This window comes from Apium graveolens, chromosome 8 (genome assembly GCF_009905375.1).
Source record: "Apium graveolens cultivar Ventura chromosome 8, ASM990537v1, whole genome shotgun sequence".
NCBI classification, from domain to species: domain Eukaryota; kingdom Viridiplantae; phylum Streptophyta; class Magnoliopsida; order Apiales; family Apiaceae; genus Apium; species Apium graveolens.
In genome coordinates, this window is record NC_133654.1 from 66,088,128 (window position 1) to 66,232,306 (window position 144,179).

General features: G+C 36.0%; 2 protein-coding genes and 1 non-coding gene across 3 annotated transcripts; 2 read left to right on the plus strand and 1 right to left on the minus strand.

Moving 5' to 3' along the window:
• Positions 1-54,296: 54,296 nt before the first annotated feature.
• LOC141679659 (uncharacterized) lies at positions 54,297-54,674 on the plus strand. The gene has a single exon (XM_074486100.1). The coding sequence runs from the start codon at positions 54,297-54,299 to the stop codon at positions 54,672-54,674; it is 378 nt and encodes a 125-aa protein (XP_074342201.1).
• A 5,407-nt stretch (positions 54,675-60,081) lies between these two features.
• LOC141681801 (small nucleolar RNA R71) lies at positions 60,082-60,188 on the minus strand. The gene has a single exon (XR_012559225.1). It is a non-coding gene; the product is annotated as a small nucleolar RNA R71 (small nucleolar RNA).
• A 23,834-nt stretch (positions 60,189-84,022) lies between these two features.
• Positions 84,023-96,165, plus strand: LOC141678687 (1-aminocyclopropane-1-carboxylate oxidase homolog 11-like). The gene is made up of 3 exons (XM_074485045.1): positions 84,023-84,736; positions 95,273-95,594; positions 95,698-96,165. Exons 1-3 carry the CDS (start codon positions 84,108-84,110, stop codon positions 95,950-95,952), a joined length of 1,206 nt encoding a protein of 401 aa, XP_074341146.1. The 5' UTR covers positions 84,023-84,107; the 3' UTR covers positions 95,953-96,165.
• Positions 96,166-144,179: the final 48,014 nt, after the last annotated feature.

The window sequence follows — 144,179 nt, forward strand, 5'->3', positions numbered from 1 at the left end:
ATGTACGACTGATCATCGTATGCGGTGGCTCCAGTGAATGTCCTATTCTTCTAATTGGAATTGTGATGTAATATCGTAACCCAAGCCTAGGTGATGGGTTTACTATTAAGGTATTCGCAGGTTAATAAAATCCACTAAAAGATTGTTATCATAAGAAGGTGTATATCACTAAGGAAAACTATTTTGAAGAAAACGTATCTATCAAATATGATGTTTTACGTGAGTTTATCATACAGTCATTTTCATACTGTACATTATTATGTTGGGCATTATAGCTCACTCTTGCTTTCTTTTAAATGACACAACACAACAGATAACCAGTATGCCAGTGTGGGACTTAGTCGCTTGCAGTCATGGGGGGGATCCCTGGCAGCTTTGTCTCAGGTGTGCTAGAGTATCAGATAGACATAAGATATCAGTCGTAATTATTGTAACTTCATGTAGAGGTTATAAATAATTGTTTGAGATCCTGTAAAGTACATTTGAGTGTAATAAAAGAAGATTACATTTTGTACGTCATTTCTAAGGCTATAACTTGTGTGTGCGAGTATGAGATTGGGGTCTGTTGGATTATTGAATCAATACCAGGATACACATGAGTGAAGGATAGCGTGATGACCCAGATTCCTGACTCCGGATTTGGGGGCGTTACAGAAATGGTATCAGAGCATTAAGTTATAGTACTCAGAAATGAGAGTGTTAGGAGTCTGTCTAGATGCGAGATTTCATGAGAGCTCATATAGAGTTCATCATTGGACTACCGGATGTAGCCCAATGGGTAGGTGAGGATAAGTGTGTATTTGAGGTATTAAAGTATGACTAATGAGACCATTGGAGATTATCAGAATGATGAGGAGAAAAATTAGAATCATATTTGATTTGTCAAGGATATGGATGTAGAACTTGGAGCTGAGTCTCCAGAGCATTTGGGGTAAAGACGATATTACCAACACCATATGTACATTTTGATAACACGAGCCTTGTTACCTGTAGTTCTGTGTAGGTTTCCCAAGAAGGGGCATCACTTGTGAGAACCATAAAGTCTAATTATTAATATACAGTTGAGGTTATTGACCCAGACTAGTTGAAGGTGTCATTTTACCAATGAGAAGGTGAATATCATATTAATAATGAATTCAGCAGAGATAGTGTCTGATATACCCTTGAGGATTTTTATTTCCATTAAGGAAGATTTGAATATGATATACAAATGTCATCGTAAGACAACTACACTACATGATATTATTAGTACGCTTAACATGAAGGGTTATGATGGTTTAGCTCAGAGATCGAGAGCATCGAGAATTGATGGCATGACTACAATTGGATGGCATAAGATTACAATGAGCGGTAGTTCGATCTTAGAACCTCTTAAAAAGGATAGACCAGTGAGTCTAATGCGGAATTCTTCTGTAGATATGATGTCAGAGGCTACGTATATATACACGTAGACCTCTAATATATTCGGTAATGTATGTTCAATTATACACACATGCCACTGAACTTATGGACTGCATTGAGATCCCTAAGAGATCTCTTTGATTTGTTCCCAGGGGGAACTGGCCACTTATAGTTAGTAACGGATGCGTGTAGCAGGCAACTATCGGCTTAACAGATGTTTTTGGAATATTTCTGAGTAAGGTCTTCGAGGTAAAACACCGGAATGACAGATATACGTGCGAAAGTCAAGTTAGTAAGCGATTTTAAAATGATTTTGAAAGAGAAAAAATTGAAATATGGAATTACGAAGACGAAGAGGTGGTATCATCCTCAGAAGGATAATAAAGAGAGTTAGGATAATCAATGAAATATTTTGGCACCTACTCACTGTCATGTTACTCCCTCCAAATTATGGATCATTCGTATCGCCTTGATAAGTCATATCAGGCAATCCTTTTCGTTCCCTACTTTGAACTTTTGATGTGAGCATATGGAATAAGTCTTTCTCTGTATCAGGACTTGTTCAATTGTTTTAGTTAATCCATGAACTTTAATTCATAGATTATGATCTTCTTGTTCAACTCAGAGATATTTATACTTCGTTTCAATTATCCAATAGATTTTTTTTTTTAAATTTTCCCTCAAATTCATCGATGAATATTCATAATGAGTATCTTCATTTGAATCTTCTTTCATACTTACTCTTCTCAGTCGAGATTGTAAATATCTAACAAGTTGTTAAAGACATGGATGATCTAATACCCATAGATACCTCGGGAATCCTTTTCTTTTAATCGGGATGAAATCGTATACCGAACTTTGAAATCATAGTAAGGGTATTAATTTGATATTGGTATTCCGAATTCAATTTTATTTGAGAATCTAATAAAGTATGTGAACGAGGACACCTCTGAGTGTACTCTTTTATTGGCAAGAAATATTTGATAAGAGGCTATCGATTTTTCCGAAGCCAAGACCACTCGATTCAGAGTTATAATTTTCTTTCTCGGCCCAAATTTAAAAACTCTTTATTTCAAAATCGTCATCCAGGTAGCCACAATTTCTTCAGTGGTTACAATGTTGAGATTTTTTTTACAAACAAACTGAAATATGCCTAGTCGCATATGTTCTCATGAATGACTAGTTAATTGTCCTAACTAGTCAAAATTTTAATTAATGCGACGAAAGCCTAGCTAATCGTCCTAGCTAGTTGTATGGGCCAAACCAATTGTGCTGGCCATTTTCTTAGCCGGTTGATAATATTGCTTGATATGGACTAGTTATTATTTTGCTAATTCCACTTCCAATAAAATTTTGATTATTCCGTAGTGCATTATATATGCCAGATTTAATTATTGATCAAATTTTCAAAGAATGATTTAACTGAGACATAACTAGGTCGCCCACTCAAACGAGAATTCACATTCAGTTTTATGAAATATTTTGTTCATGAAATATTTTATTCTTTCATTTGTATAACGAATATCCAATTAAAATTACAAAGTGATTGAAGAACAATATACTTCCTTATTTATTAATCATCGGATAAAATTCTTTCTTTCAAAATAGCACCTCTTTGAGACCTCAATGGGTAACCTTTGGTTGAGGATGTTATTCGATATTTCTTTCATTATTCGAGAAGAAAAGTATTCTTTCAATGGGAAAATCTTACAAGTATCATCCGTATGATGTTATTATTCAGCAATCATTGCTTTCAATGGATATTCTCCATAATATCATAATATAAAAGTTTAAGGACATGGAAGGATAATCTTTGTTATATTCTTCCTTCCAAGTTATAAATCTTCTGAGTGTTGCGACTCTTTTATTCAGAGCTCATTATTTGTTCAGATGTTAGATTTTGAAACCTTGTTAAGATTGTCTAAATTTCATTGATATCGTGAAAATCTTTTCCAAGGCTAATTGCCTTCCCAATAAAGAGAGGTATAGTTGAGAACCGATTGTTGTAATATGAGACTGAAAGCTCAGTGCTACGATGGTGCAATCGGAGTATCGCGAGGAGTAAGTTGTTTTTAAAAAAAAAGAATACCATGTTTAGTTATTATCATAAGTATCTTTAAGATGGTTATAGAAGAACGAAAATAGGGATACGATGTGATTAGTGAGGTACACTTCTATGAAACATTATCGGGAGAGGTGCTAATAAATTTGGGGAAAATAAACAAGCACGTATGAATTTGAGGAATAAGATTTTCAAAAGGTGAAGGTAAGGTTAGTAGCGATCCCGTGCTAGAAATACTCGACGATAAAAATAGGATGTTGCGTGAAGTCTAATGATATGTCTACGCAGCTTAAGGACCGTAACATAAGGCTTTCTAATAATAATCTAGAATAATTGCGATAAGGTTCGTACTGAAAGGGACAAGGAGTTTACTTATGAGAAAATTTTGGAATTTTTTTTTACACTGAACACGAGATAGAGGGTATAGTCAAATTGATCAAAGGCTATGATTGAGAAATCTATTATCATCAAGGAAAGGCCAATGTGGTGGCCGACACTTTAAGTAGGAAAAGATATATTGAGGACAAAAAATCTTAGAATAACTGATGAGAAGGATCGCATGAAAAGAACGCTTTATTACTTAACAAAAATACTTAAAGATGCCTAAAAAAACGTAAACGGATATTAGTCATGACGGAATATGAAAGGGGATGTCATCGAGTAGGTAAGTAAGTATTCGACATAGTTGGAAAATGAAAACGGAAATGCGAGGGTTAAAATTTTGGCAATTTCAACTTGTAGATGACCCAAATAGGGTTAAGAGTTAATTATAATAAATTTTGAAGGAGGATTATCAAGAACCAAGTTAGCCGTCGTGCTATTTGAGGATTTTGAGTGATAGATTAAATAAGACCGCTTACTTTATAATGCAAACGATAGATGTCCACTCTACAAAATTGATATGAACGCGGATGAGATAATTAGGACAGAGAGACCCCGTGACGACTGCGCCGCACAAGGACCCAAGATTTAATTTCACAACGGGACTATTTCCCAAGATATTTTGCGAAAAAGGATGAACAGAGGAATGACTTAGGGTTCTCAAATCGACAAGTAGAATGAGAGGACTATCATGACCATTGAAGATACGTCTAACGGCTTACCTTTTATTTGGAATGGTTTGGGAAATCGTCTATTATTTACAGATAATTCATGTAGATGTACTTACCACGCTAGCATACAAAAAATAGTCACCGATATCCCTTACGAAGGGCAACGTGAAAGAATGAAGAATGTCATTGTCAGAGCTGATAGAAGGCAAAGAAGATCGTACATGCCCTATAAAGACCACTAGTAGCAGGTACCAATAAACGTGAATACGTCTAAGGCGCTAGCGAGAATAACAAGTATGACCCAGAAAGTGTCATAGTACTATAGATATTATACGGGGAATGATTAAAGAAGTCTGACCGATGCCGGAAGCTGAACGCTGCACGATCCTAAAACGTGTCAATAAATTGCGTATGAAATGGTGCTTCCTTCAAGATGGCAACAGGATGATGACGTGCCTTACGTTACTACGGGAAGAAATGTTAAATCTGGCGCTAATCATGTAGCAGGAGTCTAGCATGTAGAAATGCGACAAGAACTTCTTACATAGAATAATCGACAGAGATGATGCACCCAAAATGGGAAAACGTTAAGGAATGAATCTCTAGCACTAGTAGGAGCGATTTAGGGGGAAGCGAATAAGTTGAAGGATGATTCCAAACACTAGAAGATGCGCTAATCGTCCATCTTATCAGTTTTTAAGGGAAATGAAGTGGCTAGTTGACGTTAATCGAATTACCGACAATAACGAGTTATCATGCGTGCATTGGAACGGCTACAAAGCTTGTACGGAAGAAAGAATCGTTCTCTCTTAGGTTGGGAAGAAATTGGTAAGCGGAGGGTACTGCACTATAGTTGAGTCAACAGACCAAAGGAATTCCTAAAACTTATCAGAACCCGGCTAGTGGAAGCCCAGGATGAACAATAGAGATATGCAGACTAGAACTATAAAGACAAAAAGTACGAAGTATCGGACCAAGTATTGTTGAAAGTACCTCCCGAGGAGGGAGTGATGAGATTCGAAAGGGAAAGAAATGTTGAACCCAAGATTTATTGGATCATTTAAAGGATTAAAGGACTAAGAAAGTGGACTTATATATTAGCACCATCGTCGAACGGTCACTAGGTTTATAACGAGTACCACGAATCGAGATTAGGAAATTTAACCGTCAAAACTAAACATATGATTGAAAATGAGCTAATAAGCTCGTAGCCAGATTTAGCGTATGTCGAGTAACGTGTAGAGGTCATAAGACTACAAGGACGAGTACATGGAAATATATTGGATGGATGAGTAGAAATTTTATGAAGGGATCAAATACTATAAGGTCAAACGTGAGAACTCGAGGTTGTCATGCGAGAAGCATATCCCTACCTGTTTCTGAACTGATTCCGGGATGGAATCCTTCTAAGGGGGGAAGACTGTAAGAATCCAAATTTTTGACATCGGTAAAAGATCTTTATGAATGGTAATATAATAACTTGAATTTTTGAAATCTTGTAAAATGTTTAATGAACAGTAACCCTGATGGACGGGGAAAAACTTTTGAGCCCACACTATGTAGTGCATGAGAAAATGAGTTTCGGAGTTGATATTACGATTATATGTACTAAATAAGTGTATGTAAACGCTATTAGTTTTCGAAGAAAACGAACTTTGAAAAACGGCCGTATTTACGACTCATCAAGGATTACGGGAATCACAATATAATTACGAGATTAAAACCCTACGGATTTATATTGAAGTATGATAATTAAAAATATAAGGAAGAACTACTAAAGGAATTACGTCGCGAACCATTTGCTAGTAAGTATTACGAAAACGTTTAAGCAACCGAGCGAACGTGTAAATGATTAAGTAAACGTAATGCACTAACTAAACCATGGTAAGAAACTAACCATGGTTACTTTATCAAATATTAAGCTAACCATAGGATTATCAAGCAAGCTATCCAAATAATGTGTTAAGGAAGCTAACATAAGTAGTTTCTAGGAAGCTACCAAAGATTTGTCCCTAAGATTTGCAACAAGAATAAACCTAGGATTCAACCTAGGAGAATAAAAATCAAGTGCAAGATCTTCCACCCCATTTCCTAGAAGTTACCTAGAAAATCAACCAATCTAAGCAACCAAGAGGAGTATAAATACCCCCTTGATGCTTCCATTCAGCCCTAATGCAAAAGAAGGGGAAATCCAATTCAAAATCTCAAGTTCTAGCCATGAAAAAATCATCCCATTAATTCTCAAGCCTCCTAGCAATTAAAATAAGGTAATAAAATTTGCTCATCTCTTTTTATCAAGGTTTGATGGGTGAAATAAAATCAAGAAAGTCACTAGTGAATAGTATGAATAGCAACCTCTCTTTGGGTTCTTGATTTCAATGGTAGTTTTAGGTTCCAAAAATCATACCAAGCACTTCCAAGCCTCCATCATCCTCAAGAACACATCTCAGGCTTTCAAGAAAGGTAAAAAATCTTTTGACCAACTTGATTTAAGATTCATTTTTTGATCCATTTAGTATGTGGTAGAAAACTTAGTTTAAGAAGTGGTATTGTTGAGATCTTAAAGTTTAAGTTAAGTAGATTTAAGGTTGATTGTTGTTGTTATTTCTAGAGAACTAACAATGAGATTTACAGAAGGGGGGTTGAATGTAAATCTCAAAACTTTTTCAAGTTTTGAGCAGTTTATAAAGACTGTGTGTTCAAGATGAACAAGTGTGTGAATTGCTTTAAGCTAATACAGACAGATATATATTCAAACACAAATGTAAAGAACACAATAAACCTTTAAAAACTTTTCTGGTGGATTTGTTGTTCCACCAGAGATGGTATTTCAGAAATTCTGTGATCTAAGAATTTGATCACAGCTGCATCCTAGTACAAACTAGATAATTTTTCTCTTAAGATTTTTCTAAACAGCTCTGGAAAAATTCTCATCTAATTACTAGCTACTACTTGGTTTATATATTACCAAGTTTACAAGTGAAGACAATGATATATAAAATAATAAAGTAAGATCTCCACTTGTTTCTTCTCCAGTTCACTCCAGTACTTTGTTGACTTAGTGCCTCTTTATACTAGAGTAGAACGGCTGCTTTTTCTGATGTTCCTGAAATTAGGCTGCCACATTTCAGTTATCTCTGTTCACCCACGTGCCTCTGTTTGTAGGTACAACTACCACTTATCAACGGTTAATCAACAGAACATCCGTTGAAGCTTTCATCCGTTGATGCACTCATCCGTTGAAGGATGTTATCCGTTGAAGCTTTAGAGACATCCGTTGAAGCTTAGCTTCTCATCCGTTGAAGGTCTTTAAGTCATCCGTTGATACCACTTCATTTATACAAAATTACAAGGCATGAAATATTTACAATTGGCCTTCCTATCTGCATATCTTCTAGTAGTCAACATGACTCATAGTTTCTCTCAACTTCTAAGAATTACATCTTAAATACAGAGACTGAAATATGCTACAACACTAGACTTATTTCTAAGTAAAGCTACACCATCAACGGATAGCCAAAGTGGTCTTATCCGTTGAGGCTACAGACACTGAATTTCTACTTAAGTGTTTTGTTAAACATATCATCAAACTAATGCACATATATTCCTAACAATCTCCCCCTATTTATGTCTATAAGAATTGTAGGCATAAATTCAGGGTTAACTTGATGATAACAAAACACTTAACAGATATATGAATTGAAACTAAGTAGAAATTTGAAAATGCTGCAAAAATGTATGTACTAGGAGGAAATTGAAGATTTACAGTATTTCCAAGGATACTCCTTTAGCCTGAGCAAATCATCTTTTTCTTCTTTGTTCCCTGGTTTTCTTTCCTAGCCCTTTGTCATTTTCCTCAATTTGGAGTTGGAGTTGTCTGAAGAATTCAGCTTCATCTTCAACACTGATATCCAACTTAGATTGCATTTCCTTGAGAGTTTCATTGCTGGCAATCTTGAGTTGGTCTTCAAGTCTGAAAAATCTTCTGACTCCTTTATCATCTCTAAATTCCATCAACCAATGAGGTGATTTGTGAATTGTAATTCCCCTTTCTTGAATGAGTAAAGTCTTGGGTAAAGCATTGGGCTCCCTCCAAGTTTTCCTTATATTGGCAATCTTGTTGAGAATTTCAGTCTTGGCAGTTCTGGTAAAGCCAGAATCCTTTTGTATAGCTGAAAAGACTCTAATCAAGGTAGAGTAGCCTTCATTCAGAATCCTGTGGAGAGGCCATGTTCTTTCCCCAGCTCCTTTATATCTGAACACTAATCTCTCTGGTAGCTGTCTGTAAGCAGCTATTCCTCTTACATCCTCCAGCTCATCCAGATAGAGTTCAATGTCTGAAATTTCTTTTATGTCACAGATGTGAACATAATCATCTTTAGAAATGGATGGCTTAGGCTTAGGCTTTTGTTTTTGAGTGAATTTCTTAGAGGTTATGGGAGGTGTAGATTTGGGTTTTCTTTTCTGTTTCTTTGGTAGTGGAAGAGTGGTTAGAAAGGTAGGCAATTTGATGGTGTCCCAATCAATAGGTTCCTCTTTTGGAATGATTGGTTCACCATGGATGTTTATAGTGGGATTAGCAACAAGAGGTTCAGGTATGGAAGGTAGTGGTTTAGATATAGATTTGGTTACTTCAGTATTATCTTCACTCCTTCTATGTGCCTTGGCCTTTCTTCTGTTTCCCTTCTGCCATTCCTCTCTTTCTTCCATACTCTCACCAAATATACTCCCAAAAACCTCATCTAGGTTTGCAATCTTGTCTTCACCCCTGACTTCAATTCCTTTCTCTTCTTCAACTTGACTTGACTTTAGCTGTTGTTCAAGCTTTGCTTGTGCTCTTTTGTCAGCCTTTAGTTGCTTGACTTCTTCCTTCTTGGCTATTGAGAATTTGGGATGTCCTTGCATCACACATATGCTCTTTCCCTCTCTAGAGATAATAGCCCTATTTCTCCTTACAGCCTCATCCATGGTCTCTTTGAGATAAGCAATACTCCTACCTAAAAGCTTGTTCTCATCAGCTTTTGGAGGAGGAAAGTCCACTTCTTTTAAAGGATTCTTTGTAGAGTCCTTATTGGATCTTTTATTGGGCTTGAGAATTATAGCTTGTAGTTCTTTGGAAGAAGCTTCTCCATCCTTATGTCTCCCTACTGGCTAGAGCTCCATGTTGATTGGTTCAATCTTTGTGCTATATTTCACAGATGTTGATTTATCTTGTGTAGAGCCAAACAACAGTTGCAACCTTTCATCAATTCTCCTCCTTTGCTCTTTCACTTGAATTTCAGCTGCTGCTAGCTGAATCAAATCAATTCCATCAGGCTTTCCTTTGATTTGAATGATTGGAGAAGTAGTGATGGCAGGAACTAGCACTTTAGATATTTTGATTTTTGTAGATGGCTCTCCTTCCCCTTCCCTTTTACTCTCCCCCTTTTTGTTATCATCAAGGAGAGGGGTCAAGCCTTGTGCTTTTGCTAGCTGCATTAGGAGACTGGTTTGAGATTGTTGGTTGTGAAGAATGGTGGCCACAAAATCTTCAATAACTTGAACTCTGTCTTCCAACTTGGCCAGCCTTTTCTCAGTAACTGATTCCTTTTTCAATCTCAAAACCATGTCCTGCAATGTACCATAGGGCATGACTGAATCCAATTTTTCAGAACTGTAGGATTTCAAGTCAGCAATATCCTTCCTGAGATCATCCATACTCAGATTCTGCTTTACTTGCTGCAACTTCATGAGATGCAGTGAGTCCAGGTGAGCTTGAAGGATAGCCTTGATACTTGCATGTGAAGTGTTCTGAATGGCCTGTTGAATAGTGTTGATTTGTTTAACTAAGGAGACATTGAATTCCCCTGATCTATACTCCTTTGTCAAAGCCCATTCAGGTAGATTTGGAATTGAACTAGGGCCTTCATCTCCCCCTAAGTTCATGCTTCCATCAAAAGAAACAGAGTCATCATCATCAGAATTTACTCCAAATTCCTCAGATGGCTCACCAGCTGTAGAAGGCATCTTGTTAATAGCAGCTTTATCCCTTTGAAGAGATTCTGTTGTGTGTACTAGATGTAGTGTCTTTTCTGCCTCCTCATTGCCCTGAGCAGCCAACATTTGATAGGCTGACACAGGATGAGTAAAAGTGTCAGCATCCAAGGAAATGTTATCAATTACAGCTTTGTAATGTTGCTGAAATTGTCTTTCCTTTTCAGCATCATCCACAATCATTGACTCACTAGCAATGGCTGGTTCCACCCTTATATCTACTGTACCTGCCTTTCTCTCTTTTTCTCTATTTTCTTGCATCAGGGGCTCCCCCTGGCTCACACAACTCACTCCCTCACCTTCACCTACTAAGGTGGTACTCCTCTCACTTACTTTTGCCATGCTGGAAGAAATAGCATGCATTTTTGAGCTCTCAATCTCTCCTTTTGCCTGGGAGCAACCCAGCCTCTCACTCAAATTTTCACTCCCTTCCCTCAATCCTAAGAGTGATTGCACAGTATTCATGTCTTCTACACTTGGAATTGATTCAGTTATGTGTGGAGAGACTATCAACGGATGTAGAATATCCGTTGAAGGTGAAACTGATGTTATCAACGGATAACTGCTGTTAAGCTTATCCGTTGAAGAGCAACCACTTGTCAACGGATGAGTGATATCCGTTGAAGAAGGAAAAGAAGTTGAAATTGAAAGTGATATAACTGTTGAATCTGTGTAGATTGATTTGAGATGTGGTGACACAGATCCTTCAATTATATCTGAAAGAATTTGCGGGTGATCCAACAAATCATCTAAGAGATGATGATCACCTGTATTTGAGTGGGGCTCCTCCCTGAGTTGTAAAGAGGGAGAATCAGGAATTGATGGGAATAACATATCCACATCCAGAGATGGTGATGAAGTGTTTGGTGATTGATGTGTGATTATTGTGAGAGAATGGGGCTGTGACTCCACATTTATTGGAGCCACATCAAACTGAGTTTGAGAAGGCATAGATACAGATGGATGTATCTGTGCAGTGTGTGCACCCTGTGTAGAAGATTGGGTTCTAGCCTTCTTTCTTCTAATAAAAGCTTTTGTTGGTGAGTGTTTGGCTTCAGTGTCCCTCCCTCGTTTGTTCTGTGTTCCTGGTTGGGAACTCTTTTCAATAGTAACATCCTTTTGGGAGGATGCAACTAGGGATGTGCTAGATACCTTTTCAACCACCACAGCTTTTTGAGAAACTGTGGCTTGGCTAGCTTGGGAAGCACTTAACTCTCCTTCCTTATCCTGGGGGTTTCTTTGATGTTCACCCCTCCCCTCACCACTCACACCCTGTTCACTCCCCTCAGGGTTAATGGTTGGTGTTACAACTGTTGTCTTTTGAGAAACAACAGAGGTGGTTTTCTTTGTCTTTGATTTTGAAAGTTTAGTTTTGGTGACCTTGGTAGAAATCTGTTGGGGCATTGTCACAAATTTCATGGCCACACTAGAAGATAAAGAAATAGAGGGGTTGGAAGAAGTAGGAGTTGTAGAAGCAATTACCTCACCTACCTGAGGTGCATTCATGATTGGTAAATATACCAATGGCACACTGCTGTTGAGATCCATTCTCAATAAATCTGCAAGAACTCTTTTCTCTTGTGCCCAGCACTTGAGTTTATTATTCTCATTGATTATGACCAAACCTTCAGCAACATGGTTAGCCAATAACATAAAGAATCTAGCATAATAGATGTTATTAGGTCTATTAGCTTTGTTACCTAATCTAGTACCCAATTCTAGCATCACATAGTTGCTAAGATTAAAATACCTATCAGAAACAAGCATATAGAGCATATTAACAAGAGATGAAGTTATGGCATCAAAATTACTAATTTTCCCAGAGAAAACCTTTATAAAGGCATCCCCAAGAAAACTCCATTCTTTCCTAAGGCCTTTTCTTCTAATACTCCCTAAACTAGCAGAGTTAAGAGAATAACCTATGGAATCTAACATGCTGGATACATCATTATCAGTGTGTGGTGTCATGGCATTGTTCTCAGGTAATTTAAAACATGCTTGTAAATCATCACAGTTAATACAGTGATTTTTACCTTTGAGAGTGAAGGAGATAGTCATATCTATGGAGTTGAACTCAGCAGTTGTCCAAATCTCCTCAACTACTTCACAGTAAATCGTTGGGGCTTCCAGCATTGCATAGCTAAGTTTACAGTTTTTGATGAAGTCCATCATTTTGTGATAGTCTGAATGGGCTTCATTCTTTTCTACCAAAGCTATGAAATTGTTCTTCTCATAGATGAACCCAGATTGAGACATAATTTTCACGACTGGTGCCATTGTTGTGAGTAGAAATTGCAGAGAATAACTTGAAGGTTTTGCAGAGAGAAAATGGTAAATGCTTGAAATTTTAAGAAAGCGTAAAGTAAAAATGAAAAATCAGAAGGGCTTATATGCTTTCAAAAAAAAAATTAGTAAAAGATTAATCAATAAGTATATGTTAGTGAATTTCAGCCGTTTAAGAATAAACTGTAAGTATTCTAACAACTACCTTTAAAACCAATACATACAGATGTATGTATGAGTATCAACGGTTAAGAAAATAGAATTAACGGCTGTGAAAACACCTGAATTGACTGATGTGACATTTCAACGGATAAGGCAAATTGTCATCCGTTGAAAGGTACTTCAGTTTTATCCGTTGACGGATAAAACTTCCAGAAATGTATTTGTCTTTCAACGGATAATGAATATCCGTTGATAGAGCAATTTTGACTTTCAACGGATAGGAAACATCCGTTGATGGTATAAACTTTGTTAAAAGTCAAATTTGTTCTAGCAACTAATATAGTTCAGGCTTCAAATCAAATTGCAATAAGGACATGAATTTTAAGAGTAATTAAGCATACCTAGCTCACTTACTAATCTTGTGAATGTTGATTCATCAAGTGGCTTGGTAAATATGTCTGCAATTTGTTGTTCACTTGGAACAAAATGTAGTTCCACTGTACCATTCATGACATGCTTCCTAATGAAGTGGTACTTGATATCAATGTGCTTGGTTCTTGAGTGTTGTACAGGATTCTCTGTTATGGCTATGGCACTTGTGTTGTCACAAAAGATAGGAATTCTATCAACATGAAGTCCATAGTCAAGGAGTTGATTTCTCATCCATAACACTTGAGAGCAGCAACTTCCAGCAGCAATGTATTCAGCCTCAGCTGTAGAAGTAGAGACTGAATTTTGCTTTTTGCTAAACCATGATACAAGCTTGTTTCCCAGGAATTGGCAGGAGCCTGTTGTACTTTTCCTGTCTATTTTGCAACCTGCATAGTCTGCATCTGAATAACCAATTAGATCAAAGCCAGATTCTCTAGGATACCAAATACCTAAATTTGGTGTACCCTTGAGATATCTGAAAATCCTTTTGATAGCTATTAAGTGAGACTCCCTAGGATCAGCTTGAAATCTAGCACACAGACATGTAGCAAACATTATATCTGGTCTGCTAGCAGTTAAATATAAAAGTGAACCAACCATGCCTCTATAACTTGTAATGTCCACAGACCTTTCAGTCTTATTTAATTCAAGTTTGGTGGCAGTGGCCATGGGAGTTTTTGCAGATGAACATTCCATTAAGTCAAACTTCTTTAAAAGATCATGAATATATTTAGTTTGACTAATGAAAATTCCATTACTAACTTGTTTAATTTGTAAACCAAGAAAATAGGTTAGTTCTCCCATAAGGCTCATTTCATAATTACTTTGCATTAGCTTAGCAAACTTTTTACAAAGTTTATCATCTTTAGAACCAAATATTATGTCGTCTACATAAATTTGAACAAGTATACTAGAGCCATTAACATTCCTAAAGAAGAGAGTTTTATCAACAGTACCTCTAGTGAAGTGATTCTCCAAAAGAAATTTTGATAATGTTTCATACCAGGCTCTAGGTGCTTGCTTCAGTCCATAGAGTGCTTTCAACAGATAATATACATAGTCTGGAAAATTTGGATCTTCAAATCCTGTAGGTTGACTTACATAGACTTCTTCCTCTAATTTCCCATTTAGAAATGCACTCTTGACATCCATTTGATAGACTTTGAAATTGGCATGAGCTGCATAGGCTAGAAAAATTCTGATGGCTTCAAGTCTTACAACAGGAGCATATGTCTCATCAAAATCTATTCCCTCTTGCTGAGAATAGCCTTTAGCAACCAATCTGGCTTTATTCCTTATGATAATGCCATTTTCATCCATCTTGTTTCTGAATACCCATTTTGTGTCAATAGGACTCTTGTTCTTTGGTTTGGGTACCAGCTTCCAAACTTGGTTTCTCTCAAATTGGTGTAGCTCTTCCTGCATAGCTAATATCCAATCTGGATCCAATAAGGCTTCTTCCACTTTCTTAGGTTCCTCCTGAGATAGAAAACTACTATACAGACATTCATCTTGAGTAGCTCTTCTTGTTTGCACTTTAGATGATGCATCACCAATGATCAGTTCAAAGGGATGATTCTTGGTCCATTTCCTTTGAAGTGGAAGATTTGCTCTAGATGAGGCGGCCTCAGTATTGTCATGATGTGAGACAGAGTGTTGACTAGTTGAAACTCCCCCTGAGTTGTTGGTCCTTTGCAGGGAACTTGGAGTTCTATCAACTGATGATGTAAATCGATTATCCGTTGATAAACTATGATCAACGGATGCTTCATTTAGTACTTCAACGGATGATACACCATGTCTTTCAACGGATACTGCATTGCCTCTATCAACGGATGCAGAATTCTGACTTTCAACGGATGCAGTATTTTGTGCATTATCCAAGGGCATGTTTTGAATCCCTTTTGAAGTGTTATCTCCATCAGTCTCCTCTTCACTATCATCACAATATATCTCAATGTTGTCAAATTTGAGTCTCTCATATTGTCCCTCATCTGTTAGTCCATCAATCTTTTTATCATCAAACACAACATGCACAGATTCCATAATAATGTTGGTTCTTAGATTGTAGACCCTATAAGATTTTCCAGCTGAATAACCAACAAATATCCCTTCATCAGCCTTTGCATCAAACTTCCCTTTATGGTCAGATTGATTCCTTAGTATAAAGCATTTACATCCAAAGACATGAAGAAAGTTTAGAGTTGGTTTTCTTCTCTTGAACAACTGATAAGGAGTCATGCCTTTAGCTTGATTGATCAAAGAGATATTTTGAGTGAAACAGGCACAATTAACAGCTTCAGCCCAGAAATATGTTGGTAACTTTGATTCTTCAAGCATTGTTCTGGCAGCCTCAATTAAAGATCTGTTCTTTCTTTCAACTACCCCATTTTGCTGAGGTGTTCTTGGAGCTGAGAACTCATGCATGATTCCATTTTCTTCACAGAACAGCCTCATTGATAAATTCTTGAACTCAGTTCCATTGTCACTCCTGATATTCCTAACCTTCAGGTCAGGATGATTATTGACTTGCCTGATGTGATTGATAATGATTTCACTTGCTTCATTCTTTGATCCAAGAAAATAGACCCATGAAAACTTTGAGAAATCATCTACAATCACTAAGCAATATCTTTTTCTTGCAATTGACAATACATTGACTGGTCCAAACAAATCCATATATAGCAGCTGTAATGGTTCATCAATTGTTGTTTCAAGCTTCTTTTTGAATGATGCTTTCCTTTGTTTGCCTTTCTGACAAGCATCACACAAACCATCCCTTGAGAATTCAACAAGAGGAATTCCTCTTACTAGGTCCTTTTTGACTAGATCATTCATTGTCTTGAAATTCAAATGGGATAGCTTCTTGTGCCATAGCCAACTCTCAACTGAACTTGCTTTGCTGAAGAGACAAGTAATAGATTCTGCATTTGCAGAGTTGAAGTCAGCTAAGTACACATTTCCTTTTCTAACTCCAGTTAGAACCACTTTGTTGTCTTTCTTACTAGTGACAACACAGGCTTCAGAATTGAAGGAAACTGTATTCCCTTTATCACATAGTTGACTGATGCTCAGTAAGTTATGTTTGAGACCATCAACTAATGCAACTTCATCAATGATGACATTCCTTGTTGAAATCAAGCCATATCCCATAGTAAACCCTTTGCTGTCATCTCCAAAGGTTATGCTAGGGCCAGCTCTTTCCTTAAACTCTGTGAGCAGGGAGAAATCTCCTGTCATGTGTCTTGAACAGCCACTGTCCAAGTACCATAGATTTCTTCTATTTCCCTGAGTTGTTACCTGATTGCTTGATGAACTAACTTCATTTTCCTCAGAATCAGCCATGAGAGCTAAGTTGACATACTCCACATCTTCATTCTCTTCCTCTCCATCAGCTGCCCAATCTTTTTCTTGAGTAATGAAAGCCCTTTCCTTTTGCTTGAGAAGATCAAAATATTTCTTCTTGTAATCTACTTGGTCAAATTTCTTCTTTTCAGAGGTTGGCTTTCTGCACTCACTTGCAAAGTGTCCACTTATACCACAATTGAAACACTTGAACTTTGATTTGTCCACCATGTTCTTATGAGGTTTAGTGGCTCTAGTATTTTTCTTAAACTTCATCTTTGCAAATCTCCTGGACAGAAATGCAAGATGCTCATCAACACTATCAGAGTCATCTTGACTGGAGTTGTCTTCATTCTCAGCAACTTGCTCTTTTCCTTTGCTTGATTCCTGATATCTTGTACCATCTTTGGAGTTTGATGTAGATCTCACAGTTTCTTGTCTGCATTCCCTCTCATTTTCAGCTACCAATGCAACTGAACTTCCTTTCTTTCTCCCCTTCTCCAATACCTCATCTTGTTCCAACTCTAGTTCATAAGTCTTCAAGATTCCATATAATCTTTCAAGAGTGAAGTCCTTATAATCCTGAGAGTTTCTTAAGGAGATAGTCATGGGTTTCCATTCCTTTGGCAAGGATCTTAAGAATTTAAGATTTGAATCCTTCACCTGGTACACTCTACCATACAGCTTCAATCCATTCAACAGCTTTTGGAATCTGTTAAATGTGTCATTTAAAGATTCATTTTCTTCAAAATGAAAATACTCATACTGTTGAATGAGAAGCTACATCTTGTTCTCTTTTACTTGTTCTGTACCTTCACACAGCAGCTGAACTGTGTCCCAAACCTCTTTGGCAGTTGAGCAATTTATCACATTATCAAACATATCCTTGTCAAGACCATTAAACAAAATGTTCATAGCCTTCTTATCCTTGTGGACTTCTTCTGTGTCTTCCATTGTCCATTCTGCTCTAGGTTTTGGAATGGATTGACCAACAGCAATTGTGGCCGTAGCAACTGTGGCTACTTTGTGGGGAATGTGAGGACCATTCTCAATACAGTTTACATAACCTTCATCTTGGGAGAGTAGATGAAGGTGCATTTTCACCTTCCAGTGGTGATAACTGTCTCTGTTAAGAACTGGGATTTTTACTCCAATATCCTTCTTACTCATCTTTGTTAGATTCCAAGATCTTTAAACTCTTTATTTGTCAAGAGCCTGCTCTGATACCAATTGTTATTTCTAGAGAACTAACAATGAGATTTACAGAAGGGGGTTGAATGTAAATCTCAAAAGTTTTTCAAGTTTTGAGCAGTTTATAAAGACTGTGTGTTCAAGATGAACAAGTGTGTGAATTGCTTTAAGCTAATACAGACAGATATATATTCAAACACAAATGTAAAGAACACAATAAACCTTTAAAAACTTTTCTGGTGGATTTGTTGTTCCACCAGAGATGGTATTTCAGAAATTCTGTGATCTAAGAATTTGATCACAGCTGCATCCTAGTACAAACTATATAATTTTTCTCTCAAGATTTTTCTAAACAGCTCTGGAAAAATTCTCATCTAATTACTAGCTACTACTTGGTTTATATATTACCAAGTTTACAAGTGAAGACAATGATATATAAAATAATAAAGTAAGATCTCCACTTGTTTCTTCTCCAGTTCACTCCAGTACTTTGTTGACTTAATGCCTCTTTATACTAGAGTAGAACGGCTGCTTTTTCTGATGTTCCTGAAATTAGGCTGCCACATTTCAGTTATCTCTGTTCACCCACGTGCCTCTGTTTGTAGGTACAACTACCACTTATCAACGGTTAATCAACAGAACATCCGTTGAAGCTTTCGTCCGTTGATGCACTCATCCGTTGAAGGATGTTATCCGTTGAAGCTTTAGAGACATCCATTGAAGCTTAGCTTCTCATCCGTTGAAGGTCTTTAAGTCATCCGTTGATACCACTTCATTTATACAAAATTACAAGGCATGAAATATTTACAATTGGCCTTCCTATCTGCATATCTTCTAGTAGTCAACATGACTCATAGTTTCTCTCAACTTCTAAGAATTACATCTTAAATACAGAGACTAAAATATGCTACAACACTAGACTTATTTCTAAGTAAAGCTACACCATCAACGGATAGCCAAAGTGGTCTTATCCGTTGAGGCTACAGACACTGAATTTCTACTTAAGTGTTTTGTTAAACATATCATCAAACTAATGCACATATATTCCTAACAGTTGTTGCCTCAAGAACGTGATGTTCTTGAAAGTAGTTTGTGTTTTTATGATGAAATGATGATTGTTGGTGGTTGTGTTAAGAGTTAGGGCGTAAACGAAACCCCGATCGTAAACGTAACTCCGTTAAAACCAACGAATCGTAACTTTAATTTTCTGCAGAAAGTCCCGGAGTTGTAAACTGTAGTTTCTTGAAAAATAACCTTTTATTATGATAGGCAATGTTATAAGGATATTTTAGACGCTTGAATCGATTGATTCCGATTTACGGATCAAAAGTTATGGTCGTTTTAGTAAAAGTAATTTACGCGACAAAAACTGCTACAAATCACGAACTTTGAAAATATAAAGGATTGATTTAAGAATGTTCATAAATCATGAAATTTTTACAGAGAGTAGTATTTTGAGTTTCCTAACTGCCATAAAAATTTCAAGTAAAAATAATGATTTCTAAATTTTATAAAAATATCGGAGCCGAGACCGTGCGAGTAGAAACCATAAGAATCCATAAGCGGAGCCGACGACGATAAAGAGAATAAACCTAAGATACTTAGAAAAATGAAGCAACCATGATGTGAATAAGGACTTAAATGAATAATAATAGTAGTATAAGTTGAGAGGGTGCATAATAAATAGCGCATGAGTGCGAGTCGCCGTAAATTAGAACAGGACCTCACGAAATGAATTGTGTTTATGGTCATAGATTTCCGAGCGGAACCTAGAGCATCCTCCACCTCGAGATACCCAGGAAAGTTTAAAAACCCAACTCCATTTTTAATGTTGTGTTGTGAAATGATTGTTTTACTACCATCGCAAAAATACCATGTTTGCCATGATACATAGTTGTTGAATTTTCGCATAATGTAGCGATGTTGTACGATTAGTATATATCGTGAAATGTTATTTCTCTTTTAGGCGTGACGTATTATATAAGACCGAGAGTCGGTCGGGATTTAAGATAAAACCTGGGAATCATTCCGGAGATATTATGGGACGGTTATAAGTCCATAGTGGTACGTTTTAAAAGGGACTCATCGTCCACTTACGAAACATTAAAACACCTCGAACTTTTATTAAAACGATTTCCCAACGATCATATTCCCTCAACTATATTTTATTGTTCGAATAACAAATATTATATACTTATTCCTTTATTATGGGAGTAGTATACTCCAACGTTTATTTATTTCAAACCCGATTAATTATTATAGATTATTAATTATATAGACATAAACTAGTTGAGGAATATTATTTTAAATATTCTTTTAGAAAGTAAACTCATTCGAGGTTTGATTATTATCAATCATCATTTAATTATTTATTAAAGGGTTATTATTGACTTAAAAATCATAGATCCTAATTTAAAATATACTTTCTGATTTCAGAATATCATTCGAATAATTTCAGATCGTCGGTGAATATTATCCCGACATATTTAATATGTTGAATATAGTTTCGAGAAGAAACTTTTCCCCTTATTAATTATCTGTTGACAACGGTCAACTCACACCCTTATTACTTCCTCAAAAATTCTCGGAAGTACGTATATACATATATATACACTTATATCTTAAAGAGATAATCTATTTCTATCAACAAGCAAAACGCTTGGGGAACTTCGATGTGGTTCGAGTTCTCGAGATTGATAGAATTCTTTTAAAGGACAAGGGAGGGGTAGACTCTGGTACTATGTGTGCTAGATGGACTACCAAATGTACCCCAGGCGAAGGTACTCAGTGTACTCAGGAACTTGTTGTAACACCCCCAAATCCGGGGTCGGGGATCCGGGTTGTCACGAGTTCCATTTCCCTTACTAACACCCAATCTTAATACATAATCAACTACTCTGTACTGTGACCCCACAATAAATACACACACCACAAGTTATAGTCTCAGAGATGAATATCCAAAAATAATCACAAGTCATTTTATTCCAAAATTATATGCCATTACACCTTAAAAGGGTTTCTGAAAAAATTTACATTTCTTTGCCATTATTATAATTCATAAATATACATAATCTGCTACATCAAAAGTTGAAAGCCTAGCCTATTGGTAGCTCCTACCTCAGCTACGGCGGCATCAACGCTTCCAGAAAACTGCGGAACGTTTCCTAACCGCTTGCGAATTGGAAGCTTGGTCTTGTTCATCTTTTCTATCTGTTGTTGTGTGATGAAAGAAGAAAGCAAGGGTGAGCAGCAAGCCCACCAAAATAATATGTATAATGATTTACAATATGTGAGCCTTCTCATAGTACTCATGAAAGTCTTGGTCAAAAGAAACGAACCAAGTTTGATATCTTAATGCGATGAAGTCGCAAAATAGTCAGTATATATACATATATACTTTTCAAAATCTTGGAAGTCCTCTTCCATGTATAATATACACAAAGTTCCAGTTTATAACTGTATAAAAATATTGTTGCAAGGTGATCTCATATATCTAACCTTGTCTCAACGTTTTTCTGAAAGTCTTTGATATGCATAAGATAATCATTTACTAGATATAAGTTTAAAAGACGAAGTTACAAGATACTCCAATATACTTATATCTTTTCCGAATACTACTTGAACTACCACCGTTCAAGTTATAATTAGTTTCAAAAGTTCATCACACTGATGAGACTACAAGATAAGACTTGAATAGATTCAATCTTTGAAATATTTTGAAGGAAATGAAGTTATGTTATACTTCATTAAGTCCCGATATATATATACACCTATATATATACATACGTTTCCTGAAAACCTCTGTCATGTAAAGTATGAACAGAATTGCAATATCCAATAAATTTGGAAAGGAAAGAATTTTGGCATAAACCTGATATCTTGCTGATCAGGCAAAGATACCAATAAGTAACCTTTTCTACTAGTAGATGGACGAATTCCCCACTGGTCATCACCTTGGTCGCAATAGGACCTTATGCTGGACTGCCACTCAGCCAATTATGCATTTGATGGACTCCCACTGAGCCACTTACACTATCATGGACGCCCACTGAGCCCATGTTGCTTATGCCGACTCGATAGATGGACTTACTTCCCGAACGTTGGGTAAGTAATCAATTCATTTACCAAAACTGCAACCTTGTTGCGAATATAAAATACACCACAGAGCCGGATCCCTCTAGTTTTGAGCGAGTATTTAAATCCCCTTTAAAAAGGAAGATCATAAATATAAAAATGAGTTTTGGGATCCGCTCTAACTTTTAAAAATTATTTTGAAGACTCGAAAGCACTTTAAGGAGTGGTTGGAGCAATGCTGATTTAATAAAATAAATTAGTCCCAATGTATTTAGAAAATATCTGAATATTATTATTTAAATAATATTCCCATAAAGAATAATTGAGGTAGAAGTTGGAAAACTTATACTTGAAATGAATAGTAAATAATCAAAGATATACTTATACGAAAGTAATATCTTTATTTGAATAATCAAAAGTAAGTTTAATTATCGAACATTATTCTTTAATAAAATAAAGAATATTATTAAATAATAAGCGGAGTCATAATACCTTGAATGAATATTATAAATAATATTCATTAAATAAAATAACGGAGTCATACATCCTCAAATGAATATTCAATCAATAATCATTAATAATATAACTGAGTCATAAGCCCTCGAATGAATATTCGAAATAATATTCAATAATAAAATAAAGGAGTCATAAGTCCTCGGATGAATATTCGAAATGATATTCAATAATAAAATAAAGGAGTCATAAGTCCTCGGATGAATATTCGAAATAATATTCAATAATAAAATAAAGTTAAAGTTATCGAATAAACCTTATTCGATTAATAGTTTTGAAAACTATAACCATATATATATATAAAAATATATGTATTATACTCGGGAACATCGACTCTCGGTTTAGAAATATGTTCACCTTTTGATCCCCTATACTAAGGGTAAACTCAATACCGCTTATCTCTAGCATAGGTATTATGCAAATGTAAGCATTTTAACCAACAGATATATAATCCAAGAATATGAAACAGGCATGCATATATACCATATCACATGCTACAATATATCGCAAGAATTTTCTAATAACAAATATGCATTTATCGCAAGATCATGCATATACACATATACATCACAACAACAGTATAACGGGTAGAAAACCTGCCTGAGCGACTGGGGGTTACAATGGCTCGGGACGAGTCTGGTAACCTATAAACAACAAGTAAGTTAGAATTAAACCAAAGTCACTTGTAAATCTATACATTAACCAACTTAGACTCTAACGCTCGCTTTGCGCTTACTGATTCTCTTAAGTCACTCGAGTACCCTCGGCTCCACCATTTTTAATAATTTAACCATTACGAGTTTTAAGGAGATTCCTTCGCGAGTGTCTTACCAACTGCCTATTACACCTTACATAAATGTTTCATACTTCAATTAGTCCTTTAAGGTCTTTAACCTATGTTTCAAAGTTACTTAAAACGGCCGTTTCTCCTAAACCGTTCATCGGAATCCAACGAACCACATATCAAAACGAAGCTCGTAACATGAACTATCTAAAAATGACAATGGTCAAAACCTAGCAGTGAGTTCAAGGGTTCTGATGTTAAGAACAAAAACAGTCTACGGTAAATCGGGCATTACGACGGCTATGTTTACGCGATTACCCAATTTTAAACCACTCCAAATCACCTCACAATCAACCCACAATCACAACCCAATCAAAACTCCATCCATACTTTATCATAACAGCCCCAACAACTCAACATTAACAATTTATACTATTCTTTATCATGAATTTAAACTACACTTAAGTTCATTAATCAATTGAAACGCGGAGCCCGAGCGGCCGGCGAGCGAGTGGTTAGTGGCCAAGATTTACAACTCCAAAAACATCCCAAAACCAACTAATCTCTACATACACAACCATCAAGCCTCTCATGAACTAGAATACTCATATTATGCTCTTAACATTCAATAACAAAGCTTGGTTAACAGATTATACCTTCCTTGAAGCTTCTTAACACAACACAAGAGCTTTGAATGCCTAAAGAACCTTGATCCTTGCTTGTATAACCTTAAACTTTCATAAAAATTCAAGAAAACTAAAGTTATTCCTTGAAGGTTACTATTCACCATCTTCTTCCTTGATTTATTGGAAGAGATTGTGAAGGAATTAGGAGCTTAAACTTATAGGATATCCATATCTATGTACAAGGAACCTTAGATAATTACCTTGTTATTTAACAATGCTTGGAACTTGATTTTTGATTTTTCTTCCTTTGAAAAAGAAGAAAAGCCGAGAGCAAGATGATGAGAATGAAATGATTTTGTGTTTTTTGATTTGTTTGGCTTAGCTTGGTTGTTTTTTGTTTTGTTTTTGGTTAATTACCTTAATAACCTTATATTTGTGTGGTTATAAACCAACCACACCTCCTCCTTCCCTATGTCATGCTTGCATCACTTTATTGTGTCATCATCTCTTACTTGCCCTCTTCTCATTGGTTGGATGACCTCATCATCCCTAACCTCCTTGATTAACCTCCTAATTGTTTGCCTAATGACCGCTGATCTGTTATACGGTTCGCTTAACTTTCGTTTTCGTTTATCGTTTGAAGTATCATACCCGGGATCTTATTACTTGGGTTTCCTTAACCTTTATCAATACATTATAATCCTTTTATGATCCTCTCTTATAATCCTTTAATTTAAATCCTTTTTATCCTGTTACCTTATACTCAATTCTTTCCGTATCTAGTGGATTTCCAGGAAAAATCAAAGTGTTCGGAATTGGATTCTGACGATCTTTACATACACTTATATACCATATAGAGTACTAATAAAATCTCAGAATATCCATAACAGAACCCCTACATAGTGTGGCATGAAAAGTTTTCTCATTCAGCATAATCTGCAAAATCACTATTCATAAGGGTTTCAAAAATTTCCAAAAATTGGGGTTATTACAGTCTCCCCTCCTTAAAAGGATTCCGTCCCGGAATCAGATAGGAAATGAATAGGGATACTCTCTTAGCATTGCACTTTCTAATTCTTGAGTAAATTTTCTCATATTGTGGTCCTATCACCAAACTCTGCCTAGTTTGATAACCCTTCTCCTAAGTACTTGTTCCTTTTTCAATCTATAACCCTTCCTGGTTGCTCCATATAGGTTACGTCGTGTTGCATGTTTATGCGCTCATATGCCCCTATTTATCTGGCATCCGAATTACACTTTCTTAACATTGATACGTGAAACACGTTATGAACTTGCTACAGGTTCGGGGGTAGGGCTAGCTCGTATGCTATCTTCCCAATATGTTTTAGTATATCCAAGGGTCCGACAAATTGTGGACTTATCTTTCCTTTCTTTCCGAATCTTATCAATCATTTCCAAGGGTTTCCAAGGGGATACCTTTAACAACACTAGATCCCCTACTTCCTATTCTTTATCCTTTCGTGTCAAATCAACATACTTATCATGTCCATCTTGGGCTACTACCAGCCGTCCCCTGATTAGATCTATCATATCCTTGGTCCTTTGGACCACTGCTGGTCCGAGCATCTTGTGCTCTACAACTTCATCCTAACATAAGGGAGATCGACATTGTCTTCCCTCAAGGATCTCATAAGGCGACAACTCGATAATGACATATGATCTATTGTCATAAGAAAACTCAATCCGTGTTAAGTGATCATTCCAATTTCTTTCAAGTCTATTGCACAGACTCTCATTATAGCTTTTAGCATTAGAGCTTTTGCTTCTCAATACCCATTCTTTTCCAGTTCGTAATCGCTACTACCTTCCGTTCCTAATATTATACTGGTTATACTTCTGCTCGTTAGCGTTCTATAACCTTTTAATAACCACGTCAACCTTAGTATCACGAATGTGTTTCCATTCCGAATACCACCATAACTTTACTACTCCTTTTTCAGCTATTTCTATTTTTGAAAGCTTGATCCATCATATAGAAGTAAAAGAATTCATTGAGAGATCACTATGATCATGAACACTTGTTATATCGTATAGTTAGTACAGAAGGTGGCCAGCCTTTAGTACTTGACAAGCAATTAAACAATAGATGGTATCCTACTAGGCTTCTATCACACAGATAGATAGTCATTCGGCAATACCTCCCCTTCTGGAAGGGTTGTTCTTCTCAGCTTATATGAAATGAAAAGAAGAGAAAAGAACGAATTGAAGAGAATTGTAAATAAAAAAAATAAAAAACATATACTGCCACAAAATATCTGGCTTGGAACCTACCTCTGAACTATAGAGGTTTGTCATAGGAGAATAAAACATATATGTATTTATATCAACATCAAGTATTATAGCATCGTATTTCACATGCCTAAATATTTTTGCTATTCCGTCCATCATTATATGGACCCATGCTCTTCCTCGAGCTTATAAACAATCACCTTTGAAACTCCCTCGATATCGAATATCGAATCTGGGATCTCATTCTAGACATCATCGTTACTAGAATTCTATGCTTGCATCGCAACCTTCCTCATATAGTAATACGACTCTCTTTTCATAAGAAGGAATAAATATTCAATAGGTAGATACTCTACTTAATTAGTCTATCAATAATAACTTATACTCTACCACGACCCGATTAGTGGTACTCAATCTCAACATCCATTCCAATACAACTCTCACGGTTGTAATCAGCTCATTACTCGCAGAATCATTGCTGCATTACTATGGTCCACCACTGACCTACTGTCGTCATTCACGTTCCATGAAATCTTAATATCTAACCATATGGAGTCCATACATGTCGTATCAAATCCTTCTAAGGAGTTAACATAATCATCAATCATAATTCATGAAGAACACTCCAAACTCTAACGTACTATCATGACATGAAGTAGATAAAATTGCAGAAGAGTTTCAGTCAAAGCAACGATAGCAGGTTAATACCATTCTTAATCGTATGCCTTCAATAGAAGACTTAACTCAAAGGTTCGTTTAGTCCTTTTTGAAATATGGTCCTGGATGGTTCTCAAGATAGGACCTTCTAAGATAGATAGCCCGCTCATGGCGATTACACAAATTAAACCTTTACCAAACTACTATCACGGGTGGGTATTGCACAGTCATCAGAAGGAATGTCAATCTTCCAAACCATAATATAACCTTCACAGTTTTAACCATCATCACTGTATTCTTTTGGCACAAGCACCTATAATTATCCTCTTACCTTTAAAGTGTCGGCCACCTCTTTGGCCTTTCCTGATAGTAAAATTTCCTTACAGTCAATGTCATTTTAACCACCTCCAAATAATTTTCTACCTCATTTCAATCACAGCTTATGTGAAGATGTTTTCCTTAAAATCTAATGAGTAAAAATATCACCATTTTTCCATAAGTTATTGCCTCAGTCTATAGAGGTTAATCACTGTCACGACTGACTCTCAATCATACTTAGAACATCTTTAATTTTAGGTCCTAATTGCCTGGAACAAATTCGACCTTTACTGGTTCGATCCATACTTTCTCATGGTTTAACACGTGCCCCACTTGGCATCATTATAATTACGTCATATTTCCTTTATCAACATTTTTATTCTTGAGAATTTTGAATATTACCTTTCTCCTTGTAAAACCTCTAAGGTTATCCTCGAATCGTTCCTCCTGTATTCCCTAGATACAGGGCATATCAAGATACCATTTATTAATACCAGAATCATTGTCTATATACTTCTGAAAATTTCTCCACTGATTCTTAAAGGTTGTTATTACCTTAATCCTTTCCAATTCGTACTGTCAAACTCATACTATCCTTATTAAGGGTGAAATGCCAACCTTTATGCATTCCCCTGGGATTCATTTTAAGTTACCGATGTTCTATCCTTAATTCCACCTTTAGAAAAAGTACATGCATCCTTCCATGGATAAATCAAGTCATATATCCCTAATGAGGGTGTCTTATTCGATCATTCCTACCTCGATAGTATATGCCTAATTTTACAATAACATCTGTATTCCAAATGAGGTCAATCAATATGGCCTCCAAAAGATAACAACGGTTATCTGCTAGTCTTGCCTAATTTGATAACGATAACAAGGATGTTCTGGAAGATATTGGTCGTGTTCAACGTGAACCTCTTCTTAATAATTCCTTATTTACTTTTGTTGTTTACCTCAACAGTCACCTCAATATTGGGATATCTTTCATACCTGGCGTCTCCCTTTCTGGGTATCAAGCCACCGGTCTTACACTTCACATTCTTGAAGGTCACTTCCTTCATCCAATTTTCCTAATTTCTTACTTCCTTGTCTCCTCAGTCTATCCGCGTCTCATTATTTATCCTTCGAACTATTTCAAGGTTTCCTCGAATCCTCCCAACTTACAGGGGATAAAATATATGTATCTCTTATTCCTTCAATCATCAACTTTAACTCATGGTGAATCACCCTCATCCTGACGATTACATACTTTTCTATTTCTATTGCTACGAGTCTTTAGGGTTTCCTCATACCCAACTCCCTTATCATTCCTCAAACTCTATTGCCTTTATATTCCTTTCCACTTCAGTTTCTTTTTATTTTTCCTTTCTCTTATCATTATTTCATGAACCCACTAATCATTGACTTCAAGCATCACATCGTTCTGGGATTCTTGTCATCAGAACGAATCTTGACAACTTTTATAACTTAGCTTCATATTTCATCATACTAGTCCGCCTTTGTTCTGACTCTAAAGCTTTTACACTATCTCCATAACCTTGGGAATTACTTTCCCAAAACAATTGACTGAACTTTAATCAGTTTATTCTAACCTCTGGCTTCGTGCCTTTCTTGGTCTTTCACCAGTGGTGGCCCTTCTCTTAGGAGGGTAAGTGACAAAAATAGTCTTTTGTGATTCGTCCATCATTTAGAATCTCAAATGATTCCTATATTTCCTTTAGCCAGGCTCTTGCCTCGACTGGGTCAACCTGTTCCTTGGAACTCTGAGAGCTTAGTGATTTAAAGGTCACGAAAGAATTTCCTACCGCATTGTTTCCTCAAGGTGGTGGTTGGGGATAATACTCTAAGTTCTTTTTAGACAGGTCCATGAATTGCCGTATAGGAGTACCGTCTCGGGTCTCCTTTCCTTACTCGACTTTCTGTTTCCTTAGTATGAAATGTTTCATCCTTCTCCCATACTTGGGGTTATCTTATACGTTAAAATCCTCATTTTCCACTTCATTATGTTATGGGTTCCTTCTATCTTGATGGCGTCCTCCCTGACTATCACATTCAGGGTTTGCCCTAAATCTTAATCCTTGAACTATGACTTTCATCTAAGATCTCATCTTTAAGCTCTTGAACATTTGGAACCCAAATTCTATAGGAATACCTCATTATTCCCTTATCATCTTTCTCGGTATTAATCTCATATCTATTTGTTGGCTCTCTGCCTTCATTCATTACTTTTTCTGGCACAATATGTTCTTTTCCAATAATTCGGTCTGTATTGCAATCTCAAACAGCTTTTCGGTACCGGCTCCGGTTACCTTCACTTCTATTTCCATTTTCTCAAAATCTCTTATAAACTCTCCCAAAGACATTATTATCTTGAGTCTCTCCTTTTTACTAAGGGCATCAGCCACCACATTGGCTTTCCCCGAATGATAAAGAATCTCCCAATCATAATTCTTGATTAGCTCTAACCGCCTCCTCTGGCGTATGTTGAGCTCTTTCTGCGTGAAAATGCACTAGAGCACTTATGGCTTGTGTAAATCTCGCACTTCTCTCCATACAAGTAGTGCCTCCAATATTTAGGGCAAAACTATTGCCACGAGCCCAAGCTCATGGATGGGGATATCGAATTTTATATTCCCTTAATTGTCTTGACGCGTACGCGATTACCTTGTTGTGCTGTATAAGAAGCACCCTAATTCCTTATGCGAAGCGTCAATACAAATCACAAAATCTCCTTTTGCCATCCGACAATGCCAACATAGGGGCCGTCACCAATGTTAGCTTCAGTTGTTAAAAGCCTTTCTCATATTTCTCTGTCCATTCAAACTTCTCAGTCTTACGAGTAAGCCGCGTTAAAGGGGCTACTATCTTTACAAACTTGAACGAACCTCCGGTAGTGACCGGCCAATCCTACCTCTGGTAGTCGACCTAACCATGGTCATCAATTCATCAGTGGTCCTTTATTCATTCTTGTCAGGATCCTCCATGGGATCCTCCTCAGCAACTATCCCTTCTAGGACAACATCCTCAACCGCTACATCCTCAATATGAACATCATCCGATCCCGCGTTAGGACGCTCTACCGTATCCATAATCTGATCTCCAATAAGTAATAAAACATCATCGCGTTGTTGCTCCTCAACCTCAGGGTTTGGAGTCCCGCTACCATATACGATAACGAACTATGCTTCTATCACGATATTTATAAGGGTTCCCATAAGGGTTTTAACTGTCAGTACTACGTTAGGTAGCCCGACTATGAACTTGGCAAGAGTTCTTATTATCTTAGTGAACTTATTATCTTAACGTCACATCATCTCTGAGGTTTATAACGCTTAGCTCTGATACCACTTCTGTAACACCCCCAAATCCGGGGTCGGGGATCCGGGTTGTCACGAGTTCCATTTCCCTTACTAACACCCAATCTTAATAAATAATCAACTACTCTGTACTGTGACCCCGCAATAAATACACACACCACAAGTTATAGTCTCAGAGATGAATATCCAAAAATAATCACAAGTCATTTTATTCCAAAATTATATGCCATTACACCTTAAAAGGGTTTCTGAATAAATTTACATTTCTTTGCCATTATTACAATTCATAAATATACATAATCTGATACATCAAAAGTTGAAAGCCTAGCCTATTAGTAGCTCCTACCTCATCTACGGCGGTATCAACGCTTCTAGAAAACTGCGGAACGTTTCCTAACCGCTTGCGAATTGGAAGCTTGGTCTTGTTCATCTTTTCTATCTGTTGTTGTGTGATGAAAGAAGAAAGCAAGGGTGAGCAGCAAGCCCACCAAAATAATATGTATAATGATTTATAATATGCGAGCCTTCTCATAGTACTCATGAAAATCTGGGTCAAAAGAAATGAACCAAGTTTGATATCTTAATGCGATGAAGTCGCAAAATATTCAGTATATATACATACATACTTTTCAAAATCTTGGAAGTCCTCTTCCATGTATAATATACACAAAGTTCCAGTTTATAACTGTATAAAAATATCGTTGCAAGGTGATCTCATATATCTAACCTTGTCTCAACGTTTTTCTGAAAGTCTTTGATATGCATAAGATAATCATTTACTAGATATAAGTTTAAAAGATGAAGTTACAAGATACTCCAATATACTTATATCTTTTCCGAATACTACTTGAACTACCACCGTTCAAGTTATAATTAGTTTCAAAAGTTCATCACACTGATGAGACTACAAGATAAGACTTGAATAGATTCAATCTTTGAAATATTTTGAAGGAAATGAAGTTATGATATACTTCATTAAGTCCCAATATATATATACACCTATATATATACATACGTTTCCTGAAAACCTCTGTCATGTAAAGTATGAACAGAATTGCAATATCCAATAAATTTGGAAAGGAAAGAATTTTGGCATAAACCTGATATCTTGCTGATCAGGCAAAGATACCAATAAGTAACCTTTTCTACTAGTAGATGGACAAATTCCCCACTGGTCATCACGCTGGTCGCAATAGGACCTTATGTTGGACTACCACTCAGCCACTTATGCATTTGATGGACTCTCACTGAGCCACTTACACTATCATGGATGCCCACTGAGCCCATGTTGCTTATGCTCTCTCGATAGATGGACTTACTTCCCGAACGTTGGGTAAGTAATCAATTTATTTACCAAAACTGCAACCTTGTTGCGAATATAAAATACACCACAGAGCCGGATCCCTCTGGTTTTGAGCGAGTATTTAAATCCCCTTTAAAAAGGAAGATCATAAATATAAAAATGAGTTTTGGGATCCGCTCTAACTTTTAAAAATCATTTTGAAGACTCGAAAGCACTTTAAGGAGTGGTTGGAGCAATGCTGATTTAATAAAATAAATCAGTCCCAATGTATTTAGAAAATATCTGAATATTATTATTTAAATAATATTCCCATAAAGAATAATTGAGGTAGAAGTTGGAAAACTTATACTTGAAATGAATAGTAAATAATCAAAGATATACTTATACGAAAGTAATATCTTTATTTGAATAATCAAAAGTAAGTTTGATTATCGAAAATTATTCTTTAATAAAATAAAGAATATTATTAAATAATAAGCGGAGTCATAATACCTTGAATGAATATTATAAATAATATTCATTAAATAAAATAACGGAGTCATACATCCTCAAATGAATATTCAATCAATAATCATTAATAATATAACTGAGTCATAAGCCCTCGAATTAATATTCGAAATAATATTCAATAATAAAATAAAGGAGTCATAAGTCCTCGGATGAATATTCGAAATGATATTCAATAATAAAATAAAGGAGTCATAAGTCCTCGAATGAATATTCGAAATAATATTCAATAATAAAATAAAGTTAAAGTTATCGAATAAACCTTATTCGATTAATAGTTTTGAAAACTATAACCATACATATATAAAAATATATATATATATATATATTATACTCGGGAACATCGACTCCCGGTTTAGAAATATGTTCACCTTTTGATCCCCTATACTAAGGGTAAACTCAATACCGCTTATCTCTAGCATAGGTATTATGCAACTGTAAGCATTTTAACCAACAGATATATAATCCAAGAATATGAAATAGGCATGCATATATACCATATCACATTCTACAATATATCGCAAGAATTTGCTAATAACAAATATGTATTTATCGCAAGATCATGTATATACACATATACATCACAACAACAGTATAACGGGTAGAAAACTTGCCTGAGCGACTGGGGGTTACAATGGCTCGGGACGAGTCTGGTAACCTATAAACAACAAGTAAGTTGGAATTAAACCAAAGTCACTTGTAAATCTATACATTAACCAACTTAGACTCTAACGCTCGCTTTGCGCTTACTGATTCTCTTAAGTCACTCGAGTACCCTCGGCTCCACCATTTTTAATAATTTAACCATTACGAGTTTTAAGGCGATTCCTTCGCGAGTGTCTTACCAACTGCCTATTACACCTTACATAAATGTTTCATACTTCAATTAGTCCTTTAAGGTCTTTAACCTATGTTTCAAAGTAAGGCGAGGGGTAAGGGTTCGTTCGCGAAACGTCGTTACTTAAAACGGTCGTTTCTCCTAAACCGTTCATCGGAATCCAACGAACCACATATCAAAATGAAGCTCATAACATGAACTATCAAAACATTGAATTGGTCAAAACCTAGCAGTGAGTTCATGTGATGTTAAGAACAAAAACAGTCTACGGTAAATCGGGCATTACGACGGCTATATTTACGCGATTACCCAATTTTAAACCACTCCAAATCACCTCACAATCAACCCACAATCACAACCCAATCAAAACTCCATCCATACTTTATCATAACAGCCCCAACAACTCAACATTAACAATTTATACTATTCTTTATCATGAATTTAAACTGCACTTAAGTTCATTAATCAATTGAAACGCGGAGCCCGAGCGGCCGGCGAGTGAGTTGTTAGTGGCCAAGATTTACAACTCCAAAACATCCCAAAACCAACTAATCTCTACATACACAACCATCAAGCCTCTCATGAACTAGAATACTCATATTATGCTCTTAACATTCAATAACAAAGCTTGGTTAAGAGATTATACCTTCCTTGAAGCTTCTTAACACAACACAAGAGCTTTGAATGCCTTAAGAACCTTGATCCTTGCTTGTATAACCTTAAACTTTCATAAAAATTCAAGAAAACTAAAGTTATTTCTTGAAGGTCACTATTCACCATCTTCTTCCTTGATTTATTGGAAGAGATTGTGAAAGAATTAGGAGCTTAAACTTATAGGATATCCATATCTATGTACAAGGAACCTTAGATAATTACCTTGTGATTTAACAATGCTTGGAACTTGATTTTTGATTTTTCTTCCTTTGAAAAAGAAGAAAAGCCGAGAGCAAGATGATGAGAATGAAATGATTTTGTGTTTTTTGATTTGTTTGGCTTAGCTTGGTTGTTTTTTGTTTTGATTTTGGTTAATTACCTTAATAACCTTATATTTGTGTGGTTATAAACCAACCACACCTCCTCCTTCCCTATGTCATGCTTGCATCACCTTATTGTGTCATCATCTCTTACTTGCCCTCTTCTCATTGGTTGGATGACCTCATCATCCCTAACCTCCTTGATTAACCTCCTAATTGTTTGCCTAATGACCGCTGATCTGTTATACGGTTCGCTTAACTTTCGTTTTCATTTATCGTTTGAGGGATCATACCCGGGATCTTATTACTTGGGTTTCCTTAACCTTTCTCAATACATTATAATCCTTTTATGATCCTCTCTTATAATCCTTTAATTTAAATCCTTTTTATCCTTTTACCTTATACTCAATTTTTTCCGTATCTAGTGGATTTTCGGGAAAAATCAAAGTGTTCGGAATTGGATTCTGACGATCTTTACATACACTTATATACCATATAGAGTACTAATAAAATCTCAGAATATCCATAACAGAACCCCTACATAGTGTGGCATGAAAAGTTTTCTCATTCAGCATAATCTGCAAAATCACTATTCATAAGGGTTTCAAAAATTTCCAAAAATTGGGGTTATTACACTTGTGAAGTATGTGTATACCCGAAAATGGGACACGTAGCCCGAATGCGGCAAGAGTGATACCCGAGAGATGACGGTTTCGTCCTTCTACTAGTAGAAAAGGTTACTTATCGCAGTACGACTGATCATCGTATGCGGTGGCTCCAGGGAATGTCATATTCTTCCAATTGGAATTGTGATGCAATACCGTAACCCAAGCCTAGATGTTGTGTTCAAGGCAATAAAGTTACCCACAGATAAAGAGGAGTGCTTTAAAGTAGAGCGGGTCGACTCTGTCATGAATTCGAAGCTTGAGAAATTGCCAAAGTCAGATACCTTATAGAGATCCTCAATAGGGGAATTGATTATTGAAGATGAAGAAGGAGCAGAGCAACTGCAGGTTTTGAATGCACCTCTATGGAAGAGGAAGTTGGATATGCCATTTGATTCTCTTGGGTTAGCAGAACTAAAAATTTCTCAGTAGCGTCTCGAGCCATATATTGAAGAAGCTCCCACACTTGGGCTCAAACCGCTGCCAGGTCATTTGAGTTATGCATTTTTAGGTGCACCCCCTGATAAAGGGTTGGAATATATTTATGATAATGTAAAGGGTGACCGACGGGTTCCTCCCGTGCTTACAGAGGGTCCCTCTCGTGCACCATAGACAGTTGATAGGTTTGGTCTTGGTGATGTGCAGTATAGAAGGTTGACTAGGCGTATGGAGGCCATGCACAACATTGACCATCATTTTTCTGCATATTTGACACACGCTCTTGGTACTATTGTCCGAGACACTAGTGTCGAGGTTGATTGGCCACCTTATCCTCCACCCGAGGAGGGTGATCCTCCTGACAACTAGGTGTAATATCCGAGATATATCGTGCAATTATTTTTGCTAATAGATAATTATTATATGTATTCAGTATCTATTCTGTGAATTAATTGTTAAGTGTTAAATGTGTTTGAATGTTTAAAAATGTTATTAATTAAGTATTTCAATTTGTATATGTTCCAAATAAAATATAGATAATTGTCATATCTTCCTAATTATTTTATATTGATTTATGAATTTATAGGGATCATATGGATTTTATAAAATCTTTTTCCGGGTATTTAAAATCTAGTTTATAAAAACGGGAACCAACCACCGTTATCCGTTTTTTTACGTTTTTAAAACCCGAAACTCTTCCGAGAACTCCTTCCTAACCTAATTGCAATATTCCGAGCATTTTCCATGTTTCGACTTTTTCGATCCGGCGTACGGTTTGTCCTGCGCGGGTCCCGGCACAACATTTTCGATACATTATTCGTTTCGGTAAATCAATAAAACTCGTATTTTCGATAAACGGGAGCTTTTTATTAAACTATCATAATTATCACTTCGTAATATGTGTAACCAGGCGCTGAGACCAAGACCGCAGTACAAATTATACTGATTTGGATAATTATCTCGAAAACCGGTAACCGTCTGGATCAGTTTTTATAAATAAACGTACCGTTTTATATCCGGAATGATCCAACGGGATACTAATTTTCCGTAATTATAAATAGCCTCTACCGTATTTTATTTTGTACCAGAAATCATTTGCAAACAGTATTTACAGAATTTCTACAGAGAAAATACTATAATTATATTATGTTCTTCATAATCAAACACAAATTCGGAGGCGTTATCGATATCCGATTTTGGCGCACATATACTCAAAACGAAGCTACTGAAATATAGAATCCAAATCTTCCATCAATTTCAACCCAGAAACATCAGGTGATTTTCTATTTAATTATTTATATTCGAATTTCTTGGTATTTAAATTATGAATTTTTGTACGGATGGTTGTTTGAATGATTTGATGATTGTATGTTGTAGAGCTTGTTTTCCTGATGATTTTGGTATGTCATATGATCGATTTGGAGTTCAATAACATGTTCAAATTAGGGTTTAATTCTCGAATTGTATAATTAGGGTTTATATTCGTTTGAATGTTCTTGATTAAAATTGGGGGTTTCTTAAATAGGGATTAACAGATGTTGAGAGATAGTGGGTTTTGTTCCCCTTGAAATTTGCAATCTATTCATATATACCTTGCTAATCGACGTTGCTTGTAGTGCCCGTGGTTGTAATTTAAAAGTTCGCCGTAGTTCTTCGTTTCTAGGCACAAATCTGGCTAAATAAGAGTTTGCTTGCTTGATTTGTTTGCTGGAATAAGTTCCTGGCAATTACCCACACATTTCCCTGAGTTTTTGAATCATTCTGAGCTATATGGTGTGTTTCCGGCGAGCTTGCGCGGCGGCGGGTCGCCGTTAATGGCTTCCCGGCCGTCCGCCGGCGAGGTTGAGGAAGGAAGGTGGTCGAATTACATTTCGACCCCCCCTACATTGGAAAATTTGCAAATTATGCACTTCTATTTTAAAAACATACAAAAACCTGATTTCTGTTTTCAAAATTTATAAAAATGATATTTCTGGTTATAGTTTATTTTCAAAAATTATTTTAAATATTTTAAAATCAAAATTTTAATTCTGAAATTGTTTTTAGTTTTAAAAAAATATATAATAAATCTAAATTACTTAATTAATTAACTTTAATTAATAGTAATTATTCTATTGATCAATTAATTTAAATATTAATTGATTAATTAGTTTAATTATTTATTAATTGATTTTAATTGATTATTTAATTGGATTTAATTATTTAAAAATGATTTAAAAATTCCGAAAAATAGTTTCGAGCTTTAAAATATTATTCTAAATTATTTCCAAGGCTCGATAATTATTATAAAATTGTTTCGAAGCCAGAATTGGCCAACCGAACCCTGTTTATTACTATGAAATTGATCCAACGACCCGTTTTAATTCCAAAAAATGTTTTAAAAATCATTTTAATTACCTGAAAGCATGTTTATGACCCGAGACTTCTTTATAAATGATATATCATTGATTATGTGACGTGCTAAGTGTTATATATGACTTGTTGGTTGACTGTCGGTCTATATATTCGGTGATTACTTGTTTATAGCATAACTTTCGATCCGTTAATCGGATTTGGGTGAAACGTAGGGTAGATGGAAGTGTATATCGGATAGAATCGTATAAATTAAATATTGATATATATTTATAATGCCTAGCAGAGTAAGCAAGGCGTAAGAAAGGGAAGCAGGTGATCCGAAAATAGAATTGACATGTAAAAAATACAGCAAGTAATTAGAGGATAGAAGCGAGGCATAAGAAAAGCAGACGAGTGATTGTTGAATGGAGTCATTAGACATGTACAAGTGAAGTTGAAATCGATTATGATAAGGCAAGTATTTCTAAACCTTTCTCGAAATATAATGCAAATATTCTCTTGTGACATACTGTTAATACTCAAAATAGTTCTGTTTTATACTGTAAATACTTTGAATTCTTCAGCCTTGAACCTGAGCCATATCATTTGATCTTTGAGCTGCAAGCCTTATTCTTTGTGAACCATTTGATTTACCAGATATTAAACCACACAAATACGATATTATTCCACAAATATATAACCATCATATACCAAACATTGGAACAAAATTATTTAAACATACAGAAACTTTTATACTCATCCATACCTTGTGATATCAAAGTACCAAAACCTTGTAAAAATACTATTCATCTAATACCCGATTATCCTACCGGCTGGAAGCCACTTCTTTTATGTACTTTGACATACCCTTTCCGTAACCATAAATTTTTACCATGCTTTTATATAAATGTTTTATTGTTATTGATTATGATCTGGTTTATTGAATTCTATTGTTTATCATATGAACTGCTTTAGAATTAGATAGTTTTCTTTGTGTGGGCCAGATTCGTGGTCAGACCATATCGATGGTCAAGTTAGGCCAATGTGTGCCTTGGATCCAGTAGTTAGGGCAATGCTGTGTGCTTTGCTCGGGGTTAGTGCGTGACTGATCAGCAGCCTAACCTTGGTTTTAAAAACTTAAAATGAATATCCAATTCTATGGGTTGTTTAACAAGAAACATGATTCCTTTGAATCACCCCGTTTATTATTGTTTAACCTCAGTTATTGATTATATGACTTGCTGAGCTAGTTAGCTTACTCTTGTAAATCTTTCTATGTATTCTACAGTTAAGAAGGATACGGTTGATAGCGAGGTTTCCCAGTTCAATGTTCGAGCTAGGATTCCAGATTATGATTGATCGAGCTAGCAGGAGCTTATTGCATAAGTGAGATAGTAAGGTTGTAAGAATAATTTTATTTCAGTTGTAAATTAAATTAGTTGGGATTTGGTACGTTGTAATAATAGTTAAGGTTGTGGCTTGTTTTCATACTTTAACCTGTTGTGATCCGTGGTTATGTAAAGCAGGGTCATTGCAAATAATATTTTATATACAGGTTTATATATTGAATATGTGTTGTGGACCCCAAACATCTGACCCGGGTTTGGAGGGCGCCACAGGTTGGTATTAGAGCTATAGGTTATAAGTCACTGAAACAAGCCTAGATTGTCGGGATTGGGTAGAGGGTTAGGACTAGGAATAGGAAATAGAAAGATAGGTCATCATGAGGTTGAGTGCGACTGTATAGTAGGTCTCCGGCACGGTTCGTGTTGCGATTCGGGATTCTTGACTAGCGACGTGATATCCAGGCAACGACAATGGCAGATCCTGATTTCCCTGCATCAACTGATCGTTTGGAGCCTTCCGTTTAAGGATCATCATCTTCTCCCATATTCGATTTGCGCCTTGTTCTTCCATCAGTATTAGCGGTATTACCTTCTGTTATGACAGTTGCGCCTCTCCAAGTTATTCAGCGTTATTCTATCATCTCTCGATATGAGACTACCTATTCAAGAACCTTCATTTGCTTATTCTTGTTCTTTTGAACATTCAACTATGAATGTATCTTTTCTGTTTACTATACACCATATTCTATATCCTCAGTTTAAAAAAAAACCTTTGCAATAAAATAACAGCATTTGCGACAAGGGACACGATAGCTGTAGTAAATGGTGAGTATTGAGATACAAATCAAGGTGAGAAAGGAGTTTAGAAAGAAGATTCAAGTGTTCTGGAGGATGGCTGTTATCAGGTTCCAAGAAGCTATTAGTAATTAGGCCACTCATGACTAGCTTGTGGAATGGAGTAGATAAGTGTTGAAGAGAGAGAGTTAGAGGAGATTAGGGATCTGAAGATTTCTTAAAATTAGGAAATGGTGTTGTAATGATATGATATATATTCTAACAAGATGATGTGACATTAGCTGACTTATTGACTATTGGATAGTCTATTCCACTTAATGATTGCAAAGTGGTTAACGGGAGTACTACCAGTATGGGAGCCTTAATGTGAAGCTATGAATAAGATAACGTGCAACGACAATAGAAGTTTTATTGACGAAGGAAAGTAAAAGACCCAATGAAGGAGAGGAGATAAATGGAAGTGAATGGACCCTTGAGTGATTGTTTCTTTAACTTGGTATTTGGTCATAAGAAGGACAACAACCAACTCATACAGTAAGGACAACCAGAGGTGTGATTTTCAAAATTTTTAACAAGTTTTCAAAAAAGATTTTCCTTACAAAATTTCTAAAAGCCTTTTTGAATAAAATAAGTTTTAAATCTTGGTTGTCAAGTTACTACTTAAGTTTCTTGTTTGTTAAAAGACCCGGATTACCTGGAAGGATGTTGTTTCAGACTCAGTATTGTTAATTCGGAAAAACGAGGTAACTTGCGATTATGAGGAAGTTAATTATTCCTAACAGTAAGGTGCAAGTATTGTCTGATAAGATTAACAACAGAACCAGCGTACGGAGTAACTATTCATCCAATTACTGGGATTATCAGAGTTCAGAGAATTTATTGATTTAACGGAAGCCTGAGCATGATCAAAGAAGATTGGGAAGATTTCTAGACTTTTCTAAAAGAAGAATATTATTAGATCGCTATGTTGAATGATTCATGGTTATTCCAAATTAAAAAGGAGGAAACTCTAGGTTATCTGATAAGAACGCCATTATGATTGAATTGTTAAAGTATTATACGTGTAGGTGCGACGTTATAGACGCGAGACTTAACAAGTAAGAATCTACCACAATGCTTAGTTACGAAGGCATTTTAGCATACTTCTAAAGTTATTATATGATTCAATTGGGATATGATCGATCAAACTCGAAAGATGAATACAAGTGAAATATGGATGGTGATCAATGGTATCATTCTTGTCCTCAACATTATAGCGTATATTCCTTTTTAATTCCTAAAAGAGTATGAACTCCTTTTCTTAATAAATTCTTTCTGATGATATCAAAATGGAAGATCTTGCCTTCCTTTCAAATTTAATTGTTCCCCCCAAGTTTTGCTTTCTGATTGGGACAAACAGTGTTATGATGAGACACTTTGTCGGAGTGATGAAGAGTCGGGTGGGACGCCACCTAATCATGTGTTGTATGCCATACGGTATGAAATACTGGCCATCTTAAGTACCAATGTGGTTGTCTCATTCATATTCAAATTATTACTTTTTCTTTCTTTTTAACTCTAAGTTTATTAAAATTGTGAATCCTTCTAGTTGTTTCGTTGTACCATTTTCTTTGCGAGAGCTTTTCAAACAAGAGTCAACATCTTATACACTCAGCGGGAAAAGTCTCATCTACCTCTTATACATGGAAAGGAAACAAGGGCATACAGTGAAAAATTGCAAATCACTGGCCCTAGCCAGGGATGCATTAACAGTCAAGGGAATCTACTTCAATAAGGGATACGTCTCCGAGAACGAAAATTTTCGATATGTTATTTAAAATATGGATGTGATGACGTGGGAGATTATTGCGGATACCTTATGCGTTAAAGTGTTGAAAGATGTGGGAGCAATTTGATCATATATCTCCCAAGGTAAGATGAATTATTCTGTTGAATCAATAGGTTTATGACTAAAGGACAAGCAAGTTAAGAACGTGCAGTTATTGAATAAGTAAGTACCAATGGCGGAATCGATATTTCTGGCAATAAGTTGCGAAGAATTGATTTCATTTGAGATAAAAGGATTTGACATTATTATAAGGAATGGATTAACTATTCAAGTGTGATGCCCAGGTAGACCGTCGTGATGGAAGATAGTTCTGAAGATGCCAAATGAGAATGTGAACAAGTTTAAAGGACAAAGGAAAGTAAAGAACTTGTTAAGAACGATTTAAGATTACAGTGACCAAAATATAAGTGCTATGACGATTATAAATAAGAGTTAGGAGCAAACCGAACTTGAAGATTTTACAGTCTCAAGATATGTTTCCAGACGAGTTACTAATATTTCCTTTAGATAAAGAAGATGAATTTATGATTGAGTTAGCACCTGAAATGAAGCCAATGTCCAAAGCCCCGCACATAATGGCACCAGATAAAATAAAGGAGTTACCAGAGCAAACGCATGAGATCATTAGTAGAGAAAGAAATTGGACCTAGCGTACCCCCTAAAGTGCCCTGGCACGATGTGTTAGTAAGAAAGATGAAAGTGTAAGATTATATGTTAGCGAAAGCTCAACAAGATTACTCTCAAGAGCAGATATTTGTTATCTCGAACCAATGATTTATTTAACTAAATGAACGAAGCAAGGTATTTTTATAAGATTGATTGAGACTGGGTATATTACCGAGTGAAGATTGAACTTATGGACATGTCAAAAAAAAACTCAGAACTTAGTATTGTTGTTATAAAATTCTAGAAATGTAAGTTGGATGAACTGATATACCAGTGATATTTAAATTCGATGAGTAGAATCTTGAAAGAGGAATCTGAATAAGATATACTTGTGTTACTTATGAAGAATCATGCAACCTATACACTGATAGCTGAGGAGTCAAAGAAGAAGGAAACGGTATAAAAAATTTACCAGGTCAAAATTGTAATGGCAGAAAGTATAATTCTTAGTATAGACAGTCAGTAAGGAGGAGACAAAGGGGGATTCAGCAGAAAAATTTAAAGATAGTATGAATGAAGAAAGACCAGAAGCACCAACAAAAATAAGAAGTTTTATCATGGGCCAGTTACTATCAGAAATTTGTGCAAGATTTCTTGAAAGTTGCAATATTTTGGATGAAGCTAACCAGGAAAAGCAAGAAGGTTATATGAAATGGAGAAGGGTGAAGAAACTTTTGCGAAGTTAAATGAAAGAATGGTTACAACACCTATTTTATCACTTTGAAAGTATCAGAGAGATTAGGTAGTTTATAGTGATACTTCTCGTAAGGGAGTAGGATGTGTGTTGACGCAAAGCAATAAAGTTATTGCATAATGCATCCAGACAACCGAAACCTTATGAGCAGAAGTACCCTACTCATAACTGGGAATTAAAAGCAATAATAATATTCATTTTGAAAGATTGGGAAATATTATAAGTATAGAGAAAGATGTGAGATATATACGGACCACAAAGTTGAAGTATGAACTCTCGAGGAAAAGCAAATATAGTGGCAAGAGATGAGCAAGAAGGAGGGAGAATGAACATAGAGACTGTACCAGAAGAATTATCTATGGAATTCTAGAAGTTGGAATTGGAAGTCAGAGTGCATGATCCAAAAAGGAGTAAGAATGTATAAGTATAACTTTTCAGTCGGGATTGTTAGAGAAGATAAAGAAGTATCAGGAAGAGGTAGTAGATCAGGATATAAATCATTTAGTATGTGAAGAATAGTGCACGTAAAAAGGACGATCAAGGTATTCTTAGGTTTTCTTCTAGAACTTGGATTCCACCAGTGATGGAATTGAATGATGAAATTTTACAGAAAGCTCATAATTCAAGGTATTCAATCCATTCAGGGAGTACCAAGATGTATAGAGATTTAAAGGAAAATTATTTGTGGTCAGATATGAAGAGGGAAATTGCGGAATGGATTAGCAGATGTTATATATGTCAAAGAGTTAAAGTAGAGCATTAGAGACCAAGTGGATTGCTACAGCCATTGGAGGTTCCAGAATGGAAGTGGGAGCATATCACCGTGGATTTCATAGTTGGGGTTACCAAGCATAAAAACTAATCATGATACCATTTGGCTTATAGTGAATAGATTTACCAAGTCAGCTCATTTTCTGTCTATAAACGAAAGATTTTCGCTCGATAAGTTGATCCATAGGTGCCTGAAGGAAATTGTAGTTCGTCATGAAATTCCTGTGTCTATCATATCTGATTGAGATCCAAGATTTAAAGTGAAAGAATAATCCAGACAATAGAAGATTTATTACGTGTTTGTGCTATTAATTTCAAAGGAAATTGGGGCGAGCATTTACCTCTGATAGAATTTGCCTGCAATAACAGTTATCACGCTAGTATCGGGATGTCACCCTAAGAAGCCCTTTATGGACGCAAATACAGATCTCCAGCGTATTAAGACAGAGCAGTAGAGCGCAAAATACTTGGACCTGAATTAGTACAACAGACAAAGGAAGTTGTTGAAGTTATCCAGAAGAGATGGATAGCTGTACAAGATCGTCAAAGGAAGTATGCAGATCAATCAAGGAAGATATGGAATTCGAAGAAGGATATTTGGTATTGTTAAAAGTATCACCATGGAAGGGATTAACGAGGTTTGGAAAGAAAGGAAAACCAAGCCCAAGATATGTCGGACCTTTTGAAATTTTAAAGCACGTTGGCAAAATAGCTTTCGAGTTAGCGTTACCTCCGCTTATGGAGCACATTCATAATATTTTTCATGTATTGATGCTTAAGAAGTATAATCCAGACTTCAGCTATGTAATAGAATATGAGTTGATAGAGCTTCAGGCAGATTTGTCATATGTAGAGAGTCCGATAGAGATTCTAGAGGAAAGAGAGAAAGTATTGAGAAATAAAGTGGTAAAGTTAGTAAGAGTATTATGGAGAAACCCCAAGGTTGAGGAGTCAACCTGGGAGTTAGAAAGTAATATAAGAGAAAAGTACCCTCATTTGTTTTCTTAGGAGATTCTGAGGACAGAATCCTTTTAGGGGGGGAGGATGTAATATCCAGGATATATCGTGCAATTATTTTTGCTAATAGATAATTATTATATGTATTCAGTATCTATTCTGTGAATTAATTGTTAAGTGTTAAATGTGTTTGAATGTGTAAAAATGTTATTAATTAAGTATTTCAATTTTTATATGTTCCAAATAAAATATAGATAATTGTCATATCTTCCTAATTATTTTATGTTGATTTATGAATTTATAGGGATCATATGGATTTTATAAAATCTTTTTTCGGGTATTTAAAATCTATTTTATAAAAACGGGAACCAACCACCGTTATCCTTTTTTTACTTTTTTAGAACCCGAAACTCTTCCGAGAACTCCTTCCTAACCTAATTGCAATATTCCGAGCATTTTCCATGTTTCGACTTTTTCGATCCGGCGTACGGTTTGTCCTGCGCGGGTCCCGGCGCAATATTTTCGATACATTATTCATTTCGGTAAATCAATAAAACTCGTATTTTCGATAAACGGGAGCTTTTTATTAAACTATCATAATTATCACTTCGTAATACGTGTAATCAGGCGCTGAGACCAAGACCGCAGTACAAATTGTACTGATTTGGATAATTATCTCAAAAACTGGTACCGTATGGATCAGTTTTTATAAATAAACGTACCGTTTTATATCCGGAATGATCCAGCGGGATACTAATTTTCCGTAATTATAAATAGCCTCTACCGTATTTTATTTTGTACCAAAAATCATTTGCAAACAGTATTTACAGAATTTCTACAGAGAAAATACTATAATTATATTATGTTCTTCATAATCAAACACAAATTCGAAGGCGTTATCGATATCCGATTTTGGCGCACATATACTCAAAACGAAGCTACTGAAATATAGAATCCAAATCTTCCATCAATTTCAACCCAGAAATATCAGGTGATTTTCTATTTAATTATTTATATTCGAATTTCTTGGTATTTAAATTATGAATTTTTGTACGGATGGTTGTTTGAATGATTTGATGATTGTATGTTGTAGAGCTTGTTTTCCTGATGATTTTGGTATGTCATATGATCGATTTGGAGTTCAATAACATGTTCAAATTAGGGTTTGATTCTCGAATTGTATAATTAGGGTTTATATTCGTTTGAATGTTCTTGATTAAAATTGGGGGTTTCTTAAATAGGGATTAACAGATGTTGAGAGATAGTGGGTTTTGTTCCCCTTGAAATTTGCAATCTATTTATATACACCTTGCTAATCGACGTTGCTTGTAGTGCCCGTGGTTGTGATTTTAAAGTTCGCCGGAGTTCTTTGTTTCTAGGCACAAATCCGGCTAAATAAGAGTTTGTTTGCTTGATTTGTTTGCTGGAATAAGTTCCTGGCAATTACCCACACATTTCTCTGAGTTTTTGAATCATTCTGAGCTATATGGTGTGTTTCCGGCGATCTTGCGCAGCGGCGAGTCGCTGTTAATGGCTTCCCGGCCGTCCGCCGGCGAGGTTGAGGAAGGAGGGTGGTCGAATTGCATTTCGACCCCCCTAGTTTGGAAAATTTGCAAATTATGCACTTCTGTTTTAAAAACCTACAAAAACCTGATTTCTGTTTTCAAAATTTATAAAAATGATATTACTGGATATAGTTTATTTTCAAAAATTATTTTAAATATTTTAAAATCAATATTTTAATTCTGAAAATTGTTTTTAATTTAAAAAAAAATATATAATAAATCTAAATTACTTAATTAATTAACTTTAATTAATAATAATTATTTTATTGATCAATTAATTTAAATATTAATTGATTAATTAGTTTAATTATTTATTACTTGATTTTAATTGATTATTTAATTGGATTTAATTATTTAAAAATGATTTAAAAATTCCGAAAAATAGTTTCGAGCTTTAAAATATTATTCTAAATTATTTCCAAGGCTCGATAATTATTATAAAATTGTTTCGAAGCCAGAATTGGCCAACCGAACCCTGTTTATTACTCTGACATTGATCCAACGACCCGTTTTAATTCCGAAAATTGTTTTAAAAATCATTTTAATTACCTGAAAGCCTGTTTATGACCCGAGATTTGTTTATAAATGATATATCATTGATTATGTGACGTTCTAAGTGTTATATGTGACTTGTTGGTTGACTGTCGGTCTATATATTCGGTGATTACTTGTTTATATCATAACTTTCGATCCGTTAATCGGATTTGGGTGAAACGAAGGGTAGATGGAAGTGTATATCGGATAGAATCGTATAAATTAAATATTGATATATATTTTTAATGCCTAGCAGAGTAAGCAAGGCGTAAGAAAGGGAAGCAGGTGATCAGAAAATAGAATTGACATGTAGAAAATACAACAAGTAATCAGAGGATAGAAGCGAGGCATAAGAAAAGCAGACGAGTGATTGTTGAATGGAGTCATTAGACAAGTTCAAGTGAAGTTGAAATCGATTATGATAATGCAAGTATTTCTAAACCTTTCTCGAAATATAATGCAAATATTCTCTTGTGACATACTGTTAATACTCAAAATAGTTCTGTTTTATACTGTAAATACTTTGAATCCTTCAGCCTTGAACCTGAGCCATATCATTTGATCTTTGAGCCGCAAGCCTTATTCTTTGTGAACCATTTGATTTACCAGATATTAAACCACACAAATACGATATTATTCCACAAATATATAACCATCATATACCAAACATTGGAAGAATATTATTTAAACATACAGAAACTTTTATACTCATCCATACCTTGTGATATCAAAGTACCAAAACCTTGTAAAAACACTATTCATCTAATACCCGATTATCCTACCGGCTGGAGGCCACTTCTTTTATGGACTTTGACATACCCTTTCCGTAAACATGAATTTTTACCATGCTTTTATATAAATGTTTTATTGTTATTGATTATGATCTGGTTTTATTGAATTTTATTATTTATCATATGAACTGCTTTAGAATTGGATAGTTCTCTTTGTGTGGACCAGATTCGTGGTCAGACCATATCGATGGTCAAGTTAGACCAATGTGTGCCTTGGATCCAGTAGTTAGAGCAATGCTGTGTGCTTTGCTCGGGGTTAGTGCGTGACTGATCAGCAGCCTAACCTTGGTTTTAAAAACTTAAAATGAATATCCAATTCTATGGGTTGTTTAACAAGAAACTTGATTCCTTTGAATCACCCCGTTTATTATTGTTTAACCTCAGTTATTGATAATATGACTTGCTGAGCTAGTTAGCTCACTCTTGCAAATCTTTCTATGTATTCTACAGTTAAGAAGGATACGGTTGATAGCGAGGTTTCCCAGTTCAATGTTCGAGCTAGGATTCCAGATTATGATTGATCGAGCTAGCAGGAGCTTATTGCATAAGTGAGATAGTAAGGTTGTAAGAATAATTTCATTTCAGTTGTAAATTAAATTAGTTGGGATTTGGTACGTTGTAATAAAAGTTAAGGTTGTGGCTTGTTTTCATACTTTAACCTGTTGCGATCCGTGGTTATGTAAAGCAGGGTCATTGTAAATAATATTTTATATACAGGTTTATATATTGAATATGTATTGTGGATCCCAAACTTCTGACCCGGGTTTGGAGGGCGCCACACTAGGTATGCCTTGTATCCTTATTATTACCTTCAATGAGGACATTAAAAATTTTAAGTTTGGGGGTGATAATGTAAGGATTAGTTTATGTGTGTCCGTATAGAGTCATATAGATTCATGGTACATGTTTAGTTGTATTTCATTCATATTTTTTTTGCATATTTAGTTATATTTCATTCATATTTTTGCATGATTGTTCATTTAGGACATTTTTGTTTGTGTTTTTATGTAAGTTCATATAGTTGCATATGCATGCATTTAACATGATCCCTTAGGTTGAGCTATTTCTGATTGATAAGTTGATGTTAATTTGAGTGTAGTGATAATGAATAGAGGGTTGCTTAATTCTAATGAATTGATTTGCATGCCAGATTTTTTTTCACAAAGTCTTATAGGATTTCTTTTGAGCTAGATCATGATCATAGTTATTTATTTGTTGAGATTTAATCACTTGTTTATATTTAGAATTTTTGGTATTCTCTTAATGGCAAAAGAACACTAATTTTTAAACAGGAGAAAAACTTGGATTTCATGCTAGTTATGAATAAGGCTAGGCGTCAAATGGCTAGTAGTCGGCTCATATTTTTATGAGTAGTCTAGGGTTGAATGAGATGGAGCGAAACGCACTCATTCAGATTCATTGAATAAAAAGAAAAAAAAGAAAAGAAAAAAATAGAAAAAAGAACAAAGTACGTGTTTATGGATAATTGATCAAGAGTGAGCTCTTTAATGCTCGAGTTATTAAGTTCTAGGGGACTTTGTGCCTAGTGACCTAAGACTTTTATAGTCCGGGATCCGTTAACCTAACGCTCGCTATATGAGTATTATTGTATAAGTCTTTTGGGACCTCATTCATTGCACGGTCAAATAAGCATCTTTGTTACGTGTTCAATAATAGCATGAATCCTTGTATAACTCTAGTAGAAAGAGGGTGTTGTGAGTCATTATGTGTTTAACATCTATTATAGTTATAAACTTGTGATTGTTTTGATGAGAGATAAGTTATTGTTATTGATCTAGTATCCAGAGCATATCTGTTAAGCATCCCGCACACGCACATTTCTGGTTTGTGAATTGGTTCGAGGGATTTATTCAAACTCCGTTAAAAGTTATTGTATTCTTTGAGGCGTTGGCTTATTCGTTTTGTTATGGTTATTCTCAGGGGATCGATTGCATTGTAATTTAGTCGCATTCACGTAGTTGCAATTATGTGTTAGGTTTGTTTTATAGTTTTGACCCTGTTTATGCTTGAGGAAAAACATCGATTCAAGTTTGGGGGTGTTATAAGTGGATTTTATATCTACTTAGAATGCTTTATTACAAGCTTAAGTTGGTGTTTTGGACTCAAGTTGTTGGTATTTTTGATATATTTTTGTGTTAGTGCATTTCAGGCATCAGTTAAATGAAGAAAGGAGATTTTCAAGGAAATATGCTGAAACAAGCTAAGAATTGGAAGCATAGGCCATTCTCAAGTTGAAGATAATCTCGTTAGATTCGCGTGGGTAGTTGAATCGCCTAATTTTCACGAGCAGAACTTAAGATACAGCCAAAGAAGAATCAACAGAAAAATCCAAATACCCTGCACGGCCGCCCCTACTTCTTGCGCGCCCGCGCCGCCTTTTTTGACCCCAGAATCCTGTTTTGAGTGGAATTTGATGATTTTAAGAGTCCAGGTCCATTAGGGGCTTATATATAGTGATCAAAAGATGTTTTTAACAACAAGGAGACCAGGGAGAGCAATAAGAAGACCTAGAGAGCACGAGACGACTACGGAGAAAAAGACTTTTATTTTCTTTAGTATAGTTGATACTTGGATGCTTGTTTTCGATTTGTCTTTGAACCCTAGTACTCTTATATTTTTTATTTTCATGCTTTTATTGGAACCCATGGTAGCGATGAGTTCAGTTATGAACTAATCGTTATCGTGGGGTTGTAACGGATTTACTTATGGATTTCTATAGTTAGTTTGTTTCAATATCTTGTTGTGTGCCGATTGATTGATATCCTAGTGTTGGTTGTGCTTATTTGTCTTATGTGCGTAGCTAACATATAAGATAGCGTGTTAAAGAGATTTAGAACTTTCCATGCTAGCATAAGTTCATGTATTTATTATGCATGATTCGTAGGTAATTTTAACCATCTTACTTGCCTTATATAATCACGATAGATAACTTGTTCATTAAACCTTTATGTTGTCAAATTCTATAGACACATAGGGTCTCAACATAATTGGTTTCTATTCAGCTTCTATCTCTTTTGTTGATGTCTGGTAGTTTGCTATTCGTACAACAAAAGTTGTCGTTTACTAGTTTCGTGTTATCTGATTAGTTGTCATCACTATTGCATGCTAAGGTTAAGAACAATGACTTTGTATGAAGTATGTAATGAAGTTAGAATCCCATGTTTGTCTCATATAGTTATTTTAATCACTTTTATTCTTAGTTAATTGCATGTTAGTTTAATCTTAGTTATAAATATTTCAACTTGTTATTGTCTTAGCATTGAGCGATAGCCATACCATTGTTGCATAGGTGCATAAACTTTAGTTAACTAAAAAGAATCTCTGTGAATACGAATCTGATTTATACCTACTTGCGAACGCGTATACTTGCGTGTAATTTTAGCACGTGTTTTTGCCCCAACAAAAACAACCATTAAAACTTGAAACTCACCAACCCTAGCATTAAATACTAATAAATCCTAGTTTTATTCCATAATATTTGGCGCCGTCTGTGGGAAGACAACAACAACCATAGTACTCACACAAAGCAGAAATAACAGTGGAACTGACGATCCCATCTCATCACATGCAATCTCGCCAACAGTGGAGATACCCTGCACTCAACTTATGCCACCATCCAAGGAGGAACTCCTGTAGGGGCATCTGAGGCTCATCCTCAGGGGACGAATCCCCCAATCCAAGATCCGCCGCTAAGGACGAATCCTCGGTTCCTTAAGGGACGAATCCCCAATTTCAACAACTACATCCATGATAAACCGTCAAAATATCGGGTATGATTACTCAACGATCATAACCCCAGGGCACCAAACCACCTTACGGGATGCCTCTATACCTCGAGGTTGGAGGAAGTGGACACGCTAATCGAAGTGAAGGACAAATACGGACGCCCCAATACGTCCATGGCTTGCCTTCCATCCCTGAATATCAAGAATTCTTGGGACCCTACTCTGCTAGAGACTCCAAGTAACTGGACGATGAAGTCACTTCAAGGAGGAGACGTGATCTAAGGAGGACCTACAAAAGCCAGTACTACAAGAAACTCGTGAAAAGCTTATGCGAGAGAAGTAGTAAGTGTAGACGGAGAGCCGTCTAGGCGTTCTAAGTCAGAGATGATGCTCGAGTTTGGTGACCCCGACCTTGAATGTTTGAAATTTCCTCAGGACGATCCTCTAGTTATCACTCTGATAATTGGAAATTGTCCTGTTATGAGGGTCCTAGTAGACAATGGAGCTTACGTGGATATTCTATTCCATGACACGTTCCTAAGGACGAAGTACAATGACTCCTAGTTGACTCCGTCCGACACACCCATCTACGGGTTTAACCAAGTAGAAAGCCAAGTTGAAGGAGCGATACAACTTTCCGTGACTATTGGGGAAGATCCCAAAGAGGCCACACAAATGTTAAACTTTCAGGTTGTTAGGGCAGCCTCTAATTTCAACGTTAGCATGGGAAGAACATGGATCCATGTGTTTAAGGCTGTGCCATCAACCTACCACATGGTACCGAAGTTTTTGACTAGGAATGATGTCATTGAGGCAAAATGAGATCAGAAAATGGCCCGCAATTGCTTTGTTGCAGCACTTAGGCCCGATGGAACTGGGGGCGGGTGCTCCCCATAGAAGACATGGATGTCCATGAGAATGAAGAACTTCGAGGGAAGCAAACGAAGGACTTAGTCCCAATTCTCCTAGACTCTTTAGATCTAGAAAAGGTCATATACATTCGAACATCTTTGAACTAGCCCCTGAAGGGCTAGTTGACAACTTTCTTAAAAAAGAACAGTGATGTGTTTTCTTGGATGACAACCGATATGTCTGGGATTGACACCAACCTTTTAATTCATAAGTTGAATGTTGATCCAACTCGGAAGGCCGTGTAGTAGAAGAAGAGAACTTATACTTTTAACAGGCTAGAAGTTATTAAACAGGAGGTCGAGAAGGTCCTATAAGCTGGATTCATAGAGGAAGTGCAATTCTCTGAGTGGTTAGCCAACCCTATAATGGTCAAGAAGGTCAATGGGAAGTGGAGAATGTGTATCGACTTCACTGACTTGAATGATGAATGTCCTAGAGACTACTACCACTACCAAGAATAGATACCCTGATTGATGCTACCGCTGGGCACGAAATGCTGAGTTTCATGGATGGCTTCATCAGTTACAATCAGATAAAACTACACAAAGATGACACCCCCGAGGTATCTTTCATAACTAACTTTGGTATCTTTTATTATCTTGTTATGGCTTTTGGACTTAAGAATGGATGAGCTACTTACCAGAGATTGGTAATATAAGATATTTGCCCATCTAATTGAAAAGACCATGGAGATCTATGTTGGTGACATGTTAGTCAAAATCCTAGATAAGGTCGATCATATTAATCACTCAGAGAGGCATTTGAAGTGCTGAGGCACCACAAGATCATGTTAAACCCCACCAAGTGTGCTTTTGGTGTTGGGTCTGGAAAATTTTTGGGTCACATGGTCTCGAAGAGGGGAATCAAGGCATACCCTGACAAGATCAAAGCCATCCTAGAGATGGAGCTACCACACTCCATCAAGGATGTTTAGAAGCTGACCGGAATAATTGCAGCTCTAGGGAGGTTCATCTCCAAGTCTAGAGACAAATGCCTGCCTTTTTTCAAAACCCTCAAGAAGGTGAAAACTTTGAATGGATAGATGAGAGCCAAGAGGCCTTCGAGCAGCTGGAGAAGTACATGACTAAGGCCCCATTGTTGGCCAAACCTAGTTCGGAGGACATTCTTTACTTATACCTCGCGGTATCTGAACAAGCCGTAAGTGCAGTCCTGATAAAGGAATAACAGAAACTCTAGAAGCCTGTTTACTATGTGATCAAGGTACTCCACGGAGCGGAGTTGAACTATTACACCACTTAGAAATTCACTCTTACCCTCATCACAACCTCGAGGAAGTTAAGACCATACTTCTAGGCCCACAAGATCGAATTCCTGATGGACCGACCTTTGAGAAACATTCTTCACAGCTCGAAGGCAAGTGGCCGACTCATAAAATGGGAAATTGAGTTAGGTGAATTTGATATCAAATACAAGCCTCGAATAGCCATCAAGGCTTAGGCCTTAGCTGACTTTGTGGTTGAATGTACCATTGACGACCAAAAAGTCAGGGGAAAGAGATAGTGACCCTAGAAGGAGAAGAGAAAGAAAAAGATGAAGGTGTGACTCTGAAAGAGTATTGGGTTCTCCATTTTGATGGAGCGTCCATAACAAAATTTAGTGGTGGAGACCTAGTCTTGCAAAGCCCCGAAGGGTTTATGATTGGGTATGCTTTGAAGTTGGACTTCCCAACTATGAACAACTAAGCAGAATACGAAAGTTTCATAGCTGGATTAGGCTTGGCTAGAGCCGTAATGGCCAAAAACCTTAATATTTGTGGAGATTCGAGACTTGTGGTTGCTCAAGTCAATAGAGAGTTTCAGTCCAAGGATGATATAATGGCCAAGTACCTGAGAGTTGTAAAGGAAATACTGACTTAGTTTGATGAATAGTACACTGAACACATTCCGAGAGAGCAGAACACTATGGACGATGCCCTATCTAAGTTCTCCTCGTTTGAAATCGAGAACTACCGGAGATGTATCTACTTCCAGGTCCCGAAGACCCCTACTATACATGTCATATATTTGATATCACCAATTAGTGTGGCAAGTTATGGGATAGATCCAATCAAAACTCACCTTAAGACTGGATGGCTCCCCGATAATGCTTAGGAGGCATGCAAGTTGTCCATGAGAGCATTGAGATATTCGTTGATTGAAGGCCTTCTGTACAAAAGGGTCAAACTCTCGAGAAACACTTGGGCGGATGAGTTACTGCCTATACTTTGGGAATATAAAACCACCTATAAAGTGACAACTGAAGCTACCCCGTTCATGCTGGCTTACGGAGCCGAAGCTACGGTACCTCTAGAAATCACCCATGGATTGCCTAGGGCCGAAGCTTATGAACCAAAAACTAATGAAGAAGGCATGAGGCTCACTCTTGATCTCATTGATGAGGTTAGAGATGAGGTCAACGCCCGCAATATAGAGGATCAAAGAAGAGCCCCCTTTATTACAATAGAAGGGTTAAGGAAAGGTTCTTTCAGTAAGGAGACTTGGTCTTAAGGAAAATTGAGGCATCAGGAGTCGGGGAGAGAGGACAGCTATCCCCTAACTTGAAAGGGCCTTATAAGGTCAAAAAGATACCAGGACGAGGATCCTACAAGTTAGAGACCTTGAACAGTGATGAAGTGCCCCACACTTGGCATGCTTCAAACCTGAAGGTCTATTATGTTTAGGACGTTCATAACATGTTCCTAGTACTTAGTAATAGATATATAAATAAGTTCGACGAAACAATCTTATGTAAGGGTTGAAACCATTTTTCAAAGATATTATCTATTTATGCAAATTTGTTTTTATCATCTTGTCTACCAATTTATTTAAGTTTAAGCATCTAAAGAATGCAAGTCCCGAATGACCAAATGCCGAGAAGAAAAGACAAGTACGAAATTAAACCAATTGATGCATAGATAAGATCATGAAATACAAATAGGTTACAAAACATCGGAGTTCAAATAAATAAGTTTTGAATAAAATGCCATAGGTGGGATCTAACTCCATGCAAGGCCATCACTCATCTGAAGAATCATCATCTGTCTCCTCTTAATTCCCATATTCCTGAGCAACCTCATCTTCCTCTTCTTCACCATCTTAATCTGAACCAGCCTCCTTGGAGCTCCCAAATTTTCCCGTAGAGAGCCTCCTTGGAGCTAGGGCTTCCTGAAGGAGATTTTCCCTTAAACCAGAACCCTCATGGCTCGAACTTGATAGACACTGCTGGCGAGAGGTCTCGGGCAGAGACCCGGAGACCTGTCCGGGTGGATCCATCACAGGAACTTTCAATGGTAAGTGAAAAGGCTCGGATCAACCACATCTGCATACATGCCATAGACGTCCTTGACGCCCATTTTCCATCATATATACAGGTTCACAGGGTACATCTGATCATCATGATCATCTATCATCTTAAGGAACTCTTTGGATCCATGATACACATTCACAAGCTTTCTCCACTCCATCTTCCTCCTTTTCATCTCCTTGGCATGCTTCTTGGTGTGCCTTAGACTAACGATGTATTGATATTTTTGATACAAAATTTTAAATGAGTGATCATTTGAGTCAGTTTTGTAATTAGTGACTCACTTGATATATTTGGATGTAATAAGTGACCTATTTGATAATTAACCCAAAAGAGAAGTCAAAAGAAGGCTAACTCCAAAGGGAACAAGGGTAAAATACTAAGATCGAGCAAGACTCAAGAGGGTCGAGTCCCCAACACAGAGAGTCCCGACCGGAAAAGACCTTCACGAAGGACTGATCCCGGCCGATCAAGACCAGGATGGACCGAGTCCTCCAAATGGAGGCCTTTAGGCCGACCAGAACCTCTTGAAAGGGTGATCCAGGGCCTCCTGGAGGATTTCCAGTGACCATCCTGTGAAAATTTCTTAAAAACTCTGAAGAAAATTCACTAAAAGAAGTACACTTGAACAAAAATGTTTACAAGTTAAGATGTACCTGGTACAAGGTGTGAGCCCCTAACACCTCAGCCTCGAGAAACTTTTCACGTGATGAGATGTGAAGAAGGTCTGGAGGAGTAATGCAATTCTTGGACCATTCAAGAGTAGGGACCAGACTCCCAAATACCGAGTCATTGGTAGATATGCCCCAAGAAGGTTCGAAGGGGATCTTCAAGTTTCCATCCGAATCTTTTTTCCCTTTTCTTTCCGGAGCTAGAGGCCTCAAAGGATGCCAAGACTTTAGGAATAAGATTAACTTACTTTCCCTAGCCATCCTTCCCATAATCATGTCACTCTTATCAGTCAGTGCGTCCAGGGCCTCAGCATCTGAAACAAAACAAAGGAAAGATGGATATAAGAACAAACTTGACCAAGTTTGAGATAGAATAAAAGTGAATACTCCTCTCTAGAGAGGCTGCTAATGCCATCCTCGATGAGCTTCATCTCCTTAACAAACTTCCAATAAGGGTCCTTCTATTATTATCAATAAGGCGATCGTGATCGTAGAGCTCAATATCTGTAAGATGGAGGATGAAGTGAGCACTGTCTACTGATAAGCTAAAATCACGTCTGAAGTAAACTCCCCAACCGTCCTACTTCCACTCTAAGAGCACAAACTTTTTGTTCCAATGGTGGATAGAATCGTGGAGAGAATGCGTGTTCATAATGTGAGGAACACATGGCTTGTGTTGTAGAAGAACCCAGTTAGGCCTAGAGGAAGGAGATGCCTTCAACATGAAAATACTTTGGAACATTGAGACACTCAGTGGAATACTAAGGTCGTTGCACTTCATGATGAACAAATACTTTGGAAAATTAGGTGCCCTACGAGAACAAGTTTCGTGAAGACTAGAACATCCATGAGAACAAGTTTCACAGAGGCTAAAACGTCCATGAGCACAAGTTTCATGAAGATGAGAACGTTCACGAAAACAAGTTTCATGAAGAACAGAATTTTCACTAGAACAAAGAATAGACCATTCACTAGAATGAGTATAGAGCGTTCACGAGAGCTAGAACAGAAAAGTTTTGAGAAGTTCCATGACCTGGCCGACCAGGACCACCATGGAGGTGGCTCAATGGCCGACCAAGAGCAGGATGAGCTGAGTCCTCCACGTGGGGGGCTTGGGGCCTAGTAGAACCTCTTGCAAAAATAAGATAAAATTACAAGATGTTCACCTCCTAGCTAACAAGAGGCTCGCCCCAGCCAACCAGAAGCGGCCGAGTCCTCCACATAGAAGGCTATGACTGAGCAGGACCTCCTGTGAGGTTGGTCAAGGACCTCTTAGAGGTTTTTTGGTGACCGTCCTGCGAAATTTTTTGAATTTTTTTGAAAAACTTGGAAAAATCGATTTTTTTTGAAATTTTAGCCCATTAGCATATTCTAGTTTACAATTAGGTTATTGTAAACCTAATTAGCAGTTTGTGCATGGAAATTAGCCCTGTTTAAGGATGACTATACCTGATTAGGGCTTGTTAGCAGCTTTCACCCTATAATTTAGCTTGAAAAGGGTTAAGGGTTGATAAATTCTCGCTTTTTAGTCCCGATTAGGACTTTTTAGTGTTAAACACTATTCAATTAGCCCGTGAAAAGGCTCTAAGTATGTATACTCACACTATATAAGTCATTGTAAATGTATAGGTCACTGAATACTTTACGATAAAATGACGATACTTACGAAGGACCGATACCCATGAAGGACGGATACTCGGGAAGGGCCGAAAGTACCCTGACTCGCGAATAAACCAATATAACTTCCACGAAAACTTATGTAGTATTCTCGGAAGTTGGGGACAAATGATATAGATTGAAAATACATTTTAAAGACACATTAAATGTGATAGGTGGCATTTTATACCACTTAGAACGTCTTAAAATAGCTTAAATTGGTGTCTTGAAATCAAGTATTTTATGTATTTGATGCATTTTTCTAGTGTTTGTGCATTTCAGGGTAATAGCTGCATTTCGGGGGAGTAATCATCAAGAATAAGCCTTGGCACGTGTTTAGCATTGCGAGAGGGAAGAGTGGAGCAGATTACAGTGAAGAAACGGAGCAAACTCAGAAAAAATCCAGTAGGGGTCTGAGCGCCCGCTCAGCTATGCTGAGCGGCCGCGCAGGAAGCTGAGCGCCCGCTCAGCTATGCTGAGCGGTCGCGCAGATTCGGGAAAAAAGATAAATTATTTTAGACTTCTATTTCTGTTTGGCTTCCAACTTCTGTATAATCTGAGTTTTATGGGACTTCTATATAAGTAGATTCAGAGACGTTTTCACGAGGTTGAATCGTTGTATTAAGCAAGGAGAGAAGGAGATAAGGAAGAAGACCGTTTTAGCACACCGCAACGAAGAGGAAGGATATTTTCTTGTGATTCTTTATTTCGTTATAACGTTGGATGCTAGTTTTCTTTCTTTGAACCTATTTACTCTTGTGACGTACTCTGGTTTAATATAATTAGTTTGGTTATTATTCTCTTGTGTTTATTTATCATGTTTTCATATGAACCCATGATGACGATAAGTGCTAACATGGGCTAATTGTGATCATGGGGTCGTAACGGATTTACTATAAAAATTCTCTAGTTAGTTGTTTAATACCTTAGTGTGTGATGATTGTATGATATCTAGTATTGGTTGTGCGTATTCGTCTTATGTGCGTCACGAACATATAAGATAGGGTGTTAATCTCTTGTGAAGCGACGATGGATCTCGAGATTTAGAACTTGCCATGCTAGCATAGGTTCATGTATGATGTTGTATGATTAGTGGGTAACTCTAACCATTTTATTCGCCCTCTGTAATCAAAAGGAATAACTTGTGCTTAAATCATTATGTTGTCAATTTCTATAGACATATAGGGACTCAACATAATTGATGCATATTCAACTTCTATCTTAATTATGGATGTTTGGTAGAATGGTATTAGTACAATGAAAGTTGGCTTTTATCAATTTCGTGTTATTTGATTAATATCATCACTGTTGCATGCTAAGGATAATAACAATGACTATTGAAGGAAGTAGTAATGAAGTTGTGATCTCATGAGTGTTTTAATATTGTTAATTCGAAGTGTTAGTTAAGTGGTTAATTTTAGTAGTTAATTGTAGTTAATAAATAGTGAACAATTCTAAGTGTTATTGTCTTAACATTGAGAAGTAAATATACATTGGTGAGTGACTTTAATTGAACATAATTAGTCTGAGTCTTTGTGGGAATGAACTAGAAAGTATTCTATATTACTTGCGAACGCATATACTTGTGTATGTTATTAGCGCATGTTTTCGCCCTAACAGTTTTTGGCGCTACTGCCGGGGACTCGACGTATTTGTTTAGTTTATGTACTTACCATCATTGGTCATTTGGACTCAGTGATTAAGATGTTTTTGTTACTTATTGTTTCCGGTTGTGTTTCAGGTACTTTAGCGAGCTTTTATGCAAACTCGTTCTCGTACTCGCAAGAGGGCTTTAGATACAGCTGAGGAGACAGACGAAGTTCTTGATATTCCGGAGAAGTTAGATTTTGAAGATTCGGATTCAGGAAGTGAGCAGAAAGAACCAGTAATCATGGGTGATCGTATTGTTCCGGACGATCCAGCTCTTATGGACTTTTCTCGGCCTAAAATTGATGACATTCAGTCAAGCATTCTTCATCCGGCTATTCAAGCTAACACCTTTGAAATCAAGCCAGGCACTATTCAGATGGTACAAAATTCTGTTTCTTTCGGAGGTGCTGCGACTGAAGACCCCAACATGCACATAAGGAATTTTGTCGAGATCTGCAGTACTTTCAAATATAATGGCGTGACTGATGAGGCTATCAACCTGAGGCTTTTCCCATTCTCACTGAGGGACAAAGCTAAGGACTGGTTACATTCTGAACCAGCTGGGTCCATCACTACTTGGCAAGATCTTGCACAAAAGTTTCTGGTGAAGTTTTATCCAATGGCAAAGACTGCTGCGATGAGGAGTGCTCTTACTCAGTTTGCGCAGCAACCTACAGAATCTATGTGCGAAGCTTGGGAACGCTACAAGGAAATGTTGAGAAAGTGTCCACATCATGGAATGCCCGATTGGATGGTGATCACTGGTTTCTATAATGGTTTGGGGGCCCAATCTCGGCCCATGCTCGATGCAGCAGCTGGAGGCGGCTTGTGGGCCAAAAGCTATACCGAGGCTTATAATCTTATCGAGACTATGCTGTAAATGAGCATCAAAACCCAACTCCGAGGATGATGCCTGGGAAGGTAGCAGGTATTCTGGAAGTCGATGCAACCACAGCTATTGCAGCGCAGCTCCAAGCGCTGTCTATGAAGGTCGATTCTCTAGCTACCTATGGAGTCAATCAAATAGCTATGGTCTGTGAGCTTTGTGCAGGTTCTCATGCTACGGATCAGTGTTCTCTCATCAATGAAACTGTTCAGTATGTGAACAATTATCAGCGACAACAGCAACCTGTGCCAGCTACTTATCATCCTAACAACAGAAATCATCCAAATTTCAGCTGGGGTAATAATCAGAATGCTATTCAGCCGCCACATCAGCAAGGTGTGAGTAAACAGTTCAATCCACCTGGATTCCAGCAACCACAACAGTATGCTCAAAGGCAATCATATGCTCAACAGGGAAGTGCAGCTGCACCCACTAGTGCTGATTTTAAGGAACTTAAGCTGTTGTGCAAGAGTCAGGCGGTTTCGATTAAGACCTTGGAAAATCAAATCGGTTAAATAGCTAATACAGTGCTCAATCGTCAACCTGGAACACTTCCCAGTGACACGGAAGTACCTGGCAGGAAGGAAGCTAAAGAGCAAGTCGAGGCTATTACCTTAAGGTCTGGGAAAGTTGCTGATGCTGGAAAGGCAAAAGAAGGAGAAGCTGAAGTTAGAGATGGAGAAGCTGAAGTTAGAAATGAAGAAGCTAAGCAAAAGGAGAAAGCGGTGGAACCAAAGAAGACTACTGTAACACACTCTGCCTGAGGGTAATACAGGGGAGAAACAACTCTATCCTCCACCACCATTCCCTAAGAGATTGCAACAACAAAAGCTGGATAAGCAGTTCGGTAAGTTTCTGGAGGTGTTCAAGAAACTTCACATCAATATACCTTTCGCTGAGGCTCTGGAGCAAATGCCTAGTTATGCGAAGTTTATGAAGAGTATTCTTTCAAGAAAGGTGAAACTGGATGACCTTGAGACCGTTGATCTAACGGAAGAATGCAACACTGTGCTGCAGCAAAAGTTACCTCCAAAGCTTAAAGATCCAGGTAGCTTCACCATTCCTTGCACCATTGGCAAGTTGTCGTTTGACAAGTGCCTTTGTGATTTGGGAGCAAGCATCAATCTGATGCCGTTGTCGATCTTTAAAAAGTTGGATTTGCCTGATCCAAAACCCATCTACATGTCTCTACAATTGGCTGATCGTTCTATTACTTACCCAAGGGGCATAGTGGAGGATGTGCTAGTCAAGGTGGATAAGCTCTTCTTTCCTGCCGACTTTGTTATTCTGGATTTCAAGGAAGATAAGAAGATTCCCATAATTTTGGGAAGACCTTTCTTGGCTACTGGCCGTACCTTGATAGATGTGCAGAAAGGTGAACTTACTATGCGGGTGCAGGATCAGGATGTGACCTTCAATGTATTCCAAGCAATGAAATTCCCTACAGAAGATGAGGAGTGCTTAAAAGTGGATGTGATTGATTCTGCGGTTACTTCCGAACTCGATCATATGCTACTGTCTGATGCATTAGAGAAGGCTTTAGTGGGGGATTTTGACAGTGATGATGAAGATGGCAACGAGCAGTTACAATATCTTAATGCTTCTCCCTGGAGGCGAAAGCTGGACATGCCGTTTGAATCTCTTGGTACTTCTGACCTCAAGAATGCTGAAGGAAAGCTCAAACCATCAATTGAGGACGCACCTACCTTGGAGCTTAAGCCATTGCCTGAACACTTGAGGTATGCTTTTTAGGTGATGCATCTACTTTAGCTGTTATTATTGTATCTGACCTTTCAGGTAGTGAGGAGGACAAGCTCTTAAGGATTTTGAGAGAACTCAAATCGGCTATTGGATGGACCATAGCAGATATCAAAGGAATCAGCCCTTCATATTGCATACATAAGATTCTGCTAGAGGAGGGTAGTAAGCCAACTGTTGAGCAGCAGCGCAGAATTAATCCTATCATGAAGGAGGTGGTGAAGAAAGAAATTCTGAAATGGCTGGATGCAGGCATCATTTATCCTATTTCTGACAGTTCTTGGGTGAGCCCTGTGCAATGTGTGCCTAAGAAAGGAGGTATCACTGTGGTAGCAAATGAGAAGAATGAGCTCATCCCCACTCGAACAGTTACATGATGGAGAGTATGCATGGATTATCGAAAGTTGAACAGAGCCACGAGGAAGGATCACTTCCCTCTTCCATTTATTGACCAGATGCTTGATAGGTTGGCTGGTCATGAGTATTATTATCTTCTGGATGGTTACTCAGGGTATAATCGGATTTGTATTGCACCAGAGGATCAAGAAAAGACTACCTTCACTTGTCCATTTGGCACGTTTTCTTTTCGCAGAATTTCATTTGGGTTATGTGACGCCCCAGCCACTTTTCAGAGATGTATGATGGCTATATTCTCTGACATGATTGGGAATAATGTTGAGGTGTTCATGGATGACTTCTCCGTCTTTGGACATTCGTATGATGAATGTTTGAATAATCTTCGTGCCGTGCTCAAAAGGTGTGTGGAAACTAATTTGGTGCTCAATTGGGAAAAATGTCATTGTATGGTGTGTGAAGGCACAATTCTTGGGCATAAGGTCTCTAGCAAGGGTCTGGAGGTGGATAAAACCAAGGTGGGAGTCATTGAAAATCTTCCACCACCTATTTCGGTGAAAGGAATCCGTAGTTTTCTTGGTCATGCGGGTTTTTATCGGCGGTTCATCAAGGACTTTTCGAAGATATCTAAGCCGTTATGCAACTTGCTTGAGAAAGATGTGCCTTTTAAATTTGATGATGAATGTTTGACGGCATTCGAGACTCTTAAGAAGAGTTTAATCACTGCACCAGTTATTACAGCACCGGATTGGACAGAGCTGTTTGAGATGATGTGTGATGCGATTGATTATGCGGTAGGCGCAGTTCTTTGGCAGCGCAAGAATAATCTCTTTCATGTGGTCTACTTTGCTAGCAAGACCTTAAACGGGGCCCAAATGAACTACACCACTACTGAGAAAGAGCTCTTGGCTATAGTCTTTGGTTTCGAGAAATTTCGATCTTATCTGCTTGGGACAAAAGTGACAGTATTCACTGACCATGCGGCCATTCGCTATTTGGTTTCCAAGAAGGATTCGAAGTCGAGACTCATTCGTTGGGTGCTCTTACTATAGGAATTTGAGTTAGAGATCAAGGATCGGAAAGGTACTGAGAATCAAGTAGCTGACCATCTCTCTAGATTGGAGAATCCCGAGTCTACTTCACAGGATAAGACATTGATCAACGAGTCTTTTCCGGATGAGCAGTTGTTCGTAGTTCAGGAGGAAGAGCCATGGTTTGCCGATATTGTAAACTATCTTGTCAGCAATATTTTACCTCCTAATTTGACCTCAGCTCAAAAGAAAAAGTTCCTGCATGAGGTGAAGTGGTATATGTGGGATAAACCATATTTGTTTAGACAGGGAGCTGACCAGATCATCAGGAGATGTATCCCGTTCTGTGAGACGGAGGGGATATTACGAGACTGCTACTCCACAGTTTATGATGGACACTATGGTGGTGAGAAGACGGCAGCTCGTATTCTGCAAGCAGGTTTTTTCTGGCCTACCTTGTTTAAGGATGCTCATCAATTTATTTTAAGGTGTGATCGTTGCCAACGAGTGGAAAATTTGACGAGAAAGGATGAGATGTCGTTAAATGTGATGCTTGAAGTCGAGGTCTTTGATGTTTGGGGAATCGATTTCATGGGGCCTTTTGTCTCGTCCTGCAACAATCAGTACATATTGCTAGCAGTCGATTATGTCTCAAAATGGGTAGAAGTCAAAGCTCTACCAACAAATGATGTAAAGGCAGTGTTGAATTTTCTTTATAAGCAGATCTTCACAAGGTTTGGAACGCCTCGGGTAATCATAAGTGATGAAGGGTCGCATTTCTGCAACCGTAAGTTCACTTCTATGATGCAGCATTATAATGTGAATCATCGAGTTGCTACTGCCTATCAACCGCAAACAAATGGTCAAGCGGAAGTGTCTAACAGAGAGATCAAGCGCATTCTAGAGAAGGTTGTTTGTCCGTCAAGGAAGGATTGGTCTTTAAAGCTCGATGAAGTTGTTTGGGCTTACAGAACAGCATACAAAACTCCACTTGGTATGTCCCCGTTTCAACTGGTGTATGGTAAGGGATGTCATTTACCTGCGGAGCTTAAGCATAAGGCCTATTGGGCGTTGAAAAAGTTGAACCTGGATCTAGATGCAGCTGGAAAGAAGCGAATGCTTCAGCTTAATGAACTTGATGAATTTCGACTCCAAGCGTACGAGAACAACAAAATATACAAGGAAAAGGTGAAGAGGTGGCACGATAGGAAGCTACATCCTAAGTTATTCGTGCCGGGGCAACAAGTTCTCTTATTCAACTCTCGTCTCCGACTTTTTCCTGGGAAGTTGAAATCAAGGTGGTCTGGGCCTTTTATTGTCTTCCACATGGAGCGGTGAAGATTTTTGAGAATGATCCGGACCAAGCATTCAAGGTTAATGGTCAGCGTTTGAAGCACTACTATGGAGATACGACAAACCGAGAAGTGGTAAGTGCCGTTTTGTTGTCAACTTGAGGAAGGTACGCAACGTCAAGCTACTGACGAAAAAGAAGCGCTGCGTGGGAGGCAACCTATGATTTGTTGTTATAGGAACCCTTAGAAGTTAATAACCTATCCAAAACCATAAAAAAAATTAGAAAAACCGGGCTTTAAATTTTTTTTTCCAGTGACCCCCTGAGCGCCCGCTCAGCTCTGCTGAGCGACCGCTCAGGGGTCGGCTGCCAGAATTTTTTTTTAAGTCATAAAAATACAAAAAAATTCAGAAAAATAAAACATAAAATTCAGCCATAAAACCCACGACCTATTCCCCATTTCCCCATGATTTTTACCCATAAACCCACTCCTATTCAAATTCTAACCTAATCCAATCCCTATATATACATACACCAATCCCACATATCTCCCACACAACTTCTACACTCAAACTCTCTCCCAAACACAAAAACACAGTTCTCAAGCACTTTTATTCAGATTCAATGGCACCCAAGAGAGCAAGAACTATCGATAGCAGCAACACAGTCCCTACTGCTGATTCTTCGAGGGGTACTACTACGAGGCCTCGGTTGAATGACAGGGCTGCGGAGGAGGAGTACACTAGGCTTCTGGGGAAGCCGATTCTGAAGGAGAGAGGATTTTTGCCATCGGGGAGGGATGGTGAGTTGTTATCTATGATTGCAGAGAAGGAGAGGATAGCTTTCTGTGAGTCGCCTGAAGCAGTGCCTATGAGCGTGGTTCGCGAGTTCTATGCAAACGCGAAGGCCGAGAAGAATGGGTTTTCTGTGGTCCGGGGGATGACGGTTGATTATCACCCAGCGGCGATTCGCCGTGTGATTGGGCAGCGAGAGAGGAAACCCACGGAGGAGAACTGGAATGAGAAAATTGCTGAGGATTTTGACTTGGATTTGATTTGTGCTACTCTCTGTAGGCCGGGCACAGTGTGGACCTTCAAGACTGGAACTAATGAGTATCGTCACTTTCCGGTGATTGCGATGAACAGGTATGCCCGTGCATGGAATGCGTTTATTTGTGCTAATATTTTGCCATCTTCGCATGTACATGAGGTCACAGTTGAGAGAGCACAGTTGTTGTGGGTAATTTTGAATGAGGAGTACTATGTGGACCTTGGTGAGTTCATCTACCAAGGGATTCTGAAGTTTTTGAGGGGAGCTAAGCACATGAACATCCCTTATGCATCCATGGTTACGAAGCTTTGTCGAGCAGTGGGAGTGAACTGGCCGTCTCATGAGCAGTTGCAGTTGCCGGCCGCTCCTATTAATTCTGGGACTCTGAATGGGATGCAGGAGTGGACCGGTGGTGAGCCCGAGGAGCATGGCCTGGGTTATCGTCTTCTAGGAGGGCGTCCAGCACGAGGTGCTACTATGGCGAGGCCAAGGCGTGATGAGGCTTGTTCTTCGAGAGCTCAGGAGGGTGCTGGGATGGCTGATGCCCAGTATAAGAGGCTGTCATGGCGGATGGATGATATGTACGAGACGCAGAGCAGGTTTGCTCAGGAGCTCACCCTTGCGCTACAGACTGCTTTTCGAGGCCTTGGAGCTGACATCCAGTGGCCAGTTTTTAGTGAGGACTCTGCGTATCCGCCGCCTGATACTCCACCCACTAAGGGTGATGATGATAATGACTCTGAGTAGGTATACCATGTGTTCCTTTCTACTACCTTCACTGGGGACAGTGAAGATTTTAAGTTTTGGGGTGGTAGTTAAGGAATATTTTGTGTGTGTCATATAACTGCATATTCATGATAGTTAGTTCATATAGTGCATAATTTTTGCCATATAGTTTTTTTTATAGCTTTATTTGTTTATCATGTCATGTAGCTCATACATATGCCATGATCCCTTTTGCGATGATTTACCGACTAATTTGTGATGTTGATGCGAGTGTAGTGATGGCGTTAAAGTGATGTTCAGTTGTGTAGGTTGATATGCATGCTAGGAGCACTTGTATTTTCACTAAGTCTTAGAGAATGCTAAAGGACTAGATTGTTGTCATGATCTAGATTATTTTCGAGGTTAATCTATTTATTATGCTTAGAATTTTATAATAGGTTCTTAGTGATAAAGGCATGAAAAAAAAAATGGAGTAAAAAAAAATTGGAATTTGTTGCTAATTATGGCTAGGCGTCAAATGGCTAGTAGCCGGCTCGTATGTTATGCGAGTAGTCTAGGGTTGAGCAAGATGGAGCGAAACGCACTTGTTCAGAAATATTGAAAAAAGAAAAAACAAAGTAAAAAAATGGAAAAAGAAAAAAAGAGTATGTGTTTATGCATAATTGATCACGAGTGGGCTCTTTGGTATTCGAGTTATTAAGTTCTTAGGGGACTTTGTGCCTAGTGACCTAAGGCTTTTAGAGTCTGGGATCCGCTAACCTAACGCTCGCTACATGGATACCATTGTATAAGTCTTTTATAGACCTCACTCATCGCACGATCAAATAAGCATTATTGTTATGAATAAAAAGCATGATTCCGTGATAAGCTCCAGAATTCTTGTAGTGTTATAAGTCACTTTGTGCCTAGATTTTTATTCTTTGTATAATCATGTGATTGCCTTGATGATAGTTGAGTTATAATAATTGATCTAGTTCCGAAGCATATCTGTTAAGCATCTGCACACACCACGTTTCTGGCTGTATATTTGTTTGCATGATTTGATATCTCTTTAGTCGCCTAATTGCATTTGTTGAGATGTTGTAAGTTGGTTGGTTTGGTCGGAGTAAGGGGGATCGCTGCATTTCATATAGATTGCATCCATGCATGTTTTTTTATTTGTTTTTGAGTCTGTGACGCTTGAGGACAAGCATCGATTTAAGTTTGGGGGTGTGATAAGTGGCATTTTATACCACTTAGAACGTCTTAAAATAGCTTAAATTGGTGTCTTAAAATCAAGTATTTTGTGTATTTGATGCATTTTTCTAGTGTTTGTGCATTTCAGGGTAATAGTTGCATTTCAGGGGAGTAATCATCAAGAATAAGCCTTGGCACGTGTTTAGCATTGCGAGAGGGAAGAGTGGAGCAGATTACAGCGAAGAAACAGAGCAAACTCAGAAAAAATCCAGTAGGGGTCTGAGCGCCCGCTCAGCTATACTGAGCGGCTGCGCAGGAAGCTGAGCGCCCGTTCAGCTATGCTGAGCGGTCGCGCAGGGTCGGGAAAAAAGATAAATTATTTTAGACTTCTATTTCTATTTGGCTTCCAACTTTTGTGTAATCTGAGTTTTATGGGACTTCTATATAAGTAGATTCAGAGACATTTTCACGAGGTTGAATCGTTGTATTAAGCAAGGAGAGAAGGAGATAAGGAAGAAGACCGTTTTAGCACACCGCAATGAAGAGGAAGCATATTTTCTTGTGATTCTTTATTTCGTTGTAATGTTGGATGCTAGTTTTCTTGCTTTGAACTTATTTACTCTTGTGACGTACTCTGGTTTAATATAATTAGTTTAGTTATTATTCTCTTATGTTTATTTATCATGTTTTCATATGAACCCATGATGACGATAAGTGCTAACATGGGCTAATTGTGATAATGGGGTCGTAACGGATTTACAATGGAATTCTCTAGTTAGTTGTTTAATACCTTAGTGTGTGATGATTGTATGATATCTAGTATTGGTTGTGCGTATTCGTCTTATGTGCGTCGCGAACATATAAGATAGGGTGTTAATCTCTTGTGAAGCGACGGTGGATCTCGAGATTTAGAACTTGCCATGCTAGCATAGGTTCATGTATGATGTTGCATGATTAGTGGGTAACTCTAACCATTTTATTCGCCCTGTGTAATCAAAAGGAATAACTTGTGCTTAAATCATTATGTTGTCAATTTCTATAGACATATAGGGACTCAACATAATTGATGCCTATTCAACTTTTATCTTAATTGTGGATATTTGATAGAATGTTATTAGTACAATGAAAGTTGGCTTTTATCAGTTTCGTGTTATTCGATTAATATCATCACTGTTGAATGCTAAGGGTAATAACAATGACTATTGAAGGAAGTAGTAATGAAGTTGTGATCTCATGAGTGTTTTAATATTGTTAATTCGAAGTGATTAATTAAGTGGTTAATTTTAGTAGTTAATTGTAGTTAATAAATAGTGAACAATTCTAAGTGTTATTGTCTTAACATTGAGAAGTAAATATAAATTGGTAAGTGAGTTTAATTGAACATAATTAGTCTGAGTCTCTGTGGGAACGAACTAGAAAGTATTCTATATTACTTGCGAACGCGTATACTGGCGTGTGTTATTAGCGCGTGTTTTCTCCCTAACAAAATGTTGCATTATTTACGCTGAGGATTCTTCACCAAAGCCCAATACAAACCAGGCTGGTCTAGGCTCGTAACAGACTAAGGACGATCCAATCAGTCAAGGTCTACAAGGAGAGGTCGTCAACGTCCACGAACATGAGTTGTTCGTGGACTAGGTCCAGTACGGCTAAAAGAACAAAGACATGACATCCAACATGGATACTAACTCCTACAAGGAAGAATCTCGAATCCCTTTCCTTACAGGACTCCTAATTACCATATAAGTTGGAGACTTGTCCACTAAGTCTCCCAACACAAGTATAACCTTAGACTCATCTCTATATAAATCTATAAAGGGCTCTACCCCTGAACCTAGAATTACATTTTTGCCTTGATTTTCTATATTACAGAGATACGTAGGCATTTGCGAGGACGTCCAGTCCCCACCGCGAGAACAACCATTAAAACTTGAAACTCACCAAACCTGGCATTAAATACTAATCAACCCAAATTTTATTCCCCAAGAAGTATAATTTATGATAAATAAAGTTATGATATATTTATAACATTATATAATATTTTGTGGCTATATTTTAATAAATGATTTTACTATTATGCCATATCATCTATCTTTTGGCAGTAACGTCTATATCAACATCATTTTAACAGTTTAATTGACGAATTGACTGTTAGAAAATGGAAAGTTTGAGGCATGTTTAAGAGTTTTTCTTTATGTAATTTCCTAAAAGTAATTGCTGGAGGTTGTTCCTTGTAATGAGGACTTAAACTTTCATGTTTGGATCTAAGTCATTTTCTTAATGTAGCCCATATAAAAATTGAGGTGAAGTTAGTAGCTTGAAATGGGTTTGTGGGTTTTGTCCCATATTGATTAAGTTAAGAGGGGTGTAGTGCTTTACATAGTACCATGTGCAAGAGTAGTATACCAACTACTAAGGCATGTGGGTGTGCATGGTGTTATTGTGTGCCTCGCGCGCACAAACACATACACGTGTGCCGCCGCCGCCACGCCACGACTCGGGTCAGGTTGGGTGGAAAGGCGATTTGGGCGCTTGTCTCGTCGTCTCGCGTACGCGAGGCGACCTAGGCGAGGAATTTTACTACTTGTTTAATTAAATTATTTACTGACTTATTATATTTTATTAATATGAATCTTGAATATGTTTTAACAGGGAATATCGTTAATTGCTTATCAAAATTGTAAACTCTGATTTGCGGTAAATACTGATCAAGATTTGCTGGGTCTGAAAAATCCTGACATTGGTCAGGATTTGCTGAGACTGAGAAACCCTGACCCCCTGGATCAGGAATTTCTATGGATGATAAATCCTGATGTTGGTCAGGATTTGCGGTGGCTAGTAAATACTGATCGGTTGGGCTGGATAAGGATTTGCTTTGGTATATATTATCTGTTAAGGTTTTGAATCTGTAATATTCAATTAAATGTTGTTTAAGTCAGTATATTTATCCTAATTAATGTAATATCTTCAGTTACATTTTTATTTTATATTATATACAGAACTAGACATTTTGAAAAATATATACTACAATCACATACTTGTGAAACCCTAACAACTATCTCTCTCTCTTTCTCTCCTTCATAACATATAGATTATAGCATAGGTGTTCTTGGCGAACTGAGGTACAGGTCGCTGTTGAGTGCTACGTATCTGTGGACGAAGTACTTTGTGTTGTTGTATCCTAGAAGTGATATTGCTGCAACCCAACACAACGTAAGTGGGGCAATAATCTCCTCCTGAACAGTCTAGACTTCTCGAAGGTTAGGCGCCTCAGTTGTTCATAAATGTTTCAGATTTGTTAAAACTTCTGTTAGAGCTAAGTATTCCTTCCATTCTTTGTCAATTCAGTTACTGATTTATCTTGTTATTTGCCTTCGTGTTTTGTTTCATTATTTGGTTTAATTTGTTTGTTCTTGTTAGTATGTGATATATATAATTGCCTCATTATTGCGCATAGTGTTAATTTATTACCCAACAATGACAAAAATCTAAAATAAATGTAACGTTAATGGTTAAAATTAGTTTATTAAATGTTTAGTGGTTACTTTCTAATGGACCTAATGATTTAGTAATAAAAAATATGTTTTTCCCAAATTTTATTAGTAAAATTTAAATAAGCATTCCGAATCCATTACGCATCCAAGAAAATGATGATAACTTAATTTTTTTAATAAAATTTGGAAAATGAGTTGATAACTTGGTAATTACTCTTATCATTTACTCCTAATAAGTATTTACGAGTCGAGGGCATCCACTACAAAAATTATGGTCATTCATGACAAAAAATTTATACTAAAATTCGTCACAATTAAAAAATTGGTGTACATAATTTTTTGGCGGTAAGTTTTCTGTCGTAATTCACTAAATTTGTTTTAGTGATCATCATAAAATGTTTCGATGACTCCATTAGTCATGTAATATGATTATAGTAAAATTAAATTAAATTTGACAAGTTGTTTATTCTCGTAGTCAAACATTTTACTCGATAAGTTTACTAACTAATCCGTAGCTATTAAATTAAATTTGACTAGTTGTTTATTCTCGATAATTAAAATTAAATGGATTTAATTGAGTCGGGCTTTTGTTTATCAAATTCCAATTTAATTTTGAGTTAGTTTTTCTGATTCAGTATAGCCAAATTCGATTATTTTATCAATCAATTAATATTGTTGAAACTCATTCTAACTTGCTTAAAATGATAAGACTTAAGTTGTTGAGAAACATTTTAAGCCATGTTCATTGAAAGTGGCGTTTGAGTTTGAGTTCGTATCAACTCGATAATGTGTTTAACATACTTTGTTTGGTTAAACTCGAGATCAATTAGATCCTATATATAGTTAGTGTAAAAGAGTTAATATAGTACGATAGTCGGGGATAGAATTATGATTTCATAAACTCTAAATTGTATTATTAAGTAAAGAGACAAAGGTTCGATACTTTAATTGACCAATTTAATATTAATGTTGAATAAAAACGAGTATGAGTTGATCATCATATAACATTAAAATTGACATTTTGTGAAAGAAGATAAAAGATTTAAAAAATTGAGAAATTATTTTTATATAAATATTATATGAAACATACCGTACATTGCATGACAATAGAACTAATACTATTTTATTAAATGGAGTCTGAATTTTTAAAAGAAAACATTAACTTTTGGTATTTTCAGTAATGAATTGGAGTAATTTAACTCGAAAAATTAGAAGGGAGTCGAGACAAAAGTTGCGCTCCCACCCTTTTCTGAATACAAAAGCTTAAACTATGAAAAAGAAAAACACCACTCTTAGCATTATTAGAGAGAATATTGGAAAGAGTCTTGAGACGCGAGAGAACATCCAACGCTTCTGTGTCTAGTTCCCCAAAAGTAGAGAAGGCAAAAGGGATGAACGAATAACCATGGTCAGCGCAAATCCTTGAATACTTCCATTTTTTTCTTTTCAACCGCATTTAGCAACGCCACCCCAGGAGCCTATGAACTCACTCCCCCACCAGCAAAAGGAGAAATACGAGTCACATCCAGACATGCATTTTTACCTTGGGACCAATTGAACAATAATAGATCTGCATGTCTTATCATTTACTCCTAATAAGTATTTACGAGTCGAGTGCATCCACTACAAAAATTATGGTCATTCATGACAAAAATTTTATACTAAAATTCGTCACAATTAAAAAATTGGTGTACATAATTTTTTGGTGGTAAGTTTCCTGCCGTAATTCACTAAATTTGTTTTAGTGATCATCATAAAATGTTTCGATGACTCCATTAGTCATGTAATATGATTATAGTAAAATTAAATTAAATTTGACAAGTTGTTTATTCTCGTAGTCAAACATATTACTCGATAAGTTTACTAACTAATCCGCAGCTATTAAATTAAATTTGAGTAGTTGTTTATTCTCGATAATTAAAATTAAATGGATTTAATTGAGTCGGGCTTTTGTTTATCAAATTCCAATTTAATTTTGAGTTAATTTTTCTGATTCAGTATAGCCAAATTCAATTATTTTATCAATCAATTAATATTGTTGAAACTCATTCTAACTTGCTTAAAATGATAAGACTTAAGTTGTTGAGAAACATTTTAAGCCATGTTCATTGAAAGTGGCGTTTGAGTTTGAGTTCGTATCAACTCGATAATGTGTTTAACATACTTTGTTTAGTTAAACTCGAGCTCGATAATGTGTTTAACATACTTTGTTTGGTTAAACTCGAGATCAATTAGATCCTATATATAGTTAGTGTAAAAGAGTTAATATAGTACGATAGTCGGGGATAGAATTATGATTTCATAAACTCTAAATTGTATTATTAAGCAAAGAGACAAAGGTTCGATACTTTAATTGACCAATTTAATATTAATGTTGAATAAAAACGTGTATGAGTTGATCATCATATAACATTAAAATTGACATTTTGTGAAAGAAGATAAAAGATTTAAAAAATTGAGAAATTATTTTTATATAAATATTATATGAAACATACCGTACATTGCATGACAATAGAACTAATACTATTTTATTAAATGGAGTCTGAATTTTTAAAAGAAAACATTAACTTTTGGTATTTTCAGTAATGAATTGGAGTAATTTAACTCGAAAAATTAGAAGGGAGTCGAGACAAAAGTTGCGCTCCCACCCCTTTCTGAATACAAAAGCTTAAACTATGAAAAAGAAAAACACCACTCTTAGCATTATTAGAGAGAATATTGGAAAGAGTCTTGAGACGCGAGAGAACATCCAACGCTTCTGTGTCTAGTTCCCCAAAAATAGAGAAGGCAAAGGGGATGAACGAATAACCATGGTCAGCGCAAATCCTTGAATACTTCCATTTTTTTCTTTTCAACCGCATTTCGCAACGCCACCCCAGGAGCCTATGAACTCACTCCCCCACAGCAAAAGGAGAAATACGAGTCACATCCAGACATGCATTTTTACCTTAGGACCAATTGAACAACAATAGATCTGCATGTCTTATCATTTACTCCTAATAAGTATTTACGAGTCGAGTGCATCCACTACAAAAATTATGGTCATTCATGACAAAAATTTTATACTAAAATTCGTCACAATTAAAAAATTGGTGTACATAATTTTTTGGTGGTAAGTTTTCTGCCGTAATTCACTAAATTTGTTTTAGTGATCATCATAAAATGTTTTGATGACTCCATTAGTCATGTAATATGATTATAGTAAAATTAAATTAAATTTGACAAGTTGTGTATTCTCGTAGTCAAACATATTACTCGATAAGTTTACTAACTAATCCGCAGCTATTAAATTAAATTTGAGTAGTTGTTTATTCTCGATAATTAAAATTAAATGGATTTAATTGAGTCGGGCTTTTGTTTATCAAATTCCAATTTAATTTTGAGTTAATTTTTCTGATTCAGTATAGCCAAATTCAATTATTTTATCAATCAATTAATATTGTTGAAACTCATTCTAACTTGCTTAAAATGATAAGACTTAAGTTGTTGAGAAACATTTTAAGCCATGTTCATTGAAAGTGGCGTTTGAGTTTGAGTTCGTATCAACTCGATAATGTGTTTAACATACTTTGTTTGGTTAAACTCGAGCTCGATAATGTGTTTAACATACTTTGTTTGGTTAAACTCGAGATCAATTAGATCCTATATATAGTTAGTGTAAAAGAGTTAATATAGTACGATAGTCGGGCATAGAATTATGATTTCATAAACTCTAAATTGTATTATTAAGCAAAGAGACAAAGGTTCGATACTTTAATTGACCAATTTAATATTAATATTGAATAAAAACGAGTATGAGTTGATCATCATATAACATTAAAATTGACATTTTGTGAAAGAAGATAAAAGATTTAAAAAATTGAGAAATTATTTTTATATAAATATTATATGAAACATACCGTACATTGCATGACAATAGAACTAATACTATTTTATTAAATGGAGTCTGAATTTTTAAAAGAAAACATTAACTTTTGGTATTTTCAGTAATAAATTGGAGTAATTTAACTCGAAAAATTAGAAGGGAGTCGAGACAAAAGTTGCGCTCCCACCCCTTTCTGAATACAAAAGCTTAAACTATGAAAAAGAAAAACACCACTCTTAGCATTATTAGAGAGAATATTGGAAAGAGTCTTGAGACGCGAGAGAACATCCAACGCTTCTGTGTCTAGTTCCCCAAAAGTGGAGAAGGCAAAGGGGATGAACGAATAACCATGGTCAGCGCAAATCCTTGAATACTTCCATTTTTTTCTTTTCAACCGCATTTAGCAACGCCACCCCAGGAGCCTATGAACTCACTCCCCCACCAGCAAAAGGAGAAATACGAGTCACATCCAGACATGCATTTTTACCTTGGGACCAATTGAACAACAATAGATCTGCATGTCTTATCATTTACTCCTAATAAGTATTTACGAGTCGAGTGCATCCACTACAAAAATTATGGTCATTCATGACAAAAATTTTATACTAAAATTCGTCACAATTAAAAAATTGGTGTACATAATTTTTTGGTGGTAAGTTTTCTGCCGTAATTCACTAAATTTGTTTTAGTGATCATCATAAAATGTTTCGATGACTCAATTAGTCATGTAATATGATTATAGTAAAATTAAATTAAATTTGACAAGTTGTTTATTCTCGTAGTCAAACATATTACTCGATAAGTTTACTAACTAATCCGCAGCTATTAAATTAAATTTGACTAGTTTTTTATTCTCGATAATTAAAATTAAATGGATTTAATTGAGTCGGGCTTTTGTTTATCAAATTCCAATTTAATTTTGAGTTAATTTTTCTGATTCAGTATAGCCAAATTCAATTATTTTATCAATCAATTAATATTGTTGAAACTCATTCTAACTTGCTTAAAATGATAAGACTTAAGTTGTTGAGAAACATCTTAAGCCATGTTCATTGAAAGTGGCGTTTGAGTTTAAGTTCGTATCAACTCGATAATGTGTTTAACATACTTTGTTTGGTTAAACTCGAGCTCGATAATGTGTTTAACATACTTTGTTTGGTTAAACTCGAGATCAATTAGATCCTATATATAGTTAGTGTAAAAGAGTTAATATAGTACGATAGTCGGGGATAGAATTATGATTTCATAAACTCTAAATTGTATTATTAAGCAAAGAGACAAAGGTTCGATACTTTAATTGACCAATTTAATATTAATGTTGAATAAAAACGAGTATGAGTTGATCATCATATAACATTAAAATTGACATTTTGTGAAAGAAGATAAAAGATTTAAAAAATTGAGAAATTATTTTTATATAAATATTATATGAAACATACCGTACATTGCATGACAATAGAACTAATACTATTTTATTAAATGGAGTCTGAATTTTTAAAAGAAAACATTAACTTTTGGTATTTTCAGTAATGAATTGGAGTAATTTAACTCGAAAAATTAGAAGGGAGTCGAGACAAAAGTTGCGCTCCCACCCCTTTCTGAATACAAAAGCTTAAACTATGAAAAAGAAAAACACCACTCTTAGCATTATTAGAGAGAATATTGGAAAGAGTCTTGAGACGCGAGAGAACATCCAACGCTTCTGTGTCTAGTTCCCCAAAAGTAGAGAAGGCAAAGGGGATGAACGAATAACCATGGTCAGCGCAAATCCTTGAATACTTCCATTTTTTCCTTTTCAACCGCATTTAGCAACGCCACCCTAGGAGCCTATGAACTCACTCCCCCACCAGCAAAATGAGAAATACGAGTCACATCCAGACATGCATTTTTACCTTGGGACCAATTGAACAACAATAGATCTGCATGTCTTATCATTTACTCCTAATAAGTATTTACGAGTCGAGTGCATCCACTACAAAAATTATGGTCATTCATGACAAAAATTTTATACTAAAATTCGTCACAATTAAAAAATTGGTGTACGTAATTTTTTGGTGGTAAGTTTTCTGCCGTAATTCACTAAATTTGTTTTAGTGATCATCATAAAATGTTTCGATGACTCCATTAGTCATGTAATATGATTATAGTAAAATTAAATTAAATTTGACAAGTTGTTTATTCTCGTAGTCAAACATATTACTCGATAAGTTTACTAACTAATCCGCAGCTTTTAAATTAAATTTGACTAGTTGTTTATTCTCGATAATTAAAATTAAATGGATTTAATTGAGTCGGGCTTTTGTTTATCAAATTCCAATTTAATTTTGAGTTAATTTTTCTGATTCAGTATAGCCAAATTCAATTATTTTATTAATCAATTAATATTGTTGAAACTCATTCTAACTTGCTTAAAATGATAGGACTTAAGTTGTTGAGAAACATTTTAAGCCATGTTCATTGAAAGTGGCGTTTGAGTTTGAGTTCGTATCAACTCGATAATGTGTTTAACATACTTTGTTTGGTTAAACTCGAGCTCGATAATGTGTTTAACATACTTTATTTGGTTAAACTCGAGATCAATTAGATCCTATATATAGTTAGTGTAAAAGAGTTAATATAGTACGATAGTCGGGCATAGAATTATGATTTCATAAACTCTAAATTGTATTATTAAGCAAAGAGACAAAGGTTCGATACTTTAATTGACCAATTTAATATTAATGTTGAATAAAAACGAGTATGAGTTGATCATCATATAACATTAAAATTGATATTTTGTGAAAGAAGATAAAAGATTTAAAAAATTGAGAAATTATTTTTATATAAATATTATATGAAACATACCGTACATTGCATGACAATAGAACTAATACTATTTTATTAAATGGAGTCTGAATTTTTAAAAGAAAACATTAACTTTTGGTATTTTCAGTAATGAATTGGAGTAATTTAACTCGAAAAATTAGAAGGGAGTCGAGACAAAAGTTGCGCTCCCACCCCTTTCTGAAAACAAAAGCTTAAACTATGAAAAAGAAAAACACCACTCTTAGCATTATTAGAGAGAATATTGGAAAGAGTCTTGAGACGCGAGAGAACATCCAACGCTTCTGTGTCTAGTTCCCCAAAAGTAGAGAAGGCAAAGGGGATGAACGAATAACCATGGTCAGCGCAAATCCTTGAATACTTCCATTTTTTTCTTTTCAACCGCATTTAGCAACGCCACCCCAGGAGCCTATGAACTCACTCCCCCACCAGCAAAAGGAGAAATACGACTCACATCCAGACATGCATTTTTACCTTGGGACCAATTGAACAACAATAGATCTGCATGTCTTATCATTTACTCCTAATAAGTATTTACGAGTCGAGTGCATCCACTACAAAAATTATGGTCATTCATGACAAAAATTTTATACTACAATTCGTCACAATTAAAAAATTGGTGTACATAATTTTTTGGTGGTAAGTTTTCTGCCGTAATTCACTAAATTTGTTTTAGTGATCATCATAAAATGTTTCGATGACTCCATTAGTCATGTAATATGATTATAGTAAAATTAAATTAAATTTGACAAGTTGTTTATTCTCGTAGTCAAACATATTACTCGATAAGTTTACTAACTAATCCGCAGCTATTAAATTAAATTTGACTAGTTGTTTATTCTCGATAATTAAAATTAAATGGATTTAATTGAGTCGGGCTTTTGTTTATCAAATTCCAATTTAATTTTGAGTTAATTTTTCTGATTCAGTATAGCCAAATTCAATTATTTTATTAATCAATTAATATTGTTGAAACTCATTCTAACTTACTTAAAATGATAAGACTTAAGTTGTTGAGAAACATTTTAAGCCATGTTCATTGAAAGTGGCGTTTGAGTTTGAGTTCGTATCAACTCGATAATGTGTTTAACATACTTTGTTTGGTTAAACTCGAGCTCGATAATGTGTTTAACATACTTTGTTTGGTTAAACTCGAGATCAATTAGATCCTATATATAGTTAGTGTAAAAGAGTTAATATAGTACGATAGTCGGGCATAGAATTATGATTTCATAAACTCTAAATTGTATTATTAAGCAAAGAGACAAAGGTTCGATACTTTAATTGACCAATTTAATATTAATGTTGAATAAAAACGAGTATAAGTTGATCATCATATAACATTAAAATTGATATTTTGTGAAAGAAGATAAAAGATTTAAAAAATTGAGAAATTATTTTTATATAAATATTATATGAAACATACCGTACATTGCATGACAATAGAACTAATACTATTTTATTAAATGGAGTCTGAATTTTTAAAAGAAAACATTAACTTTTGGTATTTTCAGTAATGAATTAGAGTAATTTAACTCGAAAAATTAGAAGGGAGTCGAGACAAAAGTTGCGCTCCCACCCCTTTCTGAATACAAAAGCTTAAACTATGAAAAAAAAACACCACTCTTAGCATTATTAGAGAGAATATTGGAAAGAGTCTTGAGACGCGAGAGAACATCCAACGCTTCTGTGTCTAGTTCCCCAAAAGTAGAGAAGGCAAAGGGGATGAACGAATAACCATGGTCAGCGCAAATCCTTGAATACTTCCATTTTTTTCTTTTCAACCGCATTTAGCAACGCCACCCCAGGAGCCTATGAACTCACTCCCCCACCAGCAAAATGAGAAATACGAGTCACATCCAGACATGCATTTTTACCTTTGGACCAATTGAACAACAATAGATCTGCATGTCTTATCATTTACTCCTAATAAGTATTTACGAGTCGAGTGCATCCACTACAAAAATTATGGTCATTCATGACAAAAAATTTATACTAAAATTCGTCACAATTAAAAAATTGGTGTACATAATTTTTTGGTGGTAAGTTTTCTGCCGTAATTCACTAAATTTGTTTTAGTGATCATCATAAAATGTTTCGATGACTCCATTAGTCATGTAATATGATTATAGTAAAATTAAATTAAATTTGACAAGTTGTTTATTCTCGTAGTCAAACATATTACTCGATAAGTTTACTAACTAATCTGCAGCTATTAAATTAAATTTGACTAGTTGTTTATTCTCGATAATTAAAATTAAATGGATTTAATTGAGTCGGGCTTTTGTTTATCAAATTCCAATTTAATTTTGAGTTAATTTTTCTGATTCAGTATAGCCAAATTCAATTATTTTATTAATCAATTAATATTGTTGAAACTCATTCTAACTTGCTTAAAATGATAAGACTTAAGTTGTTGAGAAACATTTTAAGCCATGTTCATTGAAAGTGGCGTTTGAGTTTGAGTTCGTATCAACTCGATAATGTGTTTAACATACTTTGTTTGGTTAAACTCGAGCTCGATAATGTGTTTAACATACTTTGTTTGGTTAAACTCGAGATCAATTAGATCCTATATATAGTTAGTGTAAAAGAGTTAATATAGTACGATAGTCGGGCATAGAATTATGATTTCATAAACTCTAAATTGTATTATTAAGCAAAGAGACAAAGGTTCGATACTTTAATTGACCAATTTAATATTAATGTTGAATAAAAACGAGTATGAGTTGATCATCATATAACATTAAAATTGATATTTTGTGAAAGAAGATAAAAGATTTAAAAAATTGAGAAATTATTTTTATATAAATATTATATGAAACATACCGTACATTGCATGACAATAGAACTAATACTATTTTATTAAATGGAGTCTGAATTTTTAAAAGAAAACATTAACTTTTGGTATTTTCAGTAATGAATTGGAGTAATTTAACTCGAAAAATTAGAAGGGAGTCGAGACAAAAGTTGCGCTCCCACCCCTTTCTGAAAATAAAAGCTTAAACTATGAAAAAGAAAAACACCACTCTTAGCATTATTAGAGAGAATATTGGAAAGAGTCTTGAGACGCGAGAGAACATCCAACGCTTCTGTGTCTAGTTCCCCAAAAGTAGAGAAGGCAAAGGGGATGAACGAATAACCATGGTCAGCGCAAATCCTTGAATACTTCCATTTTTTCTTTTCAACCGCATTTAGCAACGCCACCCCAGGAGCCTATGAACTCACTCCCCCACCAGCAAAAGGAGAAATACGAGTCACATCCAGACATGCATTTTTACCTTGGGACCAATTGAACAACAATAGATCTGCATGTCTTATCATTTACTCCTAATAAGTATTTACGAGTCGAGTGCATCCACTACAAAAATTATGGTCATTCATGACAAAAATTTTATACTAAAATTCGTCACAATTAAAAAATTGGTGTACATAATTTTTTGGTGGTAAGTTTTCTGCCGTAATTCACTAAATTTGTTTTAGTGATCATCATAAAATGTTTCGATGACTCCATTAGTCATGTAATATGATTATAGTAAAATTAAATTAAATTTGACAAGTTGTTTATTCTCGTAGTCAAACATATTACTCGATAAGTTTACTAACTAATCTGCAGCTATTAAATTAAATTTGACTAGTTGTTTATTCTCGATAATTAAAATTAAATGGATTTAATTGAGTCGGGCTTTTGTTTATCAAATTCCAATTTAATTTTGAGTTAATTTTTCTGATTCAGTATAGCCAAATTCAATTATTTTATTAATCAATTAATATTGTTGAAACTCATTCTAACTTGCTTAAAATGATAAGACTTAAGTTGTTGAGAAACATTTTAAGCCATGTTCATTGAAAGTGGCGTTTGAGTTTGAGTTCGTATCAACTCGATAATGTGTTTAACATACTTTGTTTGGTTAAACTCGAGCTCGATAATGTGTTTAACATACTTTGTTTGGTTAAACTCGAGATCAATTAGATCCTATATATAGTTAGTGTAAAAGAGTTAATATAGTACGATAGTCGGGCATAGAATTATGATTTCATAAACTCTAAATTGTATTATTAAGCAAAGAGACAAAGGTTCGATACTTTAATTGACCAATTTAATATTAATGTTGAATAAAAACGAGTATGAGTTGATCATCATATAACATTAAAATTGATATTTTGTGAAAGAAGATAAAAGATTTAAAAAATTGAGAAATTATTTTTATATAAATATTATATGAAACATACCGTACATTGCATGACAATAGAACTAATACTATTTTATTAAATGGAGTCTGAATTTTTAAAAGAAAACATTAACTTTTGGTATTTTCAGTAATGAATTGGAGTAATTTAACTCGAAAAATTAGAAGGGAGTCGAGACAAAAGTTGCGCTCCCACCCCTTTCTGAAAACAAAAGCTTAAACTATGAAAAAGAAAAACACCACTCTTAGCATTATTAGAGAGAATATTGGAAAGAGTCTTGAGACGCGAGAGAACATCCAACGCTTCTGTGTCTAGTTCCCCAAAAGTAGAGAAGGCAAAGGGGATGAACGAATAACCATGGTCAGCGCAAATCCTTGAATACTTCCATTTTTTTCTTTTCAACCGCATTTAGCAACGCCACCCCAGGAGCCTATGAACTCACTCCCCCACCAGCAAAAGGAGAAATACGAGTCACATCCAGACATGCATTTTTACCTTGGGACCAATTGAACAACAATAGATCTGCATGTCTTATCATTTACTCCTAATAAGTATTTACGAGTCGAGTGCATCCACTACAAAAATTATGGTCATTCATGACAAAAATTTTATACTAAAATTCGTCACAATTAAAAAATTGGTGTACACAATTTTTTGGTGGTAAGTTTTCTGCCGTAATTCACTAAATTTGTTTTAGTGATCATCATAAAATGTTTCGATGACTCCATTAGTCATGTAATATGATTATAGTAAAATTAAATTAAATTTGACAAGTTGTTTATTCTCGTAGTCAAACATATTACTCGATAAGTTTACTAACTAATCCGCAGCTATTAAATTAAATTTGACTAGTTGTTTATTCTCGATAATTAAAATTAAATGGATTTATTTGAGTCGGGCTTTTGTTTATCAAATTCCAATTTAATTTTGAGTTAATTTTTCCGATTCAGTATAGCCAAATTCAATTATTTTATTAATCAATTAATATTGTTGAAACTCACTCTAACTTGCTTAAAATGATAAGACTTAAGTTGTTGAGAAACATTTTAAGCCATGTTCATTGAAAGTGGCGTTTGAGTTTGAGTTCGTATCAACTCGATAATGTGTTTAACATACTTTGTTTGGTTAAACTCGAGCTCGATAATGTGTTTAACATACTTTGTTTGGTTAAACTCGAGATCAATTAGATCCTATATATAGTTAGTGTAAAAGAGTTAATATAGTACGATAGTCGGGGATAGAATTATGATTTCATAAACTCTAAATTGTATTATTAAGCAAAGAGACAAAGGTTCGATACTTTAATTGACCATTTAATATTAATGTTGAATAAAAACGAGTATGAGTTGATCATCATATAACATTAACATTGACATTTTGTGAAAGAAGATAAAAGATTTAAAAAAATGAGAAATTATTTTTATATAAATATTATATGAAACATACCGTACATTGCATGACAATAGAACTAATACTATTTTATTATATGGAGTCTGAATGAGATCAATTCAGTTTGTCTACCACCGTGAACTAACATCATCTCATCCACCTGCTCCAGTAGACTATATCAAATGAGCACGTTTTATTTTTAGCATAGTGCAGAAGAAAAGTTCAAAATATCACATATATATCTAATACAACTAAAGCTCACTCAATATATCACCTTCAACCTTACATACTAATGATATCAGAAATATGATAATTGATATAATCCTAATTGGTAGTATGTTTTGATTTTTTTTTTATTATTTTGAGGTGAAAGAGTTTTCCATAAATTATTTTTCAAATTCTTTTAAATAAGATTTAATAATAATTTGTAAAATTATCACTTTCATATAGTAACACTTTGTTTTTTCCTCTGAAATTAGTGAAACACCTACGCAAACATGATAAATATTCGCATGAGTCAAAGCATTAAAGAGGAAGTGTATTTTATTCTTGGATGAAGTTTCCGTGAAGCTCCAGTTGTCAACATTTTTATTTAATAAATATATTTTATAAACACATGTGATATTATGCGAAAAGAAAATATAAGGCAGAATCAGAGGAAGTATCTCCAAATAGAACAAGTTCATTGTTCGGATTATCAGATTAGTTATACAGTTATTTTGGTTAAGCTGAGTTTGTCATTTGCCATGGAGATTACAAATAAGCAGACCTCTGATTATGATGCACTTAAAGAAATTAAGGAGTTTGACGACACTAAAGCTGGAGTTAAATGGCTTGTTGATTCTGGTGTTTCGAAAATTCCAAACTTCTTTATTCATCCACAAGACAAGTTGCCAAAGACAGATGTTCAGCTAGACTTGCCAGTGGTTAGCCTGGAGGGGTTTGAAGATGCGAACCGACGAGCTGAGATTGTGGCTGAAATTCGTGAAGCATGCGAGAACTGGGGATTTTTTCGGATTACTAAGCATGGAATACCAGACGCTGTCACAGATGGTGTTCTGGAACGCGGCAGGCAATTTCATGAACAGCCAAAGGAGTTGAAAATGGAGTTTTATACTCGCGATCTTAAACGCAAAGTCAAGTATTACAGCACTCTAGATCTTTTTGTTACTAAGATTGGACAGTGGAGGGATACTGTTACTTGTGATTTCGATGACGGCATAGTTAACTGTGATGGATTGCCTTCAATTTTGAGGTATGTGTAATTTTTTAACTTATTAGTAGGGCTGAGCAAAACCGAAGCGAAACCGAAAACCGAATTGAACCGTGCTTATTCGGTTCGGTTCGGTTCAGTCATGATTTTTCAGAAATTCGGCCTATTCCGTGATCGGATTAAAATTCGGTCCGGTCCGGTTCTTATAAAAGATATTTCGGTCCGGACCGAATAGACCGAATAGACCAAATCATAAATACTATAATTTTATATTATATATATTTTACATATATTTTAAAAATTATGATCATAAATTATAATTGGTAGTTGTATTTATACACTCCTAGTTAACTACATATCACTTTACTTTAATTATATTTTAAATTTTATAAATTTCGTTTTAATATTTTAATACAATTTTATTTTATTCAAAAAATTCGGTCGGTTCAGTACAAAACCGGATCGAACCGAATTATTTCGGTTCGGTTTAGTCCATTATACAATTTCGGTCCGGTTCGGTCCAAGAAAATATGATAATTCGATTTTTCGGTCTATTCGGTTCAGTGCGGTTTTGGACTGAACCGGCCGAATGCTCGACCCTATTTGTTAGTCTTTATATGTTTGTTCTGTTTACGTGTAACGATCATTAAGTCGCGATTCTTCTTTATAAGTCAAATTAAAATATTTATCTTTTTCAATATAATTTGTTAAATATCACTTCTTAAAAATATTTATGTGTTTAGTAAAAGTAAATGAATGTTTGGATGTGATAAAATATAGAGGGAAGAAGAAAAAGTAGAGCTTTATTATTATTACATGACTTGCTATCAATTACAAGAGAATGATACTTTACATAGCCGGCAAGTAAACAAAGATAAAGGAAAACATCCCAACAATAAACTACTATTATAATAATAAAATTATTTAATAATAATAATATTTTATATGTTATCATCCACCCTCAAACTCACGATGGTGAATCGAAAGTTTGTCAAACAAAAAACGGAGCCACGAAACTAAACAACCCAAAGCTGCAACATCGAAAACAAGAATATCCAAAAAATCCAAAAACAGAATCATGAATCCAAAATAATCAAAAGCTTGAATCATGAATCCAAAACAAGCAAAAAATTCCAAGAGAATCCAAAACAGAGCAACATAAAAGAAATCGTCCAAAGAAGTCGCAACACAAGAGAAATTAGAGAAATATAAGTGAATCCAGACCAAAATCAGAGTTAATAAGAAATCACAGGAAAAACGAACTATCTATGTTATTCAATAATAATAATATTGTATATGTTAACATGATGAAAACTAACTAATAAAAAATAGAGTCTAAAGAAGTCAAGTTGTGTAAATAGTTGAAATTTAATAATATAAAATTAAAAAAATCGTTTTATAATTATCAAGTGAGTACAAAAATTTGGTATTTCAATACACCGGACCTTTATGCTGTAATACTTCGCTTGTTGATAAAGAGTATATATATGTTATTATTCTATCATGCATGATTAAAATAGTTTAGCTTTTTTTATATTGCTATTAAATATTATTAGCTTGGAATCCTGCAAAATGCACGTATTTCTTTAATATTCGATATTTTTTTAATTTATTTTAAATTTAAATTTTTAATAATTTATCATTGATTTGAATTGATAACGAGTTTAGTTGATAAAAATAAATATAATATTTTTATCTTAAGTTACTAAATAGAATTGTCCATGTTACATTGTTATTTTTGGATATTATGGGAATTAGGTTGGAAAAATTATAAAAAATAATGTATTACAGTTGAAAAAGGTAAGTGGATATTTATTAACATTAACAATATTATTATTTCTATTTTAGTAAATAAACTTGCACGTGATATTTCTTGAAAACTAAGTAGTTTTAGTTGAAAAGTTAAATAAGATAAGTGTATTAGTTGAAAAGGGCAGATTTATTTAAAAAATTGGTTACTTATTAGTGATAAGTATTTTTTTATTAAACTAAATGATCGAAAAACAAAACATTCGTGGAACTTATACAAAACCTGATGATACATCTGTCTTGAAAGCACAATGGGATAGAGTTAATGATATGATAATCATGATACGATAATGTTAGGGCGAAAATACGCGCTAAAATTACACGCAAATATATGCGTTCACAAGTAGTATAATATATAAATCGGATTCGTTCCCATAGAGACTCTTTTTAGTTAACTTTAGATTATGCACCTATGCAACAATGGTATGACTATCGCTCAATGCTAAGACAATAACAAGTTGAGATATTTATAACTAAGATTAAACTAATATGCAATTAACTAAGAATAAAAGTGATGAAATTCACAATATGAGACAAACATGAAATTCTAACTTCATTAAATACTTCATTCAAAGTCATTATTTTTAACCTTAGCATGCAATGGTGATGACAACTAATCAGATAACACGAAACTAGTAAACGCCAACTTTCGTTGTATGAATACCCTACTACCAGACATCCACAAAAGAGATAGAAGCTAAATAGACACCAATTATGTCGGGATCCTATATATGTCTATAGAATTTGACAACATAAAGGTTTAATGAACAAGTTATCTATATATCGTGATTACATAGGGCAAGTAAGATGGTTAAAATTACCTACGAATCATGCATAATAAATACATGAACCTATGCTAGTATGGCAAATTCTAAACCTCTATATTCACTTTCGCTTTAATATAGATTAACACGCTATCTTATATGTTAGCTACGCACATAAGATGAATAAGCACAACCAATACTAGGATATTAATTAATCGCCGCACACTAAGATATCAAAATAATTACCTATAGAAATCCATAAGTAAATCCGTTATCACCCCACGATAACGATTAGTTCATAACCGAACTCATAGCGCTACTTTCGGGCGCGGCCGCGCTGGAATAGTGATTTCTGGAGCTCGGGCGCGCTGGTTCTGGCGCGGCCGCGCTGGTTCTGGCGCGGCCGCGCCAGCCTTTTGGAAATTTTCTGACAATTTTTCTTTTGGCCGTATCTTGAGTTCTGCTCGTCAGAATTAGGCGATTCAAATGCCCAAGTGAAGCTAAAGAGATTCTATATAAATTGAGAATGGCCTAGACTTCCAATTTTGATCTCTTTTCAGCATATTTTTTTGAAAAGCTCCTTTCTTCATTTAACTGATTCCTGAAATGCAATAACACAAAAACATATCAAAAGTGCCAACAAATTGAGTCCAAAACACCAACTTAAGCTTGTAATGAAGAGTTCCAAGTAGATATAAAATCCACTTATCTGATAATTAGTTGGATTATTAATACTGTTTCTGAAGAATTTAGTAATGGTATGGATTTTGTCAGAACTGCTAAAGAGATTTGGGATGAGTTATATGACCAATTTTTTAGTATTAATGGTCATCATTTTTGTCAACTATTGAAGGATTCACGTGCTCTAGAAAAATGATATAAGTTTATATAGATTTATTATCACAAAATTAAGAACCTATGAGATGAGTATGCAGCATTGGTGGCTGTTTCTGTTTGTAAGTATGGATGTACTTGTGGAGATCACAAGTTGGAGGTTGAAAGAGAATAGAAAAAGAAGTCGTTACAATTTTTATGGGGCTGATGATAGCTACCGTATTGCTAGGGGACAAATTCTTATGATGAATCATCTGCCATCCATTTCTCATGCATTTTTCTTGATTAAGCAAGATGAGAAACAAAAGCAGGGTAGTCACATACCTAATTCTTTTTGTTGGAAATGCTAAAGTTTCATCAGGATATACCAAAATAAGACAGTCTGGTAAGCATGTTATAGGTATTGAATTTCATAAAAATAAGAGTGGGCTTAAATGTTCTTACTTTAACAAGGAGGGACATACCAGAGAGAAATGTTTCAAGCTGATAGGTTATCCTGATAAGAAGAAAGGAAGAGGGAAACAATTTCAGACAATGCAGACTACTCAGAATGTCCACATTGGTTTGAGGAAAATTCCTCAAAATATGCAAAAAAATGCAATTCGTGCTAATACTGGTGCTTTAGTGTTGTGCAGAATGTTAATCACTATGGTAATTCTTCTATGAATTCAAATCCAGGTCCTACTATGGGTCTCAAATGTCTCATATGAACAATTTAATGCTCATGATGATGCACAAAAAATGGAATTTGACTTCTCCTGAAGATCAGATCCATTACATAGAAGGTATGGCATATGGCTTTCATGCTTACGTTCAAACTGATCTTTCTACAACATGGATTATAGATATTAGAGCCTCTAGTCATATGTGTTCACTACGCCATAAGTGGGCTATTGTAATGCCTAAATGGTGTTATAATAGGCCCAAAAAGCGTTACAATAGGTCTATTGTAACACCAGAGGCGTTACGTATACGAGCATGATAATAGACACCCTAATGTAACACTTCACTGATCTATTGTAACATAGAGGAAAACGTTACAATAGGCACCTAGTGTAATACTAACATGCCCAAATGTAATGCAAAATGAGTGATACAATAGCTTGATCAAGATTGTATAAGTGGGACCACCGGTGCCACGTGGTCTCACGTGGACCCCGCCTGTGGGTCCCACATTGCCTATTGTAACAGTAGATTTTATCTATTGTAATACCAGTTTTTAGTTAGGAAATACTGGAATATGTGTATTGTAACAGTCTTTTTATCTATTGTAACACTAGTAACATATATAATGTAACATTAAATGTAGACAAATATTATGTCAGAACAAGCAAATATAACAGTTATTATAAACATTTTTGAAATATAAGGTTTGTTTTGAGAACAATCCATAATCAACAAAAACATCAAAGTTGCGTACATAAGAGTCTCAGCTCTGCAAACGAAATAACTACATAACAGTAAATTCTCCAAACCATCCCCAACGCCAATGGCGACCAAAGTACAATAACATAACATCCAAGTTATCTTTGGATAGGAAAAAACTACTCTTCGACTATTCTTGGATATGAAATTATACAAAATAACCAGGGAGAAAATCACTTTTTGCCTTTCCACACTTTCCTGATCTTGATACAAAATAACCAGGCAGAGAGATACTTGTTCTCCCTCATTCACCATTCCTTGCTCATGTATACAAGTCACACCAAATTTCTTAACAATCAATAAAAGTTGATTTGGTATTAAAATGGCACAGTTGGAAGTTAATTTAGGATATGACATGAGGAATCAGTCACTTTTAAATTTAAAAAACCAAAGCCTCCATTGACGGGCTTACGTTTGACTACGTGAGAATCAACCTTAGTTGATTTAGTGAATTGCTGTTACTGCACTCATAGATTTGAAAACTAATAATACATAATAAGGTAAAAGGGTTCTTTTGCTGATGATTTTAATACATAACGCTTTGCTAAGAATCTAGTTGAAGTTCATAAGTTTATCTTATGTTCTTATCTCTCAGCAATATTTATTACTACAATGTTCACTTTAGAATTTTAGAGCAAACAACTATATTCCGTAGCTTCAGCGATAATAAATTAACAACAAAAAAATGTCAACTAATAACATAGTAGCACGTGGCTCAATACAAGATTCTTGTACTATACAGAAAATCCATGTTAAATATTTCCAGGGCTTTGAGTTCTTATATAAATAATGTACGAATTCGACTAACTTCACACATTAAAAAAATCAGTTTCCCTTTAGCAAAAATTGATATTTATGGTAACATAAACATCATAACGTTAAATAATAAGCTTGGATCTGTGATGTAGTGTTTGAAAGCTTATAGTAGGCATAAATATTGAATAGAAGCAACCACAGTGACAAAGACATTATCCTATAAAGATGTTGACAGATGAAGCCAACGTAATATGATATACAAGTGGGAAGACAATTCAAAAAAAATTGTGAGGTCAATTAAGGTTATGATCAGAACATATAAAAAAACAAGAAACATTCAAACGGATGCAAGCAATTGAATAAACACAGCAATATTCAGAATTGCAGAATATTTACTGAATGGAGCAAGAAAAATATACACAGCACACTTGAATAAAGAGGCAAGAAAAATTAAAATAAGGTTCAGACCTTAGTCTTGGTTTCACAACAAACATTAAGTTGTTGCACACGCAATGACAGTTCTCCTGCAACTTGGTAACCTAAACACCAAGGTAAGCAATGACAACCAGGGTCTAGTACATCCATACGAAAGGCATATTCATTCATTTGTGAAGTTAAAGGTAGCATCTTTAGTATTCTTAACTTCTAAATTCAGCAAATTGAATATACAAGTCAATTAGTTACATTGAGATAATCAATTATGTTCCAATTAAATCTGTACATCAACCCCCAGACAACACTAGCCTAATCGAACTTTAATCATCAGAAACCAAGATTCAAAACCCACCAACATAATCAGTAAAAGTCCAAAACTTTACAGGCAAATCAAATAAAATAGTAGATATAAAAGTAGAGTAGGATATACCATGGCATATAAACTGAAGAAGTGTCAGTAGATATAATCAAAACAGAGGATATAAATTGAATGCATAACGAGACTACTCCATGGAAACTATTCACTCAACTGTAGCAGGCTGAGCTTGCTGCTGTGTAGTTGAGCTGAAGGCCCAAAGTGCCTTCTAGAACTGCTGATTCTGCTCCGTAAAGTCTTCGTTACTTGCCAAATAGTAAAAGTCAAACATCTAATATCAAAAGCCGTAAACATTCCGGCATAGAGTTTCTATCCCAGGTCAATGTTCCTATCCTAGGTCAAAATGCATAAATTGAGCTTAAAGACATCATCAAACAGTTATTTTCAAGTTCCTATATAATATACAAAGGAACATGGAATGTAAACCAGACGCATCTCAATCCTCTGTATTTTAGTTACAAAAATGTTAGTAATTCAAGACATTTACAAACAGTTAAACATGATATGTAAATGTAGAATTACAGGCCGATTAGTACCCAAGATTTCTCCTCTAGCGATCAAAGTACATTTTGTGTATGAGGCAGTTGCTTCAGAAGAGTGTACACATGTTGAATGTTGAAGCAAAAACAATCATAAAGTTAGCAAAAACACTATGCACGAATAAATTTGATAAAGTATATACACCATATTTGAGCTTCATATATTTAGCATACATACATAGCACAGTTAGCTGTTAATATTAAAAACAAAACTTACAATTTTCAACCAGTTTCTCCAGTTGCAAAATTGATATGGATGCCTACAAGTTGGACAATGAGACTCATTAACATCATTCATGCACCTATGAACACACCAGAAATAGGAAACATGGTCATAAGCTGCAAAAAGGATAATTTGTTAGACTGTACAAAATGAAAACAAATAACTAAATAATCTAATTAATTGAAATAAAGAAAGAGAGTTAAAATAACTGAAATCAAAGTTCTAAAGAAGCCCTGCAAAAAAAAATAGAAACCGATTAGTTGAATTTCAAGTAAATAAAACCCCAATTGAACTCAAAATTGAACAAACCCCTATTTTGAACTCAAAATTAAAACCCTAATTTTAAAAACAAGCCTCAACCCATTAATTAATATTTGTTACATTTTCACTTTTAATATCATTTGTTACATTTTTCATCCACCAATAAATCAGAATATAATTTTAATATTAACTTATGATAATATTTTCACTTGAATATTTTTAAAAATTAAGATAGCAACTAATGTAGGTGTTACATGTTGTGCAACACCGGCATTTTTGTGCAACACTAGTTTTATACCTTTTGTAACACTAACGGAGAGGTGTTACAATAGGACAATTTTTTTTTACCTAATATAGTTACATGCATTCCAGTAGCATACTTATGGCGTAGTGGTTGCAATATAATATTTTCACTAATATTCAGTTTTTGTCACAAACTCTTTCTCGTGGCTTTGCCTAATAAACAAGTCTTATCAGTTACTAAAGTTTGGAAAAATCAAATTAAATCATTCTTTAACTTTGTTTCATGTCATATTCATTCCGAATTTAGTTGCAATCTTTCTTTTGTCTCCAAACTGACTCAAGACACTAATTATATTGTTACATTCTCTACAACTCGCTGTGTTTTTTTTCGGACCAGAAGTAACAGAAGGTCCTAGCTAATAAAAATTCCCATTGTGATTTGTGTTATCTTACATCCAATGATCCAGCACATATTCTTCTCTTCTAGCAAGTTCAATACATGGTGCCACTGCACATACTGTTGTTGCTAACTCAAAATCTTCCTTGTCTAAACTTTGGAACCTTAAATTAGGCCATACTTCAATATTATACTTCAACATTTTCTTTTTTAGAAAATGTTTCTGAATCTTGTAATAAAGATTGTCCAGTTTGTCCATTATCTAAACAATATAAACCTTCTTTTCATCAGCATAGTGATTCTTATGTTGTTGCAAATTTTGATTTACTTCACCTTGATGTTTGGGGTCCATATAGTGTAGCTTTTATCAAAGGAGCTAAATATTTTTTTACTATTGCTGATGACCATAGTTGAGCTACTTGGGTGTTTCTCATGCCTAATAAATAACAAGTTTTTTCTATATTCAGAGATTTTCCCTCTTGTGTTCAAAATCAGTTTCATGTGTCTGTTAAAACCATTAGATCTAATTATGGTTCATAATTTATAAATCAGTATTTTCGTACTCTTTTATAGTCTTTGAGAATTACCTAACAAACTTCATGTCCTTACACACCTCAGCAAAATGCTAGGTTAGAAAGGAAACACAAACAAATGTTGAAAATGGCAAGGCCATTCAGATTTCAATTTGATTTACCTGTAAAATATTGGGCGGATTGTATTTTTACTGTAACATACCTCATAAATAGGTTACCAACCTATTCTTGATTACAAAACACCTTTTAAACTTCTACATTACAAAACACCAGATTATTCTATTTTAAAAATCTTTGGTTGCCTCTGTGTTATGCTTCCATTCATTTTTCAGAGAAACTTGCACCTAGATTTGGAGACTCGTTCTGTATTTGTTAGAACAAATGTAGTTTTCCATGAACATATTTTCCTATATTAGAAAAATACCACATCAGTTGTGCCTTGAGCCTTCTAATCAGTCGGTTATTCAATATTAGTTTGTTGATGATTCTACAGTATATTAAAAAAAACTACCTTATACATTTACTGATACTAGGGTAATTTTACCACATTCTAATATTGTGTCAAATCCTGATAATTTTGTATCAAATCCTGATAATTTTGTATCAAGTCTTGATCCTTGTGTGTCAAGTCCTGATGTAGTTTCTCCTACATCTTCTTCTATTGACAATACTAGCACATCAATTACTTTTGACATTCATTCACCTATTCTTGAGCAATAATCTTTACATGTTCATTCTACAAGGTCTGATAACCAATGCAGTATCATTTGGAAATAATCCTTTTGAATTGGACAAATTGTTTTCCAATTACAAGATAATCTACCAGAGTAAATGTCAGGCCACAATGGTGTACTAATTATCATATTCCTACAAAACATTCAAAGAGCCACTTTTTGTAATTACATGTCACAACCTTCACAAGATCTTAGTCATAAAATATTTATCGCTAATTCTTTCATGATAGTGGAACCCACTCATTTTTATCAAGAAGTTTCTAATCTAAAATAGATTGAGCCAATGCAGAAGGAACTTACTGCACTTTAGAACAATAACACTTGGAAGTTAGTACTTTTTCCAGCTGAAAAACGGGTTATTGGTTGCAAATTTATTTACAAGATAAATTATTTGGCTAATGGTAAGGTAGAAAGGGATAAGGCACGCTTAATCAACAAGAGGGTATAGATTTTCAGAAAACCTTTGCCCCTGTTGCTAAGATGGTAACAGTTAGATGCTTGTTTGTTATTTTTGTTGCAAAAGGTTTGTAAGTTGAACAACCATATGTGAATAACACTTTTCTTCATGGAGAACTAGAGGAAGAAGTATATATGTAATTACCTTTAGGTTATTACAAAAGGTATTTTGAATCTAATCTGGTATGCAGATTGATTAAGTCTATATATGGCTTGAGGCAAGCCTCCAGAAGGTGATTTGCTAAATTGAAATCTTATCTTTTAGATGATGGTTATATTCATTCTAGGACAGATTATTCATTGTTTAACATAACAGGACTAATATTGGAATAATGAATACTGTATTTCAATATAATCCATTACCAAATAAAATATTTTTAGATTTTAGTCAAACAAAGAAGTGATAGTTAGTAAAATCAAAGTTAGTTATGCTAGTTGTCATTCTCTTGTATATATATATTGTAAACATTACATTTATATTCTCTGATCATTGAGAAATAATATATTTACATTTTTTTTATCCTCTTCTTCACTACATACTTACATATACATCCAGATTATAATGGTCAATGAAATTTTACATGTAACATTATAATTTGTAGGTGGTTATAGAATTTCAAATAAAAAGTAATGAGTATTCATTGGAATCAAACAGTACCTTCAGCCTTTCTTGAAATCTATGGGTACTAAACTCAATGCTTGAACAGCAGGTCACTATGTATTTTCAACATTTTTTTTTCTTTTAAATATGTATCTAAGTTATCTAGATGTGTTGTTGTATGTCCTACTGTAGAGGAGCAATGTGTGATTATGCTGAATGCTTGATAAACCTGAAGAACCTACTATTGGAGTTGTTATCGGAGGCTTTAGGCCTAACCAGCGATTACCTTGCAAGCTTAGGATGTTTTTGCACTCAGAAGATATCTTGTCACTATTACCCACCATGTCCACAACCTCAACTGACTTTAGGCACATCAAAACACTCTGATCCGAGTTTTCTTACCATACTCCTACAAGACAACATCAGTGCTTTCCAAATCTTACATGAAAACCAATGGACAGATGTACATCCTGTGAAGGGAACTTTACTAGTTAATATCGGAGATTTAATGCAGGTAATATATATTTTTCATCGTCCTTCTGTTCTATTCCAAACATCTCATAATGGAAAATGTATTACCTAATTTTATTTTATGCGAGTATTCATTTTATATGCAGCTTATAACAAATGATAGATTCAAGAGTATGCATCATAGAGTATTAGCAAAACATGAAGGCCCGAGAATATCTGTGGCCAGCTTCTTTTATCCGAGTACTGAAGATATGTTGAAGCCATATGGACCAATAAAAGAGCTCCTGTCTGATGGCAATCAACCGAAATACAGGGAAATTAGCACCAAGGAGTTCATAACATATCTCATAACCCGAGAACGTGATGGTACTCCATATCTTCCTCATTTTAAGCTTCCATAAAATTGAGCTTATTGATAAACCACTTGTATCATTGTCTGCAGTATGCTGCGAGTTTCTACTGGTATGTATAATATAGTAATTCACATTATATGTTACTATATATGTAATATATACTATATATACTACAGTATCTCTCTGCAAGTTCTTGCTGATTATGAGTGCATAGCTTTGGGGACATCTAATATCATGGCAATAGCAAATTTTATGTCTACACGATAATGTAATACATTAATATATAGCTGTATGTATGTTTTTGCAGATTATTAGTCCATAGCTGTCCATTATATGTTTTTGACATATGTGGTGCCCCTGAATGAAAAAATTTATGCCCCCGAACAAAAAAATTTGTGCCCCAGAATATTTGTTTTTGGGTGCCCCGACCCTGAGATTAATAACGAGGGTATGTGTTCAAAGAGCTAGTAACAAATCTATATTCATAAACTGAGATGATGTATAGGCTTTAAGAAACTTCAGCACTCTAATCGGTCTTCACTTCGGTACGTCTTCTGATCCCATTTTGCTGTGAAAATAACATTTTCCTAAATTTTTGGTCAAAGGCTTTCATTTAGCCTAATATAGGATCCGGTCGGTGTTAAATTTGTTTATTATTCGTCTTATGTATACAGTAAAATCTCTGTAAATTAATACTCGATTAATTAATAATCTCTCTAAATTAATAATTTTGTCCGGTCCCGACTTGGGCCAGTTCAAAAAATGATCAATTTCGATAAGATAATAAGATAATAATTTTTTTGAAAACCCTGTATAAAAATATGGTCCCAATAAAACTATAAATTAATAATTCCCTTATATTCATAAAAATATAGGTATTACATCTTTGTAAAATATGATTCAATTGTAGTTTGTTTTTTCATATAATTTAAATCAACATGAAGCTCATCCCTAATCTTCCTTATTACATCCAAAATCTCGGGTGTGGTGCTTTCATGTTGCATAAAAAAGTTATTAAGCATTTTTGATGCCTTGAGTGCTTCTTTACGTGTAACCGGCTCCAACGGTGTTCTATCGTCTTCAAGATCATCTTCAATACTATTTTCAAGGATGGTGTTTGCAATCTCTTCTATACTCTGGACCTCGGAACATGATTCATTTTCACCCGGATAATCTAAGAAGTTATTAATTGAATTAATTGAATTAAGTATAAAATATAAATTGTACAATTCATTTTATTTAAATTTATGTGAATAAAAATTTAATCAAAAGTTAATTTTGTTTGCTACCGAAAATTCTCTATAAATTAATAATTATTAATTTATCGATTAATTAATACCTCTCTAAATTAATAGAATTCTCCGGTACCAACTATATTAATTTATAGAGGTTTTACTGTATGTAATACTAATGCATCATATTTTTCCTTCCTGCTAAGACAAAAATTTTCAATCTCAATCTCCTTAAAAATTGCCAATACTGCTGCTATTATTATATTATTTTTCTAATACACATTTCATGCTCAACGGATTTATACTCATCATGACCATACCAGCGATTTAGATCTGAATTCTGATAAATAGCGCATACTTTCTCCAGATACGGCAAAAATTGATTTTGATGCTTCTCCCTTCCCATCCAAAAAATATCTTAGTTTTGGTTTTTTACTGCAAAATGATTTTGAAAACTGTCTTTTCTTTAAGGTATTTCTCTAATATTCTCAAAATCCACTAATTATTGCTGAATTCTATCTTGCGAAGAGGTTCTAAATTGGAAGGTACTGAAAAATCCAAGAAGTTGATAGTGTTTAGCTCTGCTTTTAATCCCATATTTTCCGATAAGCCATTATGTTTCAAGGAATCCTGTGAGCCTTAGGATGGAATTGCGGATTTCACACATTTGCCTCCCCTTGAGAGTTTTTCCATCTCCACTACACACCGAAAATGCCATCTTTCTCGTGGGGAGGCGTGATTCTACCACCATTGCTATCATCATCGTCATCGTGCTCGTATCTAAATTCACTGTCAGAATGAATTTCCATAATGTTTATGGGAATTGATTTCATCTTTCTCTTGAAGCTATTATTATTTCCTGATTTTTGGTAACCGGAATAACCAAAAATGCTGCAAGTAGTATTATCATTTCCTCCTGAAAAACCAACAATACCTCCGAAAACAGTATCAGATTCTTGAAATTCTTCTTGAGCCATGGAAACTAAATTCAACATGATTTGAGAAAGAGAGAGATTAAGTAGAAGAGAAATGCAGAGTAAGATGAAGTGGGAAAAGGGATGGAAATGAGAGGGAATTTATAGAGAAATGGAGGAGTACACTTGTAGTTTAACTGTTTTGGAGGGTTTTAGCTAGAATTTTTTTTTTTGTTTTGATAACTAAATTAGATGTCTGGGGTATTACATAATTCATTTAAATTATTTTTAAGAAATTTTTTAGGTAATCAATTAATAAGCTCATTTTTTGAGTATTAGACTTCAATTAATTTTAAATTTTTTTAATTATACATATATCAATATAATTTTATTATGTAAAATACTAAAATAAAACATGAAAACCTAATCAGCTTAAATATATAAAAGTTGTAAAAATCAATTAGATTAAAATATTATATCCACAACTAAATTTAATTTGCAGAAATTTTTATTAAAAAAATTAAACCATCCTTTATTACTTCTCTCACTCTAAAAGGCGAAAAAAAAATGAATACATATTCAGTATTAATCTATGAATGAAAATATTGATGTGAAAATTTGTACCAACGTTGCTGCCTAAATATGTTTGTCATCGTGTTTCTCTCGTCGTACAAAGTAGCCAGGAATTTCGCCACTTTGGAAGTCATTTCTTTTTAAATTATCTCAAGTTACTTCGCAAGTCATTTCACGAAATCAAAGCTCGTTATAATGGTCAAGTTCACTTGCGGAGAAAAGGTCCCCTAATTAATTCCAACACGGCAAGCCATAAATGTTGCAAGTTCCTACACGTCCAACATATTTAACAATAACACATAACACAAATGGTATTTCTGAGGTGTGTCTTGAAATCTATATATATTATAATACAGGAGAAGTAGAAAGGTACTTGATCATTTTAAGGTTTTTCTTTAAAAATTTTATTTTTAGATTTTTCTATTAATATATATTTTAAGACAATTAATAACATCCTAATAGTCATTAATTACACATATTAAAAATATATTAATTTTTTCTTATCGTATTCATAATTACACATATTAGTTATCTATTAAATTTACTTAATGTTATTTTATATAAAATTCAAGTTAACTTTTTTCAGAGCATTATAATTATTGTTTCAATATAAAATATCATTCTATACATTTAGAGGAATATCATTCTATATATTATGACTATTTTACCCCTATTTTTAATATTTATATAAAAAATGTCATTTAGAGGAATCGAAGTTCAGTCTTTCAATTCACTTGTACATCTTCATACCATTACACCATATTGTCGCATGTTTATAAATGATGACGTAATATGTAACTGTCGCAGACAATGAACATTTTATTTAACTCCAAACAAAGGTAATGTCACATATTTGTAAAGTTAATTTTAAATAATTTACTTAAAATATAAGGTTAAGCATACCAAGTAAATAGATCATTAGTTTATTTATTAATCAATTTCAAGTTTAAAATTATATCTCGTATCTTTTTAATATAAAATGAAAATAAAATCTACATAAATTAATTTTTAAATAAAATGAGGAAAATAGATTTGCTTATAAAGAAATTATCTATATGTGTATTACATATTTAAACCAATTAAAGTTATAAAGAGTTGACGTATTTCAGTTTATTCCGAATTCAAAATCAAAACTTGACTTATTTTCAAAAAATACTCGAAATTTAACTACATGATCCACCCGAAAATATGTCATCACTGTCTAGGTTTAGTAAATTTAAATTACAATCTTGACGAGAATATGTAACTAATAAAAAAAAATATTTGTAATATCTTACATTTATTAAAAAATTGTGTTTGAGGTTTTTATAATATCAAGTTCTCTCCTCCTTACACTCCTTAATCTAGTGGGGTTGTTGAAAGGAAAAATAGATAGCTATAAGAAATGGCAAATACGATGTTGAATAAATAAGGACGACCTAAGTACTTCTAGCGTGAACCTACATCAACCTCATTCTATAATTTAGATGGGGTTTTACTACATACCATCAAGTTGAAAACTCCTTATGAGTTATATTTTGGTAAACCCCCGACATTAAGTTACTTCAAAGTATTTAGAAGCAAATGCTAAATGTTGAATACAAAGACTATCTCGCTAAGTTTGACCCAAAGTCAAATGAAGGGATTTCTCTTGTTATTCAATGAACATAAAAGCAAATCGTGTATTTAATCCTAATATTTTAGTGGTGGAATGAATGTTATATTTAATGAATCCAAATCACGTTCAAAGTTCAAGGATTTAGTAGAAGATGACGACGAAGAAAATAATGTCAACTCCAAGGAAGTTGAAGATTGTAATCATCAAATTGAGCATATGATCATTGAAACGACCAATCCAAGAAATCCACTTAAACATGTTCAGCCGGAAATTGAAGTACCTAAAGAGGTGCCTAATATTAAGAATCATCCTTTGGGCAATGTCTTAGGTGATCTTAATTGAGGTTTTCAAACCCTAGCTCAAGTTCAAAATGTTGCAAGTCATATTTCCTTTGTAAAGTATAATGTAACGTAATATGTAACTGAGGAAATATAACTCAACATGAAAAAGAAACAGGTAAATAATATTAACTAAGAAGAACATGAATTCAGAAGACATAAGATTGGATGAATACAAATAATCGAAATATGGGATTAAAGCTACAAGTCTGTAACATGATCACGGAAAGAAGTTCATTTTTAATGATCAAGCCTTTATGAAGAATAAATTGTCAAAGGACTTTCAGTGTTAAAGAAATGAATTGATTCTGGTATTTAAGATCTCAGGATTTCAGTGAAGTGAATTCATAAATCTACAAAGAACAAACATTAATTAAGTGAATGAAAAAGATAAAAATAATATTCAATTGTATGCTAGTCGTTTGTAAATCAGACCAGTGCATTAAACGTCAGCATAACAGGAAAGGAAACTTTCAAATCAAATCAAAAAGGAATTAGTTGAAGACAAGACATGATCAGTCAGGACTGCAAACCAGAAGAATTGAATTATTCTAAGAAGATTGAAAGGCAACTCAATTCATAAATTAATTAGCCCAAAGCCCAAGTTAGTTGGAACTAGACATGTTAATTCTAAATAACATTAATAGGCCCAATATGTTGAATCCTAGATAAAGAAGACTAAGGATTTACTTAATTAGTTGTCGAGTTCTAGATTCTATGTATTATCGAATCCTAAGATCCAAGACTCAACATCTGTATTGTCGAGTTCTAGGATCAAACTCAACAATCTTGTCGAGTCCAAGGAATTGTTAAGCTATCGATTCTAAGCTAAAATATTATCGATTCCAAGAAATTGTTAACCTGTCGATTTCAAGCAATGAACTGTCGAGTCCAAGGAATCTATTGTTGATTCTTAGAGTAGTCGATTCCATATATTTAACAAATTCTTTCATGCTTATTTTGATTTCGTATATTCCTCAAACCATACATTTAACGAAGAACTTGAAATGAATCGAAAGAAATTGTAGGTATCATATTCAACCCCCTCCCCAAATTGAACCAAAGACTACAAAAGAAGCTTTGTTAGACGAAGATTTGGTTGATGTTATGCAAGATGATGAATAACCAAAGGATTGAAAGTATCAAGGTTCCCCCGTTTGATCGAAAAAATTACAACCTATGGAAGAAAAAGTTGACGTTGTATATTAAAGTTTCAAATCCATTATATATTGAGATATTACTGAATGATCCTTCTGTTCTAATGGAAGTAATTCCTGAAGCGTCAATCACAACGAGTACAAGAATTTCTTTGATATCCACTCCCAGGGATTGGTTTAAATACACGGATACTAACATGGAATTGAATAGTTTGGACACAAGCCTTCAACTCATAATAGTGGAATCGACCAATTACGATATGAGCCATCAACTCCTATGAAGTGATAGTGCAAAGGAAATGTGGGAAAAAATTGAGCTATTAATGGAAGGTACTGCTGAAATGAAAGAAAACATGATGGATATCCTTATAACTCAAGATGAATGGTTTAAGTTACAACCCGGAGAAACACTGTCCTCACTTTTGTGATATATGCAAGGATACTAAGTAAAATTAAAATTACAGGGAAAAACTTATCTCATGCATTAGTCAAATAGGAAGTTCATGCTGACTCTACCGCACCACTTTAAACATAAGAACATATCCATCAGAGAGAGGCTTGACTTTGTACTTATGCTAGTGGATGTGTTTTATGGAAAATTAAGAACTCATAACTTTGAACAAAAGCAGAGAGCTATAATTTATGGCTCGTGTTCTGTAGATAGCAAGAGTACGGTCTTGAAAAGACCATTGCACTTTTTGCTCGAGAACCTGAGACTTTAGAAGTTAAGGTTGCACCCTCCTTAAACATCAAGGAAATTGTGATAGTTGAAATTGATCAAGGTGAGCCTGAAGTTGAAAGTGAATTTATACTCAGTAAGAACTTGAAGAGTTAGAAGACAAATCAGTAGCTTACATGGCATCAAAAATGTTATATATATATGCATTGTTCTAAATATTCTCGATTAACCGATTAATCCCCAATTAATCGTTTACAAGGAGACTGAATGATTTAATTTTTGAAATTCGATTAATTGTTATAAAATTTTATTTATTGAAATATATACATAAAAATTTAATAATATTAAAATTCTATATTCATTTAAATATAAATAATTATATAATTTATGATATAATAAGTGTATATTTGTTAATAAATAAAGAATATGATCATAATAATATATTAAATATTTTTTAGTACTGAAATACATCTGATTTTCACTCTGATTAATCCCTAGTTTTCGATTAATCTTAGATCAATAACTCAACCCATTATGTCTAATTCCTGATTTTTATAACACTGAATACAGGCAAAAAAAATAACATAATTCAATATCAGATGAGAAGAATTAGTTTATTATCGGTTTTTCTAGTGTATGACCATGGGAATATGTTAAAAGTTAGTGTTTGATGAGGTGTCCATAAAATATTGGTGAAAAGCTCATTAATAATGATGGACCCCTTACATGCATAAAAATCTCCACCAATAAAATTTTTGATTTTTTATTAATACGTCCCACTTTAAATATCCATTTATAAATATGTACCATTTATAATTTTATTTATAAACATATCCCATTTTCAAATATTTTAACAATTTTATGTTAACCATGGTTAACTTTACTGTTTAACATTTTTATATGACATATATAACCTTTAGTCTTAACTTCATAAATTTTATATTTTTTAAATATTACTACTTTACTTCTTGTGAATTATATAAATGTAGAATACTTAATTAATTAATTCAAATTATAACATATTATTTCCCTGAAACCTTTTAACAATGTGTGACACTATTTGTTTTAGTTGTGTCTGACACTAAAAATCATCATCCTCACTAAAGTGAATATACAGATGTTCATTATCACGTGAAAAATCCAGTCAACAATCCAAATAGGCTAATTCAACTATCTACTTCCACTCTAAACCTTTTTCTTTTTGAGTTAGAGCCTACCGGACCACCATCACACATAGTTTTGTTATTCTCAGGTTGCTTAAACTTGCTGCAACACCTTATTTTTTCTCATGGAATGTCTCATCATAAGCCTTTCTTCTGTTCTTTCTAGGCCTGCCTTGTTTTCTAGTCAACAAAGGTGGGACAATAATTGCTACAGGCTACACAAACAAATATAATGACTATTAGTTATTTAAAAAAATTTCTTATATAATTTAATATAGCAACCCTTTAATATAAATACATCTTCCCAATCATCAGGACCTTCCAAATGTACCATCTCTGATGCATATATTATCTTATAATTTTCCACAAAATAATATCTAGCACAATACCTGAGAATCCATAAAATTAAATTAATAACATTAATATGTATTAACAACTATTTTATTATTTATTTAATTGAACACTTACTCAACCCAATTGGGTCTGATCTATTGCAAAGCACATACTGCATGTTACAAGGGAAACCTCTCAACTACCACTGCACACAGCTACATGTTTTTTTTATCAAGATCAACGATGAAAATTGAAGAGTGAATGCTTCTAACTTCATAAACCTTGCCAGCAACCGCTCTTGCTACTTTGTACTCCCCTGTTTTCTTAAACATTATTTTTAGTAATTTCTTGTTGCTAGGAACCAAATATCTAGAATCCCAACCAACACATGCAGTTCTTCTCTTGAAAAACAACCCCATGACTAATTGACCGTACATTAATACTAACTAGCGTAATAGCCCGTGCGAGGCACGGGCCGGTATATATACTGACATTTTATTTCAAGCGATTATATTTATACAAAAATAATTTTTGAATACGATAAATGATTATTTTAACTTTTCATTAAATTGTCTTACTTTCTTTTCTTTGAATCCTGAACATAATTTTTTTTATCACCGATCCCCGCCGTCCCAACCGGAATGGGATTCTCGCGGGATGCAAGAGATGCAGAGAATAATTAAAAAAATAATTTTATATTTTTAATATATATATATTTTTTAAAAATAGTCTACTAATCCGTTATATATAAAACATTGATTACATCTCATATTTTTAATATCAAATCATATTAAAATTTATTTGTAATGTAAATGAATGACAAATTAAAAATATATATTATATCATAATTTAAAAAGGTTGATCAATAAAATTATAGATTATTTTAAAATTATTATATTTTTTACATACCATTTTTATAAAAATTAATTATATATATATATAAAATTATCGGGGTTGACTAAGAGAATTTTTAAATGTGAAGTGAGTGAAAAAAAATATAAAGTGGTGACATTTTTAAAATTTTATAATAAAATTACAAAAACTAAATAAAAAGGCGACATGTAAATAATATAAACTAATATTTTACTTACTCAAAAATTAAGGTAATAAAAAAGAATTTGTTAAAAAAAGGATGTAACTCATCTAATAAAAAATTAAATGTAAACTCAAGAATATATGTAGTACAATGATAGTGACATAAAATTTTTGATTAAGAGATTTGGGGTTTAGTAGATACAACAATTGATAGGGATAAATAAATCCTGATTGTGTAATTAAATATTACATTAATTATACACAATTATGGCTACTAGGCCCAATAAGAAGATGTATGACATTCAGACCAAAAAGGTTAACGCATTGATCAGACCTGATGGAATAAAGAAGGCCCAAAAACCCTAAATATTAATTAATTTCGTAATTAATTAATAAGGGAAAAATCAGCTATTGAAAAGAGTCCCAGTGAGGACATAAATCCTTGCAGATTAGCCTCTAAAGGACCTAGAAGGATAAGGAATTAGTTTCCTACTATTTAGGACTCCAATGTCCATTCTAATTCAGAGACTTGATCACTAAGTATCCTATACCAAGTCCAATTCGAGGACCACCAACGTCTATATAAAGGGTCTCACCCCTCCAATTAGAACTACGTTTTTTTGACTTGATTCTCTAATTCACAGAGTTACGTAGGCATCTCGTAAAGGTAGAGTTAAGCTACGAAACACGAGAGCAGCCATTAAAAGCCTTGAGCTCCTGAACCTTAGCAATAAATAAAGCAAATAATAACCTTAGTTTTTTATCCATAACATTTAGCGCCGTCTGTGGGAAAGCACAACAATAACCATGGCGAGAACACGGAGAACAGTTAGAGCCCTTGGAGGAGGAACACCAACGGGGACAACCCAAGTGATTTTTTCAACTGTGGAGGTGCCTCCTCACTCAACGTATACAACCACGCAAGGAGAAGCCTGGATAGGGGCAACTGAACCTCAGCCACAAGGGACGGTTCCCTCGGCTACTCAAGGTACGAATCTTCAAGTTCAACAAGTACATGCACCTGTGAATTCTCGACCCATCGGGTACGAATATTCAACTGTTATTACTACTAACCCCCCTTATGGGATGCCCCTTTACCCCGAGGTTGGAGGAAGTGGACATGCTGGACGTAGTGAAGCGCGAGGGCGTTCGCCCCCATACATACGAGGTTTGGCTCCTATCCCTGAGGATCAGGAATTTTCTGGTCCTTACACTAAGAGAGACTCCGAATCTTCGGATGATGAAGTAGCCCCAAAAAGGAGACGTGCTGGCAAAGAGCCGATGGCTGATGGTAGCCAACGCCCTCAAAACACCCAAGGGACGAATCCCCAAGAAGTGCAGGAAAGAATCAGGGCTCACGAGGCTGAGATTCAAAGGCTGAGGCGCGACCTGGAGGCGCACCAAACCACCAGACCCCCAATACCTCTAAGGGGGAGAAATCCTCCTCCCATCATAGACCTGGATGGTCCAGTGCAGAGAAGGGCTGTTGTCCCAAGGGCTGATCCAAGCAATCTTCTTCCCCTTGGAGATCCTGATGATCCTACTCCACCCTTCACTGAAGATATAATGAATGCCCATATCTCAAGGAAGTTCAAGATTCCAACTATAAAAGCTTATGACGGCACGGTTGATCCCGCTAATCATGTTACAACATTCTCTAATGCACTGCTGTTGCAGCCCGTGAATGATGCTATTAAGTGTCGGGCCTTTCCTCAAACCCTATCGGGTATGGCTCAAAGGTGGTATAGTCGTCTGCCCCCGAACTCTATTGGGTCATTCAGAGAATTAAGTCAGGCTTTTATTAAGCAATTCATCAGTGGGAGAGTACATGAGAAAAGTTCAGCATCTCTTATGAGCATTGTGCAGGGAACAAAGGAATCCTTAAGAGACTACCTGAATCGTTTCACAAAGGAGGCTTTAAAAGTCCTAGACCTTGATGATAAGGTAGCCATGATAGCACTGCAACAAGGAACTAGGGATGAGTTTTTCAAGATGTCCTTAGCCAAACGCCCCCTGAAAGCATGTTGCAGCTCCAGGGTAGGGCAGGAAAATACATCAAGGTGGAAGAAAGCATGAGGAAGACTGTAGTGAGTAATGAGCCCACTGGAGGCAAGAAGCGGAAAATTGATCTGGAGTATATCGCTAAGGAAAAGTATCCTAGAACCGAGCAAAACCCTGATTCAACCCCCAAGAAGGGAGGAACTGGGCAAAAGTTCAGTGAATACGCTAAGCTGAATGCTCCTAGAAGCCAGATCTTGATGGAAATCGAGAAAGATCGAGATATTCGTTGGCCTAAGCCCTTGAAGGCTGATCCTGCCAAGCTAGATAAGAGCAAGTATTGTAGATTTCACAAAGATGTCGGTCATGACACCGATGAGTGTAGACAATTGAAAGATGAAATTGAGTTCCTCATTCAAAAAGGAAGATTGAATAAATACGCTGGAGATGGAGGGGAAAGGAATAACAATGGAAGAAAGAACTTTGAAGATCGTATGAGGGACCAAGATGATCAGGGGCGGAATCCCCAACCTAGAGGATCTGTGATAAATACAATCTTCGGAGGACCACGACCCCGAAGGGCTGTGATAAACACAATCTTTGGAGGACCAACTGCTGCTGGGTTATCCAAGAACTCCAGGAAAACGTATGCCCGAGAAGTTATGCATATTGTTGGGGAAGCCACGAAGAGGGCCAGGACAGGAGTAACAATGTCTTTTGATGATTCTGATCTGGAGGGTGTGAAATTTCCCCATGACGACCCGTTGGTTATAACCCCAATAATAGGGAACAACCCAGTGAGAAGGGTCCTTGTGGATAATGGTGCTTCAGTGGATATCTTGCTCCATGACACCTTTTTGAGAATGGGATATAATGACTCCCAATTGACCCCAACCGACATGCCAATATATGGGTCTGCGGGAGTGGAGTGTCCCGTAGAGGGGATAATCAAGTTGCTAACAACCATAGGGTAGAAACCAAGGCAAGCAACTCAGATGTTGGATTTTGTTGTGGTGAAGGCTAGTTCGACTTACAATGCTATTCTGAGAAGAACAGGTTACACGCCTTCAAAGCAGTCCCTTCTTCCTACCATTCAGTTATGAAGTTTCCAACCCGGGATGGGATCGGAGAAGAGAGAGGAGACCAAAAAATGGCTAGAAGCTGTTATGTTGCCTCTTTGAGGGCAGATGGAGTTGGGGGGCAGGTTCTTCCTATTGAAGATCTGGATATCCGAGAGAATGATGAGAAAAGAGGAAAGGTAGCAGAAGACTTGGTTTCAATTCCTTTAGCCCCCGAAGATCCTGAGAAGGTGACTTTTATTGGAGCAACGCTCGAGGAGCCCCTTAGAGGGAAGTTGGTGAAGTTTTTGCAAGAAAATTGTGACATATTTGCATGGTCAGCAGCTGATATGCCAGGAATAGACCCGGAACGGATTACTCATAAGCTGAATGTGGACCCAAATCGGAAGACAGTGAAGCAAAAGAAAAGAAGTTTTGCTCCAGAAAGGCAAGAAGCTATAAAACAGGAAGTGGAGAAGCACTTGGAGGCTGGTTTCATTGAGGAGATTCAATTTCTAGAGTGGTTAACAAACTCTGTAATGGTGAAGAAGGCCAATGGAAAATGGAGGATGTGTGTGGACTTTACTGATCTAAATGATGCCTGTCCTAAGGACTGTTTCCCGTTACCAAGGATCGATACTTTGATAGATGCCACTGCTGGGCATGAAATGTTGAGCTTCATGGATGGATTCAGTGGATATAATCAGATCAAGATGCACAAGGATGACATTCCAAAGGTATCATTCATCACTGACTTTGGTGTTTATTGTTATCTAGTTATGACATTTGGACTTAAGAATGCAGGAGCCACCTATCAAAGGTTGGTAAATAAAATTTTTAAGAATCTTATTGGCAAGACTATGGAAGTTTATGTCGATGACATTTTAGTCAAGAGTCTAGTAAAGACCGACCATATAACCCATTTGAGGGAAGCTTTTGAGGTCCTGAGGTACCACAAGATGATGTTAAATCCTACAAAGTGTGCTTTTGGAGTAGGGTCTGGAAATTTTTTGGGATTGATGGTCTCCAAGAGAGGGATCGAGACTAACCCCGATAAAATAAAGGCATTCCTGGACATGGAACCACCAAAAACTGTCAAGGATGTTCAGAAGCTCACAGGAAGGGTTGCTGCGCTGGGACGATTCATCTCCAAGTCAGGAGACAAGTGCCTAACATTCTTCAAGTCACTAAAAAATATTAAGGACTTTGTATGGAGTGAGGAAAACCAGAAGGCTTTCGAAGAATTAAAGAAATATATGGCCCAGGCTTCGTTGTTGGCCAAGCCAGCTTTGAATGAAGTTTTGTTCTTGTACTTAGCTGTTTCAGAGAGTGCCTTGAGCGCTGTATTGGTTAAAGAGGAACTGAAAATCCAGAAACCCGTGTACTATATCAGTAAAATTCTGCATGGTGCTGAGCTGAATTATTCAACTATTGAGAAATTTGCTCTAGCCTTGGTGCTGGCTTCAAGAAAGTTACGTCCTTACTTTCAGGCTCATCGAATTGAGGTGCTAACAAATCAGCCCCTGAGAAATATCATTCATAGTCTCAAGGCTAGTGGGAGGTTGATCAAGTAGGCAATAGGGTTGGGAGAGTTCGATATTAAGTACAAGCCACAGACGATAATAAAAGCCCAGGCATTAGCTGACTTCGTGGTGGAATGTACCATACCCAACCAAGAAGTCGGGGGCAGGAAGATATCATACCTCAAGACAAGGAAGTTGATAAGGTGGACAAAGAGAAGTTTGATAAGGAGAAAGAATATTGGGTTCTCTATTTTGATGGAGCAACAAAAACAAATTCAAGTGGAGCAGGTTTGGTTTTACAAAGCCCTGATGGGTTCTTAATTGAGTATGCCATGAAGTTAGACATCCCAACCACAAACAATGAGGCAGAATATGAAGCTCTGATAGCTGGTCTTGGCTTAGCAGGGACACTTAGGGTCAAGAACTTATAAGTCCGTGGAGACTCGAAGTTGGTCATATCCCAGGCGAAGGGAGAGTTTGAGGCAAGGGATGAAATGATGGCTAAGTATGTCCACCTGGTAAGGGCCGTGATGACCCAATTTGATGAATGCCATGTTGAGCACATTCCAAGGGAGGAAAATGCCAAGGCAGATGCGTTGTCTAAATTTGCTTCATCTGAGATAGAAGAAAGTTCTAGATGTGTATACTATCGCATTTTGAAAACACGGAGCATTGATGTTAAGCTTGTGGCTCCCATAGGCCTGGGGACATCATGGATTGATCCGATTAAGGCTCACATTCAAACCGGTTGGTTACCAAATGACGCTACTGAGGCACGAAAATTGGCTGTTCGTGTAATATCCGGGATATATCGTGTAATTATTTTGCTATTAAATAATTATTATGTGTGTTCAGTATCTATTCTGTGAGTTAATTGTTAAATGTTATCTGTACTTGGATATTCAAAAATAATATTAATTGAGTATTTTAATTTTTTATATGTCCAAAATAAAACATAGATAATTGTCATATCTTCCTAATTATTTTTATGTTGATTTTTGGATTTATAAGTATCATATGAAATTTATAAAATCTTTTTCCGAGTATTTAAAATCTATTTTATAAAAACGGGAACCAATCGACGTCATCCGTTGTTACGTTTTTGGAACCCGAAACTCTTCCGAGAACTCCTTCCTAACCTAATTATAATATTCCGAGCATATTCCATGTTTGGACTTTTTCGATCCGGCGTACGGTTTGTTCTGCGCGGCTCCCGGCGCAACATTTTCGATATAATATTCGTTTCGGTAAATCAATAAAACCCGTATTTTCGATAAACGGGAGCTTTTTATTAAACTATCCCAATTATCACTTCGTAGTACGTGTAACCAGGCGCTGAGACCAAGACCGCAGTACAAATTGTACTGATTTGGATAATTATCCCGAAAACCGATACCGTTTGGATCAGTTTTTATAAATAAACGTACCGTTTTATATCCGGAATGATCCAACGGGATACTAATTTTCCGTAATTATAAATAGCCTTTTTCCGTATTTTATTTCGTATCAAAATCATTTGCAGATAGTTAATTCTATAATTTTCAGAGAAAAACCCTAATTACATAAACTGTTCTAAGAATCAAACATCAAAACGAAGGCGTTACCGATCTCTGTTTTCAAAGCTTGAGTAACCAAAACGAAGGATTTGATGTGTTCTATCAGATTCTGAGCATTGTTTCACTACAGAATCAAAGGTTTATTTTCTGAAAATTTATTTATTTTCGAATTAAATTTATTAAAAATATGAATTTTTGTTCGGATGATTGTTTGTATGATTTGATGATGGCATGTTGTAGAGCTTGTTTTCCTGATGATTTTGATATATTATACGTCTGATTTGGAGTTCAATAACATGTTCAAATTTGAGTTTGATTTTCGAATTTTAAAATTAGGGTTTATAACCCGTATGAATGTTCTTAATTGAAATTTGGGAGTTTCTTATTCTGAAATAGATTGATGTTGTGGTATAGTGTATTGTATTCTCTGTGAAATTTGCAATCTAGTCGTACAAGTTTCATGAATCAACGAGGTCTGTAGAGAAGGGAGTTGTGTTTTGAAGTTTAAGTCGAACCCGCCGAAAACCGGCGAGTTTCTTGATCAAATTCCGGCCAAGTCTGGGGTTATTGGTGAATTTTGATTGCAGATATAGGTTCCTGGTGTTGTGTAGTTTAATTCTGGAGGTGATGGTGGTGGGAGGATGCCAGAGGTGAGTTCTCTGGCCACCCCCGACTTTTCCGGCGACTGGAACTGCAAAATTACAGTTTGGTCCATGTACTTTTGAAAACGATGAAGTTTGGTCCCCCAGGTTTCCAGACTTTGCAAAAATTGGATTCCTGTTTTAAAAATGTTTAAAAATCATATTTCCTATTTATTTTTATTATAAAATCATTTTTAATTTCTGAAAATTCTAAAAATTAGTATTTTAATTCCGAAAATTATTTTTAATTCAGAAATAAATCTGAATTAATTAGTTAATTAATTTCAGTTAATTTTTAATCGATTAATTGGTCAATTAATTTGGAAATTAATTGATTAATTGATTTAATTAATTATTAATTAATTTTAATTAATTATTTATTTAGATATAATTACTTAAAAATGATTTAAAAATTCTGAAAAATAGTTTCGAGCTTTAAAATATTATTCTAAATTATTTCCAAGGCTCGATAATTAGTATAAAATTGTTTCGGAGCCAGAATTGGCCAACCGAACCCTGTTTATTAACCCGAAATTAATCCAACGACCCGTTTTAATTCCGAAAAATGTTTAAAAAATTATTTTAAATACCCGAAAGCCTATTTATGACCCGAGACTTCTTTATAAATAATATATCATTGATTACGTGATGTATTATGTGCTATATGTGACTTGTTGATTGACTATCAGTCTATATATTCGGTGTTTACTTGATTATTGCATAACTTTCAATCCGTTAATTGAGATATTGTAGTACTTGATAATCCTGTGATATAGCAAGTGCTTTGAAGTACAGAAACCTAAACCCTGATTCCAGTTATTGATCTTGAGCCGTAACCTAATTCTTTCTAGACCATTGATTGTTGTATACCCAAACACGAACCACGAATCTACGATACTACTCCACAAATACATACAAACTAAATACCAAACGCTGAACTGAATTACTTATATACTCAATCCATGATATCTTATGCTTTGAAAGACCAAATCCTTGAAACCCTGAAACATTGATTCCTTTGTTATCCAATTCTTTCATTACCCAGCATCCAAGCTTTGAAATTACCTTATTGATCCTTACAAGGATTGAAACCCTTTCATTGTTAAACACTCATTGTTGTTAATGATTCTGGTTATTGTTTATTATTGCTTATTCTATTATTATGTTAAAATTGGATTATTTTTATAAAATTATGGACCAGATTCGTGGTCAAACCATATAATGGTCAAGTTAGGCCGATGTGTGCCTTGGATCCAGTAGTTAGAGCAATGCTGTGTGCCTTGCTCGGGGTTAATGCGTGACTGATCAGCAGCCTAACCTTGGTTTTTAAATTAAAAGTATAATATCCAATTATAAATCATAATCTATTGTTCACTTGATATCATAATCATGTTCTCTTGATGATCATTATTCTCAGTTTTGTCATTGTGACTTGCTGAGCTAGTTAGCTCATTTGTGCGATGTTGTTTATACTCTTTCCAGTTAAAAAAGGAACCAGTTGGTAACGAGGATCCCCAGTCCAGCGCGAGAGCTAGGGGTTCAGGTTGAAAAAGCTGAGCTAGTAGGCTTATTTTGGAATAATTTAAGTCTGTAAAAGTTTGTAATAAAGTTTAATACTCAGTTTGAGTTTGAATGATTGGGATGTGAACGGTATGTAATATAAGTAGATGTGTGGCTTGTGTGCATACTTTAGCCTGTTGCGATCCGTGGTAGTTGGTAAATAGGGTCACTGCATATTATTGTTATCTTTATTATTATTATAAGCAGGTTATAAATAAGGTGTGTGTATGTGTGTGTGGACCCTAAACTTCTGACCCGGGTTTGGAGGGCGCCACAGGTTTGGTATCAGAGCTACAGGTTATAAGTCACTGACACAAGCCTAGGTTAACGGGAATGGGTAGAGGGTTAGGATTAGAAGTAAGGAATAGAAAGATAGAACGTCGAGAGGTTGAGTGCTTCTGTATATCAGGTATTAATGTAATTCACGTTATGGTTCGAGATTCTGATATTGCGATATGATTTCAGATTGCAGCGATGGCCGACTCTTTTATTCCCGTATCAGCTGATCACTCAGAGCCTTCAGTTGGAGTGCCGTCTTCGGATCCACATCCTGTTGTTCCACCAGTGTTGGCTATACTACCTCCACCTGTGTTGCAGCCCGTACCATTGCAGGCTATTCCACCTCCAGGCATGAGGCCACCTGTCAGAGGACCCCCACCTGCTGATTCAGGCTTTACTAGTCATTCAGTCACAGGAGTACCTTTCCAGTTCTCTTCCTATCCTGTCCCATATCATCAGTTTGAGGCTTGCCTCATGGAGCAGCGATTCCTACAGGGTCAGATCCAGGAGTTATTGCATATCATGCGTACCAGAGAGATGGGGAGTGGTGAGAGGCGACTTAGGGAGAGGTTCCAGGCGTTTCGTAGAGCAACTGCTGTGAGGATTGCTGAGGCTACACATGAGGACATCACTCCTGATTTTTTAGTGGAGTGGGCTAAGTGGGTTCTAGAGGAGCTTGAGGAGATTGGAGGTCCAGATTTGTCATGAGCCAGAGATTTAGAGATGGAGATGCTGAGCAGTGTTGTTATGGTTATGTAGTATGTACAGTAGTGTGTAGTGTGTATTAGTAGACTTTTGAGTTGTCTTTATAGACTAGCTATGATGACTAGGGAGTAGGTTGTTTTACCCTTTTGCTTTTACTTCCGAAGCGCCTTTACGCTTGTATTACCTAAAACTTTTGGATCTATATATATCAGTACCTTTTTCCTTTCCAGCACTGTCATTTACTTTATTGCACCTGTTTTACCTTACCTTATCTATTGCACCAGTTATACCCCTGTGATACCATGTACCCTGTTTTCCATGACTGTTATATTCTGTAAAGAAGCATGCAATTTACTTAGTTACAACTGTTTTCAAAAAGAGATACCTCTGTTTTACAAAACTTTTCTTTTATACAAAGATTTGATTTAAAAGCTGCATAAGTTGTTTGATTCTTTACAGAAAATGCCTCCCAGAAGAAAAACCCGCACCAACACCCAGAATGAAGAAACCAACAACAATAACAACCAAGATGATAAAAACCCAAATGTGAACCCAGGACCCATAGACCCAGCAATAGCCCAGATTCTTCAAATCTTGGTCCAACAAACAGTTCACCTGGCACAATAACAACAAAGGCATACCAACCCCCAGGTAACTTTTAAAACTTTTCAAGCAGTAAACCCACCAGAATTCAAGGGTTCCTTAGAGCCAATTGAAGCAAATGTATGGTTAAAGGAAATAGAGAAGGCATTTGCCTTAGTGAAAGTAAAGGAGGAACAGAAGGTTGAGTTTACAAGTTACTATCTGAAGAATGAAGCCACCTATTGGTGGGAGATGGTGAAGACATTGGAAGGTACAGATGTTATTACTTGGGAAAGGTTTAAGGAATTGTTTTTAGAAAAGTATTTTCCTCAGTTTGTTCAGGATCAAATGGAGCTGAAGTTTTTAGAATTAAAGCAACGGAACATGTCAGTAACAGATTATGAGGGTAAATTTGAGGAATTGTCAAGGTATGTACCGTCGTATGTGGATACTGACAGGAAGAAGGCTAAAAGATTCCAGCAAGGTTTGAAACCCTGGATCAGAGGGAAGGTAGCCATTTTTGAATTGGATACATATGCAGGAGTAGTACAAAAGGCTATGATCGCAGAGACAGAGAGTGAGATGTTCCAGAAGGAGAAAGAAAGCAAGAAAAGGAAGGTTGAGGGAAGTGAGGGTCAGTCACAACCAGGGAAGTTTCCAAATTTTAAGAAGGGCAAGTTTCAGGCAGGGAGAAATTTTAATTTCAGGAAACAGAATGCAGGAGACGGAGGCCAGAGCAACCGTCCAGTTAATACAAATCAGTCAAATCAGTTGAGACTAACTTTTCCAGATTGTCAAGTATGTTGAAAGATGCATGGAGGAGTTTGTAATAAGTTGAATGTGGTATGTTTTAAATGCAACCAGAAAGGGTACTATTCGAGGGAGTGCTGAAATCAGCCAGCAAGAGAACCAGCAAGTAAGGATCAGCCTATCCGAAATCCAGCAGTAAAGGTTCCAGCCATTGGATTTACGTGCTTCAAATGTGGAAAGCCAGGACATATGGCCAGGGATTTCAAGACATCAGCCCCAGTCAGTACTGCATTAAGGATTATGGGATCTACCCCAACAGTGAATGAGACTCCAAGGGCTAGAGTTTTTGACATGTCGGTGAAGGATATGATCCAAGATACGGATGTCGTGGCAGGTACGCTTAATGTGAATTCTTTATGTGCCAAAGTGTTAATAGATTCGGGAGCAACTCGATCGTTTGTTTCACAAGATTTTGTTAGTAAGTTAAATTGTCCAGTTGAGTGTTTAAATGAAATAATGACTGCAGAATTAGCAAATCAAGAACGTGTATCTGTTAATCAAGTTTGTGGGAATTGTGAGATTGAGATTTCTGGTAGTAAGTTTTGTGTAGATTTGATACCATTTAAGTTAGGAGAATTTGATGTTATATTAGGGATGGATTGGTTATCTAAGCACGATGCCTAGATAGATTGTCGAAATAAGAAGGTAATGGTGAAGACGCCTGACGAAAGGATAATAACGTTCAAGGGTAAAAAACAAGTAAAGAAGTTTTTAACGACGATTCAAGCCAAGAAGTTACTACGACAAGGATGTGAGCATTTCATGGCATATGTGATTGACAGAAGTCAAGAACCAACAAAACTTCAAGATATTCCAGTTGTGAATGAATTTCCAGACGTATTTCCCGATGAGTTACCAGGACTTCCTTTAGATAGAGAAATTGAATTTGCGATCGACTTAGCACCTGGAACAGAACCAGTATCCAAGGCCCCGTATAGAATGGCGCTTGTTGAGATGAAAGAGCTAGCGAAGCAATTGCAAGAGCTGTTAGAGAAAGGAGTTGTAATAACCCCAAAATTTTCAACTTTTTGTAACCCTTGTGAATAGTGTTTTAGCTGAATGAAGAAACTTTTCACGCCACACTATGTAGGGGTTCTATTATGGATATTCTGGGATATTATTAGTACTCTATGTAGTATATAAGTGTATGTAAAGATCGTCAGAATCCAATTCTGAACACTTTGGTTTTTCCCGGAAATCCACAAGATACGGAGAGAATTGAGTATAAGGTAACAGGATAAAAAGGATTTAAATTAAAGGATTATAATAGAGGATCATAAAAAGGAATATAATGTATTGAGAAAGGTTAAGGGAACCTAAGTAATAAGATCCCGGGTATGATCCTTCAAACGATAAACGAGAACGAAAGTTAAGCGAACCGTATAACAGATCAACGGTCATTAGGCAAACGATTAGGAAGTTAATCAAAGGGATTAGTGGGAATGATGTCATCCAACCAATAGAAAGAGGACAAGGAAGGGAGGATGACATCATGAGGATGACATAAGCATGACATGGGAAGGAAGGAGGTGTGGTGGCTTTGTAACCACACAAATTCAAGGGCAAAAAGGTAATTGACTAAATCAAATACAAAAACCAAGCAACCAAGCCAAGTAAATTCATTCTTCATCAAAAATCAAAAAGAACCAAGGCATTAGTTCTTCATTGCTCACGACTTTTCACTATTCAAAAGGCAAGAAAAATTCAAAATCAAAGATCCAAGCTTCCTAAATTGGTAAGATAATTCCCTAACCATCTTCATGCTTAGTTAGGGCTATATCATGAGTTTAAGCCATTAATCCCTTCTCAATCTTCTTCATTTAATCAAAGAAGAAGACTATGAATAGTGTTTTCAAGTTTTTTAACTTGAAGTTTTCTTTTTTTCTTGAAGATCCAAGCTTTCCTAAGACTTCTCAAAGCTTCTTAAGGCTTCCTAGCTCCTCCCACCACTTCAAGGAAGGTATACCATCTCCAAACCCTAGATCCCTATGTATTATAAGATGATTTTAATTAGTAGGATGATATTGTAGCTTGTTGTGGTGATTTAGAGTTTGGGATTTGGAATGGTAGTGAAATGGAATGGTAAATGTTGTGGTTTTGATTAAAAGAACTTAAGTATGATTAAAGTTAAGCTTAGGCATAAGTATGAATGATTAAATTGAATTGGTTGGGGTTGTTATGATGTGATAAGGATGGATGTTGGTTGTATGTTGGATTTGAGGTTGGTTTGTGGTTGGTTTTGAATGGCTTAAAATTGGGAAATCGCGTAAACATAGCCGTCGTAACGTCCGATTTTCTTTGGACTGTTTTTGTGCATAGCATTAGGACCCGAGAACCCCCTGCTAGATTATGACCACTGCCATGATTAGATAGCTCATGTTACGAGCTTCGTTTTGATATGTAGTTCGTTCGATTCCGATGCACGGTTTAGGAGAAACGACCGTTTCAAGTAACGGCGTTTCGCGAACGAAACTTTTTCCCTCGCCTTACTTTGAAACATAGGTTAAAGACCAAAAAGGGTTAATTAATGTATGAAACATTTATGGTAAGTGTGTTAGGCAGTTGGTAAGACACCCGCGAAGGAATTGCCTTAAAACTCGTAAAGGTTAAATTATTAAAAATGGTGGAGCCGAGGGTACCCGAGTGACTTAAGCGAATCAGTGAGCGCAAAACAAGCGTTAGAGTCTAAGTTAGTTAAAGTATAGATTTACAAGTGATTTTGGTTTAATTCCAACTTACTTGTTGTTTATAGGTTACCAGACTCGTCCCGAGCCTTTTATCACCCCAAGTCGCTCAGGCAAGTTTTCTACCCGTTATAACTGTTGTTGTGATGAATATATGTATTTGCATTATCTTGCGATAGATGCATGTTGGTTAATTAGCAAATGATGCAATATATTGAAGCATGCTGCTATGGTATATATATATGCATGCCTGTTTCGCATTCTTTCCATATATATATCTGTTGATTCAGTTGATAATACCTATGCTAGAGGATAGCGGTAATTTGCATATACCCTTAGTACAGGGACCCAAAGGTGAAAACATTTTCTAAAACCGGGAGTCGAGGATCCCGAGTAGATTTTGTATATATGGATATATATATATATACTTATATATATATATATATGGTCATAGTTTTCAAAACTATTAATCGAATAAGGTTTATTCGATAACTTTAACTTTATTTTATTATTGAATATTATTTCGAATATTATTCGAAGGCGTATGACTCCTTTATATTAAATGAATATTATTTTGAATATTCATTCGAGGACTTATGACTCCTTTTATTTTATTAATGAATATCATTTTGAATATTCATTCGGGGACTTATGACTCCTTTTATTTATTTATCTGAATATTATTTGAATATTCATTTGAGGATCTATGACTCCGATTATTTGCTGAGGTATATTCTTTATTTTATTAAAGAATAAGGTGTCAATAATCAAACTTATTTTCGATTATTCAAATAAAGATAATACTTTCATATAAGTATATCTTTGATTATTTAATACTCGTTTCAAGTATAAGTTTTAATACTTCTACTTCAATTATTTTTATAAAGATAATTCTTTGTGGGAATATTATTTAAATAATAATATTCAGACATTTTCTAAATATATTGGGGACTGATTTACTTCATTAAATCAGTTTTACTCCAAACACTCTTTAAAGTATTTTCGAGTCTTCAAAATGATTTTTAAAAGTTAGAGCGGATCCCAAAACTCATTTTTATATTTAAGATCTTCCTTTTTAAGGGGATTTAAATACTCGCTCAAAACCTGGGGAATCCGGCTCTGTGGTGTATTTTATATTCGCAACAAGGTTGCTATCTTGGTAAAAGAGTTTTTGATTACTTACCCAATATTCGGGAAGTAAAATTCTTGGAACAAGTTAATCCATTAACAGGCATCACCTGGGAAATATCGGTGAGTTTTCCTTTCCAACTAGATACGACTTCTTGGTGAAGCCGTATCAACAAGTTTCTACTTGGGGAAAGGGGGAACGAGCTTTACGTTTCAGAGTCATGGATTTCATCTGAACTAGGAGTGGCGTAAGTGGTCGAGTAGCGCCGGCCCAGCCTTATTATATTGGCCCAAATGGCCTGGAAGTTTCGCTAAGGCGGTCCATTCCTTAGGAGTTCAGTGTTCGGTTGACAAGTAAATCCGACAGGTTCTCCTCTATATGTAGAAAATGGTGGGGTTGTACTACTACGACTGATCATCGTAAGTGGTCTTCTTGGCGCGGTAAACTCCCGTAATGAGTTCATCATCCATTTGGATAATTCTGCAACACTACCCGTAGCATTTCGATTGAAAGGCTACTAATGGGTGGTTGCCGAAGCATTGACAGGGTCAAACATTTTTACTGGTGTATCCATTGAATGAAGTATCTCGTAACTTCATCTCTTTTCAAAATATTCCAAAGATCAAATATTTTCAAGTTTTATTTGTGGTCTCATCTATGGGATGACCTCGTGAATCTTATTATACTTCGAACAGTAGTAGTTCAAGTAGATTTCAAAAAAATGGTATAAGTATAGTGAAGTAATTGGTAACTTCATCTTCTTTTAAAACTTATATCCAGTAAGTAATTACCTTACTTACGATAAAGATTCTAGTAAGTATCCATTTAGATACTTATATTATTGTTATCACTATGTATTATCTTGCGAGCTGTAAGGTTCACTCTTTCTTTATTTCTTCATCACACAACAACAGTTAGGAGAGATGGCCAGACTCCAGCAGACCCAGCGCAAGCGCGTGGGAAGCGTCACGCGTCTTCCCGATGATGTTGTAGCTGCTATAGCTGCAGAGGTAGATCCATTGTAGTTCAGACCATCTACTTTTGAGAATCAAATTATGTATAATTATAACTCGTGGCAGATAATGGCAATTAACTGTAAATTTATCAAGTAATCATTTTGGGTTGTAATAACTTTTAAATGCTGGATTCAAAGACTTGTACTTATTTCAATTTCATCTCTGAGACTATAATGAGTTGTGGTGTGTGTTAGTGTGGGGTCACAGCATGAGGTTATTTATTATTAATTAAGTGAAGTGATATTGTGGAAAGAAAGACCGTGACAACCCGGATCCCCGACCCCGGATCTGGGGGTGTTACAGAAATGGTATCAGAGCTAAGCGTTATAAACCTCAGAGATGATGCGTCGATATAATAACAAACTCACAAAGATAATAAGAACTCTTGCCAAGTTCATGGTCGGACTACTTAAAGTAGTGCTGACAGTTAAAACCCTTACGGGAACCCTTATAAGTATCATGATAGTAACTTAGCTCGTTTAATGTGTAGGCGCCTGAGATAGAGGACCCTGAGATGTTCGAGCGTGAGCATGATGAGGCATTGCTAGATGTTGAGGATCAGGAGGAGCCTGAGATGGAGGAGGATGAGGAGGACCCCTCAGAGGAGCCTGAGACGGAGGTCATTGCTATTTCAGATGAGGAGGACCCCTCAGAGGAGTCAGAGACAGAGGTTATTGCTATTCCAGATGAGGAGGACCCGGATGAGGTCCCAGTAGCTGAGGAGCGTGTTGGACCTATGGTAGTGTATGCTGGTATCCCATTACCCACACTTCCGGTGGTTAGAGCCCCTACCCCTCCACCACTATCTTGGATTCCTGATGATGACAGCTCAGAGACCCATACTTCCGAGCCTAGGCAGACCGAGGAGGCACCCTCAGCGGCTCCGGATTCACCACCTCTTGACCCTGTCCACAGGCAGTCTTCGTTAGCTCATGGATATGTTCAGGATGTATTGAGGACCCGAGTGGCTGTTGCCGAGGGCCGACTAGATGAGGCCAGGAGGGAGTTGGATGCAGAGAGGGCGGGTAGGCATACCCGAGCTTATGAGACTAGGGCTTCTATACCCCGATCCTTGAGGAGGGAGCTTACGGGGATAGAGCTCACATCCCGAGCGAGGCTCAGATCGCTCCAGGGGGACAGGCATGGTAGGATCTCCAGGCGGTAGGCCGACTATATCTTCCGTCGTGCGATGGAAAGGGTTTGGGAGCTGACCCGCTCCGGTGTGTGATTCAGGATTGATGATGGAATAGTCTAGTTGTCTAGTTAGCTGAGGCCTTAGTAAGAGCCAATTTTCCGGGATAGTTGACTTGTATATAGCATCCCTTTTTCTGACTAGACAGATAGACTCTTGTGTATCACTTTTGGGACAGATGACTGTAGCACTGTTGTACTTTTGACCAGATCAAACTATGTATTTCTCGCATTATGTATATATTTGTTTCCTTTCGGTTCAGTTCCATAGTGACGGGATCACTGTTTTTATCATTATTATTACTGCACTTCGTATTAGAACTTTCTTAAAATAATAGAATTGCGATATACGTTCTCCCCATTATAAGAGCTGTGCAAGGCACAATGTTGTATATGATTGTGACCTAACGTTGAATTTTCCCAATAATTGTTTTTATTATTATCAGAATCATGCCGCCAAGAAAGATTGGAACTAGGGCGAACCCTGGATCTGAGGACCAGGGAAGCCATAATCAGGACAATAGAAACCAAGAACACAGTGAAGAGGAAGATGAGGATTATGTGGAACGGGATGACTCCCTATATGAAGAGGAAGAGGAAACATATGATATTGAGGGATTTGAGATAGAGGCTGAAGAAGGAGAAACCGAGGTTGAGCAACCAGTACCAAACCCAGGCATGGATCCCATGAGCCAATTCATGCAACTCCTAAGGCAGAATTTGGAACGTCAACCCAACCCACCCCCTCAAGGAAGTAACAATTCAGTGGCAAACTCTTTCAGGGCTTTTAAGTCCCTTAAGCCCCCTGAGTTCCACGGATCAGCCGACCCAGTTGAGGCAAGGGCGTGGTTAAAGGAAATGGAGAAATCTTTTGAGATTTTGAGTACCGAGGAGGCACAGAAGACTGTATTTGCTACCTACCTTCTGAAAGGAGAAGCTAACTACTGGTGGGAGGCCAAGAAAAATATGGAGACAGACGCTATTATAACCTGGGAGAGATTTAGTCAGTTGTTTCTGGGGAAGTATTTCCCGAGGTTTATGGAAAACCAGATGGAGCTCAAGTTCTTGGAGCTAAAGCAGAATAACTTGTCTGTAGCAGAGTACGAAGCGAAATTTACTGAGTTATCAAGGTTTGTGCCGGAGTTTGTGAGCACCGAGGAAAAGAAAGCTAGGAGGTTTCAGCAGGGACTGAAACCATGGATTCAGAATAGGGTGGCAATCCTTGAGCTTACGGACTATGCCACTCTGGTGCAAAAGGCAACGATTGTAGAAGCCGGAAGTGAACAGATGCAGAAGGAAAGAGAGAAGAAGGGAATAAAGAGGAAAAGTATGAGCATGGGTGGGGGTTCAGCAGGAAGGAGCTTCCCAACTAGATTTAATCGAGGAGCAGTGTCCCTACCGGGAAAGAACACTGGGTTTAAGCGGCCAATGAGCATGAATGTGAGCCAGAGCGGCCAGAAGTCTAGAATGTCTTATTCCAACCAGTCTCGACCCCCATTGCCAACCTGTAACACTTGTGGAAGAATGCATTCTGGGGAATGTAAGGGAAAGCCAGTAACCTGCTTTAAGTGTGGGCAAGTGGGCCACTATTCTCATAAATGCCCTTCGTCAGCCCCTGCCGTCATTCCAACCACCACTTGTCATCAGTGCGGACGCCCAGGTCATTGGAAGAGGGAATGCCCAATGAACAAACCAGCAGCTTCGGGAGCAAGCAGGGCTGCTTCTAATAAGCCACCTACTGCGAGGACTTTCAACATGACAGTCCAGGATGCTATGAAAGATTCAGATGTGATAGCAGGTACCCTTTCTCTAAATTCAGTCAGTGCAAATGTTTTATTTGATTCGGGAGCAACTAAATCTTTTATATCAAAGGACCTTGCGCGTAAGTTAAGACTTAAGGCTGAACCCTTGATAGAACCCTTACAAGTAGAAATAGCCAATCATGAAATTATTCCTGTTAACCAGATTCACCCCGCCTGTGAGATAGGCATAGGGGAGCAATCTTTCAGTGTTGATCTGATTCCTTTTAAATTAGGGGAGTTTGATGTGATTTTGGGAATGGACTGGCTATCTAGCAACGATGCTCAGATAGACTGTAAAGGGAAGAAAGTTAAGTTAAATATCCCCGGGAAGAAAGAAGTTATATTTAGAGGAAAGAGGCAGACGCAGAAATTTTTGACTATGGCCCAGGCCAAAAGCATGCTACGAAAAGGAAGTGAGGCTTACCTAGCCTATGTGGTGGACACGCAGAAGGAGGTGCCCAACTTACAAGATATTCCAGTAGTCAACGAATTTGAAGATGTATTCCCACAAGACCTTCCGGGATTACCACCCGATAGAGTGATTGAATTTGCTATTGAGTTGGCCCCAGGGACGGCGCCAGTTTCAAAAGCACCTTACCGGTTAGCCCCGTTAGAAATGAAGGAATTAGCTATCCAATTGCAGGAACTTTTGGATAAGGGTATGATAAGACCCAGTGTGTCTCCGTGGGGAGCACCAGTTTTATTTGTTAAGAAGAAAGATGGGAGCATGAGGTTGTGCATAGACTATCGAGAGTTGAACAAGCTAACCATAAAGAACAGGTACCCATTACCTAGAATAGACGATCTGTTCGACCAGCTAAAGGATGCTGTTTATTTTTCCAAGATTGACCTGAGAACTGGATATCACCAACTAAAGATTAAACCCGAAGATATTTCCAAGACAGCGTTCCGTACCAGGTATGGGCATTATGAGTTCTTGGTAATGTCCTTTGGATTAACCAACGCCCCAGCGGCTTTCATGGATTTAATGAATAGAGTATTTAAGAAGTACTTAGACAAGTGTGTGATAGTTTTTATCGATGATATTTTGATCTACTCAAGGACTGAGGCAGAACATGCAGAGCATTTGAGGATAGCTTTAGGAATACTCAGAGAGGAACAGTTATATGCCAAATTCTCGAAGTGTGAATTCTGGCGGAATGAAGTACAGTTTTTAGGACATGTGATCAATAAAGAAGGAGTATTGGTCGACCCCTCCAAGATAGAGGCAGTCTCAAATTGGGAAAGGCCAACCACACCCACAGAGGTAAGGAGTTTCATAGGATTGGCCGGCTACTATCGTAGATTTGTACAGGACTTTGCGAAGATCGCAGCCCCTTTGACACGACTTACTCGTAAGATAGAGAAGTTTGAATGGACGGAGAAATGCGAGAACAGTTTTCAGGAATTAAAGAAAAGGTTGATAACGGCTCCGGTATTGGCATTACCGGACGGAAAAGGAGATTTTGTGATATATAGTGACGCGTCGCACAAAGGATTAGGATGTGTGCTTATGCAGCACGGTAAAGTTATCGCGTATGCATCGAGACAACTGAAGGAATACGAGGTTAGATATCCTACTCATGACCTTGAGCTCGCGGCAATAGTATTTGCTTTAAAAATTTGGAGGCGCTACTTATATGGAGAGAAGTGCGAGATTTTCACAGACCATAAGAGCCTCAAGTACATATTTACGCAGAAAGAGCTCAACATGCGCCAGAGGAGATGGTTAGAACTAATCAAGGACTATGATTGTGAGATTCTCTATCATCCAGGGAAAGCCAATGTGGTGGCTGATGCCCTTAGTAGAAAGGAAAGACTCAGAATGATAACGACTTCGGAAGAATTGATAAGGGATTTTGAGAGAATGGGAATAGAAGTAAAGGTAACCGGAACCGGAACTGAAAAGCTTTTTGAGATCTCAATGCAGCCAGAGTTATTGGAAAAGATCAGATTGTGCCAGGAAAAAATAATGAATGAAGACAAAGAGTCAATGACTGGAGAGGAGATCCATACTGAGAAAGATGATAAAGGGATAATGAGGTACTCCTACCGAATTTGGGTTCCGAATGTTCAAGAACTTAAAGATGAGATTTTGGATGAAAGCCATAGTTCAAGGTATTCCATTCACCCGGGAAGTACCAAGATGTATAAGGATTTGAAGGAATATTACTGGTGGCCCAACATGAAGAGGGACGTAGCAGAATGGGTAAACAAGTGTTTGACTTGCCAAAGAGTAAAGGCAGAGCACCAGAGACCCAGTGGACTTTTGCGACCCCTGGAGATTCCCGAATGGAAATGGGAACAGATAGCGATGGATTTTATTGTAGGCTTGCCAAGGACAAAAGCCAATCACGATGCCATTTGGGTAATTATAGACCGACTGACAAAGTCAGCTCATTTCATTCCTATCAATGAGAGATACACAGTCGATAGACTGGTGGACATTTACCTTAAGGAAATAGTGACGCGACATGGAGTCCCAGCGTCCATTGTCTCAGACCGAGACCCTAGGTTCAACTCCAGATTTTGGGGGAGCTTTCAGGAATGTGCGGGGACCAAGTTAAATATGAGTACCGCGTACCATCCCCAGACGGATGGACAGAGTGAAAGGACCATCCAGACACTAGAGGATATGTTGAGAGTCTGTGCAATAGACCTTAAAGGAAGTTGGGATGATCACTTGCCGTTGATCAAGTTTTCTTATAACAATAGCTTTCATGCTAGCATCGGAATGCCGCCTTATGAGGCCCTGTACGGAAGAAGGTGTCGATCTCCCTTATACTGGGATGAAGTAGGGGAGCGGAAGATGCTCGGACCCGAAGTGGTCCAAAGGACCAAAGATATAGTGGATCTTATCAGAGGGCGACTTGTAGCAGCCCAAGACAGACAAAAGAAATATGCAGACCTAGCCCGAAAGGACAAGGAATATGAAGTAGGGGACTTAGTATTGTTGAAAGTATCCCCTTGGAAGGGATTAATGAGGTTCGGAAAGAAAGGAAAACTAAGCCCAAGATACATTGGACCTTTTGAGATATTAAGACGGATTGGAAAGTTAGCTTACGAGCTAGCCCTACCCCCTAATTTGCAACAAGTTCATAATGTGTTCCATGTGTCAATGCTAAGGAGGTATCATCGGGATGCCAGGCACATAGTGGAGTACGAGCAGGTGGATATGCAGCCAGATCTAACTTACGTGGAGAAGCCAGTAAGGATTATGGATAAGACGGAGCAGGTGCTTCGGAACAAAGTGATCAAGCTAGTCAGAGTACTATGGCAGAATCATAATGTGGAAGAATCAACTTGGGAACTAGAGAGCACAATGCTAGAAAAGTACCCCCATTTATTTTCTGTTTGATTCCGGGACGGAATCCTTTTAAGGAGGGGAGACTGTAATAACCCCAAAATTTTCAACTTTTTGTAACCCTTGTGAATAGTGTTTTAGCTGAATGAAGAAACTTTTCACGCCACACTATGTAGGGGTTCTGTTATGGATATTCTGGGATATTATTAGTACTCTATGTAGTATATAAGTGTATGTAAAGATCGTCAGAATCCAATTCCGAACACTTTGGTTTTTCCCGGAAATCCACAAGATACGGAGAGAATTGAGTATAAGATAACAGGATAAAAAGGATTTAAATTAAAGGATTATAATAGAGGATCATAAAAAGGAATATAATGTATTGAGAAAGGTTAAGAGAACCTAAGTAATAAGATCCCGGGTATGATCCTTCAAACGATAAACGAGAACGAAAGTTAAGCGAACCGTATAACAGATCAGCGGTCATTAGGCAAACGATTAGGAAGTTAATCAAAGGGATTAGTGGGAATGATGTCATCCAACCAATAGAAAGAGGACAAGGAAGGGAGGATGACATCATGAGGATGACATAAGCATGACATGGGAAGGAAGGAGGTGTGGTGGCTTTGTAACCATACAAATTCAAGGGCAAAAAGGTAATTGACTAAATCAAATACAAAAACCAAGCAACCAAGCCAAGTAAATTCATTCTTCATCAAAAATCAAAAAGAACCAAGGCATTAGTTCTTCATTGCTCACGGCTTTTCACTATTCAAAAGGCAAGAAAAATTCAAAATCAAAGATCCAAGCTTCCTAAATTGGTAAGATAATTCCCTAACCATCTTCATGCTTAGTTAGGGCTATATCATGAGTTTAAGCCATTAATTCCTTCTCAATATTCTTCATTTAATCAAAGAAGAAGACTATGAATAGTGTTTTCAAGTTTTTTAACTTGAAGTTTTCTTGTTTTTCTTGAAGATCCAAGCTTTCCTAAGACTTCTCAAAGCTTCTTAAGGCTTCCTAGCTCCTCCCACCACTTCAAGGAAGGTATACCATCTCCAAACCCTAGATCCCTATGTATTATAAGATGATTTTAATTAGTATGATGATATTGTAGCTTGTTGTGGTGATTTAGAGTTTGGGATTTGGAATGGTAGTGAAATGGAATGGTAAATGTTGTGGTTTTGATTAAAAGAACTTAAGTATGATTAAAGTTAAGCTTAGGCATAAGTATGAATGATTAAATTGAATTGGTTGGGGTTGTTATGATGTGATAAGGATGGATGTTGGTTGTATGTTGGATTTGAGGTTGGTTTGTGGTTGGTTTTGAATGGCTTAAAATTGGGAAATCGCGGTAAACATAGCCGTCGTAACGTCCGATTTTCTTTGGACTGTTTTTGTGCATAGCATTAGGACCCGAGAACCCCCTGCTAGATTATGACCACTGCCATGATTAGATAGCTCATGTTACGAGCTTCGTTTTGATATGTAGTTCGTTCGATTCCGATGTACGGTTTAGGAGAAACGACCGTTTCAAGTAACGGCGTTTCGCGAACGAAACTTTTTCCCTCGCCTTACTTTGAAACATAGGTTAAAGACCAAAAAGGGTTAATTAATGTATGAAACATTTATGGTAAGTGTGTTAGGCAGTTGGTAAGACACCCGCGAAGGAATCGCCTTAAAACTCGTAAAGGTTAAATTATTAAAAATGGTGGAGCCGAGGGTACCCGAGTGACTTAAGCGAATCAGTGAGCGCAAAACAAGCGTTAGAGTCTAAGTTAGTTAAAGTATAGATTTACAAGTGATTTTGGTTTAATTCCAACTTACTTGTTGTTTATAGGTTACCAGACTCGTCCCGAGCCTTTTATCACCCCAAGTCGCTCAGGCAAGTTTTCTACCCGTTATAACTGTTGTTGTGATGAATATATGTATTTGCATTATCTTGCGATAGATGCATGTTGGTTAATTAGCAAATGATGCAATATATTGAAGCATGCTGCTATGGTATATATATATGCATGCCTGTTTCGCATTCTTTCCATATATATATCTGTTGATTCAGTTGATAATACCTATGCTAGAGGATAGCGGTAATTTGCATATACCCTTAGTACAGGGACCCAAAGGTGAAAACATTTTCTAAAACCGGGAGTCGAGGATCCCGAGTAGATTTTGTATATATGAATATATATATATATACTTATATATATATATATATGGTCATAGTTTTCAAAACTATTAATCGAATAAGGTTTATTCGATAACTTTAACTTTATTTTATTATTGAATATTATTTCGAATATTATTCGAAGGCGTATGACTCCTTTATATTAAATGAATATTATTTTGAATATTCATTCGAGGACTTATGACTCCTTTTATTTTATTAATGAATATCATTTTGAATATTCATTCGGGGACTTATGACTCTTTTTATTTATTTATCTGAATATTATTTGAATATTCATTTGAGGATCTATGACTCCGATTATTTGCTGAGGTATATTCTTTATTTTATTAAAGAATAAGGTGTCAATAATCAAACTTATTTTTGATTATTCAAATAAAGATAATACTTTCATATAAGTATATCTTTGATTATTTAATACTCGTTTCAAGTATAAGTTTTAATACTTCTACTTCAATTATTTTATAAAGATAATTCTTTGTGGGAATATTATTTAAATAATAATATTCAGACATTTTCTAAATATACTGGGGACTGATTTACTTCATTAAATCAGTTTTACTCCAAACACTCTTTAAAGTGTTTTCGAGTCTTCAAAATGATTTTTAAAAGTTAGAGCGGATCCCAAAACTCATTTTTATATTTAAGATCTTCCTTTTTAAGGGGATTTAAATACTCGCTCAAAACCTGGGGAATCCGGCTCTGTGGTGTATTTTATATTCGCAACAAGGTTGCTGTCTTGGTAAAAGAGTTTTTGATTACTTACCTAATATTCGGGAAGTAAAATTCTTGGAACAAGTTAATCCATTAACAGGCATCGCCTGGGAAATATCGGTGAGTTTTCCTTTCCAACTAGATACGACTTCTTGGTGAAGCCGTATCAACAAGTTTCTACTTGGGGAAAGGGGGAACGAGCTTTACGTTTCAGAGTCATGGATTTCATCTGAACTAGGAGTGGCGTAAGTGGTCGAGTAGCGCCGGCCCAGCCTTATTATATTGGCCCAAATGGCCTGGAAGTTCCGCTAAGGCGGTCCATTCCTTAGGAGTTCAGTGTTCGATTGACAAGTAAATCCGACAGGTTTTCCTCTACATGTAGAAAATGGTGGGGTTGTACTACTACGACTGATCATCGTAAGTGGTCTTCCTGGCGCGGTAAACTCCCGTAATGAGTTCATCATCCATTTGGATAATTCTGCAACACTACCCGTAGCATTTCGATTGAAAGGCTACTAATGGGTGGTTGCCGAAGCATTGACAGGGTCAAACATTTTTACTGGTGTATCCATTGAATGAAGTATCTCGTAACTTCATCTCTTTTCAAAATATTTCAAAGATCAAATATTTTCAAGTTTTATTTGTGGTCTCATCTATGGGATGACCTCGTGAATCTTATTATACTTCGAACAGTAGTAGTTCAAGTAGATTTCAAAAAAATGGTATAAGTATAGTGAAGTAATTGGTAACTTCATCTTCTTTTAAAACTTATATCCAGTAAGTAATTACCTTACTTACGATAAAGATTCTAGTAAGTATCCATTTAGATACTTATATTATTGTTATCACTATGTATTATCTTGCGAGCTGTAAGGCTCACTCTTGCTTTATTTCTTCATCACACAATAACAGTTAGGAGAGATGGCCAGACTCCAGCAGACCCAGCGCAAGCGCGTGGGAAGCGTCCCGCGTCTTCCCGATGATGTTGTAGCTGTTATAGCTGCAGAGGTAGATCCATTGTAGTTCAGACCATCTACTTTTGAGAATCAAATTATGTATAATTATAACTTGTGGCAGATAATGGCAATTAACTGTAAATTTATCAAGTAATCATTTTGGGTTGTAATAACTTTTAAATGCTGGATTCAAAGACTTGTACTTATTTCAATTTCATCTCTGAGACTATAACGAGTTGTGGTGTGTGTTAGTGTGGGGTCACAGCATGAGGTTATTTATTATTAATTAAGTGAAGTGATATTGTGGAAAGAAAGACCGTGACAACCCGGATCCCCGACCCCGGATCTGGGGGTGTTACATGCTGTTGCTGTTGTTGTTGCTATTGCAATTGTTGCTACTGTTGCTGGAATTGTTGTTGCTGTTGGGCCAGCTGTATAGTCTGCTGACGCAACAAGTTCATCAAATCACTCATGGAAGGATCCCCAGCAGATCCGTATTGGGCTGAGAATTTCTCTTTGGTGGCATCTCCTGAAACATAATAGTCATATATAAGAAAATGGATTGCTCCAGCAGTTTATATTTATGCATCAGGAGAGCGTTGCCACTAAGATAATATTCTCATCCCCCATTATAATTGGATCCGTCCTGAGTGAATGATTATAGTCTAAAAATGCCAGCAACAGAAACAACAATAATAGTAACAACAATAATAATAACGCACAATATATAAAAACTGAACATAATATAAAGCAGCTGAACTACAGTAACCAACGAATCCAACTAGTACAACTGAAAACCAATACAAAGAACCATCTGAATACACACCAAAATTGGCTGTCATAACAGCCTCACCTACTAAACCTATCATAACAATGTACATATACAAAGTAAACAACTGCAGAACTCCTAGAAGTCACTCTGAGCTCTGCATCCCTCTACTGCAGCTCTGTCTAGCCACTACCACTGCCACCAATGGAACCTAGCTCAAACACTAGCCAGTTCACTAGGTCCTGATATGCACGCTCTGAACTTGAGCTAATGAAACGGTCAACAGATCTAGCCCTCTCTACAGTCATCTGGGTCAATGCTCTCACACGGGCTCGCACCTCAGGGGGAAGGGGCAGAAATACCCTGAAATGGTGCAATAGGTACCTGGTCCAACTGGTCAGCAAACTCTGGACTGATCTCTAATAAAGGAAATATTCACCGCCCTATGGACATGATAAGGGATCGGTGAAGAAAGTACCACTAGGGGCCACAGGAGGTACCGGAGGTCTCATCATGGAAGAACTGGGGCCGCAGCGGAGGGGAAATCCTGACAGCAGACAAGACCTACGTACCCAACGGGGACGAGGACCAGATCCAGGGATGTCTCGAGGTACAAAAGAAGGGATGGGTGGAGGAGGCATAGGGGTCTCCTCGGTAACAACATCAAGAGGTCTCTCAGAATCTGAGCTATCCGAATCAGAAGGATTCTCCGAGATGGAGAACTCGAAATCGCAATAGGCCACTACCAACATAATAATATACAGACAAGACACAACTAGGTCAAGGAAATTCTATTAAAACATTTAATAGATTCCAGGGTAACGCCGTCGGAACCCTCGACTGACTCTAAAGGGTTGCTCCTCTATATGAGTTGCTGACTTACACTTAAAGACTCACGTTATCACCTACTTGACACAATCCCTACCTGAATCAGGGACTTGAACCTGTAGCTCTGATACCAACTGTGACGGCCTCAACCCGGGGTCAGGAGTTGACGTCACTAAACACAATTACCAAAAATATAAACAACATAATTATTATTAAAAATATACTAACTTGACCCCAAACCAAGATCCGATCCAGGTTCAAGTATAATTCAGGTTCTCATTATACAAACTCTTTATTCACTATCTAAGACACACTAACTTATTCAGCAACTCCTCAGACCTCATGGTCTGATACAAACTACCTCAGACGAGCCAGTCTAGTAGGGGCGGGAACACGGGTCGGTCTGACTGATTTTCTAGGCATCTGCGAGATAACATAACAGTTTGCAAGGGTGAGCATAATCGCTCAGCAGTACCAAATATGAATAACAGATTAAAACAGTAAGTTAACAATAACGGGAACCGAGCTGTAACCATAATATCAACATTTCATTAATAATCAAAGCAACTGGATATCACTAATTAACATGCTTTGTGAAAACAACATTGTAGTGTGCTGCGTAATACCAGAGTCCAATTTTAGCATGCTAGTTTTTATAAACCCACTGTATCAATCAGTCATGATTTCTTATAATTCACAAATCCCAATCGATACATAGCGATATGTGAAGACAGCTGATCAGGCTATCAACACCAGACGGCTCTAACTGCCATCCCATTACCTGTTCCGGAACTCAGAGACTAGCTAGGTCTTGACCTGGACTAATCGGTTTTATAATGCGCGCAACCGAATTAGCCTCTTACGCCACCTCAATAGGCCTACTCTGGCCCCAATGTATCCCATATCTGACCGTTTTATCCAGTTTTCAAAATACTTGTACCTATCTCATTTTCAAAATCATTTATTTAGCCAGCACACATATAAAATCCGTTTCGCAAATCATTCCATTTGAGACAGGTACCTTTCGAAGTTACTTTTCCCCAAAACAATTTGAAAACAGTAATTTTATAACTACAGGGGATACGTAACTTAAAATATTTCAGTTCTATTATGAGAATAAAACATTTAGCTATTCATATAACTGAACCATAAAGAATGGTCAGGGGTACTTGCCTGTAACGCTTAAAACCCTAAAAAGCTTTCACGTTGACTTTGATCCTGGAACAACTCGACTGGGATCTACAATTACAGAATACCCTAATTAGTTATACCGACATGCTTGATATCCTCAAATCCTAAACCCAAATCCGACAACCCGACTCGTGTTATTATTATACACATAATCATGTATTCACATCTCTCGATCGTAATAGGGGTAACATGTAACACATAATTATGTACGATTAAATATATTTTAGAAAAATTTTGGCAGCAACAATTTTATTTATAAGACTACCCGCACATTTAAATGGTCATCAGAATATCAATCAGGATTATCAACACAAGAGAAAATAACTCAGAGACAAAATCTGAAGTAAAAACAATTTTCATTAATATATCGTCAATACATTTATGAAATGGAAATGACATCAATACTTATACAAGATTTTCCCTAAGCTTCTAATCCTAACATCAACAGCTTTAGTTAGCTAAGAAAGCCTGACAAGCTGATGATGAAGAAGAACAGGAAGAAGACGAGATTAAGTCATCTTCCTCTTCCATCTTGACGAACAAGAGGGCGAGTCGTATGATTCGCTCTTCTGACGGATAGTTCCCGCCTTTCCTCCTCCAATCGCTCAGATGGGCGATGGTAATCATATAGAAGAATAGAAGGTGAGTCAGCACCTCTTGTGGGACAGAATCCCAGATCTCCTCAGGAATGGCTGTTACATGCCACTCCTGCTGCCAATCGGCACAACTTAGCTCCATGTGAAGGTTTGGTTGTTCAAAAACATGTTGTATCGAACCATTGTGTTTTTGATAGAAGAAGGAGGATAAGTGTGTGAAAAAATGTGATGGAAAGACTGATGTGAAGTGGTGGCTTATATAGGCAAGAGAATGCCAAGAGACGCAAAGATATTTAATGCTGACAGGTAGAATTAATTCTACCTCATCTCCCTAGACTTTGAAAAGAATAACAGTCATTGGAAGAGGAAGCATGGCTAGACCGCACAAAACACAAGAACAGGGGTATGTTCAAGTATAAATACCATTAATCCTAATCACAGTGACTATTAATCTTCCACTTCAACCTATTCGAGTACAAACTGAGACTGTTATCAAATTTTATTCAAAGATAAGCCAAGTAAAGGATTAGACTGAGAAATCAGAAACTTAGGCCTATACCAGAACTTAACAGTCATCAGAACATAATTTCTGAACTTGAAAAAGGAATGCCTGTCTTAGTAAATACTCATACAAGTTCTGAGTTATGGACGTCAGTACTTAATCATCAGAACGTGTAACTTAAAACTTGTCCTCAGAATTTGTGCAATAATGACATATTGACTGTTTTATCTAAAATAACATAGACCACCACAGAAATTTCATCATTCAGATGGAGTGATTAGTGTGTGCATTAAGCTAAAAACAGACAAAGAGTAAAGTCTGATTCACTGCAGTACATCTTAGAAATAAGGCATAACTAAAATTTTGCTAAAGATCTGTCATGTCTGATACGACTGAAGAATGGTTTATGCTTGAGTCCACCTCAACTATTTTGTGCTAATTTTATGCATCTTTTGAATTCTATTTTACAGTGGCGTCTCAGTGTAAGTGAGTAGTCACGACTTTATCAGAATTTATGCTATTTTCAGAGTATTTCTCAGTAATCATAGAGTGTGAAAGTCACCAAGAAAATATTTTGCTTTCTGATGCATATTTACTAATACCAGCAATGCACTTGGGTCGTCCCTTCCACATTTTACTCTAGATCTCAAAGGAGTACCTGATTTTAATCTTTGATCTTTTTGCTTTTGCTGTTGATAAGAGAGGTCTATCAGCACTTAGTACATTCAGCAGATTTACTAGTATCAGAACTTAACAGATGAGTAGCATTATTCTAATTTGTGACTTAGTAATAAGATATACAAAGTGAACTTAACTAAGCTCAGTTATCAGAATTTGCTAGTGTCATAAGATTTCCACTGAAATAATTACTTCTTCCATGGAATCATTTGTTTATTGAAGACTACTAGGTCAGTATCTAGCACAGTTATCCTCATAGGATTGAATAGGTACTAGAACAGACATATCACTTATCAGAGTTTAGAAACATATATCAGACAACAGTCAGTACTTAAAGACATTTATCAATTAAGCACAGAATACACAATGAGATTAATTCTGTAAATACTGAGCATAAAGTCTGATAACACAGAACAAGTCTAAGCAGATTTAGAGAAGGAACCTGAAACCATTCCAAGTTCATTTACCAATCTTGTAAAAGTAGCTTCACATAATGGTTTTGTGAAGATATCTGCCAACTGTTGATCTGTGGGAACAAAATGCAATTCCACTGTACCTTCATCCACATGTTCCCTGAAGAAGTGGTACCTGCTGCTGATGTGCTTTATCATTGAGTGTTGAACTGGATTACCTGTCATAGCAATAGCACTTTGATTATCACAGTAAATAGGGATTTTGAAATATGTTAACCCATAATCCAGTAACTGATTCTTCATCCAAAGAATCTGTGCACAACAGCTTCCTGCAGCAATATACTCTGCTTCTGCAGTTGATGTGGAAATTGACTTTTGTTTCTTGCTGTAACAAGAAACCAATCTGCCTCCAAGAAATTGGCAGCTTCCACTTGTGCTTTTCCTGTCAATTTTGCAACCTGCAAAATCTGCATCTGAGTAACCTATTAGTTTAAAATCTGATTCTCTAGGATACCATAATCCCAGAGCAGTTGTTCCTTTAAGATACTTAAAGATTCTTTTTACAGCTGTTAAGTGAGGTTCTCTTGGATCTGCTTGAAATCTTGCACAAAGACAGGTAGCATACATGATATCAGGTCTACTAGCAGTTAGATAGAGTAGAGAGCCAATCATACCTCTGTAGTCAGTAATATCTACTGATTTACCAGTATCCTTATCTAGTTTTGTTGCAGTGGCCATTGGAGTGGATGCACTTGAACAATCTTGCATTCCAAATTTCTTTAGCAAGTTTCTGGTGTACTTAGTTTGACAAATAAAAGTGCCTTCTTCATTCTGCTTGACTTGAAGGCCCAGAAAGTGGCTAAGTTCCCCCATCATACTCATCTGATATCTTGACTGCATAAGTTTGGCAAACTTCTTACAAAGTTTGTCATTTGTAGATCCAAAAATGATATCATCAACATAAATCTGGACCAGAAGTAAGTCCTTTCCATGGTTGAGGTAGAACAGTGTTTTGTCTATTGTCCCTCTGTTGAATCCACTTTCCAGAAGAAACTGAGCTAAAGTCTCATACCATACTCTAGGAGCTTGCTTAAGTCCATAAAGTGCTTTGTCAAGTCTGTAGACATAATCTGGATGTTTGGTATCTACAAAACCTGGAGGTTATTCAACATATACCTCTTCCTCCAATTCTCCATTGAGAAAAGCACTTTTCACATCCATTTGAAAGACAGTAAACTTTTTGGTGAGCAGCATAAGCCAAAAATATCCTTATCGCTTCTAACCTAGCAACTGGTGCAAATGTTTCATCATAATCAATTCCCTCCTGTTGAGAATATCCTTTTGCAACCAGCCTTGCCTTATTCCTTGTAATTATGCCATCACTGTCAGTTTTGTTTCTGAATACCCACTTTGTACCAACAACAGATCTATTCTTTGGTCTTGGTACTAGGGTTCAGACTTTGTTTCTTTCAAATTCATTCAACTCTTCCTGCATTGCTTGCACCCAATCAGCATCTCGAAGAGCTTCTTCCACTTTCTGATCTCTCTAATGTCAGGAGTTGTTCTGAGATAGTTCTTCAACAAACATTTCTCAGCATATCTTAGTTCATCAATCATTCTCCTTTTAACACCTTTAAGCTCGGCAGTATCTTCACCAGTTTGAAAGATTGCAGCTCTGAGATCATTAATCTTTGCTTTTCTTAACTCCGGATCTAGTCTTATGACATAAGCTTTGTCAGATTCAAGATTGAATTCAAGTCCCTTAATACCAAGATACGTTCTGGTCTGTGCAGTATTAGGCTTCATATCAACAATATCACCATTGTGATCTCTGTACTTTGGAACATATATGCTGTCAGACTTAACAGAATAAAGCCTTTTTTGTCTCTGAATCTGTTCTTTTAAGTAGTTTGCAGCAGTCTCTGTTATTCTGTCATCCACTTGAAGTAAGAAAAGTACATGCTCTAATTCTTCAAAATACTTCAAAGGAATGGCATTTTGTCTTATATGATAAACCCTACCATCTGTCATGAAATACAACATGATGTATTCTTTAAAGTAGGTATGGTAAACCATCTGTACAGATTCCAGTTGATTCAATCTCTCAGGAGTTGCTCCAATACCTGGTTCACTCAAGGAAGTTGGATCATTGGTAGTATTGTGTACTCTTCTTTCATCAGCACTTCCCAATCCAGTTTTATCTCTAGCTTCCTTTCTAGTAACTACTCTTGCTTCAAAACCACTTGCAGTAGTCTTCAAAGATTGAGTCTGTTTTGCTTTAGTGAATCCTGGTAGGAGTGTTTTAGATCTATTTTCTGATATCAAGTTAACTTGAGCACTGTCAGAGGTTACTTGCTTCTTTGTTCCATCTCCAGCTCATGAGACTTGAGCATTCCATAGATTTCATCAAGAGTTGTTTCATCAAGATTGTAGTTGTCTCTTATTGTCGTTGCCTTCAAATCCCAGCATTCAGGAAGAGCTAACAGGAACTTAAGGTTTGAATCTTCAAGATCATACTCTTTATCAACCAATGACAAATCATTCAAAAGTTTGACAAATCTATCATATAAATCATTCAATGACTCATTAGTCTTTGAGTCAAAGTGTTCATACTCTTGAGTGAGTATTGTCTTCCTGTTCTTCTTAATTGTGTCAGATCCCTGACATCTTTTTTCCAGAGCATCCCATATCTCCTTAGCAGTCTTGCAGTTGATTACCCTGTTTAACATTACATTATCAATGGCACTATGCAGTAAGTGTCGTACCTTAGCATCCTTAGCAATTGATGTTATGTCTTCAGCAGTATAATCACTCTTCTCCTTTGGTACGGTCATTGCTGCTTTCACCTGCAACTGCAACAGCGAGTTTGGTTGGTTTGTGAGGACCTTCCTTGATTCTATCCAGGTATTCTGGATCTGTTGCTTCCAGGAACATGGTCATCCTTACCTTCCATATGGGATATTCAGATGGTCTCAGTATGGGGACTCTGATGGTCTCATACCGACTCTGAATTAGTGTATTTGGTGGTTCCTCAGTTGTGGTAGGCTTAGTTGGAGTTTCTGTGTCCGACATGATTGTGTTTGGATCTTTAACTGTATGTAAGTTAACAGATAGGCTCTGATACCAATTGTTAGGTCACACACACACTGTAGAGGGGGTGAATACAGTGTATAGTACACTCAAATTGAACTTTAAGAACTTAAGTAATAGAAAACAAACTTTATTGAAACAATAAACTTTGTTACAGTTTGGAACTGTTACCTCTCAGTGATGAACAAATATCACGAGAGCTGCTAGGGTTACAAAGAATAATAACTTCGATAATGATAACTCTTATAGTGTAAACCCTATGCCTGTGTTTATATACTACACAGTTACAAGATAATCGCTAATTGATATGGAATATAATTCTGCTTTCTAAAATATATCAATCAGATATCTTTTCTTCCAAGTATTCCATTCTTCACGAAATTCCTTCTTCATGCATATCTCTTCTTATGTTTATCTCGATCTTCTTTCCTTTAATCAGCTACTGTCCTTATCTGATTGTCCTTCAGCACTTAAGTTCTGATATCTATCTTCTGATAATTATCTCCTGATAATATAAGTACTGATATCCTTAAGTCCTGACTTCCAGTATAAGTACTGATCATCAGTTAAGTACTGATTTATCCTGTTCACGTAAGATATGAAAGCTAAACATAAAACATATTAGCCATGACATTATCAAATATATCTAACAATAATCGACGTCAACAATTTGTAGCCATGATTTTGACTACTGGTGTCATTGTTAAAACAAGGAAATTTATAGAGAGAGATGATTTTTCTTTGAGGAAGAAGAGAGCAGTTAATTGCAATAGAGAAAGATAAAAGCTAAAATAAACTTGAAGTAAGGCTTTTATGTATTCTCAGATAAAATGGGATAAAAATTAAAGGTAAAAACTAAAGACCAAATGAGAATTACCCAAAATAGTCGTTCAAAAGTAAAGTAAACTATCAAAATTATGTCAATTATCCGTCGTTATATACTTACAGACTAAAAGTATATCCGATAGATAATGTTCAGAACTTTAACGGCTAAGATGTAGACAATTCGACGGATGAGAATAAAGCAATTATCCGTTGGGTTTAAAATAATCCATAAAAATAATTGATTTTTACCAAGCTATTCTATTTTGACGGATGATCAAATTCGATGGATAAAGAACATCCGTCGAGATGTAAAATTTGACTTAGCCAAATTTTCATCCAAAACTGAAAAATCAATTAAATTTCTGGCTGCATTTTAACTTGCAAATTTATCAGAAATAATTTAAGAGTAAGTAAACTTACCTAACTCACTTACCAACCTAGTAAAGGTGGATTCATCAAGTGGCTTGGTAAAGATATCTTCAAGTTGCTTCTCACTTGGAACAAAATGAAGTTCCACAGTACCATTCATCACATGTTCCCTAATGAAGTGGTACTTGATATCTATGTGCTTTGTTCTTGAATGCTGTACTGGATTTTCAGTGATGGCAATTGCACTTGTGTTATCACAGAAAATAGTAATTCTATCCACTTGCAGACCATAGTCCAACAATTGATTTTTCATCCATAGAATCGGTGCACGGCAACTGCCAGTAGCAATATACTCAGCTTCAGCTGTAGAAGTAGAAACTGAATTTTACTTTTTACTGAACCAGGATACTAGCTTGTTTCCTAGAAATTGACAGGTTCCTGTAGTGCTTTTTCTAAAAATCTTGTACCCTGTATAGTCTGCATCTGAATAGCCAGTTAGATCAAAACCAGAATCTCTAGGGTACCAAATGCCAAGTTTTGGTGTTCCCTTGAGATATCTAAAAATTCTCTTTATAGCTATTAAATGAAACTCTCTAGGATCAGCCTGAAATCTAGCACAAATACAAGTAGCAAACATTATATCTGGCCTATTAGCTGTTAAGTACAAGAGTGAGCCAACCATGCCTTTATAGCTTGAAATATCCACAGACTTTTCAGTAGTGTTTAATTCAAGTTTTGTTGCAGTGGCCATGGAAGTTTTTGCACATGTGCAATCCATTAGATCAAACTTCTTTAAAAGATCACAAATATATTTGGTTTGACTAATGAATATTCCATCACTAACTTGCTTAACTTGTAAACCAAGAAAGTAAGTTAGTTCTCCCATCATGCTCATTTCATACTTACTTTGCATCAATTTGGCAAACTTTTTATAAAGTTTTTTTATCTGTAGAGCCAAATATAATATCATCTACATAAATTTGGACAAGTATACTAGAGCCAATAACATTTCTAAAGAACAATATTTTGTCAACATTACCTCTTGTGAAGTGATTTTCTAAGAAAAACTTTGACAAAGTATCATATCAGGCTCTAGGTGCTTGCTTCATTCCATAAAGTGCTTTCAAAAGATAGTAGACATATTCTGGAAAATTTGGATCTTCAAAACCATGAGGCTGACTGACATAGACTTCCTCCTCCAAATATCCATACTTCTGACATCCATTTGATAGACTTTGAAATCGGCATGGGCTGCATAGGCTAAGAAAATTCTGATGGCTTCAAGTCTTGCAACAGGAGCAAAACTTTCATCAAAATCTATTCCTTCTTGTTGATGGTAGCCCTTAGCAACCAATCTAGCTTTGTTCTTGACAACTATGCCATTTTCATCCATCTTGTTTCTGAATACCCACTTGGTGTCAATTGGATTCTTTCCTTTAGGCTTTGGTACCAGCTTGCATACCTTGTTCCTTTCAAATTGGTTTAGCTCCTCCTGCATAGCTAGAACCCAATCAGGACCCAACAGAGCTTCTTTTACCAACTTTGGTTCTTCCTTTGAGAGAAAGCTGATATATAGACATTCTTCTTGAGTTGATTTCCTTATTTGAACTCTAAAAGTTGCATCACCAATAATGAGCTCAAAAGGGTGATTTCTAGTCCATTTTCTCTGTTGTTGTAGATTAGCTCTAGATGAAAAGGCCTCATTGTTGTCTTGATGATTAGCAGAGTTTTGATGATCAGAAACTTTCCCTGAGTTTATGGACCTTTGACTTGAAGATGGGGTTCTTTCTGACTGTGATCTTACTTGACTTTCAACTCCGATTGAGGGATCGACGGATGTTTTACTTTGCCTGTCGATGGATGATGTAGATTGTCTTTTGACGGATGATGCACTTGGTCTTTCGACGGATATTGAATTATGTGCTTCATTAGTTGTAGACTTTTCTGCATTATCCTTGGATATTGGTTCTTGATCACTATCATCATCATCACTATCTTCACACATCATCTCCACATTGTCAAATTTGAGGCTCTCATGGAAATCTACATTTTGCAGTCCTTCAATATTTTTATCATCAAACACAACATGTATAGATTGCATAACAATGTTGGTTCTTAGATTGTAGACTTTATATGCTTTTCCAACAGCATATCCAACAAAAATTCCTTCATCTGCTTTGGCATCAAACTTTCCATGTTGATCGGTTTGATTCTTTAAGATATAGCATTTACAGCCAAAAACATGTAGAAAGTTTAATGTTGGCTTCCTATTCTTGAACAATTGGTAGGGTGTCATGTATTTTGTTTGATTGACCAAAGAAATATTTTGAGTGTAGCATGCAGTGTTCACAGCTTCAGCCCAAAATATATTGGTAACTTTGATTCTTCTAGCATTGTTCTTGCATCTTGAATAAGAGATCTATTTTTCCTTTCCACCACTCTATTTTGTTGTGGAGTTCAAGCTGCAAAAAACTCATGCATGATCCCATTCTCGTCACAAAATAGTCTCATCACAGAATTCTTGAACTCAGTTCCATTGTCACTCACGATTCTTCTTACTTTGAGGTCAGGATGATTGTTAACTTGCCTTATGTGATTGATGATGACTAGCTTAATCTTTGGATTTTAGAAAATATGTCCAAGAGAACTTTGAGAAATCATCTATAATTACTAGGCAATATCTTTTTCTAGAGATGAGCAACACATTGACTGGTCCAAACAAATCCATAAGCAACAGTTACAAAGGTTCTTCAATTATTGAATCAAGCTTCTTCTTGAATAATGCTTTAGTCTGCTTTCCTTTTTTGCATGCATCACATAATCCATCCTTTGTAAACTCCACTTGAGGAATACCTCTAACCAATTATTTCTTGACTAGCTCATTCATGGTCTTGAAGTTTAGATGGGACAGCTTCTTGTGCCATAGCCAACTTTCATCTTGACTTGCTTTACTGAGAAGACAAGTTACAGAATCTGCATTTATGAGTAAAAGTCAGCTAGATACACATTGCCTTTTATCACTCCAGTGAGAACCACTTTGTTGCTCTTCTTGTTAGTTACTGTTGTGCATATGTTGTGTACTTGATGATGACATAAACAAAACACCTAAGTAAATTTTACTTAGTGAAATAATGTAGCACTCGACGGATAAGAATTATAGTCCCGACGGATAACTCATTACAGTCCCGACGGATGATGACTTATTATCCATCGAGTGAGTAGCTTATGTAATAATTAGTCTGTAGCACATTTCTGCATACACCTTTGTATAGATTCTGTAGTAACATATGAGTCATGTTGACTTTAACTAGATATGCAGAATAGGTTGATTAATTGTACATAGATGATGTCTTGTAATTCTGCATAAGTGAAGTGAAGTCAAGTGCTGATTGCTACCCGACGGATAATCTACAAAGCACCCGACGGATGATCAACAATCTAACGGATAATCATTAACTCGACGGATGATCATGAACCTAACAGATAAAGAATTCAAACATCAGTTGACAGTGAAAACTGGTCACATGCGTCGAGATGTATGCAAACGGAATGAGGAAGCCTATTAACTGGGTAATAGATAACAAAGTAGCAAAGCATAAAAACTGATAGTTTTTATAATGATTCTATCTTTTGACTTTGTAATCTTGGTAATATATAAACCAAGAAGTAGCAAATAGAAACAAAAATCTGAGATATACACAGAGAAATATTTGTAAGCAGAATTCTTAGCATTTCTCTGTATTCTCAGTAGTTCAACATTTGTAAGCAGTTGTGTTCATTACACAGAGTTCTCTCGATATAATATATATATATCTCTGGTGGAATTGTTTAAATCCACCAGAAAGTTTTTAAAGACTCTCATTTTTAATTACTTGTGTTTTAATTCAATTAAGTTTTTATTCCGCATTGTGCTAATCAATACACTTATATATATTCGAGTTCGAACATTTTTATTTAACAAAAAGGTTCAAGAATTCCATTCAACCCCCCTTCTGTAATTCTTGCTACATTGTTAAGGGACTAACAATTGGTATCAGAGCAAGCTCTTAACTTATAAAGAGTTTAAAGATCAAAACAATTCAGCAAGATGAACAAGAAGGATGTTGGAGTCAAGATTCCTTTTCTGGATAAAGATAATTACCATCATTGGAAGGTAAAGATTCATCTTCATATGCTTTCTCAAGATGAGGCCTATGTGGACTGCATAGAAAGAGGCCCTCATGTTCCAATGAGAGCTGCAACAGGAAACGAGCCATCAGTCCCCAAGCCAAGGCATGAATGGTCTGATCCTGACATT

Excerpts from the sequence above, each read along its gene's own strand:
- LOC141679659 (XM_074486100.1), top strand. The coding sequence starts at position 54,297 with ATGAGAGCATTGAGATATTCGTTGATTGAAGGCCTTCTGTACAAAAGG.
- LOC141678687 (XM_074485045.1), top strand. The coding sequence starts at position 84,108 with ATGCGAAAAGAAAATATAAGGCAGAATCAGAGGAAGTATCTCCAAATA. Across the intron at positions 84,737-95,272 it reads GGATTGCCTTCAATTTTGAG|AGGAGCAATGTGTGATTATG; the intron begins GTATGTGTAATT and ends GTCCTACTGTAG. Across the intron at positions 95,595-95,697 it reads ATATCGGAGATTTAATGCAG|CTTATAACAAATGATAGATT; the intron begins GTAATATATATT and ends TTTTATATGCAG.